The 144,179-nt window shown below is 41.6% G+C and overlaps 1 protein-coding gene across 1 annotated transcript; it reads right to left on the bottom strand.

Annotated features, from left to right (window-relative positions):
- Positions 1-53,795: 53,795 nt before the first annotated feature.
- Positions 53,796-122,607, bottom strand: LOC126336166 (proteasome subunit beta type-4-like). Its single transcript, XM_049999660.1, has 4 exons — positions 122,523-122,607; positions 108,132-108,383; positions 91,402-91,630; positions 53,796-54,310 (listed from the first exon to the last, which is right to left on the bottom strand). The coding sequence occupies exons 2-4, from the start codon at positions 108,380-108,382 to the stop codon at positions 54,155-54,157; spliced, it is 636 nt and encodes a 211-aa protein (XP_049855617.1). The 5' UTR covers position 108,383; positions 122,523-122,607; the 3' UTR covers positions 53,796-54,154.
- Positions 122,608-144,179: the final 21,572 nt, after the last annotated feature.

The following is a 144,179-nucleotide window of genomic DNA, read 5'->3' as shown; positions in this document are numbered from 1 at the left end:
TGTCGAGAGCATTGTTTTAGTCATACTTCCCTAAACCCGCGCTTCAATTCTGTCTAAATGTGACGAGTAGCATACATGTCATGTTCTTAGTCGAATTGTAGACATAATATAATGTTTTCCAGGCATGATTTTCTCAATCTTGGGACTTGATGACATTGTCGGCTATATTTACCTTTAGGACATCTGAACATATCGGCTGAACGGACAGCAAAAGAAGCAAACAGAATGATAAATATTGCCTGGAATGGAAGCTGCTCAGCTAGCAATGGGGAGATGCCTGTTGGCAATTATTAGGAGAGGCAAGAAACAATTAAACAATTAAGTAAATCAGGATACACGCTGGAGTGTGTAGCGGCAGCCGCCGAGCCGAGAGAACGCGAGCAGTCCAGCAGCACTTGTGTGATAAACTATAAATTGATTTAGTGTTTGCTTTTTGTTCACGTGCTTCTGCAAAGAAGTGAACTGTAGGTCTGTATTTTAATGTGTAGACTTGTGCTTATATAATTAATCGTAGTTTTTGTTATTGAAAAAAATGGTTCAAATGGCTCTGAACACTATGGGACTTACAATCTGAGGTCATCAGTCCCCTAGAACTTAGAACTACTTAAACGTAACTAACCTAAGGACATCACACACATCCATGCCCGAGGCAGGATTTGAACCTGCAACCGTAGCGGTCGCGCGGTACCAGACTGAAGCGCCTGGAACCGCTTGGTCAACGCGGCCGGCTTTGTTGCATAAGTCTTGTGAATATCCTTGTGTAGGGCGGCAACCTAGTGTAAATTTTCAGTGCAGAGAAATTTATTTCTGTTTAATAGCTTGTGGTCTCGGAGTACAGTGAGCAATCTGCACACCAACTTTTAGTGTTACTTTATTCTCCGTTCGCATGTTTAAAAACTCAGTAGCGCCATTTGAGACATTATGTCTGTTTTATACACAGCACGATATGGCTAGGGACTGTGCTTGTTGTGAGCGGACACAAGGAGAGTTGGCTGCTGTCCGTAAACAGCTGGAAGCTGCGTTGGCTACCGTCGACAAGCTTCTAGCTAATGCTTGAAGTTGCGGTAACGTCGAGGCGCCAGTGACGAGACCTGCGATACCTTTGGTGTCACTGGAATCCCCTGTTGACCCTGACGTCACTGCGGCTTCCGATACGCAACATCTGACCGGTCCGTCCTCACTCCAGAGTGGGTGGCAGACAGTGGTGGGTTCGCGTGTCACTGGGCGGAAGGCGAAAGAGGGAGCAGGCCTTGCGGTTGGCTCCCTACATCTTAGCAACAAGTACGAGGTGCCACCCAGTGTTGATGATAACCCTTAACCAGCACGGTATGCCTCTCCTGTTGGGCCAGCGGTGGATTTTCCTGCCGGGTCCGGACAAGTATAGAGGGTTGCTATGGTAGTCATTCAGGGCTCCAGTGTCAGGTGGGTGATGGAGCTCCTCTGGGAGATAGCAGGCATGACGGGAAAGAATTCCAGTGTGCATTGGATGTGTTTGCCTGAAGGTCTCATCTGTGATGTGGAGGAGGTCCTGCCGGCGGCTATCGAGCGCGCTGGGTGCAACCGGCTGCATGTAGTGGCACGAATGACGCCTGCCGCTTGGGTTCTGAGGTCATCGTATGCTCCTTCCGGCGACTGGCTCATATGGTGGAGGCAACTAGTAACGCGCGTGGGGTGCAGGCTAAGCTGTCTATTTGTAGCATTATATCCGGGGTTGACCGCGGGCCTCTGGTTTGGAGGCGAGTGGAAGGCGTAAACCAGATGCTCAGACGGCTCTGCGACAGTATCGGATGCGAATTTCTCGACCTCCGCTATCGGGTGCATAATTGTAGGGCTCTCCTTAATAGGTCAGGCGTGCACTACACGCAGGAAGCGGCTACTAGGATAACGGAGTACGTGTGGCGTGCACATGGAGCTTTTTTAGGTTAGAGGACCTCTCCCTTGGGAGCAAAGACGATTTACTTGTTAAGTCAGCCACAGCAACCTCAGAGAATCTTGGTCCTCGCAGATCAGAAATAGAAAGGATTAATACGATTTTAGTAAACTGCAAGAGCATCCAAGGAAAGGTCCAAGAATTAGCATCGCTTACTGAAGGTTATAATGCACAGATAGTACTGGGAACGGAAAGCTAGTTGAACCCAGACGTCAATTACAACGAAATCCTAAGTTCAAACCGAAATGTTTATCGTAAGGATAAGTTAGTCGCTATGGTGTCGGGGTGTTTATAGCAGTAAAAAATTCAATAAAAACTAGCGACATTATTACGGATACCCAATGTGAATTAATTAGGTGTCAAAGAACAGTCAAAAATGGTGATCGGATGCTATAAAATAGACTACCTGGGTCAGGGTCTGCAGTTGTAGAGCACTTCAAACAGAACTTGCAGAATATTATTAGTAATTTTCCTGATCATGCCGTTGTAATAGGAGGTTACTTCAACTCGTCAGGTATAGCTTGGGAGTGTTATGCCATCAAAACTGGTTCCAGGCACAGGGAATCGTGTGGCATTGCTCTGGATATCTTGTCCGAAAATTACCTTGAGCAGATAGTTAGAGAACCAACTCGTGAGGGTAACATCTCAGACCTCCTGGCAACAAACAGACCTGAACTTATCCAATCAGTTGACGTAGATGAAGGTATCAGCGATCATAAGGCTGAAGCAACATATAGTACCATGTAATACTAAAGAGGTTAGCTCAGTGCGCTGTCGACAATATATGGATGGCCAGAAGACTCTGGGCCGATAGAAAGTGACACCAGGTTACTAACTTCTGGCAGTTAGCTCTAAATTTTATGGAGCAACGTATGCGCTAAGAAAATTTAAAATTTCACAACAATCGGGTAAGAGTTTCTTTGAGGGAATCTTCCAGAAAGCTATATGATTGTCTGTTTATGACTATGAATAAAGACTGACACAGAGCAGAGAGAGAGAGAGAGCACTCCGTCTGCCGGCCACAAGTGGCCCATCGGGACCATCCGACCGCCGTGTCATCCTTACTTGAGGATGGGGATAGGAGGGGCGCGTGGTCAGCACACCGCTCTCCCGGTCGTTACGACGGTTTTCTTTGACCGAAGTCGCTACTATTCGGTCGAGTAGCTCCTCGATTGGCATCACGAGGCTGAGTGCACCCTGAAAAATGGCAACAGCGCGCGGCGGCCTGAATGGTCACCCATCCAAGTGCCGGCCACACCCGACAGCGCTTAACTTCACGGGAACCGAATCCACTACAGCAAGGCCGTTGCCTAAAGACTGACACAACAACCCTAAAAAATAGAAATACAGCTTCTCGTCTACGTGCCAATAGTTAGTAGATTCTAGCACTTACACAGCTGAGTTGAAACTAAGGATCAGTGTTCAGATTAACTTTCATTCGTTCCGCAGAGGAACAGCGACGTGATTAGTGATACGTGGAGGAAAAAATATGCACGGAGGTTTCTAAAAATGTGGTAACCTCCCCATGATAACAGTATGAGAGCTGTTCTCTTTTTCACACTTCTTGCTAGAAGTAAATATTCTATTACGAACAATTTTTCTGAATTAGATTCTCTTATTTATTCTATCGTGTAACGTTTAATAAAGGTACCAGTCTTCTGCTCAGAAAGTTCGAGATGGAGAACTCTTCCCCCTTCCTCCCTTCGTCGGAGCTACATTACGTGTGTCTGATTTTTTTCCCCGCCTACGAATGAGACACGGCAAGGCAAGCTGCACTAAAGTAGCCGTATTGCATAAGCTCTATGTACATTAAAAGGCAGGCTCACAGACATAGGACAGGCGCCATACGAAGTCAGATGTCGAAATGAGACTGTGTGACTGTGTGCAGCGCAGTGGCTGCCTTTGCATTGAGAAGCGGGCTCGCAGTTTTCGGGGTGTGCCGTGCAAACAGACACGGCGCCGCGGATCTCCAGCCTTCCCGCCGGTTCCCGAGAGATCTGCGGTCGCGCTACATGGAAACACACTCAGGGGGCGCACGGCAGGTGAACCCCAACACATCCCGGCTCTGCACACGGCGCCACTCCGCTCCGACCCGGACGTCCCCAAAGCTCTGTAATACTGCATGAAAAGAAAGCTGCCAGAGCGCGGATATTCAGGCTACGCATAAGACTCTCAGTGTAGAAGTAAGTGCGTTTCAGCGAAACTTCTTTTCGCAGAAAACATTTACGACGTGATTCTATTATTTTCTAGCAGAGTACCCGGTGTCCCACTCCTATTAGTCCGTCTCCTCCTTCCCCAATTCTCTCCCCTTGTCCCCCTCTCTGTCCACCTCCTCCACCCACCATTTTCTGCTAATCTGTTCCTGTCGCTCTCTCTGCCCATCTGCTGCTCCACGTTGTGTCTTTCCATGTGTTCCTCCCCACTATCTCTGCACATCCGCTCCTCCCCTGTCCATCTGCTCCTTCCCCCTCTGTCCATCTCCATCTCGCCCCTCTTCAACGCCGGCCGTGGTGGCCGAGCGGTTCTAGGCGCTACAGTCTGAAACCGCGTGACCGCTACGGCCGCAGGTTCGAATCCTGCCGCAGGCATAGATGTGTGTGATGTCATTAGGTTATTTAGGTTTAAGTAGTTCTAAGTTCTAGGGGACTTATGACCTCAGAACTTAAGTTCCATAATGCTCAGAGCCATTTGAGCCATTTGAGCCCTCTTCATCTTCTCTTCCCCCTCTCTATCTGTCCATCTATTCCTCTCTGCAGTCTTTCTCCACGTTGTCAGTCCCACCCCAAGAGGAGGCTGCTGTTTCTCACCTTCACAGTATTGATTTCGATATCGTCTGTAATATGTGTGCCACGTTTGGTTGAAAAAATCGACCGACGCATTTTTTTATCCGCAGCTTTGTCCACATAGTCCGCCCCGATAGCTGAGTGGTGCCGTCACGGTAGCTCAGCATGTTCAGAGGGTTAGCTCCCCTCTATAACAAAAAAACCTGAGTGAATGCATCAACGAAGAAAGTAAATGGGTGTCATCGGACGTCCGCCTCGAACAAATTCAACGAACAATATCGAACAAACTGAGATCAACAAAAAAAAAGTTGTCAGCGTGGCGGTCTGTCACGACAAGGGCCCCAGGTTCGATTCCCGGCTGGGTCGGAGATTTTCTCCGCTCACAGACTGGATGTTGTGTTGTCCTCATTATCATTTCATCATCGTCAGTGGAAGGCAAGGGGAATCACTTTCCTAGACGCTCATGTGGTGGACCTCTCTGACGAGGCTTCCCCCAAGACCAGACCTGCCGTAAAGCAAAACACAACGTTTGTAGGGATGCTCCAGGGCAGGTTGTACTGAGACATAAATGTTAAGAAAGAAATTCGATACGTTGCTCCGAGTTATTTAACATAGAAGTTAGCCAATCGGGGCGTCGCGCGCTTGCATTCAAGCGGCCTGCCAGGGGCGATGTTGCTGCCCAACGAGTGCTTTGTCTCGTTAGCTGAAACTTGAATTTACGCGCGCGGCGATCTGATTGGCTAACTTCAATGCTAAGTAACTCGGAAACGGCGCAACCTATCGAATTTCCTTGTTAACATTGATGTCTCAGTACAACCTACCCTGTAACATCCCTACAAGCATTTCACACATTTTCTGACCACACTATATTATATATAGTATTCTACACACATGTTTGTCATATACTGGGTGGTTACAATTAAACTTCCCGTACTCAAAACGTCATAACACGGAAAATATTTACCGTACCAGTACCAAACTTGATACATCTATGTGCACAGTATGGGGTCCATGGTTTCCATGCTTCACAGCGCCACCATCCAGTTCCAACAATGGCCTCCACGTTCCGTGATCACTAATCGTGATTCTTGCCTCACATACCTGATCGGACGCAGTGCACTTGTTGACGTGTGAACATGAGCTCAGACCAAAGGAGCAGGGCATTATTGGTGAAGCTCTATTATCAAAACAACAATAATGCTGCAGTTGCACTTCGAGAATATCGCCGGCTGAAAGGATTATGGAAGGGTCCTCTTTCTCCACCTGCTGTGCGGAGAAATTCGAAACAGCTGGAGAACTGGGCGTCGCTCCGGGAAGAGGCCGACGATCGGTTGCACCACAGGTGGCTGACGAAATCGCTGTTGCTACGGCAGACTACACTGCGGGCGATTCCCGATCGTCGGGCAGTGTGCGTGCTGTGTCGCGACAGTTGAACATTCTGTAGCCTACTGTACGGAAGGTGCTTCAAACCGTTGTCAAATGGTATCCGTACAAGATCCACGTCATACAGCAGCTTGCGCCACAGGACGCACAACGCCGTGTTGACTTCGCTCTCCACTTTCTCGCAAGGATTGAAGTTGGCGAGATCTGGCCCTGGACCATCTTATGGACAGACGAAGCTCATTTTTCTCTGATGGGTGAGGTGAACACACAGAATTACCGACAGTGGGTACCTTCACCTCCAGTCACTGTGGATGAAATTCCTCTGTATGGTGAACTTGTCACCGTGTAGCTACGTTCATTATTGGCCCATTCTTTTTTGGACAGCTTGGCGCTCGTGGACCAAAGACGGGCTGTGTGACTGGTCAGCATTACTGTGACATACTTCGCCAGCACGTCATACCCGCCCTACAGGAGATATACGCATTGAACTCGACAGTTTTCATGCAAGATGGGGCCCCGCCGCACATCGCTCGTGGTGTTCACCTGCTTCTCCGAAACACATCTGGAAACGAGCGAATTATCAGCCGATCGTTTCCAAATGCTTTGCCGGCACGATCACCTGATCTCACTTCCTGTGGTTTTTGGTTGTGGGGCTACCTGAAGGACATGCTTACCAGGGGAACATTCACACATGTGCTGACCTGAAGCGCAGCATATCAAAGAGGTAGTCAGCATACTTACGGACATGCTTCGTTCTGCTGAGTAGAATGCAGCCTGCGCTTTCAGCCTCTTCTGAACATTGATGGACGCCATATTGAGCCCCTATTGTAGCAGTAATGGTACCGGTATGTAGTGGTATGATGTACCGTAGCAACACATTAAAAGTCTCAATTAAATTGCTTCTGCATTATTTCTCTTCCCCATGTCCTTGAGATTTATGCTACCAAGTTTGGTAATCGCTAGGTAATTATTTTCCGTGTTATTGCGTGGTAAATGGGGAAAGTTTAATTACAACCACCCGGTATTTCACCAGTATCACTAGGGAATTTCGGCCTGCAGTTTCGTTTCCACGCAGCTCAGTTTTTATGACGTCGAATATCCTGAACTATGTGACGTACAGTGGCATAATTTTGTAGATACCTTCGTCGTCATATGTGGATACTGTCTATGAAATGTTTTGCAAGTGGAGATAGTTAATAGTTAACTCATGTGGCAGTTCTTAACTCATCTCAGTGTTTATGATGTCATACCAGATGAATTAGCCGGCCGATGTGGCCGAGTGGTTCTAGGCGCTTCAGTCTGGAACCGCGCGACCGCTACGGTCGCAGGTTCGAATCCTACCTCGGGCATGGATGTGTGTGATGTCCTTAGGTTAGTTAGGTTTAAGTAGTTCTAAGTTCTAGGGGACTGATGACCTCAGATGTTAAGTCCCATAGTGCTCAGAGCCATTTGGACCACCTGCTGAATTATGTGTCATAGAACGATACAAATTTGCATTACATCCAGTGGTATACGTGCATACTGGTTCCAAAGTGTGTAGCGAATACAGTTCTTAGTAAAAAAGTAATAAATTAAAACGGTATGCCCGGTGCGGCAGGTTTACCGCACGAACAGCGACAATGTAGTAGGCGACAACTTTTTGCCTTTCATCATATTATGAGAGTTGTCAGCGAGAAAAGATTTCGTAAAGGTTTGTAATTATGTGTAAAGTTCGTTACAAGTCACTAAGTGCTCTCATTCTCAAGTACAGGATAAGTAAATTCTGCTTATTCGCACGTCATGTCATGAGCTTCACTTCTTCTTCACTCCTCACTTCTATGACAGGTGGGTGGTTCTTACCCGCACAGTGAAGCTTTCAAGACAGTAAGTGATATGTATCACGTTTGGTTGAAATCGGTCCATTGGTTTAAGAGTAGATGTGGAACATACATAAATACATATTTATAATACACTCCTGGAAATAGAAAAAAGAACACATCGACACCGGTGTATCAAACCCACCATACTTGCTCCAGACACTGCGAGAGGGCTGTACAAGCAATGATCACACGCACGGCACAGCGGACACACCAGGAACCGCGGTGTTGGCCGTCGAATGGCGCTAGCTGCGTAGCATTTGTGCACCGCCGCCGTCAGTGTCAGCCAGTTTGCCGTGGCATACGGAGCTCCATCGCAGTCTTTAACACTGGTAGCATACCGGCACAGCGTGGACGTGAACCGTATGTGCAGTTGACGGACTTTGAGCGAGGGCGTATAGTGGGCATGCGGGAGGCCGGGTGGACGTACCGCCGAATTGCTCAACACGTAGGGCGTGAGGTCTCCACAGTACATCGATGTTGTCGCCAGTGGTCGGCGGAAGGTGCACGTGCCCGTCGACCTGGGACCGGACCGCAGCGACGCACGCATGCACGCCAAGACCGTAGGATCCTACGCAGTGCCGTAGGGGACCGCACCGCCACTTCCCAGCAAATTAGGGACACTGTTGCTCCTGGGGTATCGGCGAGGACCATTCGCAACCGTATCCATGAAGCTGGGCTACGGTCCCGCACACCGTTAGGCCGTTTTCCGCTCACGTCCCAACATCATGCAGCCCGCCTCCAGTGGTGTCGCGACAGGCGTGAATGGAGGGTCGAATGGAGACGTGTCGTCTTCAACGATGAGAGTCACTTCTGCCTTGGTGCCAATGATGGTCGTATGCGTGTTTGGCGCCGTGTAGGTGAGCGCCACAATCAGGACTGCATACGACTGAGGCACACAGGGCCAACAGCCGGCATCATGGTGTGGGGAGCGATCTCCTACACTGGCCGTACACCTCTGGTGACCGTCGAGGGGACACTGAATAGTGCACGGTACATCCAAACCGTCATCGAACCCATCGTTCTACCATTCCTAGACCGGCAAGGGATCTTGCTGTTCCAACAGGACAATGCACGTCCGCATGTATCCCGTACCACCCAACGTGCTCTAGAAGGTGTAAGTCAACTACCCTGGCCAGCAAGATCTCCGGATCTGTCCCCCATTGAGCATGTTTGGGACTGGATGAAGCGTCGTCTCACGCGGTCTGCACGTCCAGCACGAACGCTGGTCCAACTGAGGCGCCAGGTGGAAATGACATGGCAAGCCATTCCACAGGACTACATCCAGCGTCTCTACGATCGTCTCCATGGGAGAATAGCAGCCTGCATTGCTGCGAAAGGTGGATATACACTGTACTAGTGCCGACATTGTGCATGCTCTGTTGCCTGTGTCTATGTGCCTGTGGTTCTGTCAGTGTGATCATGTGATGTATCTGACCCCAGGAATGTGTCAATAAAGTTTCCCCTTCCTGGGACAATGAATTCACGGTGTTCTTATTTCAATTTCCAGGAGTGTATTTACTGATTTAATGCCTTCGTCAGATAAACTTATATGACAAAATGATACAAACAGAACATTTGTCTGAGTTCAGTACAAAATATAAAACACATGACATGATATACCAGATAAATCCAAATTCAATAAAGATAAGTGAACAGTTATGTGAGATAATTAGGCGAGTTCAGTAGATTTATTAATGAAAGGCAGAACTATGTTTATAGTAGTTGTTGATTTAGAGAGAAGCTTTTGACAATGTTGATAGTAATACCGTCTTTGGAATTCTGAAAACAGCAGGGATAAAGTACGTGGAGCTTGTACAGGACGTAGATTGCAGGAGTCATAGGAAATGAAAGGGAAGCGGTAGATGATAAAGTTGTGAGGCAGAATTATAGCTTCTCTCTGATGTTATTCAATCTGTACATTGAATAAACAGTAAAGCAAACCAACCTGAATTGAAGTTCATTTAAAAAGAGATTAAAGCATTAAAGTCTGCCGATAACACTGTACGTCTATCAGAGACAGCGAAGGACTTCAAAGAGCTGTTGAATGGAACCCCGGAAACAAGTTATAAGATTAACATCAAAAAATTAAATGAGGTGATACTTAGGAAATTAGATTGAGATATGAAACAGTGCAATTAGTACATGAGTTTTGTTATCTGGGCACAGAAATAACTGATGATGGTCGAAATAGAGAGTATAGCGAGGAATTTGCTAATATCTAACATAAATTCAAGTGTTAGGGAGTCCTTTCTGGAGTTACCCACTTCTTTTATGGATGAATTATATTCTCTTAAGATTCTTCCAGTTGATGTCAGCCTGAAATCTGCTTTTCCTACTATCTATTTTATCATCCCACATACACTCCTGGAAATTGAAATAAGAACACCTTGAATTCATTGTCCCAGGAAGGGGAAACTTTATTGACACATTCCTGTGGTCAGATACATCACATGATCACACTGACAGAACCACAGGCACATAGACACAGGCAACAGAGCATGCACAATGTCGGCACTAGTACAGTGTATATCCACCTTTCGCAGCAATGCAGGCTGCTATTCTCCCATGGAGACGATCGTAGAGATGCTGGATGTAGTCCTGTGGAACGGCTTGCCATGTCATTTCCACCTGGCGCCTCAGTTGGACCAGCGTTCGTGCTGGACGTGCAGACCGCGTGAGACGACGCTTCATCCAGTCCCAAACATGCTCAATGGGGGACAGATCCGGAGATCTTGCTGGCCAGGGTAGTTGACTTACACCTTCTAGAGCACGTTGGGTGGCACGGGATACATGCGGACGTGCATTGTCCTGTTGGAACAGCAAGTTCCCTTGCCGGTCTAGGAATGGTAGAATGATGGGTTCGATGACGGTTTGGATGTACCGTGCACTATTCAGTGTCCCCTCGACGATCACCAGAAGTGTACGGCCAGTGTAGGAGATCGCTCCCCACACCATGATGCCGGCTGTTGTCCCTGTGTGCCTCGGTCGTATGCAGTCCTGATTGTGGCGCTCACCTGCACGGCGCCAAACACGCATACGACCATCATTGGCACCAAGGCAGAAGCGACTCTCATCGCTGAATACGACACGTCTCCATTCGTCCCTCCATTCACGCCTGTCGCGACACCACTGGAGGCGGGCTGCACGATGTTAGGGCGTGAGCGGAAGACGGCCTAATGGTGTGCGGGACCGTAGCCCAGCTTCATGGAGACGGTTGCGAATGGTCCTCGCCGATACCCCAGGAGCAACAGTGTCCCTAATTTGCTGGGAAGTAGCGGTGCGGTCCCCTACGGCACTGCGTAGGATCCTACGGTCTTGGCGTGCATCCGTGCGTCGCTGCGGTCCGGTCCCAGGTGGACGGGCACGTGCACCTTCCGCCGACCACTGGCGACAACATCGATGTACTGTGGAGACCTCACGCCCCACGTCTTGAGCAATTCGGCGGTACGCCCACGCGGCCTCCCGCATGCCCACTATACGCCCTCACTCAAAGTCCGTCAACTGCACATACGGTTCACGTCCACGCTGTCGCGGTATGCTACCAGTGTTAAAGACTGCGATGGAGCTCCGTATGCCACGGCAAACTGGCTGACACTGACGGCGGCGGTGCGCAAATGCTGCGCAGCTAGCGCCATTCGACGGCCTACACCGCGATTCCTGGTGTGTCCGCTGTGCCGTGCGTGTGATCATTGCTTCTACAGCCCTCTCGCAGTGTCCGGAGCAAGTATGGTGGGTCTGACCCACCGGTGTCAATGTGTTCTTTTTTCCATTTCCAAGAGTGTATTTATTCCTAGTTTTTAAGGTAGTTACTGTAATCAGTGAATTATCGACAATAGTGTACTACCTACGCAAACTATATGATACTCGGCGCGGTGGCTGATGGGAGAGACTGTACTGTCACTTGCCACTCGCGGTTGCTCCCGTCAGCCACCGCGCCGAGTGCCAGCTTAGTTTGCGCGTATCGAACAGCAGTTGATCCCTACGCGTACTTACGTGCACTACATTACATTTACTTGCGTTTAGGGTCAACCACCACTCACTGCACAAATCATCGATCTTCTGCAGGTCTTTTTATATCTGTCTACATTCCTCCGGCGTTTCAACCTTCCTATAGACAACTGCATCGTCCGCGAGAAACCTCAAGGGGTTTCCAACATTATAAACAACAGTATACATTCCAAATCCAGAACTCCTTTACGGAACTCCCGAAATTATCTTTATATCTATCGATCTTGTTACGTTAAGAACGATGTATTGAGTTCTAACCGCAAGCAATTCTGGAATACAGCACAAATTTGATCAGAAACTCGGTAAGCTCATATTTGATTCACTTAACGACCATGAGGAAACGTATCGAATACCTCCGCTGAGTCAGCCGGCCGCTGTGATCGAGCGGCTCTATGCGCTTCAGTCCGGAACCGCGCTGCTGCTACGGTTTCAGGTTCGAATCCTGCCTCGGTGATATCCTTAGGAAAGTTAGGTTTAAGTAGTTCTAAGTCTAGGGGACTGATGACCTCATATGTCAAGTCCCATAGTGCTTCGAGCCATTTCTTCGACTGAGTCAAAGGACACACAAGCAACTTACAGCCATACTGGCTGGTAATCAACTGTGACTGTTTTCAAAATATGAAGAGATTTTTCAAATACTAGTCACAAAATTTACTGACTACTAAGATTATTTAATTGGCAACGTGTTTCGAAGTTAGACCTCATCATCAAGCTACCGCGGCAGTACAAAAATGTTTAACACAAGTGTATACGGATACTGAAGTTTTTTGTGTAGCCTTGGCCTGTGTGTCGTGGTTATGGTGTGGATAAAGAGAAGGATAACCTAAGAGGAGACGCTTTCTCTTTGTATGTTGGTCTACTTTTCACAAAAACAATTTTAAATGATCACTCGCTTTGTTCTTGTAAAGTTGCTGCCTTCTTAAGATATGTACAGTAACTATCACTCTTCTGAAATTGTTAGCAGTTGTTCACAAACTTCTAAAGAAAAGAAATGGAAATGAGCGTTTGGCGTCACTGGCCCGGAGGCCCCTTGCGTCGCAGGTCCGGCCGCCTTGGGGCACGTCTTATTCCATTCGATTCCACATTGGGCGACCTTCGCGACGGATGGAGATGAAATGGTGATTAAGACAACACAACACTCAGTCCCTGAACAGAGAAAATCCCCTACCCAGCATAGAATCGAACCCGTGCCCGTAGGACGGCAATCCGTCACGCTGCCCACTCAGTTATATATATATTTTTTAAAGTCGTCATTTTTTTATCTCATTTTGTTCTATATTGTTCGTTGAATTTGTTCGGGGCGGACATCCAGTGACACCCATTAAGGTTCTTCGTTGAGCTGTTTACTCAGTTTTTTGTTACAGTGGGCAGCTAACCCTCTGACTGATCACGCCGAGCTACCGTGACGGCAAAAGATTCTCATTTTGTTTGCTTTCGTTCGTCGCATCTGCTCGGGGCGGACGTCGTAAGACAGCCGTTGAGATTCGCCTTTGATCGGTTAACTCAGTTTTTATATTACAGAGGAACTATCGGGGCGTACACCTTCTAAACGTAACTTGAAACACGATATCATTAACAACTCAACAGCGCAGAAAAACAATATGGCGTCAAAACAAAGATTTTTTTTCTATTTAACTATCGATGAGCCGATCCTGGTGTTTTCACTAACTTGCAATGTCTTCCGCAGGCAGTGCTGCCACATCCCTGGGTGATCTCATCATTATGGAAGGCACAATGGATCAACACATGCATTGATGTATCCTTGTGTACCACGTACATCGCTAGATGCACTTTGTTTTTCCTTAGTACTATGGCATCTACTAGCGGAACAAAGCAACGTGTCGCACAGCACACAGTGTACGGGCGTGGTTTGAAGAGCACAGGGATGAGTTTACCGTACTCCCCTGAGCACGAAACTCACCGGATTTAAACACAATCGAGAATCTGTGGGGCCACCGTGTTCGTGTCATGGATCTTCAGACAGGGGACCTAGTGCAACTGACCATGGCACTGGAATCGTCATGACTCCACAACCTTGTCGGTACCTTCCAGAACCTCACTGGCACTCTCCCTGCATGTCTTGGAGAATTGTTCACCGCAAATGGTCCTTATTCTGACTTTTGATAGCTGGTGGCATTAATATGACAGGACAGCGAATATTACACACATATGTGTGTAGAGTAAAGCAATGTTGGCATCTCTACTGTAGCACCGAAACTGGTTGCTCAAATAAATAACAATTGGAAATTTAGACGGCTAAAAGATATATAGATTTCACATTATACACTACTGGCCATTAAAATTGCTGCACCACGAAGATGACGTGCTACAGAAGCGAAATTTAAGAAGATGCTGTGATATGCAAATGATTAGCTTTTCAGAGCATTCACACAAGGTTGGCGCCGTTGGCGACACCTACAACGTGCTGACATGAAGAAAATTTCCAACCAATTTCTCATACACAAACAGCAGTTGACTGGCGTTGCCTGGTGAAACGTTGTTGTGATGCCTCGTGTAAGGAGGAGAGATGCGTACCGTCACGTTTCCGACATTGATAAATGTCGGATTGTAGCCTATCGCGATTGCGGTTTATCGTATCGCGACACCGCTGCTCGCATTGCTCGTGATCCAATGACTGTTAGCAGAATATGGAATCGGTAGGTTCAAGAGTGTAATACAGAACGCCGTGTTGGATTCCAATGGCGTCGTATAACTAGCACTCGAGACGACAGGCATCTTATCCGCATCGATGTAACGGATCGTGCAGCCACGTCTCGATCCCTGGATCAACAGATGGGGACGTTTGCAAGACAACAACCATCTGCACGAACAGTTCGACGGAGACCATGGCTGCGGTTACCCTTGACGCTGCATCAGACACAGGAGCGCCTGCGATGGTGTACTCGACGACGAATCTGCGTGCACGAATGGCAAAACGTCATATTTTCGGATGAATCCAGGTTCTGTTTACAGCATCATGATGGTCGCATCCGTGTTTGGCGACATCGCGGTAAACGCACATTGGAAGCGTGTATTCGCCATCGACATACTGGCATGTCACCCGGCGTGATGATATGTGGTGCCATTGGCAACACGTCTCGGTCACCTCTTGTTCGCGTTGACGGCACTTTGAACAGTGGGCGTTAAATTTAAGATGTGTTACGACCCGTGGCTCTACCCTTCATTCGATCCCTGTGAAACCCTACATTTCAGCAGAAAAATGCACGACCGCATGTTGCAGGTCCTGTACGGGCCTTTCTGGATACAGAAAATATTCGACTGATACCCTGGCCAGCACATTCTCGAGATCTCTCACCAATTGAAAACGTCTGCTAAATGGTGGCCGAGCAACTGGCTCGTCACAATACGCCAGTCATTACTCTTGGTGAACTGTGGTATCGTGTTGAAGCTGCATGGGCAGCTGTACCTGTACACGCTATCCGAGCTCTGTTTGACTCAATGCCCAGGAGTATCAAGGCCGTTATTACGGCCAGAGGTGGTTGTTCTGGGTACTGATTTCTCATGATCTATGCACCAAAATTGCGTGAAAATGTAATCACTTGTCAGTTCTGCTGTAATATATTTGTCCAATGAATACCCGTTTATCATCTGCATTTCTTCTTGGTGTCGTAATTTTAATGGCCAGTAGTGTATTTTGAACAGCCGAGGTCTCCCAATCATCTGTATAAATATGGACGTACAGAGGCTATTGTCTTAGGTACCCTCTGCCATTCGGCGATAAAGCTTAGCGGTTCGTGGCTTAGGTCACAGTCTAATAATGATGCTCGGTTTCGATCGACGTCTCGGTCGTTCGGGGATCGAGAGTATTTCGCATTACTACGGGAGAGCAGCAGCGCCAGCCATGCAGTAAGGTTCACTGAATTCTGCCACACCTTTCCCCCTTTTGCTGCCGAAACCCTGCGCTCATGGTTCAGTATTCTCTCTCCGAAGTGTTCTCAGCTAAACTTTCTTAGCAATCGGTGAATGCTATTTCTATGTCATTCTGTGAATGTGTCTATGTCAGTGGAGGCTGCCCTTGGTTGAAACAGTCACTTGCTCTGTGCTAATTTCATAATATATCTCTTTGTGTTCGTTTCTAAACCTTTTATTTGTCCTGCAGTTTCTACCACCTACCCCAGTATCCATTCAAATAAGTGGCTCCCTGTAAATAGAGTCGTAGTCCATCCCTTCCCATGGCCTAATATTGGATAGGAAAATAACATGAGACCCCGATGGCCTGTCAGTATTTATCTCGCCCACTAACTGGGTCAAGTCGTTTTCAGTCAGGCCGCCTGGAATACTAAAACTATGGCAGTGTAGGTGTGGTAGCGCAAATTTAGAGGGCGTTTTGTTGTTTGTATAAATTGTTCTGTTTGGTATCACAGGAAATTAACTTCAGTAGCCCTTTACAGAACAGTATCATTAAACAATTAATGTATTTACTTCGCCGCTACTGAAATAATAAAACAATAATGAAAACTCTCAGAGTAACTTTCCAGCATTGTTACTCAGAAACAAACAGAATACTGGCAGGCAGACTGTGAAGCAAGTGCTTAAATGTATCATTTAACAGGCATATGTAACTGAGTGTGGGATTCGGCTGAGAGCGTTCTCGAGTGGTAGCGTGGATGTGGTGGGTGGACGACCTGTTTCAGCAGCAGCTAGAAACAGAAGTGGGCAGGCTTCTACTGTCTGTGATCGTTGAAGACCATTGCTAAATAGTGAGTGATCTCCAAACTGTAGTGAAGTGTCTTTTGTGGAGGTTCACATCAACTTCTCTACACAAAGCCCTACATTAAGAAGACCTTCCCCTAGCGTTCTGCAACGTTTTCTGTGTTCGTGTTACAACATTCCTTGTGTTTTAGTTGTAATAGAACAAACCTACAGGCAAGGCTTTCGTTGGAAATGTGAGAACTCGTCATATCTCTCTGTTTTTTTTCTGAAATCATTAACTTTGCGTCTTTACAGGTGTCCCTTTCGCAGCAGTGGATTTGCTCGGTCGTGGACTCGAACAGATGTGGTGCTATAATGGTGATAATTGGAGGAAATCTTTAACTATTTAGTAAGCACAGAGTTTAACTTTTTTAAGGATTGTCATTTAATGATTCCTGTGGTTTTAATCACGTCATAGTTCACTAAGCCTTAATATGTTGCACTTGATATTTACTAGGGTTGGCTCTTTAACAGTGGCAACTATTTATTTTCAGTTCGTACAAAATAGATACGTGTTTCAAAGTTTTATTGACCTTCAAAGTAGTCACCAGCGTTGAGTATAACCCGGTGCCAGCGATATGGAAGTCGTAGGACACTCACAGGACACAGCAGTGCCAGTTGTGTTGACAGTTCGAGCGGCGCGGTCTATTGCCAAACGAATTTGCAGCAATCTGAAGCGAATGCCATGAAGTGTTTTCTTCAGTTTAGGAACCGAGTTGAACTCACAAGGGCTTAAGTCAGGAGAGTGCAGTTGGTGGTATAGCACTTAGCAGTCCCATCAGTCAAACAAATCAGTAACAGCTTGCACCATACGTGCTTGAGCATTGTCCTACAAAATGATGGTCTGTCTCTATGTTGTTCATTTTTGTAACACAACCTACGTCCTTTCCTTTCTTGATACTTCTCTGGTTGCAACTTGGGGGTCGTTGCACCTGGTTTTTTGCTGGAGTATTTTACAATGCTTCTTACAAAAAGTTTTACTTATATTCATCTAACATATGTCTAGTACCTACATTGTTTTACGCCTTATTAAAAAGCTTTACAAATTTCGGCGCCCTTTCCATGTTACAATTCTAAGATATTTTGAGTCTTAACATCTACAAGAACCCTCAAATGCGTTTTTTATTTTTGTGTAGTGTCGTGGTGTACAGCATTTTAGTATTTCATGCTGTTAGACTATCTACGCTTTATCTCTTCACCTTAATCTACGGTACTATTGGTGTTATTTTTGTTTTTGTTTTTATTGAAACTACTTTCTTTTTTCCCACCTTCCTCGCTCTTCATTCTTCTTTCTCCTGACGATCTTATCTGCAACATAATCTTGAAATATTGTGCTGATTATTTACCAGTAATAAAGTTAATCTTCAAACTTTTTGATATGGCTCACATGGTGAAGTCCTAAGGTTTTACCTGTTTTTGGGTTCATTAGTTCCACAGCATTATCATGAGCAATTCGGCTAATTATGACAAGTCATTTGTATGCAACGTAAAACTTGTGTATTTTATGTTTCTGTTTGCTGGAGAGATGGTGTGTTTTTACAAATACTTTCTGGCCTACTGAGAATGTTCTTTCAATTGCTATTCTATCTCCTCTTTCTTTTCTTTTAATGGCTGCCTTTCTGATGTTGGAGAGTGCTGTTGCTATGACTTGTTTCTGCTGTCTACGTGGTACAATAGGAAATCTAACATTTTCTCTGGTTATGTTTGGGGGTTCAATATTTTTAAGTACAGTAACTGGAGGTAGCAGTGTAGTTCTATGTGGCATTTCATTTATTACTTCTTGGACATTTTTAAGGTATATATCCCAAGTGTTGTGTCTTTTGCCTGCACATAATCGGCATAAAGTGACTATGTCCTTCATAGATCGTTCTGCTGGATTTACGCTAGGTTTGTACTTAGATATGTAGATGGGTTTTATTTTGTGTTGTTTTAACGTGTTCTGCCATTGCACTGATTTGTATTGTGGGCCTTTATCCGAAATTATTCGTTCCACTCGACCTACTTGTCTGAGAAAATCTTGTCTAAATGCTTTACTTATAGTAAGACCTGTTGCCCGTTTTAATGGTGTCAAGGTAACATATTTAGAAGTAAGTTCCAAAACGACAAGTATGAAAATATATCCATTTTTTGTGCGTGGGAAACATATGTGGTTTGGTTTGGAAAGTGACGTGTTTAGCCCTCACACATTTTTTGCATTTGACTAATACTGTTCTAATTCGTCTTTCCACATTAGGAAAATGGCTTGTTTGTTTCATTTTTAAAAAGCAAATCTTTGGTCCAAAGTGGCCATTACTTAAATGTGTATACCATATGTACTTATTAATTAGTTCATCTGGGATATAAATTAGCCATTTATTCGTTGCAACATTTCGTCTAAAAAATAAAATATTGTTTTTTACGAGATAGTGCTGTCGAATATATGGAAAATCCTTACTTCTCCACTTGTATTTGATTCCTAGTATTTCGTGTTCCTAGTCCTGTTCTTTGCCGATGTTTTTCAATGCTGTCGTAATGTAGTTTTCGAAAGGTACTTGTTTCATGTAGTACATTGTAAACTGGTCTTCTGTTGCTTCCAAACCTATGTTGTTGGATGCACCCTGTGGACATCGTAATAAAGCATCTGCTAATACAGTCGCTGGTCCTGGTATGTGTGTAATAGTGAAGTCAAATTCTTGTAGTATTAACATCCATCTGGCTAACCACCCATGAGTTAGTTTGGCGGATAACAGAAATTCTAATGTTTTGTATTCAGTGTATACTTTTGTTTTTCTTCCGAATAGGAAGTATCGAAAACGTTGGAAGCCCCATACAATGGCCAATGCTTCCGGCTCCGTGACTGAATAGTCTTTCTCGCTTTTTGTGAGTACACAACTGGCAAATGCAATTGTTCTATATGACCTTAGCCCTGCGTGTTCGTATTCTTGGAATAAAACAACTCCTAAACCTGTTTTCGCGCTATCAGTGGCCATACAAAAATTTTGTGTTAGATCAGGATGTACTAAAATCGGTGCTGTTGTTAGCGCGTTTTTCACTTTTAAAAATTCTTCATTGGCTTGTTGGTCCCCTACCCATGACGTGTTTTTTCAGTCAATGCACATAGGCGTGGTGTTGCGAGAGAGTTGATCCAAATAGATTTTTTATAGAATCCGGTGAGACCTAGAAATGTTCTGAGAGTTTTCTTATTACATGGAGTACAGAATTCTTTGATTGCCGTTAGTTTTTCTGGGTCGGGCCTTACCCATTTCTCTGAAATTATGTGTCCTAGAAATTTGACCTCTCGCCTTCCAAATTTGGATTTTGTTATATTTACTGTGACCCCATGCTCTTTCATGATCTGTAAAAACTGATTTAATGTGTCGTTGTGATGTTCCCAAGAGGGTTCTGTTATAATCACATCATCAACATAACAAGTAATTTTTTGAAAAATTTCTGGACTGAGTATAGTATTAAATCCCCTAATAAACGCTGCTGATGATATGTTTAAACCAAATGGCAATCGTTTAAATTGGCAACATCTACCAAATACGATAAATGCTGTAAATTTTCTACATTCTGGGGCCAATTCTATTTGCCAGAAACTACTCCGTAAATCAATTGATGAAAATATCTTAGCACCGTGGAAGTTTTGTATCAATTCCTCTAATTTTTCTGGGCTATCTGTCTCAGTGATTATGATTGTGTTGATCTGTCTGGAATCAAGCACTAACCTGATGCTCCCATCTCGTTTTTGTACAATATGGAGCGGGCTGTTATAAGTGGAGGTACCTGGTTCAATAATATCATCATCTAACATTTTAGATATCTCCTATAATACTTTATTCCTGTAGCTTAATGGGATTGTATAGGGTGACTCTCTAAATGGTTTGTGCTGTTTTACTTCAAACTTGTACTGAAAGTGTTTAATACTGCCAGTCTTAGGTAAAAATACCTCTGCTTTATCTCGTAAAATACCCTCTAATTCTCTTTTAATGTGTTCCGAAATACCTTGAACTTCTTGAAATTTTTCGTCGATTTCTTTATGGACTTCTAACACGAGTTGAGGCGATTCCCCCTTTTGTGCATACCATTCTAATTCTTCATCCTCTTTTATCTCGCATCATTCTTAATTGATTGTTTATAACTGGTATTTCTTCTAATTTTAGCTTTTGCTCTAAGAGAAGTGTGACATTCCCGAATGCTACGCTACCTTTCCCCATATCTATTATCGCTCGCGTCTCATTAAAAAAAATCTGCGCCTATAATCAAATCTACAGTTAGTTTAGGTATAATCACGAAGTTGGCTTCGATCTTTTGACCTTGACACGAAAGAGTTAACCTTGTTTGTCTCGTAACTTCCGCATAATTGTTTCTAATAGGACCTCTTACTTTAATCTTACGTGTTTTCAGGACTGGCAATTCTTCATTGGCATTACACTGCATGAATAAATTTTCTGAGATCGCGGTCAGTTCACTTCCGCTATCAGTTACCATATTGACTGGGGTATGCTTTACTATGGCCTTCACAATTGGTTGAATTTGAAAGGGTTGGTTCTGTTCTTCTTCTTGCATCAACGAATCCTCCACTGAATCATACATGAGTCTTTCCAGGACTTTCCCTGTGAATTCGAACTTTCTTTTGGATAAGCTTCGACTGCTACTTCTCTCTCTTTTATTTTCTCTTCTCTATTTCTTCCTTCATTTACGCTTTTTTCAACATCCTCTACTTTTTCCTCATCCTCGTCTATCTTCTCCTTCCTCGTCGCTACTTCCACATAATCGCATGTAAGTGCTCCAATTATGGATTCATAACTTCCTTCATTACGTACGTTGGGTTGTGTGCCCACTAGTAACTTATTTTCAACTTCTGTCGACTGTGCATTATCCTCATTGAATTCGCTTTCCCTGGTTTCCATCTCAAATAGCTCTGCAATACACATTACTTCGTCCTTTCCTCCTACATTCGTTGTGCATCCCTCTGGTAATTCATCGTCCTCGTCAGTATTCTCCCAATTAATTTCGTCCCCACACGATATTGTTCTTTTCCTGTCTTCGTTTTCATCTGGTCCCTGCGGATTTGTTTCTTCCTTCTTCTCTTCTCGTGATAAGGTATTTACTTCTCTGTTCACGATGCTGCAATTGTCCTGGGTCGGTGCGTCATTCTCTTTGGCATGGGCGCTTAGCTGTCAATTCGAACGTTTATCGGGTTTGGTGGTCTTACCTCCACCTCTTCTATCTTTATTCTCTTTTCTTGTTCAGCTTTTTGATATTGGTTTCTTTGTTGATAATTTGTCGGTCTATTGGTTCTCCAATACCCGTTCCGGCTGTCGTTATTCCCTGTGTAGTAGTTGTTGCCATTCCTGGGTGAATTATAGTTATTGCCATATTCTCTTCTAAATCCATAACCGGTTCTTTGTTGAAATCTATTGTCGTTTGTTGGTGCGAAGAATCTTAATACTAACAAAATTTAGTGGAAGGGGTTCAAGGCTTTCCTATTTTTAGTTAGCTAGAATCTTAATACTAACTAAATTTAGTGGAAGGGGTTCAAGGCTTTCCTACTTTTAGTTAGCTGGTAAAATAACGTCGAAAAAGCAGTTAAGTTTACCATTGGAGTTTTATTCTACTCACAAAATATTGTTTATAAATTTCACTATTGATAAAAGGAAATATTTTAATACAGGATGATAAAAACCAACTGTGTTCAACAAAAATGTGAACGAATATTCCCTGAGTGGGTTTCCGAGTTCTACAATGGATCAAAGGATGACCTATGCCATATAACATCTATAATCTAGGTTTATATTAAGTTTCACAAAAGAGAAAACTATCAAAATCGTCTACAGTGACCCTCAATTATCTTTAATTACTTATCTAACTTGTGGTAAATTACAGTTGTTAATGTGGCTTCTCAATAATTATATAACAGAAAAGTCATCGCGTTTCAGATTTTAACTTACGTAGCAAATGTGATTACCATGAGCTTTAATTGACGATCGATACTAGTATTACGCAAAAAGGGGGTGTAACAGATGAAACTTCTGCAGTTCTGAGTGAAGCTTTATGCGCTGTTATGCGGCATCGCGTGCGTTCATTACCTTGTCGTTGGGTAGGCAGTGTCAGGGGGCGGCGGGTTGCACAGTTCCATACACCTCGCCGTCTCGGAAGCAAGTCTCTCGTAACTTCTCCTTACTACCATTTACCGAAGTTGGTTTAAAAAAACTATCTGGCTGAGTTTTCATCTGACCAATCAGGGTCTCAATGTTAGCCTTAAGCTCCGCTACAAAAATTCTGTCTATCCAATGAGAAACGTTATACTTATCGTGGCGGGGCAATGTTTTTAACGTTTGCAATGTAACAGAGACGCGAAAAAGTCTCATGCTAAAACTTGCAGGTGGTGTGGCCCTTTTAGTGTTATCGTAAGATCTATACTGTTCTTCTGGAGGGCTCTATATTTTAACATGGAATGGGGGTGGTCCTGGTGGTTGGCTGGTGACATGGGTGTCTGTCCCTTATCGTAGGGCCTTCTAGCTTAGCACGGTTCTGCTCTCGGCTTCTGTTCTCGTTTCTCCCCTAGGAACTGCGACTGTCTCACGGTGGGAAGGTATGATATGCATTTAGGCATTCTTGTGTTAGTCTGTGGTATTCCATTTGCTCACTCGTTACTCGTATTACTTTGGTTAATTTAATGTCACGATTTATTCGGAGCTATGTGACATACTGCTGGATTTTTCTTATCATGTCAGGGTTTTCATGGAAGGTGTTGGATTTGCCTGACACCTTACAAACCCTCTACGCTGTTCTGGTTTTCCCACAACCCATGTTTCACTACCATACTAAGCTGTGCTCCAAACGTACATTATCAGAAATTTATTCCCCACATTAAGCCCTATATTTGATACTAGTAGACTTCTATTGGCCGGAAGTGCCCCTTTTGTCAGCGCTAGTCGGCTATTAATGTCATCCTTGCTCCGTCCGTCATTGGTTATTTTGCTGCCTAGGTAGTAGAATTCCTTGACTTCATTTGCTTCGTGACCATCAGTCCAGATGTTCAGTTTCTCGCTGCTCTCATTTCTGCTACTTGTCTTTGCCTTCGTGTTTCTTTGATTTACTATCAATTCATATCCTGTACTAATTATATTGTTCATTCCATTTAGGATATCATGTAATTCTTCTTCACTTTCACTCAGAATAGCAATGTTATCAGCGAATCTTATCATTGATATCCTTTCACCTTGAATTTTAGTTCAGCTCCTGAACTTTTCTTTCTCCATCATTGCTTCTTCGATGTACATATTGAACAGGAGGTGCGAAAGACTACATTCCTCACTTACACCTTCTTTAATCCGAGCAGTTCGTTCTTCGTCGTCCACTCTTATTATTCCCTCGTGAGTCTTGTACATATTGTATGTTATCCGTGTCTCCCTGTAGCTTACCTTAATTTTTGTTAGAGTTTCTAACATCTTTCACCATTTTACATTATCGAACGCTTTTTCCAGATCGACAAATCCTATGAACGTGTCTTAATTTTCCTTTAGTCTTGCTTCCATTATCAACCGCAACCTCAGAATTGCCTCTCTGGTGCCTTTACCTTTCCTAAAGCCAAACTGATCGTCATCTAACACATCCTCAGTTTTCTTTTCCATTCTTCTGCGTATTATTCTTGTAAGTAACGTTGATGCATGAGCTGTTCAGCTGATTGTGCGATAATTCTCGCAATTTTCAGCTCGCGCAGTCTTCCGAATTGTGTCGATGATATATATCCGAATGTCAGATGGTATGTCGTCAGACTCATACATTCCACACACCAACGTGAATAGTCATTTTGTTGCCACTTCCCCCAATGATTTTAGAAATTCTGATGGAATGTCATCTATCCATTCTGCCGTATTTGATCGTAAGTCCTCCAAAGCTCTCTTAAATTCTGAGTCTAATACTGGATCCCCTATCTTTTCTAAATCGACTCCTGTTTCTTCTTCCATCGCATCAGACAAATATTCCGCCTCATTGAGACCATCAATGTACTCTTTCCTGCATTCTCTCCTCCTCATTTAACAGTGGGATTCCCGTTGCACTCTTAGTGATATCACCCTTGCTTCTAATTTCACAGAAGGTTGTTTTGACTTTCCTATATGCTGAGTCAGTACTTCCGACAATAATTTCTTTTTCGATTTCTTCACATTTTTCACGCAGCCATTTCGTCTTAGCTTCTCTGCATTTCCTGTCTGTTTCATTCCTCTGCGACTTATATTTCTGTATTCCTGAATTTCCTACAACATTTTTGTTCTTCCTTCTTTTGTCGATCAACTGAATTATTTCTTCTATTTCCCATGGTTTCTTCTTTGAATCTATGTTTTTTTTTTCAAACTTCTATGATCGCTCTTTTTAGAGATGTCCATTCCTCATCAACTGTAATGCCTGCTCAGCTATTCCTTATTGGTGTATTATAGCCTTCTAGAACTTCAAGTGTACCTCGTCAATCCTTAGTACTTCCGTATCCCACCTCTTTGTGTGTTGATTCTTCCCGACTAATCTCTTAAACTTCTTCCTACTCTTCACTATTTCATTGTGATCCGTGTCTATATCAGCTCCTAGGTACGCCTTACAATATAGTATCTGATTTCGCAATCTCTGACCATGTTGTCTACCTAAAATCTTCATGTATCACCCGACCTTTTCCAAGTATCCCACCTCCTCTTGTGATTCGCCATTACTAGCTGAAATTTGTTTCAGAACTCAATAAGTCTTTCGCCTCTCTCATTCCCTGTCCCAAGTCCATATTGTCCTGTAAAATTTTGTTCTACTGCTTCACCTACAACTGCATTCCAGTCCCCATGACTATTAGATTTTCATATCCCCTTACGTACTGTATTACTCTTTCAATATCCTCATATATTTTCTCTATCTCTTCATCTTCAGCTAGCAACGTCAGCATGTATACCTGAACTATCGTTGTCGGTGTTGGTTTGCTGTCGATTGTGATGGGAACAACCGTATCGCTGAACTATTCACAGTAACGCACTCTCTGCCCTACCTTCCTGTTCATAACGAATCCTACTCCTGTTATACCATTTTCTGCTGCTGTTGATATTACCCCATACTCATCTGACCAGAAACCTTGTCTTCTTTCTATTTCTCTTCACTGACCCCTACTATTTATAGATTGATCCTCTGCATTTCCCTTTTCAGATTTTCTAGCTTCCCTAAGACGTTCAAGCTTCTGACATTCCACACCCCGACTCGTAGAACGTTATCCTTTCGTTATTTATTCAATCTTTTTCTCAAGCTGACCTCCCCTTGGTAGTCCCTTCCCGGAAACCCGAATGTGGGACTATTCCGGAATCTTGCCAATAAAGAGATCATCATGATTCTTTTATAATGGAATGATTAACATAATTGGTAAGAGGCTCCACCAGTACAACTGCTCACTGCGGCGCCTGCTACCAGACTGGCGCTACACTCTCGACGTTAATGCCTGCCGAAACAGGGGAGCTTCTGCATCGATCATTTCAGCCACTCACAGCCACTGAAATTTTATGTTACTGTATATAATATGTTACTAAAGTTTGATCTGAGTCTATATCTGCAATTGAGTATACGCCTTACAAACCATTATCCGATTTCAGAATCACTGTCTGACCGTGATGTAATCCTGTTGGATCTTCCTGTGTTTCTAGGTTTTTTCCAAGCACACAGTGCCTTCCCCTCTTGTGATTCTTGAACAGAGTATTCGCTACTACCACCTGAAATGCTAAGCCCTTATTCTCCCGTAAGTTTTATTTCTTACCCTGTGTTCCAGTCCTACATGATTATCAGATGTTCATATCCCATTACATACTGAATTACTCATTAAAATTCCTTATATCTTTGCTCAATCTCTTTATCTTCTGCTTGCGATGTTGCCATGCATATCTGAACTACCATTGTCAGCGGTAGTTTGCTGACAAATCTAATGAGAACAATCCAGTCACTGAACTGTTCACGGTAGCTCACGCCCTGCCCGACCATCTTATTCATAGTGAATCCTACTCCCTTTATGTCATTTTCTTCTACTTTTGATATTATCCTATGTTTATCTGATCAGAAATAATTATCTTCTCTCCATTTCACTTCACTGACTCCTACTACATCTAAACTGATCCTTTCCATTTCTCTTTTCATATTTTCTAGCTTTCCTACTACGTTCAGACTTCTGAAATTCCAGGCTTCGATTCGTAGAATGTTATCCAGCTGTTGGTTAATCCTTGTTCTCCTCATGGCCACCTCCCTCTTGGGAGTGAGACTAATCCGGGATCAATTACAGGCCACATGTTCTGTGAATACCCAGTATGTGTCTTTAATGCAATGGTTTCCATTGCCTTCTACATCCTTATGCTGTTCATTATTGCTGATTCTTCCGCCTTTTAAGGGTAGTTTCTCGACCTAAGGGCAAGTCTATGGGCGAAGGAGGCTGTATGCCTTCACTTGACCGAAAAAACACTTGTTGCATCTCCATCGCATCCGGTCAGATAGCGGTAGTTAAGAGCCCACCTATAGCAGCTTTCACTGCGCATCTCCAGACCCAATGCTCCGATCAGCTCTGGTCCCCTGTGTTTTGGGCCATAATTCTCATCGAACGGCTCCTAATGTCTAAGCCTTGTCTTATTTCATCTGGGTCTCTCATTCATTACAATGTCTTTATCGAAGTTTAGCACTACTCTCGCATCGCCTACTTACACATGACAGACTCTTCTAGAGTAGACCTTCCTCTTCTGTCAACGACAAGGATTTCAGCCTACACTCTTGATGTTTTGTTCATACTTTAAGCTTTTTCCTTACTCCTTCCCTTCTACATTTTTAGCCAAGGCGGCTTACTTCATGAAATCTGGTGAATATTAATTTCATATGTACTTGTTCGTTTATACTGTTAATTAGAAATTGTGAAAAACAATATATTTCTATACTCTTTATAAACTTGCTTCCATGTGCCAAAATTTTTTTATCATTGGTTTTCGAAACAGTCATATTGCAAAACTATGCAGTAATACTCAAACTACCATAATTACAAGTTATGGACCTATACTGCTCTCACCTTCATATACTTTTAAATGTTATGAAAATACTGAAACCTTTTAGGCGATGGTCCCTGGGTCAGATACACTATGTGATCAAAAGTATCCAGGCACCCTCAAAAACATACGTTTTTCATATTAGGTGCACTGTGCTGCCACTTACTCCATATCAGCGACCTCAGTAGTCATTAGACATCGCGAGAGAGTAGAATGGGCCGCTCCGCGAAACTCGCGGACTTCGGACGTGTTCAGGTGATGGGGTGTCACTTGTGTCATACGTGTGTACACGAGATTTTCAAACTCCTAAACATCCCTAGGTCCACTGTTCCCGATTTGATAGTGAAGTGGAAACTTGAAGGGACACTTACAGCAAAAAAGCATACAGGTCGACTTTGTCTGTTTACTGACAGAGACCGCCGACAGTTGAAGAGGGTCGTAATGTGTAATAGGCAGACATCTATCTAGACCATCGCAGAGATCAAGATCCACTGCAAGTACTTCGAAAGTTAGGTGGGAAGTGAGAAAACTTGGATTTCATGGTCGAGCGGCTGCTCATAAGCCACACATCACACCGGTAAATGCCAAACGACGCCTCGCTTGGTGTAAGGAAAGTAAACATTGGACGACTGAACACTGGAAAAACGATGTATGGAGTGGCAAATCACGGTACACAGTGTGGCGATCCGATGTCAGGGTGTGGGTATGGCGAATGCCCATTGAACGTCATCTGCCAGAGTGTGTAGTGCCAACAGTAAAATTCGGAGGCGGTGGTGTTATGGTGTGGTCGTGGTTTCATGGGGGGTGGGGGGGGGGGCTTTGCACCCCTTATTGTTTTGCGTGGCACTATCACATAGTTACACGACAGTAACATCCCTGTAATAGACTGGTCTGCACGAGTCGTGACCTGAATCCTATACAATACTTTTGGGATGTTTTGGAACTCCGACTTCGTGCCAGGCCTCACCGATCGACGTCGATACCTCTCCTCAGTGCATCATTCCGTGAATAATGGGCTGCCATTCCCTAAGAAATCTTCCAGCACCTGACTGAACGCATGCCTGCGAGAGTGGAAGCTTCCATCAAGGCTAAGGGTGGGCCAACACCATACTGAATTCCAGCATTACCGATGGGCGGCGCCACGAACTTGTAAGTCATTTTCTGCCAGGCGTCCGAATTCATCTGATCACATAGTGTATTTGAAGTCTATGAATGGTTCACTTAGGCTTATTACCTAGCTTATTAGCTATAAAAATTTTTGATCATACTAGACGTTATCCCTCAGAATTTCTTACATAATAAAGCTCAAAACAATTGAAAAGCTCTGTTTGTTAACTACGAAACGTAACAAGGCTAAACCTTTACAACAACCTAGCTAAGTATACGGCGTTGCTAGGTATGTGTTTATTCTAATTGTATTAGTTCCTCTCCTCCTCCCCCCCCCCCTCTTTGTCCATCTTCTTCTCCCCCAATCTCTGTCCACCTCGTCCACCCTCCACTCTCTGTCCATCTCCTCCACCCACTCCCCACCCCTCTCAGTCTCTGTCCATCTCCTTCTGCCCCTCTCCCTGTCATCTAGTTCTCACCTCTCTCTCTGTCTAACTCTTTCTCTGTCCACCTCCTTCCTCCGCTCTCTCTGTCTATCTCATCTGCCCTGTCTCTGTCCATTCCCCCCTCATCTCTATCTGTCCATCTTCTCTTCTCACGTATCTGTGTCCACCTCCTCCTTCCCCCTCTCTATCTGTCCATCTCTTCCTTCCCTCTTCTCACTCCATATTATCACCCGCATCCCGATAGGTGGCCGCTTGTCCTCACCCAAACAGCGTATGTTTCCAGGTGGTAAATAATATGTGTCCTAATTTTGTTTAAAACCACTCCAGGAGTTTAGAAGGAGCTTTTTACCCGCGGCTATTCTCAAAATACGCACTTGTCACATACATTTCACATATATTTAACATATTTCATCTATATCTCTGCAGTTCCGTTTTCACGAAGCTCGATGTTTATGACGTCACATCTCCTGAAATATCTACATCTACATGATCACTCTACAATCCACAATTAAGCGCCCAGTAGAGGGGTCATTGAACCACCTTTAAACTATTTCTCTACCTTTACACTCTCGAACGCCGAGCAGAAAAGCGTTTTATGCCTACAGTCTGCTTTAAACATGCATTTTTGCCAACATGTCGTGGGTAGATTGAAGTCACCATACATTATAACCGCATGAGTAGGGTACGTACTTGAAATAAGACTCAAATTTTCTTTGAACTGCCCACCAACTGTATCATCTGAGTCAGAGGGTTGGTGAAACGCACTAATTATTAATTTAATCCAGTTGTCATGAATAACTTCTACCCATATTAACTCACGGGAACTTCTACTGCAATTTCGGTACAAGATAAACTACTACTGATAACAATAAACACTCCACCGCCAGTTGTAGGTATTCTATCCTTTCTGAAAACGATTTCAGATCCTTTGAAAAGGATCTTTAGCCAACAGTCTGTACCTGTAAAAATTTGAGGTTCAGTGCTTTCTATTAGCGCTTGGACTTCTGGATCTTTTCCAATACAGCTATGACAATTGACGATTAGAATACCGGTTGTTTCTAGGTCTATCTTCCTGTGTTTTCTTTGAGCGGTTTTAAACTGACGTTCTTTCTGTAGTATCTTGAGACCCTCTAACCCAAAAGATCCGCCCAGTCCCCTCTACACAGCTCCCGCTAACCGTGCAGCCGCCTCCTGTGTGCAGTGGATCCCTGACATATTAACTGGAACCTGTAAACACACCACCTGATAGCGAAGTCGAGGAATCTGCAGCCTACACGGTCGTATAATCGCGTGAGCCTATAATTCAGACTCTCCACTCAGCTCTGTATCAAAAGCCCACAGTCGGTTCTGTTGATGATGCTGCAGATGGTGACCCCTGGTTCATCTGGGTTCATCTTGCAAGCAAGACTGGCAGTCTTTACCACTTCAGCTAATCACCCAAAAGAAGAGAGACACACATCGTTGGTACCAACACGAGCCATCACCTGCAGTTAGCTGCACCCTGTGCTCATCATGGCATCCGAAATCACCCTTTCCACATCTGGAATGTCTCCTCCCAGTATGCACACATAGTATACACCAGATTCATTCCCCTCCCTGCCAGCCATATCCCTAATGGTTCCCACTGCGCGCCTAACATTGGAGCTCCCAGCTACCAGTAAACTGACCCTCTGCGAATTTCCAGATCTTGAGTGCAAAGAGGTTTTCCCTGGGACAGGGTGAGCGACCATGTCTGGCTCACGAATTTCCTTAGCTACAGATAGAGCCCAAAACGTCTTCGTCAGGCTAATCAGAGAGGCCCTCCAATCGGCCCTTGGAAAGCCTTTTACTGCCTGCCACACCTTGGAATGACCTATCATTCGACAACGTGTGATGGGTCAGCCTCAGTGCGGGCAGTACCAGCGGTGGCCAAAGTAGTGGACCGATCGGAGGATACATGGGACTTGCTGGACGTGCATCGAGTCTTCACATTCGGCCTTACACAGTGATGCCCTATGGCAGCAGTTTCAAGCGTGTGACCGAAGGCAACACGACCTGAAGCTATGAGCAAAAGGTCACCAACTTTGCTCGCATCTGGACACAGCAATCACTGTTCCTACCCATACTAAAGACGGCGAAACTACAATCTAGACAGTTAATAAAAGTGGGGCTGTGCCTGATAAATAAACAAACACGCACGAAATTAACGCTTGACGTCCTGCTGCAGTAATGAAAGCTGGAGGATTGTAATTACAGCAGTGGGTGTTCAAACACGTCACAAATGCCTGGCGCGATGCAAAGAGCTGTACTGTGCACTGCACAGTAAATAAAACATGGAACTGTGCTTGATAAATAAACAAATACACACGAAATTAACGAGTTTAAACTAAAGAGCACAGAGGAAACGAAATAAGTCACTTCTTATGAGAAGCTGTGTTAAACAAAGAGGCTGAAATGGTGTTCTCTGATGTGCTGCTGCAGTAACGAAGGCTATCAATCGACTATGTGTCGCACAGTGCTATAATTTTGCAGGTGCATACAGTGGTGTGCGTGGACACTGTCTACAATCTGTGTTGCGGAAAGAGGTAGCAGTAAGGGAAGATACATTAAAAGTCATTCATGATGAGACAGTTTTACTGCATAAACAGCAGAAGTGTAGGAACTGACCAATTTTTCTCCTTCCATCGTATGGGTGGGGGCCAGGATGAGTGAGAAAAAGTCTCCAAAAAGGTTGAAATTGTGTGTAAAGTTCGTTGCAAGTCACTAAGTGCTCACATTCCCAAATGCTGGTTGAATATAGTCTGACTATTTGCACGTCGTGAACTTCACTTCTTTTACACTCCCACCTCTTTGAGAGGTAGGTGGTTCTTACACCCGCTGGGTTCTTTCCATACAATAATTGATATGTGCACCAAGTATGGTTGAAATCTATCCAGTGGTTTAGGAGGAGCTATGAAATATAAATAAATATATCCACTTTCGTATTACTCGTATGTTATGAATGTTTAGTACCTTCAGTGATCTGAAGAGAGGGTGTAGGTGGTAATCGATTTCTACAAGCAGGAAACGCTCATCACATGCGAGTACTTTCTACATTCACATTTCAGTAGTTACTTCCGGCATTCTCCAGCTTCGCACGTGTACTTCTAAAGATTTATAGTCGGACGACTTGTCTGGCGTAGCAGTAGCTAATTATTATACACACACTTTCCTCGCGAATCAGATTATCTTTTAGTGAAAACCATATCAAAATTCCTACCGCAGTTACGGGGATTAGCCTTCACATGCAAACAGAAGAACGCATAGGGGAACTTTCACTCATAATGTGTACATAGATATGTATAGATTTTGTCAAAAAGCTTTGCTGAACTCTGGAGTTGCGGCTGCTGTTTACAGCTTTTCTCACCACATAACCGCCTTATCTGTAGCTAACCAGCAAGTAGCTCCCAACATTACCACGAGATGTCAGTCCAAATGCCAATTTAATATGGAACAGTTAACAATACACAAATTACACAGTCATTATTACTACAGTTATAAATTATTAACAAGAACATTGACAATGAATCGTTATACCTGTCAGTGAAAACCATATCAATATCCCTGCAGTAGTTTCTGAGATTAGTCTTCACACGCAGAAAGAAAACCGAGGCGGGAGACTTCAAATTTAGTAGTAAGTGTAGATGACGCAAGCTGTTAACACAAGAAAAAACATCTTTTTGTAACATAGTCATTTGGCGTTATCAGTTACAGGGGAGAATAGCGGCGAACAGCGAAACGTTTTTGACATATCATGACAAATGACTCTGGGGGCATCTGATCCAGTAGACTATATGTTCTGACTCTTCAAAGTGGTACTGTATTGATACACGCCAGAGTTTAGGGGCAGGATGCGAATTTGGTTCGCGAAAATCGTAATTTATTTTTAGGGAGATGGAGCTGCTGCTGCCATCCCACGTCCTTCGCTTAGTATGCTCACTTCGTGTGCCATTGTCGTGGATTTAATTCCAGTCTTCTCCGAAGAGTCTTCACATGTTTAGCTGAGCGACACTATCAAAGGTGATCTATCCATGCGACGCAGACGATACTATTCGCGAGAATGACAACGTGGTGGCTGAGTGTTTCATTGAATCCCTTCCTCTTATTCCACACCTACCGCCTCCCTCCCCCCCCCCCCCTCTCTCCCCCCCCCCCCCACTTCAACCACCCTGTACCCACGAAAACAAACGAGAATGAATGTTGCGCTAAAGAGGGAGTCGCCAGAGTCATCTAGAGCAAAAAGCTACCCATGACACAGCTTGAAAACCCGTACAAACACACAGGCAAACAATATTATTAAGATCTTGTCCACATGAACAACATCGTGCTCTGGTATCTATGGCTCTATTCAAAGGGATGAGCCATCGTCCTTTTCTGACAAGAAAATCAAAATATTCAGCGAATGATGGAGGTTCCACTAGCTTAACGATGAATCTGACGTACGTTGCTGCTTGACATTTCTACATATATGAGTAATACAGTGCGTGCAATGGAACAGTTGCTGCGAGCAGATGTAAGCGCTCCTGTCTCCCACATACACACACACTTCTTTTACAGGTCGGGCAGCATATTAGAGAAACTAGCACCTGCATTTCTCTAAGGTGAAACTTACACGATAATACTGCGAACAGCAGTGTCTGCTCACTAAGATTGACACAAGGCACAAACAACATCACTACAGCCGTTTGGTCCTGACTCTTTCCTCTGCCCCTTTCCCTGGACGAAGTGCAAATTCACTTTACGCGTAAACCATGTATCACGAAGTCAAAATTGAAAATAGCATAATGGTTTAGAATAATTACTGGCGTCAACCATGTAAGTAGAAGACATTGAATTACAGATCATAAACTGAACAAACTCAGTTAATGTCTGTGATGGGAGTGTAATAGTAAACATACAGAGTAATTTTGATTTCCCATCTGTTTGGCAATGATTTGTTTATGTACGATGTTCGTGAAAATGGCCAGTTATATCCATCGTCTGTTAATCAGTCATCAAATTACTTACGTAAATACAGCGAGTAGCTAATAATACACAAATAACGAAATATACATGGTTTCATTAAAAAAATAATTCTTTGGTTTATTTGCTTTCTTAGTAAAGGAACAATGTGTGAGCAAGTAGTTCTTGTTACTATGGCAGTGCACATTACTGAATGACGCACTCAGTATCATTCCAATCGAGTAGTCATATCGAGCTTTACGCGTATGCCTGTAGCTTCACTATTCATTGGCTTTATTGTATGGGTTTTGTATCAATATGTCTACTGTAAAGCCCGCGAATCACTAGCACACGTTGTACCAGATACCCAGCCAGAACGTCTGAAAGTCACCCTACTTCACAGTCATTGCACTGCTAATAAGTTAAGCTGTACAATTTCGTATAACTGTCTAGTCAAGTTCTATGGAAATTCGTTAAAAATAGTCTTATGCGAAAGCAGTATTGAGATGTCCGACATAAAAACAAACTAACTATATATAATGAAAAATTTGGTACCTGGTTTGATCAATTGTCTGTTACACTTCTCACAGGTTCAGTCTGTATTTGTATCCATCTTTTATTGTTAGTTTACCTCATTTTTATTGCGAGTCACTTGAGCCTCCACTGACGCGATTCCCATGTGCGAGTGTTAAGGAGTCGCTAGTACTCGACGCGCTCTCATTTGGCCAGCCGGCCCTTAAACCATCTTGACCCCGGTCCCGTGTTACGACGCCCGGGAGACTGCGCACTTCGGCTCAGCTGCAGTCCAGCTGGTCGCCGCCACTGCGCCTACCACCGTCTTGACTCCATGCAACAGTCGACTAGAGGCCGCTGCACCGACTTCAACGGCTTCGCAAACTGTGTAAAAATACCGTAACTATCTCAACAGAGACTTCCGGTTACGAACGACTCAAGTGACATGAATGAGCAATGATATTGTAAAGTAAAAACATGTACTTCCCACCCTAATCAATTTTTTAAATGAGAGTTCAACCCTCCAACCCTCTTTTAAACAAAAAACACTAAGTGTCGGTCGCCTTCCATGTATGTCAAAAGAAAAGCTTTTTGTGTTCTGAATTGGTCAAATGGTTCAAATGTCTCTGAGCACTATGGGACTCAGCTTCTGAGGTCATCAGTCCCCTAGAACTTAAAGAACTACTTAAACCTAACTAACCTAAGGACATCACACACATCCATGCCCGAGGCAGGATTCGAACCTGCGACCGTAGCGGTCGCGCGGTTCCAGACTGTAGCGCCTAGAACTGCTCGGCCACTGCATTGCTCATTAAGAGTGATTAGTGTCAGCCATAATAGCACTCACAGACCCGTAACTTGCTCTCACGGAATGGAGAAGGAACTGTACATGGTAATGGGTAATAGTGGTAAAAATATTTATTGTATTCTGCTTCCATCATTTTAACTTAACTTCATGTAGTGGCGTAAAAGTTACGTAAACTACCCCGCAGTACTTGTGGCCGGCTCTCATGCTATTATGCTGAACTATGAACGCCACTACGGTGTTGCTCAGTGAGAGACGCCAACTTCCTGCCACAAACCAGCCAATGGACGGATTGAGTGCCGTCACGTGAGGCAGCAAGAGGGACGGCGAGGTAGCCGCCACAACAGCGAGTCGCTCCCTTGCCCGCTAGCTTCCTTACCATATGGACGTGTCCACGAGTTCTTCCTACTGACGATGAAATGCTCTCTCCTTACCATGGCGGTTCACTCAGAGACCACAGCCAGTTTTAGCGAATATTGTTCCTCTTAGTGGTACGTCTTGGGAATGAAACCCATTTTTCTCTGGATCCTGCCATTTCTCATTTTATATGTAGGAGAAACACGGATAGCCACCTGGGCTCCTGATACCATCCTGACACGTGAAAATGGCAGTTGGACCACACTATTAGTCGACCGCAATATTATTTTACCTGGAATTGAGGGGCCTGCTGTCGGCTTTTCATGAGTCAGTGCGTAATCGAGGTTAATAGTATATACACAGCTGACCACAGACTATTGACAGTGTGATGATTTTCCTTAAGCCGTCGGCACACGGGCCGTGATTTTGAACATCAACATTTAACATGCCAAGTTCAATGCGCTGCTGAATGCTAAGAGACGATGCGACTTGTGAGTAGCGTACGTTACGTGTACCCCAACGTGGAATAGGCCATAGCAACGGGCTCCAGTGGCAGTTGTCGGCTGTATCTGGCTGGTAAATAACAACAAGTTATGGGGGGAAATTCCTATATTAGCTCTATTAAAACGCACGTGTCCTCCCTGGATCATAAGCTAGTCAGATTGTTCTGTCTGTAGTATACACAAATAAAAACTTCAAAATCTATGAAACTTTTATAAGGCAAAAGGGAAAGTACCGTGTCCTGTCAGTAAGAACATTGCGTTACAAAAGTTCCATTACTAACTGTGCGATACAACTTTACAATAATTCTCTACATGTGGTAAAAATTATTTCATCATTCTCACTTTTCGGTAAAACTCTAATGTCATTCTTACTTGATCACTGTACCTATTCATTTGCACAATCTTTACAGCATATGAAACAAAACTTAAAAGAAGAAATGGCAAAATACCTTACAGCAGGTAGTATATGCTGTCCTGTAGGTTAAGCCAATTCAATGGCCAAGCGGTTCTAGGCGCTTCAGTCTGGAACCATGCGGCTGCTACGGTGGCAGGTTCGAATCCTGTCTCGGGCATGGATGTGTGTGATGTCCTTAGGTTAGTTAGGATTACGTAGTTCCAAGTCTAGGGGACAGATGACCTCAGATGTTAAGTCCCATAGTGCTTAGAGCCATTTTTGAAGCCAATCCAACAAACTCACTCCCAAAAAGAGCACAATCATATTTGTATAAGATCGAATATTAAACACATATATTAAACTAATAAGGAAGTATCAGAACCTATTCAAACGTGAAGGGTATCAAAAAATGTTTGGATGCAGAGGAATGCCAACCACCAGCACTTCGCAGTGTCTTTCCCAATCTGTGAGGTGCTAAAGCGACCACTCAGAGTTAACGATCATACTTATAATCTTATTCTCTTGGAAGCTTTAATCGTAGCTGCGTTACGAACTGAAATTTAATTGCAACAAATTGAAACCAAGAACATAAGGTTTTTGATCGATCCTCAGTATGCTGCTACCTTCAGACGGCATACTTTCATAATATGCAAGTTATAATAACTCTTTAACCATGAATATTACATTTGTCGTCATTTTGTTACAATGAACCATACAATTAACGACGAGTTTTCGAGAGATCCTCAATTTACTGGTGCTCTGAAACGGCGTACATACATATGGACTTCAACTGAAAGTCAATAGGGCGTCTCGCGACTCTGTATTGAAGGGAAATGGCGTGCATGTGACGTAGATGGCGTTCTGCCACCTCACTGGACAACGTACAAACGCACGTTCAGAATATTTGTCGTTTTAGATATTGGTCTGCTGGTTCGGGAAGACTCCCCAACGTGCTACTCTACGCAGTGACATCAGAAACTCGGCACGCTCAACACTCAGCCTTCGTATGCACGGTTCGTGTCAACGGTTTTTGTCACCATTGTACTTGTTTACTGTAACGTCACCTCGTGATTCCCATAACGGTCAAGTTCAATAACATCGCGGTTGAGTAGTATATGGTTCTATTGTTTTTATTCATTACGAATGGTTCAAATGCCTCTGAGCACTACGGAACTTAACTTCTGAGGTCATCAGTCTCCTAGAACTTAGAACTACTTAAACCTAACTAACCTAATGACATCACACACACCCATGCCCGAGGCAGGTTCGAGCCTACGACCGTAGCGGTCGCACAGTTCCAGACTGTAGCGTCTAGAACCGCTCGGCCACCTCGGCCGGCCATTGAGAATCTACAGCCACATGACCCCTCCGCAATTCACAATTAAGTGCTTGACAGAGCATTCATCGAACTACGTTCAAGCTATTTTCTACCGTTCTACCCTCCAACGGGGTTCGGGAAAAACGAACACACAAGTCTTTCCGTGCGAGCTCTGCTTTCTCTCATTTTATTATTGTGATCATTTCTCTATATGTAGATGGGCGCTAAAACAATATTTTCACATTCTGAGGAGGAAGTTGGTGATTGTAGTTCCATGAAGAATTCCTGCCGCAACAAAAAACGCCCTTGTTTTAATGATTGCCGCTACAACTCGCATCTCATAACCGTGACGCGCTCTCCGCTATCTCGCGACAACACCAAAAGCGCTGCCCTTCTTTGAACTTTTTCGATGTCCCCGTGAACCTTAACTGATGTGAATCGTACACCGCTCAACAGTACTCCAGAAAAGGGCCGACAAGCGTCATGTAACCATTCTGTTTAGCAGCCCGGCCTCACTTTCTATGGTCTGCTAACAATTCGCAGTCTTCGGTTTGCCTTCCCCACAACATTACCTATGTGATCGTTCCAGTTTCAGTTATTCGTAATTGTAGTCCCTAAGTACTTATATTTATTGAATTGATATTGGCGTGATTTATCGTGTAACCGAAATTTAGTGAATTTCTTTTAGTACTCATGTGGATGACTTCTCACGTGTAATTATTTGGAGTAAATTGCCACTTTTCGCATCAAACATATATCTTGTCCAAATAATTTTGCAATTGCTTTTGATCACCCGATGACTTCATAAGGCAGTAAATAACAGAATCGTCTGCAAACACTCTAAATGGGCTGCTCAGATTGACTCCTAATCGTTTATGTAGATCGGGAAAAGGAAGGGGTTTATAAAACTTGTTTGGGGAAAGCCAGATATTACTTTGTTTTACTCAATGAATTTCCGACAATTACTACTAATTGCGACCTTCCTGATAGAAAATTACGTATTCAACAGCACAACTGAGACAATTCTCCATAGGCAGCAATTTGATTATAAGTCTCTTGAGAGGACCTGTGTCAAAAGCCTACTGGAAATCTAAAAATATAGAATCAGTTTGGCATCCCCGTCAATAGCACTCTTTACTTCATGAGAATAAAGAGCTGGTTGTGTTTCACAAGAATGGCGTTTTATGAACTCGTGTTGACTTTTTGTCAATAAATCGTTATCCTCGAGGTAATACATAATGTTCAAGCACAGCATATATAATCAGTTTCAGTGTTAGGTTTGTCGCCGGCCGTTGTGACCGAGCGATTCTAGGCGCTTCAGTCCGCAGCCGTGCTGCTGTTGCGGTCACAGTTTGGAATCCTGCTTCATGCATGGATGTGTGTGATGTCCTTAGGTTAGTTAGGTTTAAGTAGTTCTAAGTCTAGGGGACTGATGACCTCAGATGACCATAGTGCTTAGAGACATTTGAACCATTTTTTGTTAGGTTTGTCGAACGCAGTTTGTTTTTTGTCTGTCTACTGTAATTTGTGTTTCTCTGTCAGCATGGACAAATTTTTAAATATGATAAATAATCGTGCAGTTCTGAAGACATGAATAGACGAACATGCAGGAAGTGTGGCAGTTCTTCAATTTCGGTATTACGTGTAAGACTGTTGGAAATGATGAACGACCACAGTGTATCATTTGTTGAAAAGTACTAGGTGCTGAAAGCATATTTTCTAATAAAATAAAACGACATTTAGAGTCAAATCACAATAGTTTGGTAAACAGACCACAAGAATACTCGCCCCACATGTCAAAAGAAATGACAGCGCAAAAAAGTATTTCACCACAAAGCAAAGAGTAAGAAATCTCTCACCACACTGCAAGACCTTATTTTACCAGCTGCTCTGCTGTTATAGGTCAGTCAGCTGTCAAGCAACTGCAACTGGCAAGTCTGCCTTTGTCAGGAAACACTATTAATCGTCAAGCATCCAGTATGGCAGATGACACTTATGATCAGTTGGTCCAAAACCTCAAAGGTAAAGCTAATTCCGATATTCAGTTTGATGAAGCTACAGACGTCTACAATGATGCGGTTCAAATGGTTCAAATGGCTCTGAGCACTATGGGACTCAACTGCTGTGGTTATTAGTCCCCTAGAACTTAGAACTACTTAAACCCAACTAACCTAAGGACATCACACACATCCATGCCCGAAGCAGGGTTCGAACCTGCGACCGTAGCAGTCGCACGGTTCCGAACTGCGCGCCTAGAACCGCGAGACCACCGCGGCCGGCTACAATGATGCGGCTCTGATTTGTTTCGAGCGGGTTATACATGGCAACTAATTCCATGTTGGCCTTATTCTCCATGGGAAAATAATTCCCAAAACGAAAGCAACAGATATCTTTGTAATATTGCAGTTTTTTTATGGACGGAAACAACATCAACTGGGAAAACTGTGCACGCGAATGTGCAGCTGGAGGTCGTAGTGTGGCTGGCCGTTACGCCAGACTGCAAGCTATGATCCATAAAGAGGTTCCTCATGGACACACTGTTTTTATTCACCGGGAAGTGCTGGTATCAAAACAAGTGCGCCCTATCATTCACATGGCTTTAGAAGACCATGGTTTTCAGTTGAGTGAAGAATTGAAGTATGTGTTTGTTTTAACTGAATTCTGTGATTACTATACGAAGTTGATCAACATCACCGGATCAGGATCCTTCCAGTACAGAATTTCCGTATACACTTATCACTGAAGAACAAGAGTAATCTATTGATATTTCTTCACAACTCACTTTGAAATCAAAATTTGTTTCCTCATTACTGTTTGAATGTTGGAGCTTGGTGAAGCGATAATCCTCAATTGGGCAACAAGGCCCTACACGTTTTGATAAATTTTGCAAGATCCTACTTATGTTAGGTAGGTTTTTCAACATCCGCAGTAATCAACACAAAATACAGATTGCGAATGAGTATGCAGAAAGAAACGCGAGTCGCAATTTCCGATCTTGTGCCGTGAAGACGTAATGATGAAGAAGCGTTCATCCTTCCCGTAGCTTTCGTTGCAGGAATAAGACGTAGTAACATTAAAAGGTGATTAAAATGTTGTATGTCAACATTTAATAAAGAAATAACTACTCTTATTCATTTTTCCCAAACTTAGTTGTTGGGTTTTTTTTTCCATACCTCGAGTCAGATTTCATGTGCGAAAGAAACCACGGGTATTTCACGTTCAGGTCAAGGGAGCCATGGACCTGAAAAGGCTGAAAATCACTCCAGTAGACATTTATAAAGCCGCCTAAACCACCATAGCGCTACTACCCGATAGACAAGCTTCAGTACAGATGACATGACAATTGTTATGTTCATACTGGAAATATAACGGAAAAAAGCAAACAGATGCCTAGCATTTAAATGCCAGCATTGTATTGTGTTGAACTGGGAACTTGGAAACGACGGAGAGGTTTCGTCTCCAGCGTAGTCTCAGTGGTACACAACCCCACAACAGGCTACAACAGTCCACTCACCTCTCCGCCACCCCACACCGAACCAAGGCTTATTGTGCTGTTCGACCCCCAGTGGGCCCCACGGGAACGTGACTGTAACCCCAGTGTTTGCATAGTAGAGTAATTACGCATACGTGCAGAAAGTGTTTGTGCAGCAATCGCCGACGTAGTGTATCTGAGGCGGAATAAGGGGAACCAGCCCGTATTCGCCGATGCATATAGAAACCGCCTTAACAACCATCTACAGACTGGCTGGCTCACCGGACCACGACACTAATTCGTGTGGGGATCGGCACGCCTTCCTGCCCCGAAAGTAGTGCGTTAGGACCGCAGGACTAACCGGGAGGGCTATGCCAGCATTACTCCGCTTCGCCTGTCAGGAAAACTGTTCCAGCTCTTCTACAAAGAGAGTAAGATGTTGAATGAAATGTCGAATATGTCGTCTGATGTTACATTCCATCACCCGTCAATAGAAGTGTCATCAAATAATAATCAAAGCCATGAACTAAAACATTTCAACTAAAGGAAAGATATAATTATATAAACTATTAGTTTATTCTGGTACTGAAAGGGAATTGTTAACTGTGCCATTTCCACGATTACATGTACATTCTCTTCCAGATTTCAGTCCAGATATAACTGTGGTTATTGAAATAAAATGTTACGTTTTAAATACACGCTCCCTCGTTAACCTTGAAGTCTAGCTCCGTACGAAAAAATTTACGGAGGGACATTTCTCTCCCAGTACATTAATGAAAATCGTCCGCAGGTTGTATAATTTAAGCACTTCCTTCCACTCTCTGGAGAAGATAGTGTAACTGTACTCACCACTACTCGGTACTGACTATCACGAGTTAAACCAACTGTCTTTGTTAATACGTATTTTAAAGTGTCGGAAGCATATTCTGTCGTATTTTTCACGCCCTCTTCTCGTCATTATTCAACTTAACAACGTTAACATAAAGCCGTTGCCTCTGACAGTGAACGCATTACCTCTTACCACATGTCAGGCAGGCTTCATTTACGCCTATTTTTTAGATTAACAATAAGCCTCACTTTGCTTTTGAATGCGGAAGTAGTTAACTTGTCAAATACATACACACACTGCAAAACATCATGACGTGATGATTTGAGGGTACTTGGCTCATGTTATGGTTTCTTTACTTTCCAATCGTGTATGGAGTGCGGGGAGAATGACTGCTTAAGTCCGTCTGACTGCGCTGTAATTAGTCTAGTCTTGTCTTCACGGTTCTTATGGGAGCAATACATAGTGAGCTGAAATATAGTTATACATTCTTCACTTAAAACAGGTTATTGAAGCTCTGTAAATAGGCTTTCATGAGACAATTTGCGTCTGGCTTCAAGAATCTGCCAATATTCTCACTAATTCTAGGGGAGAGTGTTGTACCTGGAGGACAGTGTACCTAGAAACACGTAATGTTTCCATCTAATGACTGATTTTAGAAGCGGCTGGACGGATGAGGACTAGGAAGCGCCAAGAGCAGTTTCCAGAATTTGTTACTGATTTTGTAGTTGCGAAACGTGAGTTAGTGTTTCATGCAGCTTTTGTAAGTATTGTGTGTTCAACATGTGTTGTGTAACATACAAGGCATGATCAAAAAGTAACGGGCGTTTTGTTAAAAAAATATATATATTTATTTATTCATCAACATTAGTTTTTGACTTTGTTCCTCTCGCAGCAATTCTCTGCACATAAAACACACTTGTGGCAGCACTTTTTCCATGAAACTTTTCTTCAGGCCCAGCATACCGTACACACATCGCCCTACCCTTCTCCACCTCTCCGATAATCCCCTCCCAATAGCGCGAGGCGGGGTAACCATCGGCCACCACCGCCAGATCCCTGTTCGGCTCCAACCCCTCCATCCCGACCCCATAGAACACCTGATCCTTAGTCTCTTCTTCCCCGGCCTTACCATTACATGCATTACATCTCGCTCCAACGCCCCTATTCCTTTTGACTTCCCTTCCCACATCGAACGTACCTTCTCCTCCTACGTGATCGCCACCGACCTCAACATCCAGAGTCAATCCGCCGCCCACTTACGGCAGTGGCATCGGTTCCTCTCCTCACTCCAAGGCGACCTCGTTCCCATTCCCCAGCACACCCGCCCTGTATCCATTACCACTCCAGAAGTCGTCCACTCCTCCCCTAACCTCCTTGGCCACATAGCGGTGGATGTCCTTGACCATGTTGGTAGTGACCTTCTCCCTGTCCTCCTCACTGTTTCAGACAGTCGTCGCCCCCGTCCCGATCCTTGCATCGACCCTCCACCGAAATATGTCCATGATAATTCCGTGTCAACTGGAATGCCTACCAGGATACCCCTCTAACCAGGTCGATAGCCACCCCCTCACCTACCACCACCATGATGATGTTTCCCATGCTGCCTCCTTTCTCCAGCAGACATTGTCTGAGACTGTGGAGGCCCACGTCCCTTTCGTCGCCATCCACCCACATCGTCCCACTTTATCCCCACAGGCCGTCCTCCTTCTCCGTGAACCCTGCCGTCTCTACTATGCCTTCCTTCACATGCGTGACCAGGACACACTACGACACCACCGACAGCTACAACATGTCAGAAACTTGCTCGCGGCTAAGAAATGCCAGGACTGACGACAGACATGGACCCGTCTTAATGCTACACTTCCTATCAACAAGTCCAGGTACTGACCAGCCTTCTGCCGCCTTACTGTATCCTAGCTCTCCAATATCTTTACCCTCCCTGACGATCCCCTCCCTCTTCCCGGATGTCCGCGATCGGACTGACACTTCTGTCTCTCCCCTCGCCCCTGGCTTCCAGTACTTAGACAACATTACACACAACGAACTCAATGCCCCCATCACTACTCAGGATATCATCACTACACTCCGCACGAAACGCAACACCACTCCTGGTCACCATCATGTTACATATCGCCACTTCTGTGAAGCTCCTGCCTCTTTCCTCTCCACCCTGGCCAGGCTATATAATGTGGTCTTGTCCACCAGCTACTACGCCGACCTGTGGAAAACCTCCCGTATCCTGATGTTCCTTAAACCCGTCAAACCGCCATCTGCTGTCTCCTCGTACCGTCCCATCAGCCTTACCTTGGTCTTCAGCAAGGTCCTGGAATCCATCCTTACCCGACACATCCACCAGCATATCCGCCAGCACCACCTCCTTCCCACTGCCCAGTGTGGCTTTCGACCATCCTTCTCTGCCAATGACCTTCTCCTTTACCTCACTCCTCTCCTCTCCGAACAGCTCAACTCCCGTCGATCTGCCATCTTCCTATCCATCGACCTTGAGCGTGCCTACAGCCATGTATGGCATTCCTGTCTCCTCTTCAAGCTCCAAACCTTCGCCCTTACTATCAACTACGTCCATCTGATCGGGTCCTTTCTTTCCCAACGTCCCTCCTACTTCACCATCCATAACACGGATCCCTTCACCTTCTACCCCTCTGCCGATGTGCCCCAAGGTGCCATCCTCTCCCTCTCCCCTCTTCTATACCTTCTGTATACGGCGGACATGCCGCCGCCTTCACCCCTCCCCCCTCGGTCCACCTTCTCCAATATGCTGATTGTGACACCACCTTTCTTGCCCTTGCCCCCACCCTGCATTGTTCCCAATACCTTCTCCAATCCCATATTGGCTGGTTCACAGCTTGGTGTAACCAGTGGTTGCTCAAGGTCAATCCTTCTAAGACCCAGGCGGTCATTGTAGGCAAAACCACCCCTTCTTTCTGTCTCCTCGATTTCTATGTCACCATTTATGGCCATCCTATCACCCTCACCCCCACCCTCAAGTACCTTGACATCACTGTTGACCGTCACCTCTCCTGGACCCCTCATCTCTGGACAATCCAACCCAAGGCACGCTCCTTTCTGGCCACACATGGGGTCAAGACCCCTCCACCATCCTCCACACCTATAAATCCCTCATCTGCCCTATCCTCTGCTACGCCCACCTTGCCTGGGTCTCCACCCCTCCTACCTTTTAGAAATAACTTCAAATCCTAGAACACCATGCTCTCCACCTTGCCTATCGCATCCGTCTCCCCTCCCCCACGCGGATCCTGTATGACGTTATTCCGTTTCCACACCACCTCTGTTTCCTTGAACGGATATGGATCCTCTACACCTCCCGTAAATTTGACCCCCCTCACCCGCTTGTCTCTCCCATCCTCTTCCACCCCCCATCTGCTGCCGTGGATGTATTCCCAAGTCCCAACTGCTCTCCATCTCTCCACTCTCCATACCCTCGCCCAAGGTGGCTTCCACCAATTACCTCTCCCTGATGATACCCTCATGCCCTCCATCTACCCCTCCTACCAACTTTGATCCTCCCCTTCCATACCCTGTTTTTTTCTTTAGGGCACCCTCTCTCCCTCCTCCCTTCCCCCCTCCTCCCCCAGGATTCCCCTACCCTCCCTGTACCTTCTTTCCTCCCCCTCCCATCTCCTCTGCCACTGGCATCTACACTCTCCCCTCTCCCTCCTCCCCCACCTTTTCCCCTTTTGGCAGGTCCCTGGATTCGCACACTTAAAGTGAACATTCAGGCGCCAGAGATCATCGACATCGGTTCTGTGTGTGTGCCGTAGTGATAGTGCTTCAGTGTTTTCACCACCCACGGTCCATCGTTCATGTGTGTCGTCTCAGTCATCAGTATTCATGTACAGTGCCGACCGTTTTTTATTTTACTACACCTGTGAACGGCTCCATATTTTTTTGTGTCTACTGTTTTTTGTGCACCATTATATTTTGTTTTTCTGTGTCTTCCTTGTTTCTATTTGTACTGTCTGTGGACGAAGAGTGGCGTAATATTTCCGCTGCCAGAGCACCTTTTGTATAAGGTGTTAAAATAACAATAAAGGGAAAAAACACTTTTTCCAATCTCTGAAGCACTTCCGGAAGTCGCTTTTCGTTATGGTGTTCAGCTCCTTCAGCGATTCTGTTTTTATGGGGGACATTTCATAAATAATGCAGAGGTTGGTATTACTTTGGATTGTTTGATGCAACAACAATGGAAATTATGACAGATGGGGTTGGGAGCCTGAAAGGAAAGCATGTGTTTTTGATTTTTCGCTGTGTATTCTAACAAAAAATTGGCGAGAAGTAGAAATGGACCCAGGAATAGTCTCAGGTACTGTGACTGTTGAAGACCAGAGGTCATACAACAAGCAAAGACCCAAAAGAAATTCACTGTACATTAAGTGAATCTTGCGGCGAGTTCACAGTGGACCATAGTACAGTTTGAGGTTGGTTAATCGTTTACGTCGTGGTCGTATGAACATAGAGGACAATCCAAGACCTGGAAGGCCAAAACTGTCAACAGATGAACGAAGCTAAAAATTGTAGCAGACGCTCTTGAAGAAGATCACACTGCAACTTGTGAGGAATTTACTGAAGCCACAGGATTTTCCCCAACGTCAGTATTCTGTAGTCTGACAAATTACTTGAAGAAGAGAAAAATTTCTGCGAGATAGGTCCTATACTGTTTGAGTACCGAAGAGAAGTGGAAACACCTAGACACTGCAGTCTCGGTCAAACAACGATTCAGCATGAAGGTCAAGGAGTCTTGTGTCAAATTGTCGCTACTGATGAAACATGGGTTAAAGACTTTGAACCAGAGTTGAAATCACTCCAGTGAGTGGAGAGTTTCAGATTCTCCACGTCAAAAAACGAAAAATACAAAATGCAAATAGCTGCAGATCACTGCTCACCCTGTCCATCAAATCATTTATCTACATACACAACATTTAAATTTATCCTCTGCATGCATATGTAAGAGTAAACAATATATTGGTTGACTCTTCTAACAAGGGAACCTGTCCATCACACCCCCGTCAGATTTATTCGTAAGATGACCCAGTGGATAGCCCGTCAAAAACTGAACACAGATCAAGGATGAAAACAGGAAGAAGGTGTACTGAACTATGAAAAAAAGGCAAAACAGAAGCTTACCAAGTGCAACATCAAATGACACAGCAAGGCTACGGTGTAGTGGTTAAGTGGTCACAGTGATGCACTGCAGGGCCAGAGAACAGGATTCAAAACGCTCTCATGTCATTTATTTTTGATTTTTTTCATAACATTATGAACTGTCAGTCCGGTCATTGAAATGTTTGTTCTCTTTCTGTAGTCTTGGCAGTTGTCATACTATACATTGGATATAGAATGTGAATTGTGTGGTAAGAAACTATTTTTTGTGATTTTATTTGGATTTCTATTCTTTTTCTTTTGTTCATATGGCCATTTCTAATTGTGATTATGTAACATTCTACTGTGGTTTTTAAATGTAAAGATGTAATTGTGATTATTTCGTTTGCCAATGGATAAATATGTTTCTTGCTTTGTACCTGTGGTAAAGTTTCTAAATTTCTCTTTTGAAATATTATTAATTGTGAAGATAGCAGTCAATAACATTTATAAAGGTTTCTGTAATTTACGATAACGATATAACATCTTTAGATAGGGGACAGAGATAGTGATATCGAGAGTTGAAAGGTTGTTGCATAGTAGAGGGGATGGTGGATCGCGTGTCTGAAGCGTGCGCGGGAAAAATAGTACTGTGTTCCATGAAAAGCGTACGTAATTGTATGGACAGTGATACCGAACTATCAGATTGTTAATTCTCTTTACCACTGCGGTATGTAATGCCATCACCAGCGAACTTTAAGAGCAAATAAACCGGACTGTGAAAGTGCCGCTAACATTACTTTGTTGTGGCCGACACGAACTGTGCCTTTATTCGAATGAACTTTGCTGGTATTGGTTTTGGGTGGTGGAACTGATGTATATCACATTCTATCAAGCCATGAAAGTGAAGACTAATTAACTGTGCAATATAAATGGCTTTCAGTGATTTTGTCGAAGTTTGAAATGCGAGAATAGAGTGGACATTGTTTACGGTGTGCTTCACATCAGCTGCAAAGCGATTTAGAAAAGATTGCTGTATGGTGTGTCAGGTGGCAGTTGACGCTAAATAACGAAAAGTGTGAGATGATCCACATGAGTTCGAAAAGAAATCCGTTGGAATTCGATTACTCGATAAATAGTACAATTCTCAAGGCTGTCAATTCAACTAAGTACCTGGGTGTTAAAATTACGAACAACTTCGGTTGGAAGGACCACATAGATAATATTGTCGGGAAGGCGAGCCAAAGGTTGCGTTTCATTGGCAGGACACTTAGAAGATGCAACAAGTCAACTAAAGAGACAGCTTACACTACACTCGTTCGTCCTCTGTTAGAATATTGCTGCGCGGTGTGGGATCCTTACCAGGTGGGATTGACGGAGGACATCGAGAGGGTGCAAAGAAGGGCAGCTCGTTTTGTATTATCGCGTTATAGGGGAGAGAGTGTGGCAGATATGATACACGAGTTGGGATGGAAGTCATTACAGCATAGACGTTTTTCGTCGCGGCGAGACCTTTTTGCGAAATTTCAGTCACCAACTTTCTCTTCCGAATGCGAAAATATTTTGTTGAGCCCAACCTACATAGGTAGGAATGATCATCAAAATAAAATAAGAGAAATCAGAGCTCGAACAGAAAGGTTTAGGTGTTCGTTTTTCCCGCTCGCTGTTCGGGAGTGGAATAGTAGAGAGATAGTATGATTGTGGTTCGATGAACCCTCTGCCAAGCACTTAAATGTGAATTGCAGAGTAGTCATGTAGATGTAGATACATGTACAATTCTATGAACTGTGTATTAATGTGACGAACCGCGTAATTGTGGACAATAGCGTCACGGACAGTGCATAAAGTGTAAAAACGAGCGATGTCTACGTCATGTACTTTGAATAACCAGCGGAACTGCCTGTATCCTGCTCTCATCATCGTAACCCGCCGACATCGTGCTGCCTAACGCAACGCTTCGTATGAAACAAAAAGTTAAGGGATTTCGCTGAACGCTATCCCCTGACCTAGAAACTTTCTTTCTCTATTAAAAGTATAAGAATTACAGACTGTTTAATTAAATTCTTTGTTTAGTTTGCTTTCTGCTAACGAAAATAAAATTACGATCAGTGAATTAAAAGTTGCCTGGTAGTCATTGTTGAAACACCAGTAAATATAAACTTCTTCCTCCCATTACGACTAATTCTCCTTGCATGTCAAAATTATTGTAGTTATTTTATGTAGTTATGAGACTAGATATATTACAGTAACTAATAAGAGTATTTTGTCGTGAAATATGGCTTCGCGCGAAAATTACGGCGACTGCCATAATTGCTTGCGTTCTGACCAATAATGTAAAAGCTGCTATTCCCGTATTGGTGCTTTTCCTGACGTGAGCGCGAATTATAAATGTCAGCTGTCAAATCACGTAGTGACTCTTTAACGAGTAATAAAAGTTTTTGATATTGTATTCTACGAGTCGTAGTATTAAGAGACACAGGCTATACTCAAAAGTGGGTAGATGTGTGGTGAAACCCCCCAGTGTTCATGCGATTGTTAACAGTAGTGTGTATGATTCACGAAATTTTGTCACTTTTTCTAATTCTTTTGAAGTTTCAGAGAATATATACACAATTTTGTCGGTTCAGTTTAATTTCAGTGCAGTTTCTCGTGAATATTAGCGTTTCCAGTTCATAAACAAAGTGGGATCGTGACCAATTGAGAAGTATAACAAAGTGTGGTTTTCCAACTAGAATTTTGGATAACTTCACAGTTCAGATTTTGATAATTATTTTTCCTGTGGGTTGAGGTCATCACACAGTCCATTACCGTGACCACGTAATCACGACGCCATTGCTCTTCAGTGCTGCTCTATGATGTACTTCTCGCGCTTCGACCATTTACTGTTTGTAATTTGCTGTTTTTCACATTACAGTACATCTTCTTCCTGTTTTCATGCTTGATCTGTGTTCAGTTTATGACAGGCTGTCCACTGCGTCCTCTTACCACTAAATTTGAGGATGGTGTGATGAGTTTCCCTCGTAGTAAGTACGCCCTCAGAACTTTAACAGTTGATTATGCCAAGATGCAGAACACTTCTCTTGCCGTGTCTGTTACTGAGAGTTGACTGAGCACGTCTGTGATGCTTTCAATCTTACTAAATGAACCTGTAACGAAATATGCTACTCTTGTGTATCTTTTATATTTTGCCTATCAGTCCTATCTGGTGCGAATCACACACTGACAAGCAATATTTGTAATACATTACCTTGTTTATGTTGAGAGCCCATTGTCAATCCCTGCACCAAATATCTATCTTTTGCAGGTCTTCCTACATTGTGCTACAATTTTGTAGTGAGGCAACTTCACTGTGTACAGTAATATAACCTACAAAAACCCTCATGGAACTTCCAGTGTTGTCTATTATGTCATATATTGTGAAAATTAATGGACGTATGACACTCCCTTGCGATATGTCTGGAGTCACTTTTACGTCTGAAGACTTGTTTCCATTGAAAATGACTTGCTGCCTTCTGTTTACTAGGAACTCTTCAATTCAGTCACACTGTCTGATATTCCACGTGCCCATATTTTGTCCATCAGATGACAGTGCAGACTTGTATCTAATGCCTTCTGGAAGTCAGGGTACACGTCATTCACCTGGGCACCTGTATCTACCACCTTCTGGTCCTCGTGGACGAACAGAGCATGCTGCGTCTCACAACATTGTTGTTTATGGACTTCATGTTGGGTCCTACAGAGGTTTTGGCTGCCAGAATGTCATAATATATGAGCATAAAATATGATTTAAAATTCTACAACAGACCTTCAGAGATATAGGCCTATAATTTTATGCTTCTCTTCAATGACCTTTCTTGAGAATGGGATTGATCTACGCTTTTTTACTATCATTTGAAATGCTTCACTTCTCTAAAGACCAATGGTTTGCTGCTGCTGACAGAGGGGAAGTTCTTTTGCATTGAACTGGTACCGATGTCAGGTCCAGGGGCCTTTCCTCAATTGAGCAATTTCAGTTGCTTTTCCATCAATTTCAGTTGCTTTTCCATCTCTTGGTCTGTTAATTTGATACCTGTATTTTCTGATTTGTGAATGATTTAAAGGAGGGACTGTAGTGTGATATCTCTCTGTGAAAGAGTTTCTGAAAAAGGTGTTTAGTACTTCTGCCTTTTCTGTGTTATTCTCTGTTTCAGTGCCATTATGGTCACAGAGTACTTGCATGCATGGCTTTGATCCCCTTACTGTTTTAACATTAAGACCAGAACTTCATAGGATTTTCTATCAGTTTGGTAGATAGAGTTTTACTTTCATATTTGTTGAGTGTTTCGCACATAGCCTTCCTTATGCTAATTTTGGTTTATGAAGTTTTTGTTTGTCTGTGAAGCTTTGGCTATGTTCATATTTGCAGCAGAGCTCTCTCGGCTTTCATTGCAGCTTTTAACAAGGTTGTCAAACTGTGATGGGTGCTCTCCATCCCTCAAAGTTCTGCTCGCTACAGACTTATCTAAAGTGTGCCGTAGAATGCTCTTGAACTTTGTCCATTGGTGCTCAGTATTGTCAATGCTGAACATGAATTTTTTGTGATGACCTGTCACATAATCTGAAATCTGTATCTTCTATCTCCTTCTAAACAAAAAGATCTTCCTGCCTTTCTTTGTATTTCTTATTTACAACTGTATTAGGTGATGCTGTAATCACCTTATTATCAACGGTTCCCTGTTCGACACTAACTGGGTCAAAAAGATCTAGTCCATTTGTTAATATCAGGTCTATGAAGTTATCTTCAATAGTAGGTTCACAAATAATACAAAAGTCCTATCACACTTCGCTACAACACTCCCTATGACACCCTGATGAACACTATACAGCCTCATCACAGTGCTAAATAGGCTTAGGCAACACCTACAGCAAAATAATAATAATAATAATAATAATACTTATCCTTAGTATTAGGGTGGTGCTTAGCAATAGTTCAGTGTTGACTTGCATTGATCAGTCTAGTCTGAATCCAGTTAATTACAACTACAATCACAAGCAAAATGTCCAGTTCAGCCCTACTTGGCAGAGACTGCTGTCATAGTCCTCATGCAGTCTTGAGTTTCCTTTGATACATTGTAGTTACTGTGTGGAGTAGAGCCATGTGTCTCCTTATAACAGCATTTGACAGCTGAATATCCCCTTGGGAACTATTTCTATGATGTGCAGCAGAAGAATAAAATGGCCCTTGCTGTGTTGCATCCTCTCATGGACACTAGCATTGACCCAGCTGCATCTGAGTTCTACACAGCTCAGCACTCTTCTGTGTATGGCTGTGTTGTGTATCTTCTGGAGAACCAACATAAGATTTACTGTTTGATTATATAAACTTTACACCTGATGAACACTCACCATTGAGGATAAAGTACTGGATTCTATTACTTAGAAAGTCTTCAAGCCAACTTACAGATAAACTATTCTGGATGCTCATCCTTTTGTCAACGGTCTGCAGTGGTCACTGTGTCACACGTTTCTCAAAAAATCTAGGAATACTGTATATGCCTGTTGCCCTTCATCCACAGCTCACAGGATATCATGAGGGAAAAGGGCAAGCTGAGTTTCACAAAAGTAATGCTCTCTAAATTTTTATCTCATTGCTGTAGCGATGATGATTCTTCAATACTCAGAATCTTTGAAGCTGAAACTATGCTTTCAAATATATGTTTCGCTATGCTATGGAATTCTGCACATAATTTTCCATGCATCTCATTATCTTGGGCTGCCTAGAATAGACCCTATAGAGTGAGACTCATACATTCACACTATCTAGGCCTAAGAGCACACACCATACAAAAAATTTAAAATAAAGATGTATATTTGTTTTGATACTGTGATGCAGCAACACTTGTAATCACAAAAAATGTAGATGTAATTATTTTATACAAGATTATTCGGCTGTATTTTTCAACGGACTGCTGATATGAAATAAGTCCGCATTCACCTATCCAAATCTGCACTTTCTCGAATCACATTCCCAGTGCATGTAAGTAATTCACCTTGAAGCAGCAACTGATTTCAGTGGTAGGAGCTCATCTTCCTGGCACACTTATTTGACACCTGGAGCATTTGGTAAACAACACTTTAAATACCACTAATTAGGCTCTAAATTCAAAACTTACTATTTCTGCCAGTGACTTATTGTAAAATTCCCCCCAGTAGGGCCAGCCTAGGGGTCTATGGATACAAAATATAGCCCTGCCTATAGATACCACTAAATACAGTGAATATATTTGAAGGATTCAAGCCAGTTGCACAAAAGAAATTTTATTTCTGTGCCAGTTTCAGGTATCTAGCTTCCTTTTCCAGAAGCATAGAATTATCACATTCTAATCTTCTGAAGAAGGGCAGTCACACAAAAGAAATTTTGTTTCTTTAACCAGCTTCAGAATGTTCGAATCATTGCACTCTAGTCCTCTGTCAAAGGGCATTAGGTGCATGAAACCAGTAAGGAAATAAAATTTCTTTCATGCAACAGGGTACTACTTTTTTTGACAAATATACTTACAATGCTGAAGATGGATAAAGTACTACACACTAATTACAAATTTTAGAATATTTATTTTATCAAAACACAGATCTGACAATGCCATCTGCTGGGAACAGTCAGACAGAGTGGGCGACCTGCCAGTTGGCATGCAGCTTGCGTGGAGGCTCTATGGTGACTCCTGTGCCATCTACGACTGCTAGCTGGAACTCTTCACATGAGCGTGCATCTCTTAGTAGCAGCACTCGCATCTTATCCTCCAACAGCTTTGCTGCCTGCGAACACATGTCAAACACATGCAACAGCTTATTCCAATACTGTCAGCAATGCACTTTTCCATTGCCTCTCACAAGTTAACCTTTGTTTGCAAGTAAACTGTAGTAGAATATTTTTGTTAGTATAGATATCAAATTTGTAACATTGATGTAGTGTTATCAAATATTAAAAGCTTTATGTGCCACAATATTTTTCATGCATTTGGGGCAATGTTGCCCTCACCTGGAGTGACTTCATCCCATATTATAAATTCCATTTACAGTTAAGCTAAAAATGCACTTAGCCCATGTTAAAATAACTAAAACAGCTCTTAAATTTATCATAGTAGTATTAAGCATTCATTTTCCAAAACTACACTAATTAATTAAAATTTAAGAAATAAAATTATCAAAAAAATACTAGTATGTTTATTTTATTACAGTAACCATTAGAAAAGCACAAAATAACACACAGTAACTGATTAGGCAAAAACAACTAATTCTAGGACAACAAATTAGTTCTGTTTAGGTATTTTTTGTGGTGGGTTAATGTTCCATACCACATACTCTCTGTTACATGTTGTCAGATTGTAACCAGAACAAGGTCCAGATCTTAAAAGGAGGGTCATCAGTGAAGTACTGAAAACATGGACGGTTTGATTTGATTTGATTTATTAAGAGCACCAGCATACAGCCAGAATAGAACTGACATCCTGTATGAAGGGTGAAGCTAAGTTATACAAACACTGAATACTCCAGAATATAGCAGCATTACAAGAAAGAAATTTTGAGAAGCCTCTGGAGCTGATAAGCAACTGTGGGTTGTTGGGTTGAAACTGTTGAGGCACAACATGCTAGCAAACAATGCTAACCGCTACATCAAACAACTGATAAGAATTTCTTGCTCCTTCTCCTGTAGAAACAGCAACCCACTGTTTTGGTTCTCAGTGGAGCCAACTACAGCACTCTGCATTTATAGCTTCTCAATACTCCTTGTATAGGAGCACTGGCAGCCAAACACATCACGTCATTGCACCTGCTGTATTTAGTGACTCAGTCAAATATTTTCAGCATTCTGTTGGGTGCACACCATTGTCTCCAGAAAACACTGATCGATGCCTGATATGCAGTTGACTAATTGCTGGAATCCCATGGTATCCTGAAGATATGAACGGTGGGAACGATGTACAGCTTGTATTTCAGTTCCTATCTGTGTAGGCAATGGCTTTTATGTTGTCTAATTGGTGCCACGGTGATGTAGATGTTCCAAGGTACCAGATGCCTGCATAATACATCATATCATAATGACAACGAAGAACAATACTTAGCACTGAAAGCAAATTTGTTACAAACACCAATGTACAGCCAGAAAAGAAGTGAACTCCTGGACAGAGAGTGCAGCTATTTACACAAATACTGAATATTCCATAATACACAAACATTACAGACATAAGAAATTTCTGGAACCTATCAGAACTAATAAATATTAAATGACAAATAATTGTGGGTTTTGGAGCTGAACTGCAAATATGTGTGATTTATTCTCCTCAAACATCTTTTGGAACAACATTATGTCATTATCAAGTTCTATAAAACAATGAAGCACAAACCATTACTTAGAACTATTATGTATATTAACTCACATTTAAGTATGTAAACAGCCAGTATATGCAGTAATACGACCTAATAATTTTTTTGTTTTGTTTTATACAATTTGATAATGGGATAATGTAGTCCTGAAACATGTTGTTGTAAATAAATCACACATTTTTGCCAAATGGTGCATAATATTCTTAGCATTGATTCACAGTGGCTTCACAATAGATACTTCTGTTGTAGGCTTGGGTAAGTGTCTACTTGAAACTAGTAATTGTCGATAGGCCCAAGCATCTGTGCACCTTTCTTTGCTTTTTCTGGTAGAATCTTCAACTTCTGGAACCTGGCCATACCCTGTCTATTAAAACTAATTCCATCTCTTCTAAAGCAGACACATGATACCATCTCCATGCTTAGCTGTGGCTTGAAGGTGTTGTCCATTAAGCCACTTACACTGTATTTTGTTTTCTCTTTAATAAAATTCTGCCACTGCTACCAAAAATACTTGATTTATTTTCATTAGGAATCAGTCCGCCCCTGGTAGCTGAGTGGTCAGCGTGACAGAATGTCATGCCTAACAGCCCGTATTTGATTCCCAGCTGGTTCAGAGATATTCTCTGCTCAGGGACTGGGTTTTGTGTTGTTCTTATCATCATCATTTCATCCCAATTAGCATGCAACTCACCGAAGTGGTGTCAACTTGAAAGACTTGCACCAGGAGAACAGTCGACTCAACAGGAGGCCCTAGCCATGCGGCATTTATATCAGCAAACAAAGGCAGGTACCCATTCACTGGAATCTGGATACATTTTCAACAATAATTTCTGTTTATAATTTTTATCCAGTTTTGATTAACTACACCCCTGTAATCACTTTGCGTCTTGGTCTGTCAGTGTCATAGCCATCTCCAAAGAAGAACAACAGTGGGCACTTGCTAGCATGTAATCTGGAGTAAAGACTTCCTACTCATTGTATGCAAGATACTCATGCATTTCCAGAAATGGTTTTCTGTGATTCTCTTCAGTCAAAGTTTTAGTGTCTTCAGGAATTAACTAACTGGGCACAATCTGAAATACTGTGGTGTTTATAATCGTCATGTAATTTAAATTCCTTATGAAGCAAATATATTCCACTTCTTTTAGCTCAGTGGTGATTTTGACACTATTCTGTAAAGAATATGGGTGGTAATGTTCAAAACAATGCCAAAATTGCACAAATGGACTGGTTCAACATCAGTGAACGGAATTGGTAACAAACTCCCTGGACACACCTCTTCTCCCTCAGCAACACTACATAATCATGGTTGTTACATATGTGGCCCACATCAGCTGGCATTTCCACAAGGACATCTGTTCCACCCTTGTATGGCTTATCACTGCAATAGAACAACTTTTCTCCACTCACAGCCCCAGCCTGTTGAGACTGAAGTAGAGCCTGATGAAAATGATTATTTGATGTGGTATGTACACTCTTCTATGCTTCATCTGTAGATTTAAATGGATTAGTGTAAAATACAACTTGCAGTTTCCTGCAGTAGAAGTAAACAATAAACACAAAAAATCAAAATTTGGAATTTCAAGGAAACTTATTGTAAAGAAGTTGCCACATTCTGTAACTCGACAAGGTGACAATGCTTCTCATAATGTAGGAAAGGAAAAATAAATTATGCAGTGCTCTGGTGTGGTTGCACAACAGTTTGTCGAACTGGGGATATGAACGCATCTTGATTTAGTTACAAACTGATTCTACTGGGCAATTTCACTGTATGTCCAAGTTTACAACATTTATCTAGATCAAGATTGGGCAAACAGCAGCCCGCAGGCCACATACGGCCCAATAATGGTCATTTTGCCGTCCACCAGGACAGTCAGAAATATCAGTCTTGGACCGAGCTTTCCTTACGGTGCGCGATCAAAGATTTCCACTAAGGGGCCACATCAATACACATGCGCAGTGTAGATACTGTTCGCACAAACCAAGTTGACACTCAGTGCGGTGGCTGAAAGCAGCACTCCCATCAGCAGTGCTTTTCTGGTAGATCTGGTTTATTTCTCCTTTGTCTGTGCAACATAAATATATCATTTCCAACTTTACTGAAAACATGGACCTCTAAAATAATGTAAAATGAGTGATGAATGTGATATGTTTAATGAAGAATGGACTAACACAATTTCTTTGTTGATACAGGGAATACAGCAATGTGTTTATTGTGTCATGAAACAATAAACATGTTTAGGAATAAAATCTAAAACAACACTAGGAAACTGAACATAGTGAATTTGGTTGCAAACATTTCAAATAAAAGCTGTGGAGTGTGTGAAAACAACAAACAGTATTTAGAAAGCAACCAACACTCCACAATGGCACAACAAAGGCATATTTCAGGGTGCCCTATAACGCAAAACCTTTTTCAGATTTCAAGAATACTAAGCAGTGTACTGGAGAGTGTGCAAGCATATAGTGTCCTGATGTTAGAAGCAAATGTGGAAGGATTTCATTGCCAAGAAGGACTATAGTGTGGCACATTGAATTATTCATGAACTCACAGAACAACAGAAGGCTATGAGCAAAGATTTTCTTTAGTTTTCCTTTGCAGTGGATGAGAGCACAGGTAACAAAGCCCCTGCATAATGACTGATCTTTATCTGTGGAATTAAGGAACATTTCATCATCAATTAAAGATAGAACTGCTGGTCAGGACTTGCTTAAGTGTGCTGTGAACTGTATGGAGAAAGTGGTTTGCATTGGAACAAAATGGTAAGAATTACAACAGATAGGGCCAGAGCTACCAATGAGAAAAATGTATGTACAGTGAAGCTTTAAAAATCAAGTTAACAAGCAGAAGACACAGAAAATGATTTCTTTTCATTGCATTTTTCACTATGGGTTGGTTGGTTGGTTGGCTGGTTAGGGTTGAAGGGGCCAAACAGCAACGTCATCAGTCCCTTGTTTCAAATGTGGTCCACTCCGATAGTGTGATATCTCAGAAAAGTCAGAACAATAAAAGGGAAAAGGCTAAAATATGTAAAATGGCAGACATATTGTCAATGGTAAAAACAAAATGAGATAAGTCAGAAGAACCCAACACTATGATAGAGGCAGGAAATATCCCACCTCTGAAGCAGCGGAGGCAAGACCACCTGTGACTTAAAAGGTGCAACCACTAGAATGTAGAAGTGTGTATGGGAAAAGGAGACTAACCAATCCTAAAATATGATAAAAACAGAGTAAAAGGGGAGAAAAGAGGATCGCGGTCAAGGAGTCGGTAATCACCAAACACAGCTTACAGTGGGAGATACCCCAACACTCACCGTCCTGCCCCAACTCCAGAGAGAGATTAAAAACCTCAAAACTGAGAATAAAAACCACTTTCCCGGAGGAAACCGAGAACCAGGTCAACCATCAAGGAATTGTCAGCCAACATCATAGGTAAAGTGCGGGGGAGCCTGTACTTAGCACGCAGAGCCGAAAGAAGGGGGCATTCAACCAAAATGTGGGCTACTGACTGGAAGGCTCCACAACGACAAAGTGGGGGTGGCTCATCACACTAAAGAAAACCATCGGCCAGCCTGGTATGGCCAATGAGGAGACGACAGAGTGTGGTCAAGTCCTTTCGGGAGAGGCGAAAGGAAGAACGCCATGGGCCTGGTGTCACATTAATCGCACGAAGTTTATTAGACAGGGACGTAGCCTCCCAAGAGTCGGCCCATGACTGTGCGAAGTGCGATTTGATGTAAAGCTGTAAATCTACTACAGGAGGGTTACAGAAAATGGGGGGTAACTGACTGCTCCCTCAGCCAAACGATCAGCGAGCTCATTACCCAGGATACCCACATGGCCAGGGACCCAAAGGAAGTCAACGGAACAAGCAGCATGGTGAATATCAGCGAGATGGTCATGGATGGCAGAGACCAAGGCATGGCGCGAAAAACACAGATCAATAGCCAGAAGGCCACTCATTGAGTCCGTACATAACAAAACGTGTTTGTGTTCGGACTGTTTAATAAAGGTAAGGACCTGGGAAATTGCCATCAATTCCACAGTAAACACTCCACATATAAGTGGCAGCAGATGATTTTCCGTTCCAACAGAGGACGTGAAGGCATATCCCACATGATCAGCAGATTTAGAGCACAGCATCTGAAACTACCATAAAATCCTGCGGAAAAAGGAACGGAACACCGTAGGGGGCATGGAAGCTTTCGGACCTCGGTAGAGATCCATCCGAATTCGAGGCCGAGGAACTAACCAAGGAGGGGTTGAGGGAAGGGAGCGAGGAAGACAGGACAATGAAGGAAACTGAAAATCAAAGAGACGCAAGGCGGAGCCCAACCGATAAACCCGCCCATGGGCGGGAATCAGGGGGGCGACATCCATGGTCTTGGAACAAGAGGGAATAGGAAGGATGAGTGGGAGATGACCGGACAACACGTGCATAAGACACCAGAAGCTGGGACCGCCAAACAGAAAGAGGGGGGGGGGGGGGGACCCAGCTTCAACCAGAAGATTACCAACAGGGCTAGTAGGGAAGGCACCAGTGGCCAATCAGATACCATGATGGTGAACTGGATTCAGCACGTGTAGTGTGGAAGGAGCAGCCGAATCATAAACCTGACAATCATAGTCCAAGCGAGACAGAACTAGAGCATAATAAAGACAGAGGAGGAGGGAGCAGTCCACACCCCACGAGAAGTGGGCAAGGAAGCGAAGGACATCGAGTTTACGGAAACATCCTACTTTCAGAAGTCTAATATGGGGCAGCCAAGTGAGCTTGTTGCCGAAAAGAAGACCTAGGAAATGAAATTGTGGGACCACAGGCAATTATTGTGCATCGAGATAGAGCTCTGGATCAGGGTGGATCGTAGTACGGTGACATTAGTGGACCACCCGGGATTTTAAAGGAGAGAATTGAAACCCGTGTGAGAGGGTCCATGCAGAGGCATGCCGTATAGCTCCATGCAGCTGCCGTTCTGCACAGGCCATTGAAGAGGAGCTAACCCAAATGCAGAAATCATCCACATACAGGGCAGGGGCGACCAAAGGACCAAAAGAGGCCAAAAGTCCATCGATAGCAATGAGGAAAAGAAGTACACTCAAGATAGAACCCTGTGGGATGCCCGTCTCCTGGGTCTGTGGAGACCTAAAAACAGTACCAACCCGAACCCTGAATGACCGATGGAACAGGAACTGGCGAATAAAAAATCGGGAGTGGGCCCCGAAGACCCCACTGATGAAGTGTAAGTAAGATGTGATGGCGCCAGGCTGTGTCTTAGGGCTTGCGTAGGTCAAAAAATACTGCTACCAAATGGCGGCACTGGGAAAAAGCCTGCCGAACTGCGGATTCCAAGCAAAGTAAATGATCAATCAGAGACCATCCCTCTCGGAAGCCACACTGGTAAGGGGACAATAGATCCGAGATTCAAGGACCCAATTGAGCCAACGGGCTACCATCCGTTCAAGTAACTTGCAAATATCATTTGTCAGACTAATTGGCAGATAGCTGTCAACAAATAGGGGGTTCTTACCACGCTTAAGGACAGGAACCACGATACTATCCCTCCACTGAGAAGGGAAGTCACCCTGGAGCCAGATACGGTTAAACACCCGGAGAAGATGTTGCCGTTGTGGAGCACTGAAGCAGTTGGTTATGAATGGAGTCGGGGCTAGGGGCTGTATCATGAGAAGAAGAAAGTGTGGAAAGAAATTCCCATTCAGTAAAGTTTTGTTGTAAGATTCTGACTGACAAGGGGTAAAACATAAGGTGGAAGCTTTGGCCCGCTGTTTCCAGCGAAGGAAAGGAGCCGGATAGGAGGTTGATGCTGATGCCATTGCAAAATGGGTTGCAAGATGTTCCGCAAGAACTAAAGGGTCCGTACAAAGGCCATCTGGGAGGTGAAGGCCTGGGAGGGTGGACTGCCGATGGCAACCTTGGAGAGACCGAAGTGTAGCCCATACCCATGACATAGGGACCGTAGATCTGAGGGAAGAAACAAATCGTTCCCAACGTATCTGCTTGCTCTGTTTGATTAAATAACGGGCTTCAGCATGAAGGTGTTTAAAGGTAATAAGGCTGGCAATGGATGGGCATCTTATAGTGTTGCTAAGCTTGACGGCGATCGCATATGGCGACGAAATGGTCCAGATGAGCGCGGGACAGCAATGCTAGCAGTGCGAACAATTGCGTCAGACACGTCACGTAGGATGTCATCAATACGACCTGACAAAGACGGAGAAAATACGACCTGTGCAGTGTATAGAGGTCAATCAGCATGTTGGAAAGACCAACGCTGTAACCTGTCCATTGGGGAGCGGAAAGGGAGACAGGGAATCAACAGGAAATGGTCACTATCACAAAGGTCGTTGTGAGGCGACCAGTGTAATGAAGAGAGAGGAGAGGGAGAAGAAAGAGAAAGATCAATGGCAGAAAAGGTACCATGACCTGCACTGAAATGAGTAGGGGAGCCATTATTAAGAAGGCACAAGTCATGGTCTGCAATAAACTGGTCTATGAGAAGACCTCGTATAGATGGAAATGCACGGCCCCACAGGGGATGATGAGCATTAAAATCCCCAAGAAAGGCGGAAGGGAGGAGGAAGTTTCTGAAGAATGGCAGTTAAGGTAGCAGGTGTAAGAGTCCTGTCAGGAGGGAGATAAAGATTGCAAACTGTGACCTCAGAGGCCAGGTGGACTCTAACAATAACTGCTTCCAATGTAGTTTGAAGAGGAATCTACGTGCTAGCAATGTCTGTACAGACCAACGTACAAACACCACCAGAAGCCCACAGGGGTCTGACCGGATTTCGACAGAAAACACAGAACCCACAGAGGGTCAGTCAGTGAGCATCAGTAAAATGAGATTCCTGTAGAACCACACAAGCTGCAGAGTAAGACGAAATAAGGGACTTCAATTCCGGAAGGTGATAATAGTATCCATTACAATTCCGTTGGATAACCACAGAACGATGATTTAAATGGGGGCTGAACACGCTAAAGCCAGTCATACCACCAGGTCACCACCCGTCACCGACAAGGAGGGGGCGACATCCATGAACGACAAGTCAGAATCTGGTTGTGAAGCCGGGGATGGAACCTCTGGTGACACCAGAGGCTCTTTGTCCCAGGACTTAAGTTTCTTCTTCTTTTCGGGTTAAGATCGAGGAGGGCTGTGTGGCATAAAGAAGCCAGCTGCAGCAAGATGGGGAACAGAAAGAGATCGGACGACCTGGGGGCCGACAGACCGCGGTTCTCACGGTCATCGCAGGGCAGCAGACCTTTGGCCTGGAAGGTGCTGGGAAGGGGCATCCCGGGAGGGGCGCCCTTGACCAGCAGACACCGAAGGAGTTGGCCACTTCTCTGGCTGGGGACAGCGCCCTGAGGAGAAGGTGTGGGAGCTGCAGGGGAAGGGGGGGGGGGGGGGGATTGGGGTCCAGGATTGGGGGGAGGAAGGGGTGAAGATTTAACTAAAGCATAACTAGATGTCATGGACACAGGGTGAAGGCGTGTATACTACTAGCGAGCCTCTGTGTAGGTTAAACGATCAAGGGACTTATACTCCTGTATATTTTTTTTTTCCTTCTCATATACTGGGCAATCTGATGAACGTGGAGAATGATTGCCATGACAATTAACACACACAGGAGGGGGAACACAGGGACTCCCCTCATGGAGTCATCCACAGTCACCACAGAGAGGGGCCTGTGAACAGCGGGAAGACGTGTCCAAAACGCAAGCACTTAAAACACCTCATAGGAGGTGTGATGTACGGCTTCACATCACATCGATAAACCATAATCTTACTTTCTCAGGGAGAGTATCCCCTTGAAATGCCAGGATAAAGGCACCAGTATCAATGCGATTGTCCTTAGGACCCTTCTGAACATTCCGAACAAGGTGAACACTCCGCTATCCGAGATTGTCCCGAAGTTCCTCATCAGTTTGATGGATGAGGTCCCTGTGAAAAGTCACACCTTGAACCATATTTAGAGACTGGTGGGGGGTAATGGACACAGGAATTGTGCCAAGATGGGTACAGGCATGAAGGGCTGCAGACTGAGCAGCTGAAGCAGTTTTGATCAGCAGCGAACCCGACTGCATCTTGCTCAGGGAGACCACTTCGCCAAACTTGTGTTGAATGTGTTCCACAAAGAATAAAGTTTTGGTATTGGTGAAAGTATCCCCATCAGCCCTGGTGCAAACCAGATAGCGGGGGAAAGGTTTTGCCCCTAGACGACGGGCCTGACCCTCTTCCCAGTGGGTAGCCTTGGAAGGGAAGACCGAAGGGGCAAGAGAAGCAGCACTTGAAGAATCAGTTCCACGCAGAGAGACTGTCGCAGAAGAACGGCCAGAGTTCTGGACCCGTATGCATTTCATTTGCATAGCGTCAGCCCTGACACCGCCCACTCCAATCAGGGGCCCTCCTCACGGGCGCCACCCAGCCACAGCAAGGGCCATCTGGCACGCCGGCCATTGCCAGGAGTTCCAATGCTCCAGGATGACGTGCAACCACTCCAAGGCTTGCATGAGGAGGTCACAGCTCAGGTATCAGAAGTGTGATCCCTGTGTGTGGTGGCTCAACCAAAAGGGTACATAGCGTCCCCACCACACGGGCTGGCTACCGTGCTGGCTATGCACCCTAGCATCAGAGAACGACGTGAAAAAAAAGGTGGAATGTACCAGGAGGGTACATGTCGGAGACACTAGGTAAGGTTCTCTTCCCCAAATGGCCCACACTACGGAAGAGAAATTTAGTAATGGACTTCAAACCCCAGAGGGGGTACCAGGGAGAAAGATTGATTCCTCACACTAAGAGAAGAAAAATAAATTTTGTACAAACATATAACCAAAAATATTTTATATCTTACTTATTAAGGAAAGAAGATATTTCTAAATTCTCAAGCCAGAGGCTGATAGCAAATGCGCAAACTGTTCTACAGTTGACTCAACATGCTAATGCTGTCATCAGACCATAGACTATTGCACACATTCAAAAAACCCTAGATGGTTTAAAACTGAGTACCAGTCCTGGTGGGATAGCTCAGTTGGCACTGCTGCAAAAAACAAATTTCTGGTTTCATGTACCAATCCAGCACAGTGTTTTAATCTGCTAGGAAGCATCAAAACAGTGCACACTCTGCTGCAGACTGAATGACCTATTCTGGATCCCTGGACGATGTAGGCTTGCATGACATTCTAATGAAGCATCTCTGAACCAGGAATGTCTGCTGCACAAACCAACTTAGGCAGCCCCACAGATATTAAACCACAGCACTGGTGTCAGGGGCCCTGGAAGCTATGCAACAAATTCCCCTGATCTATTCATCTGGCATGATAAGTATCATCCAGAGTATTTTGAAGTGTGACAAAAACGTGCTTGAACCTTGTCATGCATAAGCCAACATGTTCCTCTTATTTCCAGGGGCCCATCCTGTAAGAAGGTTGTAACAGTGGTCTAAATGAAGTCATTGCAGACAGCACAAGGAAGACACACTCTTTGAAATTGCTGCTGATACTTATCAAAAAGGGTCATAATGGGGCTTTCACTACTCCCACAAAACTTGTGACAGTGTATGCATATGAAAATGCACATGAACATATCAAACAATTGTTATGAGCCTCCAATTCGAGAACTTTGTAAAACATTGCTGTGTTGATATTTAAAACTATGAAAGATTCTCAGACATTAGTTTACATGGACATTTATTATTGTTTTGGCACACAGATTACATGTAAAAAATTGTAATAGTATAAGGTGTTCTCAAAAAGTAGAGAGAATTTTGTAATTTTGCTTGTTTGATTAGTCCAATTTGGGTGATATTTTTATTGCAGTGTTGGCAAAAATGACTGGAAAGGATATGAACAGTATTAGCCATATGGCATATTTAGCCTGTTGCCAGATGTCAAACACACTAACATGTTTTAGTAGTATGGTAATCATTTATTTAGTACAAAAAAGGTCAGGAAATTTAAGTATCAAAATTTGCTATCATATGGAATAAAGTGCAGTACATTTTTAAAGTGTTAATAGTATTTATTTTGGTAGATCTTCTGTGAGAAAAAAAAAAAGTGGATTGAGTGCTGTAGGCATTTCGAAAAATGCTGTGAAGACGATGAAGATGAAATTGTGGAGACAGGGACAGAAATGATTATGAGTGATCACCAATCACACAGAAATTGCTGATGATGACAATGTATCAACTGACTCGTGTGATGGAATTTTTTGGATGTTCTGGATATGAAATGTGACAGCAAAAAGTACACCTTGAACTGTTGAATTTTGAACTAAAACAGTGGTGATTGCAAAATTCTTAAGAGCTGCTAGATGAACAATGTTTCAGCATGGCTGAAATGTGTCATAACTGGTGCTGACACATGGGGTTATGGATACAACATCACAATTAAGGTTCAGCGTTAGGGCTCACCAAAATCAAAAAAAGCTCAACAAATACAGTCAAATATGAAGATTACGCTCATGTGTTCTTCGATTACAATTATATAGTGTCATTAGTTTTTGCCAAAATGTCAAATAATCAAAAACAAATATCCAAATTTGTGAAGAAATTATTAGTGGCTTTTGCACCATGTTAATGCACCTATTCATACTTTGCTGCTTGTTTGAGAATTTTTAGCCATATACGACACTGTAATTATGCCCATGACCATATTTGCTGGACTTGGTCCCATGTCAGTATTTTTTGATCCCAAAAATAAAGAAAACCTTAAATGACCATTATTTCACAAGCATAGATGAAATTAAAAAAGTGTCGCTGAGAGATCTAAAAGGGTACCAAGAACATTTTGGAGACAGAAAAAAAGTGCTGGCATAGTGGTGACTATTTTGAAGGGTATAAAATTGTTGTAGACAAATTAAATTTCCATTATTATTGAACGAAGCTCATATTTCTGATAACTGGCAAAACTGGAAGAAAGTTAGTGCATCGTGGATGAAGGAAGGAAGGCATAAGAATACTGACAGTAAAATAGAGTATTCTTCACCAAAAGAAGTTTACTAACACCAAACATAGGCCTTAATTTGAGGAGGAGATTTTTGAGCATGTGTATCTGGAGCACAGAATCTTATGGAAGCGAATCCAGGGCTGTGGAGTTCTATAAAAGAAATGTACTGTTTGAAATGTACTGTTGTAGAACTTGTAGTGCTACAACGATGAAAATTAATATTACGACGATGTCAAACCTTATTTTCATGATATTAAAAATGTAATTATAATTTTATTATTTTCATTTTTGTGCTCAGTGTATCAGAGACTTTCTAGTGCACAGAATAAATTAGCATTGTTTGTACTACGAAACTATATATGATTGTTGAGGGTTAAGCATGTAATAATTCGATGTAAGACTTTTGTTCAGTCTGAATTTTGTTCTCGTACTGTTCGGTAGAGAAGGAAAAGTTCCTTAATCGATGTGAAGGTATAAAGGCTGTAAAAAGGAGAGAGAGAGAGAGAGAGAAGGTAAATACAATTTATTCAAAACAAATATCTCGAAGGTGTAACGCCTTGTGATTGCCTATAACTAAAAATTGCAAGGTCTAATCTGAGCCTGTCCTGAATAACAGCGAAGAACATTTATGTTATCATATATTTTCTTCGTTTGATCACGGTTGTGATTCGCATGTTTCTTTTTGTTACGCAACGTGTTATGAATATTTTCATTATACGCGCAAAAGTGCACACAGCTTTAATCGAACCTGCATCTTTCGGAAACCATAACTTTTAATCAGTACAATTACACAAATACCGTCTAAATCGCCACCATGATCGCAAAAGTGTTTCTGGACCAAATAATTTTTATAAAATGTGTATTCTCCACAGCGAGCAGCATTGCACTATCGCTGACTTGCAACAACAGTGCTTAAATAGAATTGCCACCTTTTAATTATTATTATTATCCTATTAAATAAATAAATAGCAATTCAAACTGTACTGTAAATTAAGTGGACAGATAAGAAACGAGGAGATTCTCCACAAAATGAAAAAATTATTATTCTGGCCTTCAGCTGAAGTCAGACAGGGAACTTCTGTCCTCCTCAACACGAGTCCAGTGTCGCACCACTGCACTACATCATTCAGCACACATGCTGAATAATCAAGGGCGTGACTTTCCATATACATTATATTCCCAGATGAGGAGTTTGGCACAGGAGAAGAAATTGTGGCAGGCCACATCAAACCAATCAAAAGACTGACAAGACAAATATGTAAATATGCTGAACCTTCATAATATTAGTAATTTCATCAAGCAGCTTGTAGATATCCCAATGAATTTGCTTGCCTGTAGATACTCCTTTTTTTTTCTTCAGTTTTTTCAGTAATCTGATGCAGCCCATCACAGTGTCTTTTTAGTCAGAGTAGCACTATGCCAAACATCTAGCAGTGTGCCAGACACCATTCACTAATTGTTGGGTATATTCCTAGAGCTGTCTCTACTATTTTTCCCTCTACTACCACAGAAGTTAATCACTGATTATCTGTGTCACAATGTCAGTACAGAGATTTGAAGCTTACAAAATTTTGGTAGTACTTTTATGAACTTGATAATGGGATCACATCTTCCTTAAATGTGTTACAAGTCACACATTTGGACAACTGGTTTTTCACAATCTCTGTGCTTCTTTTCTGATATCTTAACATACATCCTAATACACTGTTCCTTTTCTACGTAGTGATTTTCATATATTCCTTTCCTCATCGATTCTGTGGAGCACCTCCTCATTTCTTATCACCCCCATTTTATTTCCATTATTCTTCTATAAGACCAACAACTTTCCTAGCAGAATTCACAACCCGTGGCAAGGTAAGTCAGTATACTGCCAATGGGCTATCACTGCCAGGGCCAGAATAATGCTGAGGCTGCATGGTGCAAAACATCAGCCCAGTGCAGCAGTGAGCATGGTTACTCCATGCCACTCTTGATGCTGCGCTAATTCGGACCCTAGGTGACTAGAGGTCTAATTCGGACCCTAGGTGACTAGAGGTATTTGCCACAAAGTCAAGCTGTCCAGGCATAGTGCTACTCCACACCAAAGCTCAACCAGCATGGGTTACTGAGCCTGATCCACAACTAGTGACCACCCACCACTAGCTGCTGTTCTACAGGCTTTTCCTTGGTCTGACATTGCTGGTGTGAGTGGCTACCTCCAATTTGGGTGTCCTCCAGACCATCGTTAACTGGCTCCTGGACACCTGCAGAGTCCTGGATTCACAGTCCACACCTGGATGCACCTTGCAGCTGACTTGCTGCTACTAACTGTTGGCAACCAGCACTTGTGCCTCTTGCTTCAGTGGAATACCTGACATGCCCATATGCCACAAGACTGATGATGTAGCAACTCCACTTGCCAGCATCTTTGCACTGCCATACACCACCTTGTGTTAATGCTGAGCTGAGCACTGCTACATAGGCTCAACACACACCATTGAGACATCACCTGTGGCCATGTACAAGTCCTTGTTAAATCAAGTATGATGTTGGTTTTTCTGCATTTCTAATTTCATGACTACCAAGGAACTGGTCCCTGACACACCTCACCCTGCACACCTTTCTGGGACAGCTTCCTGACTGTGTCAGTCCATGCACCATAACATCAGAAGTTCACGAAGTCCATGATTCAAAGTACATTTTTAAAAATTTATTCTTCAAATTAAAGTCTGTGTTTGAAACCAGTAGGACTACTCTATTTTCCTGTGATAGTCTGCTTCCTGCACCCTCCTCGGTTCACCCATCATATGCTGTTTTCTTTCCAAGGTATAGGATATTTTCATTTTGAATATTACATGGCAGCAAATTTTGATGTTATTGTTACCACACAGTTAATAGTAATTTAAATGAGAGAAATGTGTATTCACTGCAGTGACATGTACGGGTCACGTAAGTAGTGTGACATATAAAGAGAGGAAGATGGGGTTTACTGTGCCATTGATGAGATCATTTGAAAAGGACAAACTCAAATGCGGAAGGATGCCTTTCAAAGGAACCCTCATGGCATGAATCCTAAGCAATTTAGGGAAATCATGGAAAACCTAAACCTGGATGGCTGGATGAGAATCTGAACTATTAACCTCTGAAATATAAGTCCAATGTGAGACCAATGTGCCATCTCATTTGGTGAGGGAAACATGGGTGAGCTGCACACTCATCACCAAAACTGTGCAACAGTTGTTCACATGACAGCATACTTTTGAGCAGAGGGCTACAAAGACAGTTTACATTCTTGTGCCCCCAAAGTTGGATAGTTTTGATTTGGTGTGAAGGATCAAGGCAAGAAAACCAGCTTCATTTATGTCTAAACTGTGAAGTGTGTGGCAGAAAGCACTTTCTACTGTATCATATCCACTGGTGGGACACAACATTATGACCAACTGCTTAAAAGCAAGTTGGTCCACCTTGGAAAGCTATGTAGCAATGATTTTGCATGGCATGTATTCAACAAGTCCTTGGTAGATTTCCAGAGGTATGTGAAACTTGTCTATGCACAGATCATGCAGTTCCCATAAGTTACGGGTACTGATCTTGAACCCAGTAGCATCTTGTATGTGTCCCTTAGAGTTCAGATCAGGCAAACTTGGCAGCCAGGACATTGACATGAGTTTACTATCATACTTCTAAAACCACTATAACACACCAGCTTGTAACAAGGACTGTTGTCCTCCTTGAAGATTCCATTGCCAACAAAATCACAGCTGTTATGGTGCCTTCAATCACTACTGCAGGTTCTATGGAAGACCTGCTGAAGATTCCCCATAGCATAATATTGCCCCCCCCCCCCCCATTCTATATCTGCATTGTGATGCATGTTTCGAGCACATTTCTCTCAATGGCACATCTCTGGCCACAACCACCCTCCTTGTGTTACAAGAAACATGATTCACTCAACCAGGCAGCAAGCCAGGCAGCACGTTTCCATTCATCCACACACCGACTTCAATGCTCTCATGTGGACTGTAATCATAACTGACAATGAGAAATGGTAGGTGTCTTCTCCGAAACACTTGTGTCTGCAACAGCATTGTTCTTCGTCATCAGATCTGCCTCGGATCACCACCTATTCCACTTACAGTAGCACGCAAACAACTGGCCAGCTTCACCACTTCTGCGATGTTCATTGCCAAGCACAGGGCCATCATAATCTGCCTTTTGGCAAAACTGTTTGTTAGTGGATTTCTCGATTCATGATCCTTATCACTAGAATGATTCCTCATTCAACTCTGTTCTGCTTATTCACTTTTCTTACTGCATCACTTGCCATGACACCAAGTGGCATTCAATCTCTTGCTGGGCAGGTTTCATTCCATTCCATTCAGATATTCTTTGATTTTTCTTCATGAAGGAACATTTTAAATCGATTCAACACTTCAGATTTTGTTTTAATTACTCCTACTTCAGTCACTGTCTCATCCGTAAGTATCTGGACAATGACTTAACTACACTGACAGAACAATTTTTTTTTTTTTTTGTGGTGGGGGGGGGGGGGGGCAGTGAGTTTGGGAAAGGTCTTATAATAATATCTTGTTACAGTAGGTATCATGCATTGTCATTCTGGTAGTTGAGAGGTTTAACATCTGCTAATCTGAGTATTTTTGCTTTGGCTTGTACCTCCTGTGCTACCAACATAACAAAAAATATCATATGATAAAATAAGCTACATATTACAGATATCAGATCACAAACTGCACATGTATTCTTGTTTCACTGGAGTTTATTTCAGCAAACAATCTCATAATTCCCAGTGTACTATTCTAATTGGATTGTGTCAATTTCCCAGCCACAGGGTGAATGGCTATCATTCTCAAAGTTTGTTGAATCCACCCAATTGCCATGAGGTATGTCCCAGTCACGCATCCGCTGATGTCTTCATTGTTTACCACTTCTCATAAACGTCTCAGTGATGAGCTGTACTGATCTGCTGTTTCCAACACGCATTGCCAACCATGTCACAGAAGCTGTTGCTGTCTCATAGGCATTTACATTACGCTCATGTCATTGACATTGTCAGTTTCCCTATGTACGTCTGTCACATCTCCAACTTTCATTCATTAAATTGCACCTATATGTGGAGGTAGCTCTATAGCTCCTTGTAGAATACAGCATTTGCTATTTAATTTTGGTTCATTCTGAAGGAATCCTTTTATTGAGTGTTTTTTCCTGAGAGGCTTAAGGTACGTTTTCTCTTGTGTTTCAGAAGATACTTGTAGTTTCAGTTTTGGAATGTGTGGGAAGACCCAGCTCAAACAAATACTCATTACATATTTCATGGGATGCTCTGTGTCAAAGGAAAACATCAACTAGTTTCTTGTCACCAAGATTTTTTAATATCTAGTCATCTTATGTAACACACCCAAAGTGGACTAATGCAATAGTTGATTTAACGGTGTGTTAAGAGGGGCAGCAAAAGAAGGAGAACGACCAGTACTGAGCAGCAATGCTGCTTGGTGGTAGCAGACAGACAGAGTTGTGTGTTTTAGCACACAAGACGGGGCAAGTCAGGCAAGGAAGATGTTGCACACAAATGTTTATGGACGTTTTGGTGTCTGCTTCCACGATAAAATGAATTAGAAGATGACTGAGGGCAAGCAAGTACACAGGCTAATAAATCTGGGACAGTATTACTTTCAAGGTATTTTCATATAGCAGCCTAGTGTTTCATTTTCTGTGTCAGAATCAATCAATACTGAAACTGAGATGATGTTTAATAGAATGTTTGGGAAAGTGTCTATGTTATTACACTACACTAAAGTGTCACTGGTTGAATTTGTTGCAGTCAATGATGGTATGAACAGTACTGAATACGCTAGACAAATACACATTAGAGATCCTTCAGAGGCCATAAAGTTGCGTAGGTGCACAAGATGCTAAACTTGACAATGAAATTAACATTACAGTTCCTGTCCCCATCAGATCAGAAATAAGAAATATAATCGGTATGTGCAGATATTTAGAATCACACTGGAATGACAAAATAAATAAAACTATTAACAATATCAACCAATTTGTTTTTGTATTGTCTTTTCCCCATCAATCTTTCAACAAAGATTTCTTCCTGAAAAAGAATAATATGCTGTTGTATACAGGACACACACCTACAAAATTAAACTTTACACGTGCTTCACAAGCCACTGTGATGCTACGGTAATAAATAAGAATAAGTGATTGAAGTGTTTTTGAGCGGCCTGAGCTAGCGAGGCGAGCGCATCGCTGCCGTTGCACGCTACGCTCACTCGGCCGTTGAGAGTTCGTGAAGAGGTTTCTGTGCTGTGGGCGCCGCAGAGAGCAAATTGTCGTGCGTTGTTTTCACAACGCGTGCAGATTGTCGTGTTCCGCACCTCGCAGCTTGGGAAAGAATGGGTGCGCAGAGGAAACCTGCCGCTACGAAGGGTCCTTCGGTTGTGCAACTCACTGAGTCTGCCGACCATGCAAGGAAGTCCCGAGAAGACGAGTCGCGGCCTGTCCCCCCCATTGTACGTCAAGTGCAAAGGCGGGTGGACAGCGCTCTCACTCTTCGACACCATCACGAATTGCACTCAGAATGAAGTGGTCTACGAGTCTGTCGACACAGACTCGCTGATCTGGATTCGAGCTGCAAACATGGCCGACCACAGGGCGATCAAGGTCGCAGTGGCCGACTACATCGTCGACGCACCATTGGCGCATCAGAAGGCACCTTCCATAGGAAGGATGAAGATGACCAAGGCACTCCTCAGGGGGCTACCTTGGTGCTGTGATGAAGCAGCGGTCCGGGAAGGGCTGCTGCGAGCCGGGTTTGGTAATGCAAACGCAAGGTTGCACAACCACACCAACAGGAAGAGGGCGGCGCACTATGCCGTAACCATGCAAACGGTCGACGGTGGGAGCGACATCTTCGACTTGCGGAAGCTGCTGGGCTTCCCGGTTACGACAGAGGCTCTCCTGACCACCATGGACCCTCAGCCCCAGTGCTTCAGGTGCCCGGGCGAGGGCCATGTTGTGAAGTATAGCCGCAACGCGGCGCGGTGCGGCAAGTGCTCAGGCAAGCACGACAGCCGTGCCTGCGACCGCGGCAGCAACGTTCCGCCGACCTGTGTCCGGTGTGGCAGCCCGCACGTCACCAGTTGGCGTGGTTGTGCGCACGTCACCAGTTGGCTTGGTTGTGCAGCTTTCCCAAGCTGCAACTGTGCCGGGGGCGGCGAGGCTCCTGCAGCCGCACCAACGCAGCGGCAGAAGAGAAGACGACGTCGGAAACAGCGTAGGGCACAGAACAGCCAGGCGCAGCTGAGGGATGGCGCAGTAGCAGCTCCACCTGCTAGGGGCAGGGAAAGCCATGACGCAGCTCGCACTCCCGAGAACAAATGTGACCTCGAACTCAGCACCGCTGTGAAGGAGGCCACTGCAGCCCTCAAAGCCATCATGGCTGCAGAGCAGGAAGAGGCCTTGAGGCAACTGCGAGCAGTCCTCACCCAAGGCCTCAGCGCAGTAGTACCTGCGAACACTCCTGCGACCTTGCAGAAGGATGTTCGCGCACCTATCCCAGTGCTTGCTCCAGCAGCACCGCAGGTGAAAGTTGAAAAGAAGAAAACTGCCGCCCCAGCGGAACCGGTGGCAACGCCGACTGCTGTGGGAGCGGGTCCCGCAAGGGATCGAGAAGCCAAAAGGGCAGCCTTTATCGCACAAGCACGAGCGAACGGTAATACTTCCTCCGACTGAATTGGCACAGCTCTCTGAACAAACAGAGCTCATAGAAGCTACAAGGGCTGCGGCGTGCAGTAGAGGAGGACGCTGAACGGTAGCCGATTGCCACCATTCTGCACCAGCCTGATGAAGCTGCACCATGTCACTGATGAGAAGGCGCAGCAGAGGGCTTAACAGCAACGCATGTGTTGCCGCGGCGAACTCTAATGTTACAGGCCTACAATCGAGCCCAGCCACAGCACCTGGACTGACCCAGCTAACGAACAAGCAGCACATAGGTAACAATGCACGATACCTCACGCTAACCTTACCTCACCTTGCATGCTCTGTCGCAGCTAGCAAGCCGTCCTACTGTCGCAGAGGTTTTTTGCCCTTGGCGCTGGCCTTGGCACTTTTTTTCCTCTGCCCTTACAACCACTACCCTTCAATCATTTTCGACCACTTCTATCTTCTGATGGACCATGTTAATGAGTAATCTTACCCAGATGCATGGATAACATCGTAGCCCTCATCCTGTGACGCCTGATTAAAAAACTAACATGTTTACGGAGGTGACAGTAGAACTTTTGGTTTGGTCACCACGTTGGTGTGGGCGTGGAAGGGCCCCATCCTTTAAATTTGAAGTGTTTTTGACTTCTATTATTGTTTCAGGGTTTAGAGTTTGTACCTGTTGCCTTCTTACTTTAAAAAAATGCAAATTAATTCTCCCTGACATGCAAAACCATAAAATAAAACTGTTACATTGGTTCATAGGTGCCACATGCAAATATAATTTCCTGCAATGAGTCCAAGTTCAATATCATTCATTATTTATTCATTAACTGAGCACAAGAAATGACAGACAGGTGAAAAATATACTCACTGTAGCTAGTCAGATCTAATATGACTAGTGCCCATGCAGTGGTTAGAAACAACCCACTATAAACTTTAAATAACTCTGACAGCACTGCAAAATTATTTAACTCTGAGTAGTAGTGGTTTATGCCTGAAAAGACCATTTTATTTATTTATTTATTTGAATAAACCTTTTCAGGGTATGATAAATCAACTTCTGTTTTGCTTCTTTGTATTTAACTTTCATTTCTACCAGACTTGCTTCATCCTTTAAGAGTGTTGTTCCTTTTATTCCTGTGTCCACTTTATTCCTTTTGCAGACCTCTTTCTTTCCTTATGTTCTGTCTTTTGTCTTGCCTCTCTAAAAAGTTTTGTTATCAATTATGTCCATTCTAATGCCTGTGTTTTTCATATCTTTGTCAATTTCGATTAATCATGTGGGTTTGCACTCGAAGCTGCTTAGTAAATTGGAAGATCTGCGTGGTTATTCTGTTATTATCCTTTCAATAAATGTGGCCATAAAAATGTAGTCTTCCTTTCCTCCTTACATCAGCTTTCACGTTTTCAATTAGAGGCCTCTAACTTGATCTTATTTTGCATCCAACATTACATTAACTTCAAGATCCCAGTATTTTCTTTATAATTCTTCTTTCAATTTTTTCCAGTTTTTCAAGATCCCTATATCTTACTAGTTTAAGTATTTCTGCTGGGTACAGTGTTTCAGGCGCTGCCACTGTTTGATAGCGTCTTAGTTTTGTGTTCCACGACAAAGTTTTTCTTGTTATATATGTATTTTTTTCCTTTTTTGTCACGTGGAATGACCTTTTCGTTTTATGTACTCTACTTTCTATGGGTGTCTTTTCTTTTGTGTTGCTAGTCATGCATTCTCCTAAATATTTAAAACAGTCTGTTTTAGATATTATGTTGTTATGAATTTTATGATTTGGAGGGGCATTATTAATACTTGTCATGAATTATTATTTTTTTCCCCTCAAATGAAATTTTTGGTCCTATTTTGTCAGCTTCTTCCTGTAGTTCTGTGATTTGTTCTTTGGCACTGTCAAGTGAGTCAGTAAATCATGGTGCATCATCTGCAAAAGCTACACAAGGTACGGTGGTTTTATTTGGTTTCTTCCAGGGCGAACATCCGTAGTATTGATGAATTTTCTCCATTTTCTTACTACCTTGTCTAATGCACAGTAAAAAAATAGGGGTCTTAAATCATTTCCCTTTCTTACTCCTGATGTCATTTCAAAAGGTTTTGACTGTCCCCCTCGAAAATTTTACTTCTGAACTTGTGCTTGTTAAGAGTTCCTTTATTTCTGCTGTTTTATTGTCGAGACTGAATTTCTTTAAAATGGCGATCAGTGCATTTCTATCAATTGAGTCATATGCTTTTTTAAATATCTACAAAAGTAGTTCAACTTTATGAGGTTTCTCATTTCTTGTATATTCTTTAGATTTAGTATTTGTTCTGCATAAGCTCTTCCCCTTCCTAAATTCTGCTTCATACTCTCCTAGTTGTGGGTCGAATATTCCTTCAGCTCGCTTCAAAAGTGCCGTGGACAAGATCTTATGTCACTGGTAAGAGAAAGGCCCCTATATAATTGTTAGAGCACTTTTCTTTCCTCTTTTATGTAGTGGCTGGATTAATGCTGATGTCCATTCTGATAGTAAGCTGTTTGTGTTCAAATTTCATAAATGGTTTCTGTTAGACATAGAATAATGTTGTCAGTAGAGTTTTTCCGCAATTCAGCACCTATACTGTCTTCTCCAAATGCTTTGTTATTTTTTAGATGTTTTATGATTTCTCTGATTTCCTTTACAGTTGGTGGCTTTGAGTCTGGTTGTATTTGGATTATGTTATCAAAATGATATTCTTCTTTTGATGGATCACAGTTGTGTGATTCTTTGAAGTATCCTGCAAGTATTCTGCAGTTCTCCATGTCATTATATGCAGTTTTTGGATGTATAAATAACTAATTTTGAATGTTTTATAAAAGTTCCTTGTGTTGTTCTGCTTAAAATGTGACTCAGTTGACATTAGCTGATCTATTATATGTTGTACTCTGATATCTTTGGGACTTTTTGATGCATGTTTCCTTCCTTCTATAAAACATTTCCTGTTTTTATCTTTCGATTTGTGTTCCAGATATTCCAAGCTCACTGTCTCTTTATAATTAGCTCATCACAATCATAATTTCACCAGAGATGTTTCCATTTCTTTTTAAGAGGGATAGTTTCTTCTGCAGTCTCAATTATGTCTTTTTGAAGTTGTTCCCAACATTCAGTTATCATTTTTACCAACTGCATTTTGTAATCATTTTCTCTAAATAACTTCTGTATGTCAAACATTATGGATTAGTATTGATTCTTTTCTTCTAAATATTAGTCTAAGCTTGAATTTATTGACAAGTAATGGTCTGAATTTAAACCAGCACTCTTAGGAACTTTTACACTGAGTACCTCCATTGTGGAATGTCTACTTATAGCAACATGATCAAGCCGTTTTTCACCACAAATTGGATTTGATGATACCCACATAGTTTATTTTCTAGAAAATGTATTGAAGAACATAGATTTTAGTACTACATTATGCTGCCTGCTTGGGCTTAAGAGCCTTTCTCCATTTGTGTTGATTCTTTTATATGCAGGGAACTTTCCTACAATTAATCTATGCTGATATTCTTTGCCAATTTGTGCATTAAAGTCTCCAAGATATAACATCGAGTTTTTCAATGGAATGTGATCTAGAGTGTCTGACATATTTTGCCAAATTCTTCTGTTTGCTCTTTCTGTATTCAATCCTTCTGAATCAAATGATGTTCATCAGTAAATATTGTTTCTTTCAGTGCTATTATTACATTTTTTTCCTTTAGAAAATTTAATAAAGTTTTCCCTGTTTTAAAAGTGAATTTACATTAAAAATTGCTAGGTAATTTATGTTTCTATGTTTTATTTTATGGATTAGTTGTTTCGTTTCAGAAGCTTCCAACTCATTCTTTGCATGATGTTGTAGGCCCCCAGGATCTGAGTGCCTATTTTTCATTTCCTTGCAATATCACTGCCTTTAGCATGAAATCACCAATGCTGCTGCAAGACAGAGATACTGATGTACTTCTACTAACATAGTGCATTGTAGCAGTCACTTGATTCACACTGAGGAGATCACTAACAGTGAAAGTAAGTATATCTTAAGTTATTATAATGTATATTTGAGTTTGTACTACATCTAGTTTTGAAATGAAACCACCTGGGAACTATGTAGTTTTGATGTACAATTTCTTAAATTTTTGGCACATTTTTGTTTGTTATTTAGGGCTACAATTTGTATTAGGCATTATGAATTCATGGACATTTCAATATGTTTAACTATGTCTTGGAAAAATATGAATTTTCTTTCAAACTTATCACATGAAATGGTGGGTGATTGAAAACAGTATGTCTTAATGGCTCCGAAGTGATCCCACCTCCTTAAAACAATTGAGTCCATACTTTTTGCCATTTTCTTCTTGTACTCATTAATTACCATGATAATAAATATTTATTCTGTGAAAAATTTTGATATTATATTCCAAAGTGAAACCATCTCCTGAACAACTGAGGATGTACTTTTTGGCAATTTCTTGTTGTATTCATTGCTTATTATGATAATAAAAATTAATTTTATGAAAAATGTTAAAATTATATTTGGTTTCATATTGTTGGGTCTCAAAAGATTAAGCATCTGAGTTCACCATCCAAAAATATTCTTTGTCCAGTCCGGCACTAATCACAACGAAGATAAATCTGTCTGACCCTTGACAAAATTATTCTAAGTGGAAGAGCTGTAATTATCAGTCCACACTAAATCAAAATGAAAATTTACTCTAAATTTTCGCACCTGGCGACCCGAAAGACCTCAAATTCCAGGAAATTATCAGTTACATTGTTGCCCAGAGATGCATAGAACCTACTTCTGCACCCATGCGGCTGAACCAAAGCAAAGATGGTGGCCTCTTTGATAAAAGTGGTTCTCCTAACACTGAAATTTCTGTGAATTTACATTATTTAGCGAGTAAGAGAAATCACCAATCCAAATTACAACTTTTGACATTGACATGTGATCTTAAAGCTAGAGGTGACAGTAGAAATGCTAATCAAATTGATATATCCTAACAGAAGTTTGGTTAAGTGGTTCACTTACAGTCATAATTAGAATGATTTCATATATCAAATGGTGAGATCAATATTCACTTTTTGTCGACTGTGCCTTGAACATTTACAATATATACAACAAGTTAGTTTTGTAGGAAATGATCTGCTCTTTCCATTGCTGTTATACAAATTTATAAATCTTTAATGGAATTTGAATTATGGACAAAACTGTGTAAAATTTTAATTAGTAATTTAAAATCATTAATTAAAGGGGGGAAAAATCAAACAATGGAAAACCAGGATGGAATATAACAATATTATAGACTACTTACACTAATAAGCCAAAACATTATGATCACTGCCAGTCGTGACTTTGGATGCTGCCTGGTGGTGTTGTGGGCATGTGACATGGTAACAAAAATACGTAAGTGGAGCTACACAGACAGAGGATCACCTTAGTGAAGATGTGGGCTGCAAACAGGGAACTCCATTGATAAAGTGACTTTGACAAAGGGCAGATTATTATTAAGCAGAACCTGTGAATGAGTATCTCAAAAACAGTGAAGCTGGTTGCATGTCCAATTGCTACTGTAGTGGGCATCTATGGAAAAATGTAAAAGGACAGTGAAGCTACCACTAGGCACTAAACAGCTGGACATCCATAACTCTTCGCAGAATGTGGGGTTAGGAGGATTGTCTGCTTTGTAAAGTAGGATAGATGGTGATCTGTGGAATCTCTGCTGAAAAAGTACAGTGCTGGAGAACACATGAGTCTTTGAGAGCACAAAAATTAATGTACACTGTTGAACATGAGCTCTGCAGCAGACCACTCCTATGTGTTTACATGTTGACCCAATGACATTCTCAATTATGGTTGCAGTGGGCATTGGACCATCAGGATTTGACCACTGATCAGCTCTTTGGATGAATCACATTTTTCCTACACAAGGTCAATGATTGTCTCCAAAAATGCCATCATTGAAAAGAATGGTGACTCGAAATGTGCACCATAGCACTGATGCAGGCTGGTAGGAGCAGTATTATGCTAAGGGAGACATTCTCCTGCACTTGCATGGGACCTGTGTTGAAGACTTGCTGGTAGCTGTAATCACCTGCATCTCTTCCTGTTGATCTCTTCCCCAACGGCAATGTTATCTTTCAGCAGTATGATTGTCAGCGTCTCGGAACCAGAACCATGCTACAGTGGTTTGAGGAGCATTATAGTAAACTCACATTGATGTCTCGGCAACCAAATTTGTCTGAAGTAAACCCTACGGAACCCATCTGGGTCACTATCTGGCGCCATCACTGCATATGCAAATCAGTAGCCCGTTATTTACAGGAATCACATGACCTGTGCATATACATGTAATGCACATACCTCCACAAACCTACCAACAAACTATTGGATTCCTGATATGCATAATCAGTGTTGTATTTCATTCCAAAGATGGACAAACAAGCTAATAAGCAGTTTGTCTTAACGTTTTGGTTTTTTCAGTGTCTGATCTAGGTGATGTTTATGAAGTGTGTCTACACTGTCTACCACATGCTGCCATGCTGTTCATATAGCAGTCCTGTGCAATTAATTATGCTGACTTTAATTAAACATCTGGTTCACCTGCCTCTGACTGACTAATTAAGTATGTAAATAAACATGTAAGCTGTTCATATGGTGTGTCTTGAGACCCCTGTCACTCTGTCAGATGGGCGAGCTCATCAACTGGCCATGGTGTGGTGCGCACACAAGCTATCATGCTCGACCAAAGCAAAACTACCTCTGATCTCTTTACTGTTCATCATATACACCACCACAGGGTGCATATTGAAGGGTACCTTGCACCACTACTATAGCTGAGTCAGCATAAGTTGATCCCTGACCGTTGCAGTGGGCTGGGTGTGGCAGCTTCACACACCTACCTCAACCAACAATATAATACATTTCATAAACATCTCTATGGCAGTCCATCAGCTTTGTCTCAGCTCTGCAGACTCTTTGCAACTGAAATCTGGCAACAGTGCTGCATGCTGTCAGGGATCTTCTTACATTTGCTTATCATCTGCATTAACTTGAGTTTTTCTACTTTACAGAGTAAGCTGCCATTCATCACACAAAATGGAAATTCCATCTAAGTTATCCTGCACTCAGTTATAGTCACATACTGCCACACAATACAGCATCATCAGCCAACAAATTGTTTACGTACATACAGAAAAGGGCAGTCCTTTTTAAACTTTCCTGGGCACTCCAGAAGACACATTTGTCTTTGGTGAACATTCGGCATCCAAGACAATGTACTGGGTCCTATTAGTTAAGAAATCTGCAAGACATTCACGTTAAGTCTACATCTACATAGATACTCCACAAGCCACCATATGCTGCGTGGCAGAGGGTACCCTTACCACTACTAATCATCTCCTTTCTTTTTCCACTCACAAATAGGGCAAGAGAAAAACGACTATCTATTTGCCTTTGTGTGGGCCCTAATTTGTTGCATCTTATCTTTGTTGCCCTTATGCACAATGTATGTTGGCAGCAACAGAATCGTTTGGCAGTCAGCTTCAAATGCAGTTCTCTAACTTCCCTCAACAGTGTTTCTCAAAAATAATGTCCCCTTCCTCCCAAGGACTCCCATTTCAGTTCCTGAAGCATCTCTGTAACACTTACGTGTTGTTCAGACCTACCTGTAACAAATCTTGCAGTCTGCCTCTGAACAGCTTCAATGTCTTCCTTCAATCCAACCTAGTACAGATATCTAACACTCAAGGAGTACTCAAGAACAGGTTGCACCAGAATCCTACATGTGGTCTCCTTTACAGGCGAACCACCCTTACTTAAAATTCTCCCAATAAAGCAAAGTTGACCATTTGTGTTCACTACCACAGTTCTTATATGCTCTTCCATCTCATATCGCTTTGCAATGTTACGCCCAGATATTTAAACAGCTGTAGTGTGTCAAGCAGGGTACTAGTAATGCTGTATCCAAATATTACAGATTTGTTCTTCCAACTCACCTGAATTAATACACACTTTTCCACATTTAGGGCTACCTGCCAATCATCAAACCAACTGGAAATTTTGTACAAGTTGACTTGTATCTTCCTACAGTCACTCAACTTCAACATCTTACCATACACCACAGCATCATCAGCATACAACTGCAGATTGCTGCCCACTCCACTCGCCAAATCATTTATGTATATAGATAACAACAGTGGTCTTATCACACTTCTAGTTTGCTGTAAATTATGTGAGAAAATAGCAAGCTGAGTTTCACATGAGCGATGCCTTCAAAAACTATTCTGATTCATGGACATAAGCTTCTCAGTATCAAGAAAGTTTATTGTGCTTCTCAGTCTCTAGAAAGTTTATTGTATTTGAACTGAGAATATGTTCAAGGTTGCTGCAGCAAACAGAAATTAGAGATACTAGTCTGTAACTTTGTGGACCTGTCCTTTTATCATTCTTATATACTGGAGCCAACTGTGCCTTTTTCCAACTGCTTGGGACTTTGTGTTAGGTAAGAGATTTGTGATAAATGCAAGCTAGGTAAGGGGCCAATGCTATAGAGTGCTCTTTGTAAAACCAAACCTGGTAATCTGTTCTTTGTGTTCAAACCTTCATTAATAGTCTGCAGTGGAGCACTGTGTCAAACAGCTCCCAGAAATTTATGAATATGAGAATCAGCTCTTCATCCATGGTTTGGAGGCTAATGTGAGAAGAGGGCAACCTGAGTTTCTAACAAAAAATGCTTCCTAAATCTGTGCTGATTTTTGTACAGAAGCTTTTCTGTCTCGAGGAAATTTATGACATCTGAACTTATAATTCTTCAACAGATTGATATAAGGATACTGATATGTATGTTTGTGGGTCCTTTCTAGTACCCTACTTATATACAGGAGGGACTTTCATTATTTTCTAGTCACCTGCATTGGGCAGAAGATTTACAATAAATGCAAGCTAAGTAGGGGCCAATGTTGAAAAATTCTCTCTGTAAGACAGAAATGCTCTTCCATCTGGACCTGATGATTTATTTCTTTTCACCTCTTTCAGTTTCTTTTCGATGCCATGGATGCCTGTTTCTATGCCCTTCATAAAGAAGTCTCTGCGACAGTCAAACCACAGTATGTCTGCGTAATCCTCTTGCGTGAATGATTTTTTTTTTTTTAAAATAGGAAATTTAAAACTTCAGCATTCCTTTTGCTGTCTTCTGCTCCCACACCAAACTGGCAATGAGTGACTGCACAGTGAGTCACTGGACAGAAGTCTTTGACCCGCTTACTGATTTTACTTAGGACCATAATTTTCCCCAGATTCTCAACAAGATTTTTCACTAAAGTATGACAAAGGAAGCGGTATGCCTTGCACAGTGATCTTTTTATACATAGACACATTCTTTCCGACTTTTGCTGTCTACATTTCCCAGTTCTTTTTTTAATCCAGTGTGCAACAGCATTGCTTCCTCAGCATTTTCCTAATGTTCTTATTATACTACATTGGGTCTTTTTCATCCTTAATCCACTTAACCAACATATAAAAGCTCTAAAATATTTCCACTGCTTATGGGTTGCCGAACTAGCTTCTCAAGACAGTTCTTGGAAAATTTTTTCACTCGACTGTCTATCTGTAGCACCTATAATGAATCCATAGATGCACCAGTCTGTACTCATTAGGTTAAAGTTGCTTCCAACCACATGATCAGTGTACGTCCGTGCTGCTAAGCATATACTTGCTTTGAATAACTGGACAACTGTTATGGCAGTATCAGGTAGCACTAAAAACACCCGATGATTAGCTTGAGTTCACCTGGGCTGGTTACTTGCTCCCAGATAACTTCACAGTCGGACTCAATTTAGACCGATAGACACAATATTTTTATCAATCGCAATGAATTTTCCTATTCCTATGGCATCCAATCAGTCTTTTGGATACATTCCATGTCTCGTTAAATATTTTGCAGTTTTCTACTTCATGTTACATTCAGCTCTCAATTCTGACTATAAATTGAGTGTAGTAGTTTTCCTGTAGGACAGTAAATTCAGGAATTTTGTAACAACTGCTTTGGCAATTTACTGTTACAAGCATCTTTACTTTGTATGTTATCTGATTTCATTCTCTGTGTACCGACTGATGAGTGTCCATCACAGGACCTCAAACTATCATTTAGTCTAAAAAATCCCCATGTGTACTCCACAAGTAGTCAGCTTCAGAGTAGCTGCTTCTTCTGCTTAGTGCACCCCTGGGCTATCAAGTGCAGTCCTACAATTCTCCACCCCGTAATGTAGGTCCATAAATTTGCAACAAAGACTGTCACAGAACCTATGGAGTGTCTGTTCATACCTCCACTTGGCTCCAACTTCACAACCTCTGTCAACTGCCAATATGAACTGAAGATGGCCTCAGAAACCAGGCTACAGGCATCACTGGTGCCAACATGAGACACAACTTGAAGATGACTGCCCTCTGCACTGTCAATACCCAAAGGCAGTATCTCCTCCACATCTCTGATGAGGCTCCCTGGCACATGAACTTCTTTCCAGTCCTGGTTGCTATTTCCCTAAGGGGTTTCATAACTAACCTAACATTAGAGGTCCCAATAACTGTCAAACCCTTCCCCTCTGCCCCCTCTGGCTGCCTGCTCAGGTCCTGAGAGCAGCCACTTGTCCACTCACAGGGTGAATGGGCGAGGCCAGGTGGTCATTCCCCATACTGACTCTCCACCTCAAGCAAAGTGAACACATTAGAACTGCCAATCACTCTGCAGGGAGTGCAGTCCCCCTGTGCCAGATACACTGTAAGATGACTTGGCAGCAGAGCCTGTAGACAAATCAAACAACACATGGAGAGTCCCGAGTGAAGCTTTAGTTTCTAGATGGATGGATTTAAAATTTTTGGGAGCTAAACAACGTGATCATCAATGCCCTTTCCTTCAGTAGACCAAAAGCCAGAATACAAAATGCAAGACGTTTAAACCTGGTGCACTATAAGTGTGATGTCACAAACACTGCATTCCAGTGGGTCTTTCTTTTCACAAGAGATAATCATGCCTCATTGGGCAATGGCTGATACATAGGCATGTGCACACCACTTTGTTCCTTCATAGAGTTCAAAAGGAAGTGCACCATGCCAAATAGCCGGTATGACTGACCACAGCTTGTCATTACCCACTTGCAGCCACTGTCTTTCCCATTCAGTTGACTCTTTGTCACCCACAATACGACAGCCAATAGGGGGACATGAAGTTGATGAGTAGTACTTTTGCAGCAGGCTGCTTTTGCTACTCTGTTAGCTTCCTCATTCACCATGTTTAACAGACGCAGCAGAAGTCCACCTCTTTCTTCTGCCAATCCAGGAGGAGGATAGTGTCCTGGACCATCCAAACTATGCTACTGGCTGGTAAAATTTACTGAATACCCTGCAGAGCACTAGGACACAAACTTCCCTCCACCAAGAAGTTTCATGTGCTCCAGTGTCTTCTTGGCCAGCCACAGCTCCTTATAGTAAACTGAGAAGTGGCTTAGTAGGCAGCATTTAATGACAAAATATGGGAAGATAACAGGTCACTCATCACTGTCCCACTGCTTTGATCCATCAGTAAAAATCACCATGTGCTCTGTGTAATCTGATAAAATTCCATTAAAAACTCATTTTACAGCTAAAGCCAGAATGGTGAGGTAATTGTGTTCTGACATATCGAAGTTAAGGGTGGGCCTGTCAGTCATTCAGGCAACAGATTTTCTCCATCACTGTTTAAGAATTGGTATCTCTTCCACACCAACTTGCTCAAGATATTTCTTCGCATAGACTGAAAATGGCTTACTAGCCCAGCAGCAAGTAAACCTGCATTGTATAGGTTACTCAGCTCCAGCACCAGTGACACTATGGTTGGAGATGGACTGCATTTTGCACACATTTGCATCTTGAGTAGCTCTAACCAGATGATATGTGGTGGCTCACCAGCATCAGAGGCTACGAAAGGAACTGATTTGGTATGTATCTGTGGCCAGCCTAAAGCCTGCATGGTGGGCATCACCCAACATCTTTAAATAAGAAGGCCTACCTGATCCATACAATATGCTGCTATAAGCAAACCAAGTGCAGACAAAGATTCTACAGAATATAAGCACACTGAATCAATCTCCTCCCAAGTTCATACTGATAAGATATTTTAAGAGGTTTAGTGTCTTCACATATATACATTTCAGGTCATTATGTGTGGCAGTCATATTAACCTCTGATCAAAGATGAAGCTCAAGAACCTCATTGAGATCTTAAAACCCAAGATGGTTTTCCTCAACTGGAGTTCCAGGTAAGCAAATCATTGATGGGAATTTTAAATTCTCCATGCAAAAAAAAAAAAAAAAAAAAAAACTGTGTCAGTCCAACCCTCCAGCCTCCTAAGAGTCAGATGTAGTTTAAGTTAGTAGTTGTGAGACTCTAGGAAGAGCAAAATACCACAAAGTCATCCACAAATTAGGAACAATTAACTGGGAACTCCAGGTTGAGCAATTGACTGAGTTCCTTACTGTGAAAGAGATACTATGAATCACTATAATAAATAGTGTTCTCGCTTACCACGCACAGGGTCCCAGGTTCTATTCCAGGTGCGGTCAGGGATTTTCTCTGCCTCGAGATGACTGGGTGTTGTGTGTCTTTCATCATCATTTCATCCTCATTCACCCACAAGTCACCGTAGTGGCATTAAAGAACTTGTGGATCACTGGCCGAACCACCGCGCGAGGGGTCTCCCAGCCACCAATGCCATACACTCATTATTATTACTATTATAAAAAGGGTGACACTCAGAATGCTACCTTGAGAAACACCATTCAATTTAGGGAATGGATTGGAGTATATGATGAATATATATTTCAGCAAGCAAGGACTGCAACAAGGCAACGAAATACCCGCGAAATCCCCATTCATGCAACTGATGAAACATGTTGTACTTCCAGGTGGTATTACAAGATTTCTCCAGATTGTAAAAGATGCCAATAAATTGCTGTTTGAATAATAATTAGTCTTTTACCACACTCTGTAACTGGAGAACTGTCAAGCGTGAATCGGTATTTCCAAAACCCAGATTGGAAATGACTAGGCAAGACCCTGGATTTGAGAGTCCACACTAGGCATTGGCTTATTATCCACTGAAGGGTCTTTCCTATGAAGTAGTGGGCACAACATTCCTGTAGCTATCTAGAGATAACCTGTCCTTCCCTGGACTTGAAGTGATATCAGAATCACCTCCCTCCACAGACCCAGATAACAGCCATCATCCCATACCTGATTGAAGAGATGCAGAACTCCTTTTGCTCCTTACTTAGGTGTTGTAATATGCTATATTGAATACTGTCATGTCCAGCAGCAATTTCAAGCATAGCGTTTAGTGCTGACTGTAATTCCCACATGGATAAATGGCAGTTATATGGCTACAAATTTTCAAAGGAAAAGTCTAGTCACCATTTATCTATGTGTTCCCTATGTTGGCAGAATCAAAAACTGTTATAACAGGTAGAGTTCAAAGCATAAAAGTGTTTCATCAATCTCTGCATTATTTCCCTAGGTGTTGTTTGGAGGATACCATTCCTTCATATGACAAGTATTGGACTTTTATTCCCTAATAGCTTCCAAATTGATTCCCTTATCTTCATTGCTGGTTTGGATCAGTTAATGGATGTTCAAAATTCTCTCCATGCATTGTTTTCTCTCCTTAATGATATGCCTAGCTTTAGCTCTCACCTAATAAAAGGCTGCAAGATCGATCCTAAACTGACATAATGCAGCACACCTGTACCAAATTACTAACTTCAGTCATTGACCCACCAAGGGACAGCTTTTCTTCTAGGCTGTCTAGAGGAATGGGGGGATCAGCAGCATGTTGCCTCACAACCTGGATGTTGTCCATTCACTCCTGTGTGCTGTCACAGTGTTGTAATATAGCCAGTCAGCTACACAGTGGCCAGTTCACCCAGCTGAACACCCATATAGATAGCCTCTGCTCAGGCATTGTAGTCACAGCTAAGTGAAGCCACGTGAGTCAAGGGAGAGTAAATTACTGGCCTCTTCCCATCTAACAGTACCTGCAATGACAGGAGAGCAGAGGGAAAGATACAGCAGAGGACAACCCAGCAGCCATGCAGAAGTGCATCGCTTCCACAGTATTAAACATGCAGATGTCTTCTAACAACAGCAGCCTCTCAACTGCCCGACCCAAGGGGCAAGCTGTAGATGAGCCCACAACACATCATATGCACTGATGTCACCAAGTAACAGGAACGGGCGAGAGAGTTATTACATGAGATCAAGTGCTGTGCCACCAAGGGGTCCCTGTGGCAGGATGTACACAGAGCACTCTATAAGGTGAGATTGCGCATACACTGCCACTGTAGCCTCTTGTAACACATTGGTGAGGGTGATGGCTGAGTAGCGATGTGTCTCATTGATTAACCTCTGTGAAGTCAAGATTAGATCATTCTTCCAATGGAGGTTAAATCTTGGCAAAACAGAATTATCCTTCGCCTTGAAGTGTGTCTCCTGAAGGCAGATGCAAGTGGGCCATTCTTTTATACAAGCAGTTTTAATTTCTCCAAATGCATCCGACAGTCACGCAAATTCCACTGAAGAATGGGGTTTAACCCTCAGTAAGTCCTGTCACCTAGGAGGTGAGTTAAAAAGTTGGCAGAATGAGTAGACAGACTCAGTGGATTGCTCAAACATACTCATATGTCTAGGTCCATCAGACAGTATTTCCCACCTGAAGTTACTACAGCACTACGGTTAGAAAGTTCAACACCTGCTTTATAGTCTTGGCCTTCCCACACAATGTTTTCCCTAGGATGGTAAAGAATTAGACATAGATGTCTTGTGACCAGATTTCTTTTTTGGTGTGGAAGTCACCTGCTTTTCTTTACAACTTGCCTTGGCAGGCACAGGGGAGCTACAAGTACCACTAGATGTGCTGGCATTTAACTACGAGTTTGTGCCAAGGCATCAAACTTTGCTACTGATTGTTGCAGATGGTACTCATGCTAGCATCAGTACTGGCTGTTCAGACATCAGACTTCTCAAGTGGTTCCTTGACAATGGTAGAGAATGAAGTTGCAAATGTTGGAGGTTGCACAGCCTCAAAAATCTTTCTTGCTCTGTGTATGGTAACCACCTGGTGACCTGAAACTCCTGAATCTTCTGTTCCTGCACATAAAAAGCATGTCCCTTTGATGAAAGTGGATAGGGGCCAGAGCAGTTAACACAAGGTGGTTAGGTGCACAGCTAGCCTGGATCAGGAGCATCTAAACTCTGTCTCCCCCATGTCAGCTTGTCTTTGAATGCTGGGACTGTGTGCCCAAATTCCTTGCACTGAAAGGAACGCATTGTACTGGACTAAGACATAAGAAAGCGGCCTTTATATATTTAGGTAACTCAGGTGAATTACAGGCGAGTATCAAGCAGGGTACCATTCTATAACCTTTCAGCAGGTTTAGAAGCTCCAGCAATTCTCTCCACTCCCGTCTGTTTACAGAAAGTGGATTTTCTCTCAGATATGCCCACTTACTGCTTCATGACAATGAATGCATTATGCACTGGCATTCTTCTGTTACTGGCATACAACACTGAAAGAGATGTACCAAGTGGGCTACCCACCCGATGTCTCTTTCATAGTGGGTAGATAAACCCTCCAGTGGCCCACCCCTTCCACTGGGAGTTTGAATATTGTTAATGTGAGCTATTTTGGTCCCACCAGTCACTAGGGAATCATCCGTCTGCCCAGACAGAGCTCTGCATGCCTATGTAAACCTTTTACAACTGAGGTGCAGCAGGTTTCTCAGAGGTTGCCTGCTAACAACTGTTTTTGGATCTTATTGGAACACAATATACCTTAAGAGTGAGAGTTTTATTAAATAAAGGTTTGCACCATCCTCTTGACCCAAACGATCAATCCAAAACCCACGTTCCCAGTGACATAACATTCCCCCCCACACCAAACTATAGTCACTGAAGCATGCCCAGACCTTATGTTTACAGAGATCTGACAATGCTGACTGGCAGCACTTACCAGTTCTCAGCTCAGGAAACTCAGGGCTGCCAAGTCCATACCCAGCAAATGAATGCTGAGCTCTCCGAGGTGCTCACCATTTATAATGATGCAGGCGGCACCTGTGGCTAATAGAATGCCATAGATGTGGCGAGCAGTAGTGACCCCTCCCTCCCCCCCCCCCCTCCCCTCCAATGCTAGTTTGTCTGCTACAGCTGCACCCTGAGGCAGCAGCCAGCAGATAGCTAACCACAGCTTACAAAGTCTTCAGCTCTCGTGAAATGCAGCCAAGTCCTCCTGTGTCCACACACATAGTACAAACACACTACCCATCTTGCTATTAAAATTCAAATGAAAACAGTAGATGCCAATAAAGATAAATTCAAGCCCCATGATCTTCCAGACAAGGATTTATTCTATCAAAATTGTTAAAAACATGAATGAAAGCTACTTGAAAACATACAGCCTAGATCACTACACACTGGCGGACAAAATTTAATTGAACTACTCTCCTTGTGGTCGACAAATGGAGGCTTGTGCCTGACTGATTTTAGCAGGAAATCTAATTACAGTAATCTAGAAAATTTGTTGATATCTAAAACAGTTTTTTCCTAATGTATTTTTAATACGTAATTCTTTTAATATGAAAAAGAAATTTGTTTTCCCCAGTTTCATCTTGAATGCATTTCATTGTATTTGTTGCAATCTAATACTGTGTGTTCTGGGCACCGAGTTCAGCAGTCACAAATTATCTTTTAAGATACTGAAGATACACCATCCAACTAGTATGATTACTGCGATTCACCTGAATTGTTTTCCTCATAGAGGTAAGTTACCTGCTGGCGTCTGAGTGAAGTTCCGGCCTCCCGCAGGCCAGGCAATGCAAGATAGGCACCCATGGCAGTGGCCACAGAGGGTGCTGAGAAGGCAGTGCCACGCAGATCCACGACACCCAAGAATGGTTCCCCATCTGGCTCCAGACCTGCCACCACTGCGTCCATGCGCAGAGGCCTCAACCGGGTGCGCCGGTCATATAGCAGACGCCGCAGCCAGCAGAACAGAGACCTACAGCACATGGTTTCTTCATTTGTATTTCAAGAAGTTCCATAACAAAACATCAGTAATTCCAGAACTCAGGGATTAAATGTAGTATGGGAAGGCTAATTGATCCATGCATAAAAAAAAAAAAAAAAACAGGAATTTTCAAGGGAAAGAAAACAATGGGTCATAGTGATATATAAAATTCTTTTTTATTTATTAAATGTGAAAACTGTTGAGAATCATGTACATATTTCTGTACAGTACACATTTTTAAGAAAACCGGATCAAACAGACTTTTTACTGTATTTAAGAGTTAGAAAAGAGCTGTCTAATACTGAGTTGTTCAGTGTGATTTAAGTCCAGTCTTTAAATAAGAACAAAGAGAGTTCTTATTATTCCTTAATTTTTTCATTCAAAAATTTAAACATTCTCTGTCTAAATGCACATACATACTCCACAAGCTACTGTATTGTGTATGGTGGGGGTATCTTGTACCGCTAATAGTCATTTCCTTTCCTGTTCCACTCACAAATAGATCATGGGAAAAATTACTGTCTATATGCATCTGTAAAAGCCTTAATCCCTATTATCTTCATAGTCCTTATGCAAAATGCATGTTGGTGGCAGTATTACTGTTCTACTATCAACTTCCACTACCAGTTTGCTAAGTTTTCTCAACAGTGTTTCACAAAAACTACATCCTCTTCCCTCTAGGAATCCCCATTTGAGTTTATGAAGCATCTACATTATACTCATGTGTATCAGCCCTACTGGTAACAAATCTAGCAGCCTGCCTCTGAACTGCTAGGATATCTTCACTCAATCTGACCTGATGGGGATCCCACACATTCAAGCACACTCAAGAATGGCTTGCACTAGTGCTCTATATGCAGTCTCCTTTACAGATAACCATACTTTCCTTACATTCTCACAGTAAACCGAAGTTAACCATTCACCTTCTCTACTACTGTCCTTAAATGTTTCTTCCATTTCATATTCCTTTGTAGTTTTACTCCTAGATATTTAATTGATGTGAATGTGTCAAACAGCATACTGCTAATGCTGTATCCAAACATTACAACATTGTTTTTCTTACCCATCTGTATTAACTTACATTTTTCTACATTTAGAGTAATCTCCCATTCATCTCACCAACTAGAAACTCAGCCTAAGCCATCTTGTATCCTCCTACAGTCACTCAATGACAACACCTTCCTGTAGATAACAGCATTATCAGCAAACAGCTGCAGATTGCTCTCACCTTGACTGTCAGAGGTGTATGTATGTTGAGAATAAGATCAGTGCCTGGGGCACCCCTAATGATACCCTAGTCTCTGATGAACACTTGCCGTTGAGGACAACATGCTGGGTTCTATTACTTAAGAAGTCTTCAAGCTGCTCACATATGTGGTAACTTATTACGTATACTTGTGCTTTCATTAACACTCTGCAGAGGGCACTGTGTCAAGAATTTTCAGAACTATAGGAATATAGAACCTGCCTGTTGACCTTCATCCACAGTTGAAAGATATTCTTGGAGAAAAGGTAAAACTGAAGTTTGCACAGCAACGCATTCTAAACCCATGCTGATTTGTCGTCAGAAACTTTGCAGTCTCACAGCAATTTATTGGATTCAGCCTGAGAATATGTTGAAGAATTCTGCAGTAAACTGTTGTTGCATACAAGAATAACCTGGGCTTTATTTTAGTCCTTTGAGACTTTGTACTTGGTGAGTGATTCACAATAAATGGCAAACTAAGTAAGGGGCCATTGTCACAGAGCAGCAATTCTCAATCTATGGGGCACCCACACTGCTGCTCCCCCCCCCCCCCCCCCCCCTCGGGGATAGTGATAACACCAAATGCATTCACAAAAAAGTGCCAGAGTTTGAAGTCCTCATGAAAAGCAGTGAAGCTTACATAACACTAGGTACAGAAACCTGAAGTTGATAGCAGTGCGAATTTTGGGGAAGATTTAAGTAAATATCGAAAGGATAGACAAATGAGAAAGGGAGGTGCTGTATTTGTTGCAGCAAATAAGAAATTCAAATTCAATGAGGTAGAAATTGAAGCTGTTTGTGACATTGTTTGAACAAAACTCGGCATTAGGGGTGAGCATAAAACAATAATTGGATCCTTCTATCACCCAGCACACTCATCTCCTGATGTAACTGAAAGCTTTAGAGAAAACCCTCAGTTCACTTCTATTTAAGTTCCCCAATCATACTGGTGGAGACTTTAATCATCCAACAATTAATTGGGAAATTTACAGTAGGTGTGATAAGACATCCTGCAAAACTTTACTAAATGCCTTCTCTGAAAACTACCTAAAACGGACATTCAGGAACCCTGCTTATAATGGAAATATATAGGCTCTAATGGAAACAAATAGACCTGACCACCTTTAGGATGTCCACATCAAAACTGGTACCATCAGTGAGCATAACACGCGTGTGGCAACAGTGATTACCAAAGTACAAAGGACAATTAAAACGAGCAGGAAGATATACAGGGTGTTACAAAAAGGTACGGCCAAACTTTCAGGAAACATTCCTCACACACAAATAAAGAAAAGATGTTATGTGGACATGTGTCTGGACACACTTAATTTCCATGTTAGAGCTCACTTTAGTTTCGTCAGTATGTACTGTACTTCCTCAATTCACCGCCAGTTGGCGCAATTGAAGGAAAGTAATGTTGACTTCGGTGCTTGTGTTGACATGTGACTCATTGCTCTGCAGTACTATCATAAAGCAGGCATTGTTGGTGATGTCTTGATTGGGCCCAATGTTGTTCTACCTACGCTCAATGGAGCACGTTATCATAATTTCATACGGGATACTCTACATGTGCTGGTAGAACATGTGCCTTTACAAGTATGACACAACATGTGGTTCATGCACGATGGAGCTCCTGCATATTTCAGTCAAAGCGTTCGTTCGCTTCTCAACAACAGATTTGGTGACCGATGGATTGGTGGAGGCGGACCAATTCCATGGCCTCTATGCTCTCCTGACCTCAACCCTCCTGACTTTCATTTATGGGGGCATTTGAAAGCTCTTGTCTACGCAACCCCGGTACCAAATGTAGAGACCCTTGTGCTCGTATTGTGGACGGCTGTGTAACAATACGCCATTCTGCAGGGCTGCATCAGCGCATCAGGGATTCCATGCGATGGAGGGTGGATGCATGTATCCTTGCTAATTGAGGACATTTTGAACATTTCCTGTAACAAAGTGTTTGAAGTCACGCTGGTATGTTCTGTTGCTGTGTGTTTCCATTCCATGATTAATGTGATTTGAAGAGAAGTAATAAAATGAGCTCTAACATGGAAAGTAAGCGTTTCCGGACACATGTCCACACAACATATTTTCTTTCTTTGTGTGTGAGGAATGTTTCCTGAAAGTTTGGCCGTACCTTTTTGTAACACCCTGTATATGTTCAGTAAACTAGATAAAAATCAGTCATATCTCAATGAGGAACTTGAAACTTTTAGCACAGGGCAGGAGCTGGTAGAGGAACTCACTCAAGTTTAAAAGAATAGTTGACCATGCACTGGGCAGATATGTGCCCAGTACAGTAGTTCATAATGGGAGGGAAGTTCCATGGTATACAGTCACTGTACACATACATCTAAAGAAACAGAGATTACTGCATAATAGGTGTAAAATTAAACATATGGCTGTAGATAGATGCTGAATGAAACACATTTGGCTATCAAGAGAGCAATGCATGATGCCTTCAATGGCTACTGTAGTAGAATATTGTCAAGTGATCTTTAACAGAACCCAAAGAAATTCTTGTCATATGTAAAACTGTTGGTGGCACCAGAGTCAGTGTCCAGCCCACAGTGGATGAAACAGGAACTAAAACTGAGGGTAGCAAAGCAAAAACTGAAATGCTTAACTCCATTTTCAAATGTTCCTTTACCAATGAAAACCAAAGAGAACTACACCAATTTAATCCTTGTACCACAGAAAACATGAATGAAATAATTATTAGTGCCAGTGGTATTGAGAAAGAGCTGAAATTGTCAAAATTGGACAAAGCTCCTGGGCCCAATGGAATCCCCATCAGATTCTACAGTGAATTTGCAGCTGAGTTATTCCCACTTCTTAATATAATCTATGATAAATCCTTGAATGAAAAACTATGCCCAATTCTTGGAAAGCAGCAGAAGTCACACCTGTCTACAAGAAGGGTAGTAGCAGTGATCCATAAAACTACCATTCAATATCCTTGACATCCACTTGTTGTACAATTTAAAACATTTTCTGAGCTCAAACATAATGAGGTATCTTGAACAGCAGACCTCCCAAATGCCAACCAGCATGTATTTTGAAAACATCAATCTTGTGAAACGCAATTTACACTTTTCTCACATGACATACTCAACAGCTTTGGATTGAGGCAATCAGGTAGTTGCTGTATTTCCTGATTTCTGGAAAGCATTTGACTCAGTACCACACCCATACTTATTGTCAAAAGTACAGTCATATGGGGCTATCAAGTGAAATTTGTGACTGGGTTGAGGACTTTTTGGTAGGGAGGACGCAGCATGTTATCTTGGATGGAGAGTTATCATCAGATGTAGAAGTAACTTCAGATGTGCCCCATGGAAGTGTATTGGGATCCTTGCTGTTCATGTTGTATGTTAATGACCTTGGAGACAATATTAATAGTAAACTCAGGCTTTTTTCAGATGATGAAGTTATCTATAATGAAGTACTACCTGAGAGAAACTGCATAAACATTCAGTCAGAGCTTATAAGATTTCAAAGCAGTGCAGAGATTGGGAACTTGTTTTAAATGTTCCGAAATGTTAAACTGTGCACTTAACAAAGAAAAAAAAAAAAAAAAAAAAAAAGTGTACTACAACTATAAAAGAAATGAGTCACTGTTGGAAGTGGCCAACTCATACAAATACGAAGGTGTAACACTTTGTAGGGAGATGAAATGGAATAATCACTTTGGCTCAGTCATGGGCAAAGCAGGTGGTAGACTTCATTTTGTTGATAGGATACTCAGGAAGCGCAATCAGTCTACAAAGGACATAGCTTATAAATTACTTGTGCAACCTGTTCTAGGATACTGCTGAAGCATGTGAGACTCATACCAAATAGAACTAACAGGGAATATTGAATGCATACAGAGAAGGGCAGTGTGAATGATCACAGGATTGTTTAGTCCATGGGAGAGTGTCACAGAGATACTGAAGGAACTGAACTGGAAGACTTCTGAAGATAGACATAAACTATCCTGAGGAAGTCTATTAATAAAGTTTCAAGGACCAGCTTTAAATGATTACTCTACAAACATACTACAACCCTTTATGTATCACTCACACAGGGATCCTGAAGATAAGATTAGAATAATTAGTGCTCACATAGGAGCATTCAATCAATCATTCTTCCCATGTTCCATATGTGATTGGAACAGGTAGAAACCCTAATAACTGTTACAATGGGATGTACACTCTACCATGCACCTCACAGTGATTTGCAGAGATGGAGACAGAGAATGAGTGGTACAAGCTTGTCGAAAATAAAACAATATTCATTCACAAATTGATTAATTTACTCAAAGAAAAGGAAAGCAAAATACATTCTGACATCATAAAAAAATTAACATTCAACAATATTATGAGTTGCTACTCACCGTATAGCGGAGATGCTGAACTGCAGATAGGCACAACAAAACGACTTTCGCAATTAAAGCTTTTTGGCCTTCGTCAACAACACACACACACACACACACACGCACACACACTGGTGCTGCTTGTCGCAGTGTGGTTTCAGTTGCCTGACGCTGTAGTTGTGTGTGTGAGTCGCGCTTGCGTGAGTGTGTGTGTGTGTGTGTGTGTGTGTGTGTGTGTGTGTGTGTGTGTGTGTGTGTGTGTGTCTGCCTATTGTCGACGAAGGCCAATGGCTGAAAGCTTTAATTGTGAAAGTATTTTTGCTGTGCCTATCTGCGACTCAGCATCTACACTATAAGGTGAGTAGCAACTTTCCTTCTCATAATGTTGTTAGATTCCATTCTGGATTTTCCATTGTTAAAATTAAAATTCGCTTTTACTGTGATACAACATACTGATAAATAGGATTTATCAGTACTGGACACTGCATTTAATAATTAACTTTTCAATACTAAACTAACAGCTATTTTTATAATTATTTGTTACTGCATTGGGCCTGGCTTGCAGAGCAAAGTTTACAAAGAGTAGTTTGATATTAGAAACACACACACTGAATTATTTTCCTGAAATATATACTTTGTTTCAAAGCAGCCAATACAGAAACCTGGTATTCCATATATAAGTTGTTGTAAATGGTAACAGTTGATTAACTGCTCTAGTTTTCAGTGCAAGAAATTCATCATCAATTCACTCCTGCCAGAATTTAAAATGTGATTTATTAGTAAACTGTCTTTTGATTCCACTACTTGTTCTGAAGTCTATGAAGACTTATTCTTTGCTAATTGATACACCCAGGAGTATTTTCACAAACTACTTGTAAGATAAGATTGATTCTGGTTTTGTCTTCATATAAGGAAAGAATGTTTGGGGAGGGGGGATGAAAATTACTATAGCAAATTGGATTGTGAATACTGAAAGACTGAGAAATACTGCCATAGAGTACTCTCAGTAAAACTGAATTCGAATTCCATCTGGACCTGGTTACTTACTTGTTTTCAGCTCTTTCAGTTGCTTCTCTATGCTACGGATGTCTGTTACTATGTCATGCATGCAGGAATCTGTGTGATGATCAAACAACAAAATTTTTGTATGATCCTGCTGCATGAATGAGTTTAAAACTTCACTTTCCTTTTTCTATCTTTTATTGTCACATCAGAGTGGTCCCTGAGTGATTGGACAGAAACCTTCAAACCACTTAGCAATTTTACCTAGGACCAGAACTTCCTTGGGTCATCAGAAAGATCTTGCTGATGGTGGTATGTGCAGGTTTTTTTTCCACTCATGGGTACAACAGAAGGCAAGCAAGAACATTCTACTGGTAGTGGACAGAGATTTCTCATTTCAGAATATACTGCTTCTTCCACTGAAGGAGGCCACATGACTTTTCTTGTAGTAAAATACTCCTTGATCTTCTATTGTGATCCACAACCTCAAAGCCTACCTAATAACAAGCATTGAGATATCTAAATATTTTCTTGAGGTACTGTGAAAACTGAGGGTGGCTTCTCATACCATATCTTTCTTGAGAAATGTTGGACTTCCCAATGACTCTTAGCTAATACTCCAGCTTCCTTTCTCCTGGTGAACTGAAAGCTTGGGCATCCATTCCACAGGAAACTGTCATCTAAATGGAAGAATAAAATGAAACAGCAGTTAACTACTTTACAGTGAGTCACTGGACTTTTACATAACCTCAGCACCATCTGTTGGTGCTACAAAGGACTACAACAGTTTTTGGTTTTCATTTGAATCATGTACACTGATTCGATGGGCAAGTGGCATGGTAAGGAAAATATATATGTGAAGCAGAGAGAAATGGGAAACATTCTACTGTTGATATGGAAAATACACAAACATACGCATCTTGCTACTGTTTTACGCATCTATGGGAAGTCGTTGAAGGACAGTGAAATCACAAGTAGGTGACAAGTTGTTAGCACAACACAGAACTTTTAATGTCGGAGGCCAGCCCACTCTGTAAAGCAGGGCTGATGCCAATCTATGGTTGGTCTGATGAGAGCATACAATGCTGATGAAGGCACCTGTGTTTTGGAGCACACATTCTTGAACATGGGACTTCACAGCTCATGATTCCTAGAGTTTTCCCCAATGATATTGTCAATTACAACAGCAGTGTGCATCGGAGCATCAAGACTGGTCCGTGGATCAATGGGAACCTGTTGCAGCATCGGCACATCAGGTCAGTGGTAGTATCCAGAGACGTCTTCCTCCAGACAAAACACATGTTCGACCTCTAACTTAGGCTGGTTGGTGCAGTATTATGCTCTGGGGCATGTTCAACTGTGCTTCCTTGGGACTAGAGGTAATAATCAATGAAATCATATGATCTGTGGACTATGTGAACACTATTGTGGTATACTTGCATCTCTTCATGATTAGTGTCTCTTCCAACAGATATGGCTTCTTTCAGTGGAATAACTCTTCATGTCACAAAGCCAGAACCTTGTCACTGTGGTTTGAGGGGTTGATACTGAACTAACATTGATGTTGTAGGGAACACATTGTGCTCATGTGGGAGCAATCTAAATGCTTGTAAAACAATAAACTGGTAGCCAAGATCACAGGAATTCTTTTTATTCCATGTTTACTGGTTTTGGCGATACTAAAGTTACTATCACCAGATCTTAGGATATATACAGGTTACAACATCAAGGCAAACAATGGTGATATTAATAGTTACCTGCAACACGCAGGCCTTACAAAATTGTTGGTAGCACATAGGCATCCAAGAGAGATGACATTATAAATATTAAGTGTCTCTATCACATACAAGTGCAAGTTAGATACTGAAACTTCCTGACAGATTAAAACTGTGTGCCGGACCAAGACTCAAAATCGGGACCATTGCCTTTCGCAGGCAAGTGCTCTACCAACTGAGCTACCCAAGCACGACTCACGCCCCGTCCTCACAGCTTTACTTTTGCCAGTACCTCGTCTTCTACCTTCCAAACTTTACAGTAGCTCTCCTGTGAACAGCGTGTGAGTCGTGCTTGAGTAGCTCAGCTGGTAGAGCACTTGCCTGCGAAAGGCAAAGATCCCGAGTTCGAGTCTTGGTCGAGCACACAGTTTTAATCTTCCAGGAAGTTTCATATTAGCGCACACTCCGCTGCAGACTGAAAATCTCATTCTGGCAAGCTAGGTACTACTATTAATATCACCACTGTTTGCCTTAATGTTGTAACATGTATGTGTCCTATGATCCGATGTTGGCAACTTTAGTTTCGTCAAAACTGGTAATCACAGAATAAAAAGAATTCCTGCAATTCTTGGCCACCAGTTTATTGTTTTACTAACATTGGTGTTTTGGACACTAAATTCACCTGATCTTAACTTGATGGAGTACATCTGGGAAGCTATTGGACATCATCTCCATGCCCACAAACCAATGGCTCATAATTTACAGGAATTGCATCATCAGTGCATTGACACCTTGTGCCAGGTATCTAGCAAGGACTTCCAGAATCCATGCCACATGTAATTGCTGCTTTATTGCATTTCAAAGGTAGACTGACATGCTGTTAAGCAGGCATTCATTATATTTTGGCTCAAAGTTGCTCTGCATTGGCATCAGTGTGGAATAAAAAATGCTAGCTGCCCAATTTTAGCAGATCAGCTAGCTTTTCCATTCTATAAATTATCTTTACACACCAGCCAATAATATGACATATGAACCTACATTTGTCCTGCGTGTGAACCTACATTTGTCCTGTGCAAGATAACCTTCACTGTTGCCCATGTTGAATATGACTACAACAACAATTTGTTAAAAAATATGCATGTATTAATAAAATCAGTTCATGTAGTGCTGTCCCAGTTGTACCAAGTGTTTATCACTTTTGGGTCATTCTATGTCAAGTCATCCAGGCCATGACACGCATTATCTAGTTTCATCTAGTTATGAACTGAGATTTCATGTACTGCTTTTGTATCTAATATCATGAACTTTTGCCAATTTTTATTGCTTTATATACATTCTGTTCGTAGCTTTATATAAATTCTGTTGGTAGCAATTGCTGGAAGTTTGATGCAATTCGTTACTTGAAAGCAAACTGTAAAAATTTGAAAATTGGCTGCAGTTTTTAAACAAAAAATAGTATAGTGACAGTTTTTTCCCTGAATATCCTTTCAGACATGTCATGTCTGAAAACATGTTAGAATTGTCCAATTAATTATTTGTAAATTTATTTTATTTAATTTTATTGTTAAATTAGAAAAAATATTTTGAACAATTGCCTCACTCTGGAAAACACTGAAAAAATTAGAAAGTGATCAACAAATAATTAAGTTTCATCACACAAAAAATCAATTTTGGGAAATGAATGGCACTGGGGAAAAAATTTAGAGTGAGATACACTTACTACCCAAGAGACGTTAACGATGTAAGTACACCTAACAATACCCAAATTGAACAAAAATTGCAATATATGAAACAAAATTATGCATTATAAAATATAGGACAACTTGTACATTACATGACATATGAACACTTTTTTACCTCTGGCATAGCCATATAACTCAATGTTAAATTACATAGCATTTTGTTTATAATATTTAAGCATTTTGTCAAAAGCCAATATAGTCAACAATGCACAAAATGCTGGTGCTGCAATCTGCTTTCAAGATGATTCAGAACTACAAATGTGACAAGAACTTTGATGCTTAGATAATATTTTTTTGTATGAGAACCACGTTCCTTCCGCCAACTTTGAGAGAATGAGTACAGCCTCTTGCTGTGGTGATATCAACTTCACACAGAATATGAGTGAAAGAAACATCACAAACATCATTATCAAGCCAATAGGACAGAGATGGTCCATGACGATGCCTGAACCTTACTGTAACATCTCCTTCTTCACAATTCATGTTCTCAACAATTCACAAATACCAAGAAGAGTCATATGCACATACAACATAGCAGTTGGGCTCAGTGCATTCTGGCATTAGTGGCGAAAGTGCATCTGAGAAATTATGCACAATACTAAAATCTGTATCACAGTTCAGCCTTTTTGCTCCAATCTTGTTTGGTGATATTGGTACAATGTGATGCATAGATCGTGTTCCAGGAATCAGGAATTGTTTTTTCACTTGTGAAACACTGAGAAAGATAATATCTGACTTTTACATTTCATCTTTTGAAACAAAGAGAACTGAAATGCCTTGCAGGTTCTCACAACAGAATTCAAATACCTGTGAAGCTGTAAGTATTTGATTTTTATAAACTCTTTGCAACCCCGTTTTTGTGACACCAATACCCTCACAGGGAGATTTTCCATGGCTGGTAGCAAAAAAAGACCAGCTGCGGTTTACATTGAAGTCGTGTACATGGTAGCAGATATTTCTGAAATTCTTACAATTTTTATACTGTGCAGCACAACCATCAGTGAAATATTCAACATGCGCAAGATGAATTTCTGGAAATTCACATGTAAAAAAAATTCAATACAGTCTTCTGAGTCTGGTACACCAAGGAAACATGTTCTAGATCATCAGAAATAATACAAATACTTTTGCATGCAACTGTTTGTTGTTTGTTCTTTTTGTAATATATATGGACAGTGTGAAGAGTGCAGCTGCCATTGTTCAAGTGGTACCCTGTACTTCATCTTGAACAACAAAATAGAGATTTTCACTTAAATCCATTAAAATTAACACTGATCATTCACCAAGTGTTTCCTTCTTCATTTTCAGATAATCAGATTGTGATTGAGAAATAAGAGTGTGGAGTAAGTTTTTCCAATTTTCTTAATAAGTGTGTCACAGAATTCTGATAGAGAAGTGATTTGAACACTTAAAGTCATTCTATCAGTTAATACCCACTGACTGTACTAAACCATCTCATCAGGATCATAGTCTTCTATTTCATTTTCTAAGTGGGTTTGAAGAAAAGAACTATTGGGGCATTTTTCACACAGACAAAGCATACAGGCTCAATTATTTATACCACATATTATTTTAATAAGATCTTGGTATGTTTCTTTAACAGAAATGGAGTTTAGAAGCAATTTAATGTTTTGGTGGTAAATGCACACACATACAGCATGTGTTCCTGATGATCCTGCAAGTAAACACTGTTTCGGTCAAAGAAAAGCAAATTTTGAGAATCTTTTTGCTTTCAGGATACTTTTTTTTTTTTTTTTATATACAGAGAGAATACAGTTCAGTTAAATTATTTAAAATAAGACGCTTTTGTTCATAGGTATTTTTGCTGGTGCTCACTTTGTCTTTTTTCCCAGGCATTATTCCTGTGTTTTTGTCAATACTTTTTGCACTGTGTCATGTGGCAATATCTTTCCTCTTTTCTGCACAGCCATCGATAAAATACCCTTCTTCATAGAAAGAACTCTTGCTTGTCATACCAAATTATCAGACCAAGTTGGCATCAGAAGCGTAAGTAACTATTTTTTTCATGAATATTTACATATTCAATTTTCTGTCTGATTTTGTCTGTGAGTTCATCATGATGTTTTGCTTTTTCTTCCAGTTCTGTTAAATCACTGTCAGGTAAAGTGCTTGCATCAGCAGCCAGTTCAGCTTGATATCTATGTGAAATTTTAGTTTTCAGAGCCCCAGCTGCTGATTCCAATTTTCGTTTGGATGGTGCATACTGACTATGACGAGCAACTGAATGCAGCTTTGCAGGAGATTTTTCAGGAGTCTGCACCTTCACATTACTGTCATTTATATAGTCTGGTGATGAGTCGTCACTTGCTTGTTTTTCATTAATACGTTTGATACAGGTTGGGCACATTTTCTCCCCAGGAATAATGCAAAAGCCTCTAATTTCATGGAATCCAGATGAAACACATTGTTCATGGCACTTGAAGGGATCGCAGCAAATTTTCTTATGTAGAGAGAATCTGCACAGGTAACTGTCTTTATGTTTAACACACATACATCAAACACTTAAATCACAATATGAATGACCGTTGCTCCACCATAATGTTCTTGTTCATCACTGGTCAGTTCATTCACACAAGTCAGGGCATTATCACATATATCTTGTAGATACTGTCCACAAAAACACTGCCTATTTGTACTTTCCATACTGCTTCAGTCATAAAACTAATATTTGTCGTAAATAATTCAAGAGATGATTGGTGTAACCTCAAAAGTAATTAAATAATGAAAAATCATTCTATCCCATTGCTTGATACACAAGTATTTAACATTATTATTGTAACATTAGGGGACTTACTTTGTTTTGGAATGAGTAGTTAAAAACTGCTACAACTGAATTTTTAACCAATAATTGACTCTAGGTACAACTCAGTACAAGAGCTCAGAACTGCACTACTCAAAACAAAGGAACTGGATAATTTAGCAATAAAACAGCGTTCTACAATATGATTTGTTCCTAGGGAAATCCAATGCAACTAACTTCAGCAATTTAGTGGTGACATGGTAGTCATGAATTAGCAACTTTAATAGTTCTTTTACAATAACATTGTTTTTTACACTTCCCATTATTTCCACAAACTGATTCTTTTTGGGTGGCATAATGGAATATTTACGATAATAATGTAAACTTTTCAAAGGTATCTATGAGGGGCAATACTTTACAACAATTACAGTGTCCATGCATGGATTTTGTTTAAAAGAAATTATTTACAATTTTTCTGAGATGTAGGTGATGGATATTCACTACAAGAAGCATGGCTATAAAAATATAAACCTCCTTCCTTAACTAAAAAAAAATCATGCTTCCACAGCAAAAGCTGTAGGAACTATTGCATTTTTAAATTATAAAGGAGCTCATATATGAAAGCCTGAATTCCTGAATCTATACAACTTCTTTTTATCCTAAGTGAAAAACTAATTGAGCTGCAACATTTACATTTTGTGAATATATCTAGGTAAACTTCCACTACTAAAAATTTCAAGAATTTGCATGATGATGGTGTCATTTTCTAAAATTTCTGGATGGTTTGACGTGGAATGACCCTCTCCAGATTAATACATAGAAACACATAAACAGAGAAAAATCTCACTATAAAGCAGGCCTGGTTATGAGCTGACTAAAACTTGCTTGCAAATTTCAGTGGAGTGCCAAGTCTGGAACCTTGCAGCTACTCAGATGTGACCCACGACTTGTCCTCACAGCTTCAATTCTGACAGGACTTCTTCCTCACTTTTAAAACTTGACAGAAGCTCTCATCTCACTCCTGGGAGATATATTGCCGAGAAATAGCTTAGCCATACTCTATCACTCCAGAGGACATTTCCAGAATGAATCTATGCAACATTCAGGATTTTGCAATCAAGTTCCCAGCCAAGACGCAGTTTTTATCTGCCAGGAACTTTCAAAACAAAGTGAAAAATTTCTACAAAGTGAAATATTCATTCTGCAAACAAGCCATAAGTTGTGGCTAAATCATTTCCCACGATAGTCTTTTTTTTCCAGGGTAGCTGTTTCAGCAAGGTATCCATAAGTGTTTTCTGAAGTGCGTTTTCCATAAAAGCCAAATTTTCAAGTTCAAGCTGGTGATCTGGCAAATAGTTCTAATATACCAGGCAGTTTCAAAATTGCACACACTCCACTGCAGAACGAATGACTCATTCCAGGCTATCAGGTTAATTAGACTGAGATCAAACTCTAGTTCTGCCAGATACTGAAATTATTTCTACACTATTTAACAAAATATTTCTCTACTTCCTTTGACCTACACATACTGAGATATTTAATAACAACTACTGTTTTCCAATCAACACAAGACAGACAACGACATCGACTTAGTATTGATCGTCATTGATTGTTCAGAAACACTGATAAAATTCAAATTTTGCAGTCTCACAACTCATACAAGCAAAACAAATACACTGGGTTCAGAATGCTTTTGACGAATATTAGTTAATTATTACACAAGTGTAGTTTAATATGATGGATTTATGACTTAATCTGCAATACTTACGCCTTCAGTAAAGTGTTAGCAGTTAAATTGCCCAATGACTAACAAATACTGGCTCCAAAAGTGTGTAATGTTTCAAATAGGAGAGGCACCTCCTGCCTCACTGAGTCTGACCTTCTGCTTTGTCCTGGCAACACATTGCCTCAACTGTAATTCTATTGCTTTTCTACGTATCTTAATTTATATACAGCAAATAGACAATGGCGATTCCAATTCAAATGATCATGTTTCGAAACATGACCTGTAATGCCATTTTTTAATGCCTGAGGATAGGCTGTTCTTTGATAGAAACTGGTAATGTTTCAATGAAACAATGACATGATACTATTCTGCAAAATCATGATCTTTGAAAAAAGCTATTAAAAACTCATACATTACTGCCTTCTCAAAATATTGTTATGGACTCCATTCATGTTCCCATATCTAGTGTCTGGTGTTCTTGCAATGGTATCTGTTCATAGACAGATTATATCTATTGCCAACAACACATCCAATAGCGAAAGTCCACAGGTGGAACCAGCATACCACAGGATGTTACATTAGGCAAGACAGAAGAAGAAAGATAATCCACTAAGAAAAAAAAAGGAAAGAAAACCTGTCTTTCTCAAATGTAGGTGGAAATGACTAAAAAAACTGTATTTGTTTCATTTACACAGCCACATAGCATTAGCCTGCAAATCTGTGCCCACAATCTTAGTGCTCATTGAAATTATTTATTTATGTTTGGCAAAAGCCTAACTTTACAATACATGCCAGTTATACACAATATATACATATTTAGAAAGCAAAATCAGAAATATCACTGGCTAAATTTGCAAATCAGATTACATTGGTACAATATTGAGCCACAACTGCAGCACTATCGTTTGCAAGCATATGGTCCTGCATTCAATAGATATGTGAATAAAAAGGGTATTGATATAGGTTTTCCAGTTTGTTCTTCTATGCACCCACACTTGCTATTCTCTGGTACGAAACCCCACAGTTCAAGGGAGCACTTCACGCTGCCAAGACCCTACCTAAGTGATATCCAAACACTCCATGCCCCGTTGTAGTGGGCCGGAAGATGTCTTGCCAAGTGTGAAGGGAGATTCAAAAGGTTCTGCGGTTCAAATGAGGCTTCACCTTACTTTAGCCTACAATGAGGTAGTTCATAAATGAACAGTGAGTGAACTGAATGTTTTCAGCCTTCAGTTGTTCAAGATTGGTGGCAATTTTGCAACAAATATTTGGAGGTGCAAAACTGGCAAAGACAATAGATCTTCTCAGCAGGGGTAGGTTTTAAGCACCCTGTAATCATCCTGCAAGTGTCATTCAGAGCAGAGTCGACAGTTTTGGCATGAGATGATTTCCTCCAAACATGGACATACCCTCCTCCAGAATATCACAGGGACAAAGCATTGGTTCTAAGAACTTGTGTCTCTTAAATTTCTCAAGATGTTATTCTGAGCACTAGTGGTATGTCTGACATTGGAGGAGAGTTATTTGAAGGTGAGGGAGCAGTCAAGTGTTACTCCTAGTTAATTTGGAGGGAAGATATGTTCCAAGGAGGAGCTGTTCCAAGACACTTATAATGGTGATTTCACAGTTCACTCTTACACAACATAAAGCATTAGAATGTCAAATTTGTGGAAGTCTGTTGCTGTTGTGGATCTTAAATAAACTGCATGACATATGTACTATTTACTTTTTTTCCAAATGATATATTTCTCTGAATAAAAGTTTCTTGGAAGTTACACTTAAGTGATGTGCTAAGCACCAATGAAAGCTAATTATCACTATTACATTAAAATGTGTTTTACATTTTATTGTTACCATTACTAAAATCTTAGGAATTTGTGCCTCATTAAAAGTTGAGGCAACAGTAAGTTATTTTTTATCTGTGTCTGGGTGGGGAGAGATACCTGGGTGCAGGAGGTGTGTCACCATCCACAGTGTCGAGATGAATCTTGTTTTCCAGGAGGTCCCGCACATACTGGAAGTCTGCATAATCTCCACCCGCAGCCAACAGAGCACGATCTGTCAGCTGGACGATGCGCGGCAATTTTCGGTATTTTGCCAGGCTGCCATATGAACCCAGTGTGTCTGTTGCTACACACACACCATCCTCAAACGTAATACCCACCACGCTTGAAGACGTCACACCAGCAGACATCCTACAACCAACAGATCTGTACAGCATTCTTTGAAATACCACGAGTGATTACTGTGTAATGGTTGCAAAGTGCAGAATTTCATTGTATGCATGAGCAATTGAATTAGAAATAGCAGCTGTGATGGAGGGAGAGTGTTTCTGTCACCGCAGAGTGTGAAGCAGTTTAGCATGTCAAGTGGCTGGTGATGTGTCTTCCATGTCTTTCTTATAAATAGATCAATATGCATACAACCCGCCTCCATAGCTGATGTCGCTAATGTATGCCTGTGCAATGGAGGTCAACTAGGAGACAAGCTGGTCCAAATTCCAGAGGACGAAATGTTCACGGCCGGTGTTTGGCTGGCAAGGGGAAGAGAGATGGTGGCATAAAGTTCTTTATTATCAGTCTTTGTGCCAAAGTCCTGGATTAAATTTCAAACCTCTCCATAGTGTTTCATGATGAGAGTACAAATGACATTGTTGATGGTCATTCTTTCATCGTCATGATACAACAAAAAATAGCACTACACTACACATGCATCTATTACACTCACCTACATTCTACAAATACTCTAAGACCTACCTGTCACATAATCTTAATGAAAGGACTAGTTCACTTGGCTGAACCCACCAAATGGGATATCCCAGCCAACAATGCCATAAAAGTTTTAGATTTTCAATACACACATATACATGCTCAACAAAAATACATGCCTCTAGTTGGGTCACTGTAGTGACTTGTTTATATTCTCCAGTACTGAGAATGCAATACACTGTGGAGTCACTGAAATATATTGATCTCTTTCCTCACTTGAAAAGAATTAACTTTGAATTCATGAAAGGTTGAAAATTTAAGTAATTGTGAATCAAATGCTGCCAGATGTTTTTGAATGGCATCTCTAAGTAGACCCTTCCCTGAAATGAACATACATGCATTCAAATGCACAGCCTGAAAAAAATGCAATGCCCTCAAGGACTGTTCAGTGACACCCACATACAAAACTGCTGTGGCACAGAATAGTAAGAGGTAGGAAACTAGAAATTTTAATTAAAACTTATTAACAATAAAGAAAGAAATTCAGTCTTCAGCTGCATAAGAAAACCTTTATTTGATTCACTTTACCGGTTTCAACAGTTTAAAATGTCATCTTCAGCAGTGAAATGGGTTCATATCAAGCAAACCTCAAAATAAGAATTGGATGGTAGCATTCCTTGTTACACAATCAATAAAACAGAGTGACATTACTAAAAATATATGTTATGTGCAACAAGTAGAAAACATTCCAACTCCACATCATACATAGTACGTAGGACACATGCCAACCACCAGACTGATCATACGACCATAATGTAAGGGCCAGTTCGCAGGGAGGAACAGTTGGCTGAACCCACCACATAGGATATACCAGCCAACAATGCCATATGAAATTTACTTTTTTAATATACATATTTGTGTTCAACAACAAATATGTGCCTCTAGTTGGGTCACTGTAGTGACTTGTTTATATTTTCCAGTAATGAGAACATATTAGACTGCATGGTGGTGATCTTTGTCATACATAGTGTTTATGATGTGGAATTTGACAGGTAACTGTTTGCTACTCATCACACATAACACATATATTAGTGATGTCACTCTGTTTTAATGATTCTACAGCAAAGGATCACTAACCAGTTCTTAATTTGACACTGGCTTACTAATGATTTGAGCCTTTTTCACTTCTAAAGATGACAGTTCAAACTCTTGAAACCAGTAAAGTGAACCAAATAAAGGTTTTATTGTGCAGCCGACAACCGATATTTTATTTTTATTGAAATATTCTAAGGCTGCTGAACTACAGCTAGGAAAAAAAATCATAAAATCATTAACATTGCCACAGGCAAAACCAAGTCATGCCAGAGACAGATGCCAGTGGTATGTTGCAAGCGGTTCAAGCAACACCATCTGCTGAGTGAGAACATGAATTCAGCAGAAAGAAAACAGCAACAGAAAATGAAAGGAACTGAGACACGAACATTCATTAGCTTTTAAGACATGGTGCAAGAAACTCTTGTCTCTTACACTACAACACTTAGCAAGGAACTTACACAGCAGTTAACAGCCTGTAAAGTACATACAGCAAAATAAGGGGGACTCATACAGTCATTATGAACAGAGCCTCATGTTATAGCTTAACAGTAGCTCCCTTTAACTACTCCGTTCTTCCAGCTCTTGCACTTATCTCTGGTAAGTTCATTGGGATTGATGGCTTTCACTGTAATAGCACTGTAGTCCATGATTACAATACTGTAGTGAATCAATGTCCCAGATGCTCCAGCAGAGTCTTTGAACAGACCGAAGCTGTAATTGAGATGATTGTCTTCGCCTGATTTCCTGCTGTTCACCGCCTGTCATCTGCTGACGGACTAACTGTCTGCCCTCTGACAACGCCACAATGGAGAGTGCTGCCAGCACTGAAGTTCAATGCAGAAGACAGTAACAGGCCCTCTTAGGGGTCCATGTTTCTGTTCAATGGCTGGGCACCTCTGGGTGCTGAAATCTACCAGGCTGGAATGGTGAGATCAACCAACCATACAACTACTGACACCAGATACACCACTGTTCAGTCATCAAGGAATGCTGTAGAATTCAGAGTAGGAAAAAGAACCTCCAGCAGCCAGCATGAGACTACTATGTGCTGGCTACTCGCTGAGGCACCTATGTTGGTAACATCTTTGCTGGGAGAGCAGATGCTGGGCTGACTCAACAAATGTCAGCTACAATCCAACAGGAAGCTGAATGAAGCCTCAGCCAAGGCTGGTGCAGAACAATGAAAACCCGTAATCCATCAGCCCCTCTGCCTCTGTAATATGTATATAGTGAGGGGTTGCAGTATTAGTGATTCATTTATCACGATCATTAGCGATCAAATGGTGCTCAAGAGGACAGTCCGCACACCCTCTGTTTTGACTATGCAGACAGTAACTGTGCCAAGTTTAGAGGTGAACCGTGTTTGCAACATTCATTCTTGGTCTGTACAACCATGCCCCACAAACAATTACCTAGTCTCAAAGAACAGCTTCAGCCACTTGAAAGGATTAATATTATAGGCCTGAAGGAAGCTGGATGGGTGTATGGACCAACTGTTGCATGTTATGGGCACAATGTCTCAGCTGTTTGTTGCTGCCTCCAGCAGTGGTCTGTGGAAAATTCCCACACTGTAGACAAGGTTCTGCATGTCTATGTAGTACAAATGAACATCACGACAGACACTTCCTACGAGCAGTGTTGGCCGACCAAACTTCATTCAGGGAGAAACCTGGGTACTTATTGCAATCGCTGTGTCTTCAGGGACTATTGGGAACTGTCTGCTTGCAACAGGGTTAAGATCATGATTGCCTTTGGCCAGGAGACCACTGACATCACAGCACTGCCAAGCATGGCTAATCTGGTGTCATGAAAACATTGACTGATGAGTGGAATGGCACTCTGTTGTCTTCAGTGGTGACAGTAGGTCCTGTCTGTACATGAGTGATGGATGTCTTAAGTATGGCGTCGATCTGGTGAGCTGCCTGTTCCATAGTGTATTCGCCCACAACATACAGGTCCACAGGTCCATCCCAGGTTTCAGCATTTGTGGGGGGGGGGGGGGGGCCTTCAGTTAAAACTCGCTATCGTTTTGTGTTTCCGTAGAGTAAAGTAACCAGAGCCCACTACATTGCACAAGCTTTTTTATCCCTGTGCTAGTGCTATTTCTTTAACAGGGAGGTGATGTTCTTTTTGAGCAGAACAACGCATGTCCACATACAGCTGCTGCAATGCAACATGCTCTTCATGGTGTACAATTGCCCTGGCCAGATCACTGATCACTGGATCTGTCGCCAATTGAACATGGGATTGGCCATGATGGAGTGGGAGCTTACCTGTTCTCCAGGGCCTGCAAGTATCATTCCCAAATTGCAACAAAAGGTGCAAGATGCTTGGGACCATTTGTTCAGGGTGCCATTCAGTAACTTTATGATCTTTTGTATGTGAGAGTATATACCTGTATTGCCACCAGAGCCCGGGCAATGTGTGTTGCATTTGTTCTGAATTTGGCATCATTAACTCGCACAAAGATGAACTACATGTCACCTCACTTTGTCAATAAAATAATCTTATCGTAAAGGATGTTGCATTTTTTTCTGGCAGCGTCGTAGTCAAAGTTACATTGGGATGGTGGTAATGAGAAGATTGGTGGGCCGGGTTTCTGGGTATCTCTAACTGGAGAACCATTTACTCAAAGAGTTTACTCTACAAATCACACATAAAATATCAATATTAATTACAAGTGCAGTTGATTATGAATTTAAATAGATAAATGCCCAACATTACTTTTATACTTAGGTTGCTTTACGGATGATACAGCTGAGGTGCATGTTACTGTAGAGAGGAAAAAATGAACTGGTTGTCTGTTACTGCATCTTCTTAGTGTATTCTTCAAGTCCATCGGTGTTTTGTGTGTCTCTCTCATCACCTTAGATAGACGCCGAACAACACTATAAACTGCTCATAAAATGTAGGTGACATACCTCACGATGTGGCTAGGGTGTGACTCCACATTCGTCAATAATCTGTGACTATGTCAGCGATTGGTTGTTGCTGCCTTCCTTTGTCTGCAGTGGTTCCTGTTAAGTTTATGCCAGTTCCCACCAGCATACAAAAATTATGATAGCCACTTCTGGCCTCTGGGACACACAGCTGTTGGTAATGAATTTTGCTGCCGCGACAAATCCGCCTGCGCGACACCAAATGTATGAGCTCTTGGAGGACCCCTTCCCAATGTGCCACCTGCCTCCATAGAAATGAACTAACCAACAGTGTGGCTCTGTACCAGACTTCCGCTGGCCTTTGAGTCTTCTTGCCACTGGATGTGCCAACAACTGAAGATAAAATAAGAAAGATTCTAGCTCATAACCAATAGTTGTTCCCATGAACCATTCATCACTAGAACAGGGAAGAGTAAAGTAACAACGGTAAATGAAATACCTTCGAAAATCACTATAATGCACCTTGTGGGACAAAGACATAGATTTTATATCATCTCACATTCATTTTTATGTTTTGTAAGGTGCCTTTTATATTTTGTTCATCCCAAGCATAGTCATCATTGAAACAAGAACATACATAAAGTCAGTTTGGGTAATAGGTTGCCTCATTTGCTCTTCAGTCCAAAGACTCTCCATGCTTGTCTGTCCTCCACAAGCCTCTTCATATTTGCTTAACTATCAGAACCCATATCCATTTGAATCTGCTTACTGTACTAAAATCTTCGTCTCCCTCTCCCCACACTTCCTTCCATTCCCAAATTAACAATTCATTTATGCCTCCGGTTATAGCCCATCAACCAATCCCTTCTTTGAATCAAGTTATGCCATAAATTTCTTTTCACCCCAGTTAGTTTCACTATCTCCTCATTAGTAATACGATCTACTCACTGAATCTTCCGCATTCTTCGGTACAGCACTGTATTTTAAAAGCTTCTATTCTCTTCTTGTCTGAAATGGTCATAATCCAGGTTTCACTTCCATACAAGGGTATACTTTGGACAAATACTTTCAGAATGACTTCCTAACACAAATTTTGACAGTCCGCATTTTATCCTCTATACTTGGGCCATCTCGGTTATTTTGCTGCCAAAACAGCAGACCTCACCTACCACTTAATGTCTCATTTCCTAATCTAATTCCTACAGCTTTTCCTGATTTAATTCAAATACATTTTGTTACCCTTGTCTTACTTTTCTTGATGTTCATCTTATATTGTCCTCTTAAGACACTATTCACTCCATTCAGATGCTTCTCCAAGTACCTTGCCTTGTCTCTGAACTTAAATTCCCTTTCTAAATTTATCATTGGTTTCTTTCACAGCCTGCTCAATGTACAGACTGAATAACACTGGTGATAGGCTATTACTCTGTCTCATTACCTTCTCAACTAAAGCTTCTCTTATATGTCCTCTGACTCTTAAAACTGCAGTCTGGTTATGTATAAGTTGACAATTTTTCGCTCCCTATATTGTATACCTGCTATCTTCAGGATTTCAAAGAGTTTAGTCCAGTCAGCAATGTCAAAAGGTTTCTCCAAATCTTTTCTTCAACCTATATTCTAAATCGTAGAGTCAGTATTGCCTCATGCATTCCTTCATTTCTCCAGAATACAAACTGATCTTTTTTGACACAAACTGATCTCTGAGGTCAGTTGTGTCATTATTGATCACTGAAAGCAACTAAAAGACTGACATTTCGAAAGTCTTTGCAATGGTCCTCACAGGGCGACTTCAGGATGCCCTGAAGAGAACTGCTGCAAAGACGGCCAAAACACCCTCATTTAGTTGCTTTTTAGTACGTAATGAAGTGTCTTACACCCAAAATCATTTCATTAAAAAGGAATTAATAAAGATTTTAATTGTTTGTAATGTATGTGACAATATCAAGAAAACATTAACTTATGGACATTTTAATGATACCATTTCATAGATGATGCCGTTATCTTCAATGAAGTACTGTCTGAAAAAAGTTGCAGAAATATTCGGTCGGATCTTGATGATTCCAAACTGCCAACTTACTTCAAACACTCATAAATACAAAACTGCACACTTCACAAAACACAAAAGATGTAATATGGTGTGATTACAAAACCTACGAGTCACATCTCTAACCAATCAATTCTTACAAATACCTAGTGTTACACTTTGTGGTGACATACAAAGAAACGGTCACCTAGACTCATTCATAGGTAAAGCAGGTGGCAGACTTAAAACATCTGCCTACAAAGGAGATTATCTATAAAAGATTCGCATGACCTACCCTAGAATATTGCTTAAGTGTGTGGTGACCCATACCAAATAGAACTAAGTTGAGAATTTAAGGGTGTACACAGAACGGCAGCACAAATGGTCATATGTTTGTTCGACCCTCTGAAGAGTGTTACAGAGAAGATGAAGAAACTGAACTGGCAGTTACTTGAGGATGCACGCAAATTATTCCAACAACACCTCCTTACAAAGTTTCCCGAAACAGCTTCAACAGGTAAATTTAGGATTAAAATACAACCCAATGCGAATCGCTCCAGTAGTGACCGAAAGAACAAGATGAAGTACAGTGCGTACAGAGGCGCTTAAGCAAACTTTCTTCCCGTGCAACATGGGTAAATAAAATGGGAAGCCCTAATAACTAGTACAACGGAACATACTCTCTGCCATGCACTCCTCAGTGGTTCGCAGGGTACGGAAGCAGATGTCACCTACAGCACTGAAAGTGGCATGCTTGACTGTCTTAGTGCAGAGAGTGGATGCAAACCAAAAATATAGATGAAAATGTAGCTGTAGGAGTCTTGTAGGTACTGTGCTATTCGTACACCACTGTGATAAGGATTTATCAAAATTAACTCCACTCGAGTAGAATTACAGCTGTTGCCATGTGCAGCAAAGTGTTGATGACTGTTGTTATCTTAGACTAACGCATATTGTAATGGCTGGCACAGGGGCCACTTGTAGGAAATTACTCGCTAATTGCAAGCTGGATAACAACATGAGTGCACAGCTACACTATCCAGAATCACCACCATGCAAAGGGCTAGAAAGCTTTTGCCCCATTCTGCTAACTGCACGTCATGTGACAAGGCGCAGAAGTTAGCATGGGTGCAGGAATACCGCAACTGGATGCTTGAATAACGGAAAAATGTCAAACTGTCAGTCACAGAAAGTGTAGGTACAAACCGAAGATACCCTCGCGCACTAAGTTTTGCTCGAAGAAAGTGGTATCGAGGTTTTGACTGGGAGTCAGAGAGGCTCTTACTGAGTCTTCCCTCTCCCCCAATTAAGTTATTACAATATCCACATTTAACGTACCACAGATGCCTATATTTTAAGATGCAAATGAAATTTATAAAATGTTGTAATATAAATATAACAACATGTTTACATCAGCAGTTAGTACAGTGTTTTTAAGGTGGGGTGATTCCACGACCCCAATGACATCCCCTTTCCCAACTGGATCTGCGCCTTTGTATGTATCACATAAGAAGTTAATTACATGTAATGTATTTCATCGGAAACATAAGTATTCAATCGATTTATGTTTGTTTTTCTTTGAACCATGAAATTTTATTTAAATGTCTTCATGGACTCAAAAAATTACACATTTGACACATATACCTGCGGTATTTATGAAGCAATGCGGTTGGTTGGCAAAACTTTAATTTTCCCTGTATCACGTTCTCTTATGCGTATTAATTTATCCTGCACCATGTTCTCTCAAGCAACAATGCAGTTTGGATGTGCAGAATGAGCTAAATAATTTCTTTCCCATATAACCTATGTCGTTGCACACATATTCAATAAATTGCTTTTTTAATTTCTTTTCAAAGAAGCAATTTTCCTACTAATATGAAATTTTCCTGCTAATGTCACTGTGATAAATTTAGTCCCAGTGAGCACAAACTGGCTTGTGGCAGTTCAATGAGAGTTAATTTATCAATGCTGTTTCTCATTGTTAGACTTCGACTCGTTCTCCACTCCTGATGATTTTTCTTCATGATGAACAGGTGCCTACAACGGAACATGACAGATGAATACAAGTGAGTGTGTAATACCATCCTCCCCCACTAAGTTCACAAGATACGGTAATTATCTCACGTAAGTATCTGTACCTATGTTATACAGGGTGGTCCATTGATCGTGACCAGACCAAATATCCCACAAAATAAGCGTCAAACGAAAAAACTACAAAGAACAAAACTTGTCTAGCTTGAAGGGGGAAACCAGATGGAGCTATGGTTGGCCAGCTAGATGGTGCTGCCATAGGTGAAACAGATATCAACTGTGTGTTTTTTAATAGGAAGGCCCATTTTTATTACATTTTCTTGTAGTACATAAAGAAATATGAATGTTTTAGTTGGACCGCTTCTTTCGCTTTGTGATAGATGGCACTGTAATAGTGACAAACATATGGCTCACAATTTTAGACGATCAGTTGGTAACAGGTACGTTTTATAAATTAAACTACAGAACGTAGGTACGTTTGAAGATTTTATTTCGGTTGTTCCTAATGTGATACATGTACCTTTGTAAACTCATTTCTGAGAACGCATGCTGTTACAACATGATTATCTGTAAATACCAAATTAAGAGTCGAGGGGCATGAAAGGGAAGCTGTGGTTGGGAAGGGAGTGAGACAGGGCTGTAGTCTCTCCCCCATGTTATTCAATCTGTATATTGAGCAAGCAGTGAAGGAAACAAAAGAAAAATTCGGAGTAGGTATTAAAGTCCATTAAGAAGAAATAAAAAGTTTGAGGTTCGCCGATGACATTGTAATTCTGTCAGAGACAGCGAAGGACTTGGAAGAGCAGCTGAACGGTATGGATAGTGCCTTGAAAGGAGGATATAACATGAACATCAACAAAAGCAAAACTAGGGTAATGGAATGTAGTCGAATTAAGTCAGGTGATGTTGAGGGTATTAGATTAGGAAATGAGACACTTAAAGTAGTAAAGGAGTTTTGCTATTTGGGAGCAAAATAACTGATGAAGGTCGAAGTAGAGAGGATATAAAATGTAGACTGGCAATGGCAAGGAAAGCGTTTCTGAAGAAGAGAAATTTGTTAACATCGAGTATAGATTTAAATGTCAAGTGAATCATGGACGATAAATAGTTTGGACAAGAAGAGAATAGAAGCTTTCGAAATGTGGTTCTACAGAAGAATGCTGAAGATTAGATAGGTAGTTCATATAACTAATGAGGAAGTATTGAATCGAATTGGGGAGAAGAGAAGTTTGTGGCACAACTTGACCAGAAGAAGGGATCGGTTGGTAGGACATGTTCTGAGGCATCAAGGGATCACCAATTCCGTATTGGAGGGCAGCGTGGAGGTTAAAAATCGTAGAGGGAGACCAAGAGATGACTACACTAAGCAGATTCAGGTGGCGTTATGTGCACACGGTATGTGGGGGAGGGCGGCTATGGTGGGGTATATAGTCAGCAAACCGCTCTCCAGGCCGTTTTCCCGACTTTCCACGTCTCCGGCCATCCTGATTTAGGTTTTCAGTGATTTCCCTAAATCGTTTCAGGCAAATGCTGGGATGGTTCCTTTGATAGGGCACGGCCAATTTCCTTCCCCATCCTTCCCTAACTCGAGCTTGCGCTCTCTAATGACCTCGTTGTCGACGGGACGTTAAACAACACTAACCTAACCTGACTTTCCAGCCCTTGCAGCCGACATTTCTCAATGAAGTAGCCCCTCAGTCGGCATCACGAGACTGCTGGCACCCAGTACCCGTTCTTCCACCAAAGAAAAATCCTTGGCAGTGATGGAAATCGAAGCCAGGTACTACACATGGCAGCTATCAATGCTGATTTTTTTTTCTTCGTCATATTTCCATCTGTCGTTTTGTGTACATGTCGCATAACACCTTCAAATTCAATCGATGAGACAGTTTTTTTTATTACTGAGGTTCCCCAGTTCTCTTACCCAGCACGGTGAGCTACCATGCCGGTTCCATTCAGCTACAGAGGGTGGCGAGTTTCAGGATATTTTCTTTAAAAGTGAGGTAAATTCTAGAACTAAAGCCCCTTCCACGAATTTTCAAATGGTACCCTATTGCTCCACTCCAGATCTGTTGGGACCTGCTATGTTAGTCTGCCCAGCTTAAATGGGTGGATATCATATCTCAAAGCCACTCATTCACTTGCAGCAATTTAATCTGTGCTATTAGGCCCCGAACTAACGACCACTCTGGAAATTGCTAAATATTCCAAATAGAGCTGTAGGCCCTATGTCATAAACCACTTGAAATCACATGACGAGGTATCTCTACAAATCAAAGTTATTGAATTTTACGTAACAGCATCCTAACAAATCCTATCTAATTTATATATTTTCCGCAATAGGCGCCACATCTGCAACAGTTTGAAACTAGTTTGTACAATATAGTGGTGCCAAAAGTACCCTCCACCACACACCATTAGGTGGCTTGCGGAGTATGATGTAGATGTATCCGGAAAAGATGCTGTTGCCTACAGTGAAAGTTCAAGAACTTTTTTCAACGCAAGTGACACTTGACGGCTTCCTTTTTTCCTTGTACATTACCAACCGTGTCAGTCTTTTGCTATTAATTTTGATGCACACTGTATATAAATCTTGCACTTGTCCCTCAGCTTCGCGCCCCCAGTGGCTGCTACTATGATTGTGATAATTCCTGTGTAGAACTGGTCACATTGGCTCCGATATTGGTGAGTTCCACCGACGACCGACTTCGATCTTTTCAAATCAGGATGCCACAACGTGCGCGGTCAGAATGTAACCATCTCTTCGCTTGAACATACAGACTTCGAATAACAATCGGTTAAATTCACATAAGTTTGATTGGTACCGTCAAATCGACCGACGTTCTCAAACACGAAATATGTAATATGAGAAATAAAATGTAAATGTCGTGTAACTAGGGCCTCCCGTCGGGTAGACCGTTCGCCGGGTGCAAGTTTTTCAATTTTACGCCACTTCGACGACTTGCGCGACGATGGGGATGAAATGATGATGATTAGGACAACACAACACCCAGACCCTGAGTGGAGAAAGTCTCCAACCCAGCCGGGCATCGAACTCGGGCTCATAGGATTGACATTCTATCGCACTGACCATTTTTTTTTCTCATTTTGTTCGTTGTATATGTTCGGGGCGGACATCTCATGACACCCATTCAGGTTGTTCGTTGATCTGTTCACTCAGTTTCTTTTATTACAGACGGTAGCTAACTCTCTGCCCGAACACACTGAGCTACCGTGCCAGCTCCAGTAGGTTACTGGGGGCGGACATGCGCAAAATTGAAAGTTTAGTCCAAGAAATGAGTTTGTGACATCCTGAGAATAAAAAATAATAAGCGGGATATAATTCGGAATCTAAAAACTGAACTCGCAGCTTTATTGTAAACAATAAGTAGGCAAAATCTTTATCAAAAATTTTAGTCTTAAATAATAACCTCAAAATATAATTAATTCAAGTGAGAAGGGTAGCGCATCCAACGCTTAAAATTACTGTAGCCGATCGTTTGTTGTGTTGTTCTAGGTAGGCACTAGACGTCTGAGAATTATTATTACAGCTTACTGGTGTTTTTGTGGTAGTTTTCTAAAGTTCACACGTTTCTACTTTCCGGTGCTCCAGGCATTCAGAGAACCTCATTCTAAAATTTATGCATGCTGAATCACACTCATTAAAGGTTAACTGACATGTCTATTTTGTTTATAGCGGCCCACAGACGGTAAATAATATTGCACAATAATACTGTGCGATATTATTGACACACTCCTTATACGTACCAATAACATTATTAATAATATTGTGCCATAACACTATGGTTCGGAATGTTAGACGCTAAAGATGCTGCTGCTTTGATAACTGCTCTATTTCTTCACAAGTAGAAAAAAAAGTCGGACAAAAATTGGCTCAAGGAGCGTCAAGGATCACTCACGGAAGCTTGTTGAGAGACTGAGACAGAAAGAACACAAGAAAGAAAAAATTACAGCATTTCGCGTTGATGGTCCAACAGAAAATTCACTACTGAAAACGGTTCTTTCCATACATTGGCACTCCTATGGCATTTGCCCCCTCCTCTCTGTTAAATTTCTGCGTACGCCTATATCCCCACCATAAAAAACCAAAACAATAAAATGAGACAGTTCCAAAATGTGTTTATCTTGGTACTGGTAGTTCTTTCGAAGACATGAAAATTGCTAGTGCAATAACACCTTCCATTATCTGAGACATAGCTCTGGAATCGTGTCATGTCATAACACATGCGCACAAAGGATTATATTTGGCTAAATAACGTATTAGTCAAGTTTTTAACATATCTTCCTTTATGGCCGTTCCCATACTATCTGAGCAAGAAATTATGCGATTCATCATTCTTAACAACTGTTTTTTTACTCATCTGTCCTGACATTGCACAATGATTTACACATTTCGACGTACTTAGTAATGTTCTTTCGTCGCGTTTTGAACTCATTTCCTCCTCGGTCTACTTAGCATGCAGGGACTGTCAAGGACATTGTTACTACTGCACACAGACCACAGTCTAACATGACTGTGACACAGGCAGTCAACATAATTCTAAAGATTTTTATGTTCTCAATATAGGAAAACTGTGCAATATGATTAACCTTCTAGGGTCCGCTTTAAACTAGCCTGGTTGCTTACTAACTGCTAACAGATGTCTAACATCCGTTCAGACTATCATTAAAATTTAGTCAGTGAACTTCACTATAGGGGCAATATGGCTTATTCTAGCTATACAATTGATTCAATAAATTTCGGGACTGATTCGTTTTCCTTTTTTTTATAGCGGTTGGCAACAGTATTTCGGGATTTAGAGTAAGCGAGATCTGCGATGGTGCGCGCTTATTCTTTATAGTGTTCGCCCGCAGATGCGCTAGTTTTTTGGTCTGAAGAGAGGTAACAGTGTCGAACCCTCTACTGCTACTCCTAACCACCGCCATTCACCGTATTCGAATGCTTTTGGTACCAGCTCTTGTGCGAACTATAAAGGGGTAGTTTTTAAAATGTTGAATAGATTCAACGGAACTTGACAGCGATTTAAACGTAATTCCGCTCGAAGTTTTTAACAAGATGTTCAGAGCATCCACGATCGGTTGAGGCAAGGGGAGGGACGTGCGGTGGAAACTAATACGGTACCTTAGTATTCTTTAACATAATTTTGTATTTTATTTCGAGGTTGTCATGGAATTAATTGACGTACTGTATAGTCAGTAACAACAGAAGGTACACTTGATTTTCCATATAATTGCATCATTAAATATTTCTCATGATTCATGAATGAAATAGTGTTTGTCAACTTTCTGAAGCATATGTGTTAACAAAGATACGGTGCTACGATCGCCCAACGATGACGTTAAAAATAGTTCTCAGCAAGCACATTTTTCTCGAATGGTTGTGCCTAAATATGTTTCTCAAAACAAAGCGCACTGCGGGGAAAACTCACCATATTCAAGAAACAAAAATTCCTACGGTTCTGTGTGACTATCCACGAATCTTTCATATCGTTACTAAATACAAAGCTACAATGTTGCAGAAGTCTAATGTCAATCTAAACGCGCTAATCTAATAACTGAAAAACCATAACTATTTACCTTAGTTCTCGAGCAGATGCTTTGTCTCCGTAAGTCAAGTCCCTCACTGAACACTGATGCACCGCAGCAATACCACTCGCAATAATGACCACGCATCTTCAACACACGGACAAGTGACAACAGCATCCAGCGATGATACAAACTGAAAGCAAAAGAGAAACAACACCTGTGTCATCCTCAAACTGAGAATTTTCAATGTGCGTGAGCACTAGTAGGCAAATTGAAGAATGTCGTCCACATAAAATAATTCCGTTAAGTAATGTTTTTCATTTGCTTTATCTCTCAGTTACTTATTCTGACTGTTGTTTGGTACAACGGAAAAAATAAGTGCTTGCGATAAGCACTGCAATACAATTTCATGGCGTATTATGTTACCACAAGTAGCCTCACCACTAATTCTGTAAAGAATGGACTTATATGCATAAAACAGCATCAAACGGCTAATTATTTTGCAAGTAATTAGTGTGCTAAATATTGACGTTGAGCATTTAAGACGCATCTCAAATTTTATGACGTCATATCTCCTGTGAGTAGGTACTTTCAGCGGTTTATGTGGATACTACCGTATCTACAAAGTGTGTTGGCAGTAGAGTTAGTGGTAAATAAATAATAATTAGTCGTGCCTGATGCTGAAGTGTTACTTAGTAAACAACGAAAATCTTTTCCTTTCATTCCGCGATAAACATTTACATATGCACTCTGCAAACCACTGTGAGGTGCATCGCATAGTGTACGTCCCATTGCACCAGTTATTTGGGGTTTCTTCCTGCACCATTCACGTATGGAACGCAAGTAGACTGAATATTTGAATGCCTCTTTTTGTGCAGTAATTATTCTGATCCTATCTTCACGATCCCTATGTGAGCGATACATTGCGGGTTGTAGCATATTCCTAAAGTAATCATTTTAAAGTCGATTCTTAAAACTTTGTTAATAGACTTCAGTGCCTCTGAGGCACTTTCATGCGGATTAAACAAACCTACGACCATTCGTGCTGCCCTTTTCTGTAAATGTTCAATATCCCCTTTAGTTGTATGTGATATGGATTCCACAAAACTTGAGCAATCTTCTAGAACCGGTGATTTGTAAGCAGTCTCCTTTGTAGATTGACTGCACTTCACCAGTAAACTGAAGTCTTACCATATGATTTACCCATGACTGACACAATGTGATCATTCTACTTTATATCCATATCAAGCATTACACCCAGGCGTTTGTATGAGTTGGCCGATTCCAACAGTGACTCACTGATATTATGGTCATCGCATACTACGTTTTTTCATTTTGTGAAGTGAGGAATTTTACATTTCTAAACATCCAAAGCAAGTTGCCAATCTCTGCAGCACTTTGAAATCTTATCAAGATCTGACTGAACATTTATGTAGCTTCTTTCAGATAGTACTTCATTATAGATAACTGCCTCATCTGAAAAAAGCCCGATTTTACTATAATATTGTCTGGAAGGTCATTTATACACAACATGAACAGCATGGGCCCCAACACACTTCCCTGGGCCACACCCAAAGTCCAAGATAACATGTTGCCTTTTTCCTACCAAAACTCCTCAATCCAGTCACAAATTTTACTTGATACCGCATACTATCATACTTTTGTCAATAAGTGTAGGTGTGGTGATACCCCATATGATTATACTTTTATCACTAAGTGTAGGTGTGGTACTGAGGCAAATGCTTTTCAGAAATCAATTCTCCTGGGTTTTCTTTTGCAAAGGAACATTTGAAAACAAAATTAAGCTGTTCACCTTTTGCTTTGCTACCCTCTATTTCAGTTCCTGCTTCACTCACTAGGGGCTGGACACTAACTTTGATGCCACTAACAGTCTTTACATATAACCAGAATTTCTTTGGGTTCCGTGAAAGATCATATGACAGTATTCAGCTGCAGTAGTCATTGCCTTCTTAACAGCCCTATGCTTTGTTTTATACCTATTATGCAGTAATTTGTGTTCCTTTAGAAGTTTGTTTGCAGCGACTGTATACTGTTGAGCTTCCCTCCCATTGTGAAATCTTCTAATGGGTACATATCTATCCAGTTCATAGTCAACTATTGTTTTTCACTTGAGCCAGAGTTCATCTACATGCACCTGCCCTGTGCTGGAAGTTTCAAGTTCCTCATCGAGATATGATGCTACTGATTTTTTATCTAGTTTACTGACTATACGTATCTTTGTGCTCATTTTAGTTGTCATTTGTTCTTTGGTAATCAGTTTTGCCAAAACTATTTGATTTTCACTGATATCTGTTTCAAATGGACACCCTCAAAGAGGTCAGGTCTATTTGTTTCCATTAGATCCAATATGTTTCCCTTATGAATGGGGTTCCTAACTATCTGTTCTAGGTTGTTTTCAGTAAAGGCATTTATTAAAGTTTCACAGGATGGCTTATCACAGCTATCACTAACAGTGCCGTAATTTTCCCAGTTCATTGTTGGATGATTAAAGCCTCCACCACTGATTACAGTATGATTGGGGACCTTCTGTAGAAGTTTTGGATACATCAAGAGATGAGTCTAGTGGACGATCGAAGGGTCCAATTATCCTTTTATGCCCACCCCTGATAGTCTTGCCCGAACAAACCCACATGGAACTTCAGCTTCTACCTCAGTGGGTCTGACTTTCTTGTCTGTTGTGACAAATATGCCACCACCATTTCCCATTTGCCTATCCTTTCAATACACACTTAAATTTTCCCCATAAATCTCACTGCTATCTATTTCACGTTTCAACTAGCTATCTGTACCTAGTATTTTGTGAGCTTCACTGATTTTCATGAGCACTTCCAACTTTGGCACTTTGTTGCAAATTATTCGGCTGGTTACCATTAGGATTTTAATACTCTCATCTGTGGAAGGCATTTCTTTCGATCTTACACTGATACCCCTGCATTTCCTACAGCTATTGTTATTTAGACTGGGTGGAGGGTCTTCAAATCCGAAAAACCTGTCTAGTGCACACCTGGCCTATTTAGGGGGGAGTCTACAGTTCTCAACGCTATGACACAGCCTAAGAAGTCGCAGCCCAGCTTGTCACAGACCTTTTGAAATCTTCATGGTTCAGTCCCACTCGAGTCAGAACCAAAGGGCCATGATCATTTCTGGGGACAATGTTACAAATTGCAAGCTTCAATAAAACTTCATGTGCAAGACGTCTTAACTTTATTTGCCAGTCACTGGAATGACCCAAGTATGACCTCACAGCACAGACGATAGGCATGATTTGTTCCAACGTGCGCCACAGTCTTCAGTTGTTTGCTTAATGTTTCCTCAATGGCTGCTGGAATAGCCTCTTCAGCATGCTGAACGAGGTCCCCAGACATGCACAATGAGTGCGCTTGTTGCGATAAGTGTTTTTCATAACTGAGAAGTTATGAAAAGGTTTGAAATTATGTGTCAAGTTTGTTGGAAGTCGCTTAAAAGCTCTTTCTCAAATACTGGATGGATATAGCCTGTATGATTTGCACAGCATGAGTTACAATACTTCAAGACGTAGTCCTACACAGTTTCTAACTTCAATACTTTACTTCTTGTGTTAACCCTTTAATGTAAGATTATACTACTTAATGAGTAGATTATGACAGTGTTTTAAATTCAGGCAATAATTACCTGAAATGCTGAAAATCACATTTTGTTGGCCCTGGACGCTGTCAGATAGGCAACCTGCAATGGTTGTTGGAAAAACACACAAAGGTGCAAATAAATCATGCTGAAGTGTAGGTTGTGCACTGTAGGTATCTGAAAACACATAAATTCGTAATTATTTATTTAATCATCCATCGACAGACAAATTCCTTTGTATGGATGTCATTGCAATACATGCACATGTGCAATAGGCCTACTTATAACAGGGCTAAATTAAGAGTAATGGGGGAAAAAATTAAAACGGTATATAAGAAATTCATTAAACAGACATATATATTCTATTTATCATTGAATTACATAAGTCAGGATTTAGGGATCAGAAAGAAACATTATTCAAACAAGTGAAATGAATTATAAGACTCCTCTGGCAATAAACTATGGACTTTAAATTACATGGAATAATTTATAAACAAGATGTGTAGGCCTATTTCGTTGCTTGTTGCATACTCAATCCTGTGTGACTATTTTGCTGTTGAGCAACCTCATTATTTGTTTGTAATTATTTGTATTGCATGAACTTCTTAACGAGTAAAAATTATTTTTTAGTGGACGTACGAGTACGTCAATACGTGTTTTAAATTTAAATGTTATTGTATGTCTTTGATCTCATTTGACAGTTTACTATATACCACAACTCCTAGGTAAAACAAAGTAGTTTGTTCTTAATTTTAATTTTTTGTAGTCAGGTACAAAAAATCATGTATCTGGTTTGTTGATCATGTGTGGAGATGTTAGCTCTATATTACTCAATGACTTTCTGTACAAAAATTGTAGTTTCAAAGATGTATTCATTTAGAACTGTCAAAATATAATTTTTTTTAAATAGCTTGATGCAGTGGGTACTGTGGCAAATCTTGCTCATTATTTTGATGGCCTTTTTTTACACTTTGAACACATTTTCCATATCTGATGATAGAGAGTATGTGTGCAAAGTATTAGACATGAGCTATTACACAGTGTGCTTGATATAGGGCATAGCGTGCTGTGGTAATTTTTTCCCAAATCAGGGAAGTCAGGTTATAATGACATACCAAGATAAAGTGGAATAGCAAGTCTATGGATGAAACCAGATGAGTGGCACCACCTGCACTAAGCTGTATAGAAAAGTCGATATGCTACCCTGCTCCTACGTATATAGCGATGAGCTGCCAGCTTCTGTCTTGGTGCTGTGAATGAAAAGCTTGATGGTAAACATCCAGCTTTTTACTTTTATTCACATATATTCCATGATTAGTTTTGTAGGTAATTACACATTTGAGAAAAGCATAAGTTATCTTGTAGAGCATACTTTTAGCTATTTTTTGAGAGACAGGAGGTTCTGCTAGAGCACGCAATAGTGGAACATTTCTTAAATGAATCAAAAAGGTGTTTCAGGCTGCAGTGAATTACTATGTGTCAGGATGAAGTGACACAGTATGTCATTTTACCCCAATGTGGATTGTAGTTCTATTCTGTGTGATCTTTGATATTAATTAAGCTATTTATTTTACATTTCTGTTTAAATTTAACTAAAATAACAGTAGGTCACTCTAGAATAAAATAAATTAAACAAAACATTGAACATGAGTTGATAAATGTTCAGTGATACACAAATACAGTGAATTTACATAGGCCAAATATAAGTATATGAATTTCCCCTTTCAGACGGCAGGCAATAAAGTAAGGAAATCATCAAGACAGTCTTGGGATACACTGCAGAGAGCAGCAGGTTATAGACGCTGTTACCAGAGGCAAGATTGGATGGCTGCAAACATCGAAAGCATTCAGAGTTCCCAGGCTATGTTCAGAAGATAAACTAGGAATATGAACAAAGTCTTCAATGACATTGACAAAGGATTGCGTAGATTCCAACCAACTTTCAACACTGAATTGGAGCATGTATTAGTACAACACCTGAAAAATATTGGGGTTGTGCATGTTTGGTATGACTGTTAAGGAGGAGAGACAACTTGCACTCCAAATAGCTGAGAAACATTGATTTGTGCCTAGATTCAACAAGGAAAAGAAGATGGATCTGTGGGACTGGGTTGCTGGCTTCTTAAAGCAAAATTTAGACATTAACCTACGTAAACCTGAGGCAACATCAGCAGCTAGGGCAGCAGGTTGTAACAAACCAGTTGTCCGAAAATTCTTTTCAATTTTTGAAGACGTAATAGACAGTGAAGGTATTTCAGCAAGTAACACTTATAATGTTCATGAATCTGGTCTGTGTAGTGTCCAGAAACCTTTGAAAGTACGAATATTTGCACAGAGAGAAAAAAGCAAGTAGGTGCAATAACAATTGCAGAAAGAGGTGTTCATACCACCAATGCTGATTTACCCCAGAAAAAAACTGGAAAAAAGGAGTTAACTGACATGGCTTCATTAGGAACCAATGGAGTTGTCCAGGAAACAGGCTGGATGACAGGAGACTTTTTTGCAGTGGATTGAGCATTTTTTTCTTTTATGCAGTTTTCTCTAGACAATAATGCACTCCTCCTTGCTAGATAGACATACATGTCATAAGAATGTTGAAGTGTCTATTTTGATAAGGAGCATGGTAGCACTATGTTTTGTTTTCCTGCACACTACGTCCATAGGCTCCAGCCACTAGATATCTCATTTGTTGGCCCACTAAGAACTTATTTTGATTGAGAGGTAAAGTGGCTAAAATGTAATCCAGAAAGAACAGTCTCCCAGTATCAAATGTATCCTCTATTTACTAAAACCTATGGGAAAGCAGCAACCCTTGCTAAAACTGTTAGTGTCTTCCAACACACTGCTCTCTGACCTCGTAATCATGACACATTTCCAGGACACCTCTTTGCTCCAGCAGCAACTACAGATATTCCAGTTGTGAATCTCCAAAGACATCTGAAGTGTATGCTGAGTTGACCACCTCTCTTTGTGAAACCAAAGACAAAGAAACAAACAAAGATGTTGAAGCCTTGGAAGTGGATGTGACTCCCATTCAAATGGCAGTGGCAGACATCATCCCCATTCCTTCCAGCTCATTTGGAAATTAATTCGAAAGGAAAAAAAAAAACAACACTTAATTTGCTCACCAACAGTGCCTACTTAAAACAACTTCTTCAGAGACATGAAGAGAAATGCGAGAAAGGAGATTGTGCTGCAAAGAGGAAACTTAGCTTTGGAAAAGAAATGTTGTATGAAAACGACTGTTTTGGTGACAACAATGCTCCTTCAATAGATTGTCACTGTTAGTACAGCTTGGAACTATACTCATATTCAAAACCCAGAGAACATTGGTTAAGGTTATCATCAGTAGGCCACAAATTTAAGCAGCCATCTCATATGTATACACTACATGGCTGTGATAATGGCTGAAGATATAAAATGGGCGCAATGGCTCAGTAATGGGCAAAGTAGCTGGCACACTTCATTTTATTGATAGAATATTGGGAAAATGCTGTCAGCTTTCAAGTCTATCAAGGTTTTTTGCCAGTCTTCTGTTTGGTTTGATGCAGCCTGTTACAAATTGCTCTCCTATACCAACTCTTCATCTCAGAATAGCACTTGCATCCTGCATCCTCAATTATTTGTTGGATTCCTTGTCTTCCTCTACAGATTCTTCTTGTACCGTGGTATTTATTCCTTCATTCCTTAATACATGTCCTATCATCCTCTTTCTTCTTTCTGTCAGTGTAGCACAAATGTTTCTTTCTTCACCAATTTTGCAGAGAACTTCCTCATTCCTTAACTTATCAGTTCACCTAATTTTCAGTATTCTTCTCTAGCAACACATCTCAAATGCTTTGATTCTCTTCTGTTCCAGTTTTCCTGAAGTGCGTTTCAGTCCCACTCTTGAAACTTTCTTTTATTTCTGACACTGGTTCTTTGATGTGTAGAGTGAACAGCAGGGCTGAAAGACTGTATTTCTGTCTTACTGCCTTTTTAATCTGAGCACTTCATACTTGGTCTTCCATTCTTAATTTTACCTCTTTGATGTTGTACATATTGTATATTACTTGCATTTCCTCTTTCCTTACTCCTGTTCTTCACAGAATTTTGATCATCTTCGACCATTTTATGTAGTCAAACACTTTTCCAGTTCAACAAATCCTATGGGGCTATCTTGATTTTACTCCACTCATTCTTCCATTATCAAGTGAAATGCCACACTTTCTCTCTGGTGGTTTCCATTCGTAGAACCAAACTGATCATCAACTAACAGTTCCTCAGTTTTCTTTTCTATTCTTCTGTATACTGTTCTTGTCACCAGCTTAGATACATGGACTATTAAGCTGATTGTATGATAGTTCTCACACTTGTGGCATAGAACGCCATAAATATCGATATTCGTTCAGTGCGTAAGTGTGCTATCTTTGAGGAGATGGCTTTGGGGCAGGATGTTGGATGCTAACGGCAGTTAGCCTCAGGACTTGTATCTGTGTATAAGCTAAGTGTGAATAAATCTGTATTTGAGAGAATTCTAGTTGTTTACCTACAACTATTCGATATTCCCTCACACTTGTTTGCTTTTGCTGTCTTCAGAATTGAATGGATGATGTTTTTCTAAGAGTCTGATGGCATGTCTCATAAATTACACACCAGCTTGAGTAGCTGTTTAGGTGCCACTTCCCAGACTAATTTTAGAAATTCCAGTGGAATGCTACCTACTCCTTCTGCCTTATATAATCTCAGCTGGTCTAAAGATCTTTTAAATTCTGATTCTAATACTGGATCCCTATTCTCTCCCATATCAACTACAATTTCTTCTTATGTCATGTCATCAGATGATTTCTCCCCCATAAGGGATATTGGCCTTATATAAAAGTGGGCAGTGTAAATGGCCACAGGATGTTTGAACTGTGGAAGAGAACCACACCATTACTGAGTGAGGATCTAGGAATATGCTACAGAATGCTGGTCCCATATGGACAGCAAAGAAAAGTTTGGAGTATAGACTAAGTACAGTGTGGGCAGAGGCTTTTAAGCAGTCATTCTCCCAGAACTTTGAATAAATGACCCAGAGTACAGCAAATCACTCTCCAGTTCAATGCTGGATCACAAAATTCAGTGAGAAGTCATACCATCTAGGAACTTGCACACAGAACCATTATCATTCAACACTCTAACCTTGGAAAAAGATCACATTAACTGATTAACTCTGCTACAAGTTAGTATACACAAATAATAGGAGGTAAAAACACCATGTAACACAATACACCCGCTTACAAACAAAAAACCATTAAGTCAGTTCATGGAAGTAATCTATTCTAGTATTCTCATCAGGGGAATCTTTAAATGGATTGAAAGGGGTTCTCTAATATTTTTTGATTTCTCTCCCACTACCAAACAGTACAGACTCCTATTTCTAATAATGAACAACAGTCGGCTTGCCTACTGCATCCCATAAGACATATTTGCCTTCAGGAAGATAATGCAACACACCATCACTCCAGAATTTTGAAGAATACCCCATTGAAATGAGGGTCTGTATGTAGCATCTCAGATAATCTAATCAAAAAGTTACTGAGCATGTTTGGAATGCCATATTGCAATATGTTTTGCCTTGAATCCAGCTCAATCCTGTCTCCATAAGTTCTGTGTAGCAATTGAGCAGTCATAAATCATGCTGACTCCCCAGTGCTTTTGATGTCTTGTGATGTCCATGTCATAAAGCACCATTAGCTTGGGAAGGGATGCTGATGCTACTAGTGGTTGTGCCTAATTCATTTGCTTACTGTGTGCACTTTTATTGTGTATCTACATGCATACATACATGTTAGGCTGTAATTTCAAAGCTAGTAACACACATGTCAGTGCACATCTATATTCATTTTTATTCACCGTTTACCTTCTATACAGTGGAGGAATAAGCATCATTCTTGTACATCATTGAAGATATACTTAATTACTCAAATATGTAATTATTTTCATAATTTCAGATATTTCGTTATATGTTTTTAAATTTAACATATTTCCACAATCTGTGCATCAAAAAACTATGTTATTTTATAAAATGGATTATCACCCAACCAGTTATACAATTTTATTTGAAGTAATGCTAAAGATATGGACCACTCTGAGGGTGATAATTTATTAGGGAGTTTTGGGGAGCTGACTCTGTATAAGTGTGTTGCTTTAAGCAGTCTGTGCTTTGTAATGTCCTTTTTTTCCCCCTAGTGTTATGCTGGTGGATAGCTCCTCTCATTTAAAATTCTTTTGCATGCACTTTAATGTATAGCAGTGAGACATATATGAAGAGTGTTCCCCATGCCAGCACTCCTTAAGAAATGTGAGACTAGAATAGTCCAAAATATGCCAGTCTTAGATATTCATCGGTAACTAGATATCTTGATTTCAACAATAGGTATGTTGCCATTGATATTCTTTTGCAAATATGGCTGATGTGTTTTCTCTCTGTGTATGTGCGGATGGATATGTGTGTGTGTGTGTGCAAGTGTACATCTGTCCTTTTTTTCCCCCAAGGGAAGTCTTTCCGCTCCCGGGATTGGAATGACTCCTTACCCTCTCCCTTAAAACCCACATCCTTTCGTCTTTCCCTCTCCTTCCTGAAGAAGCAACCATCGGTTGCGAAAGCTAGCAATTCTGTGTGTGTGTTTGTGTGTTTTGTTCATGTGCCTGTCTGCCGGCGCTTTCCCGCTTGGTAAGTCTTGGAATCTTTGTTTTTAATATATTTCAACCTGGAAACAGTTTGAGATCTTAAAAGTTTAACTATCCTATTTTTCTAAGAGAAGATTATGGATATTGTCTGGACTACACAGAAGTTTGTAAGAAGAGAACCAATTTCGCTGCTGTATCTAGTGAGTCCAGTGACATTTGTTGTAATCCTGAAGAGTGTTGATTGGTGCTAACTGTTGTTGTATCAGACATGTAGCATATGTCAGAATGAGGAATGTGATGTGGTGAATCATTGATTGCAGTTATGAAAAAGAATGGTCCAATAACTGACACTTGCAGTATCCATGTCTCAACAGAGACATAATTGTTTTACTTTGCTTTTATTGATGTGTTATGTACCCCATAAAATTCAAGCTACTCAAGCAGTATGTCATAAGGTATACAATCAAAGACTCTACTGAGGGCAAATTAAACAAATGAAGCTGTATCCTTACATTCAAGAGCAGTGATTATCATGTGAAGAGCTGCTGAGTTGTATTTTTTCTTCACTTGTAACTGCACTGATTCTTCAAAAGGAAGTTATTTTATTCAAAATAATCACTTAGTTGAAACTTCCTGGCAGATTAACACTGTGTGCCCGACCGAGACTCGAACTCGGGACCTTTGCAAAGGTCCCGAGTTCGAGTCTCGGTCGGGCACACAGTTTTAATCTGCCAGGAAGTTTCGTATCAGCGCACACTCCGCTGCAGAGTGAAAATCTCATTCTGGAAACATCCCCCAGGCTGTGGCTAAGCCATGTCTCCGCTATATCCTTTCTTTCAGGAGTGCTAGTTCTGCAAGGTTCGCAGAAGAGCTTCTGTAAAGTTTGGAAGGTAGGAGACGAGATACTGGCAGAAGTAAAGCTGTGAGTACCGGGCGTGAGTCGTGCTTCGGTAGCTCAGTTGGTAGAGCACTTGCCCGCGAAAGGCAAAGGTCCCGAGTTCGAGTCTCGGTCGGGCACACAGTTTTAATCTGCCAGGAAGTTTCGTATCAACGCACACTCCGCTGCAGAGTGAAAATCTCATTCTGGAATCACTTAGTTGATTGTATATAAGAGTTTCAAATATTTTGGGAACTATTGGGAGTGGGCAGATCTTTTCCTCCTTTTATAAAAACTGGTATAAATTTTGAATTTTTAAGTAATTCAGGGGCAATTCCAGTTTGTAAATATTTGTTAAGTATGAATGATAAAGGTTCACAAATAAAATGAACTGCTTTCTTAACACTGTAGTTGGCTATCCAGTAATTATCAATAGCTTTATTAGAGTTAGAAGTTTTTTATCTATATCATGACAACAGTGGAAGTGATAGTTTTCCATGAAAAGATTGTTTCACGGGCAGCTTCTTGTAAAGTAGTTCACTTGCAGACATGGTGGTCCAGTTCATTCTGCTTCCAGAAGACACAAAGAAGTCATTCAATTGGTCTGCTTCAAGTGACATCTGTTGTGTATGGGTAGGAGTGTTCTTGTGTGATAATCTGCCATGCCACATTGCACTTGTTTGGAGCAGTTTTGATATATTTTTGATAGGCTAACTTTTTTGCATGAAGAAGCTTAGTTTTATGAAAAAAATAAATAAAATATGTCCTGTTGTTGTGCAATGTTGCGCTTATGGTAGTTTTTATATACACCGGCAGAACATTTTTTTTACTGATGCTTTCAAGTTCTTTATCGTAACTGTTTCATAACTTCCTTTTAGGCCTCCATTTTACATTATTCTTTCTTAGAGGTGAACAAGTGTACCACACAGAAATATATTTGCTAAAGAATTTATCAAATACAACTTCAACATTACTTTCTCCAATCTGTGTTTTGTATACAAAAACCCTATTTTACATAACTTAGTATATCAGCAGGAAGGTTCACCAACTCATCTTTCTGACCATTCATTGTAGTCACTACATCTGCTTCGAGGATAGTATCACTGATGTGACATGAAAATTCAGTGTAGAGCATAAGGAGGATGGTTTATGGTTGGAAGAACATCCATCTGCATGGCTAACAATAAAAATTTCACTAGAGAAGTTAACAATAATATTATCTAAGTAGACATCTTTATGAGGATAACTTTTTCCTGTGCAGAATAAATTTAATGCCTTTAGGATACTGAGAAGAAGATCTTGATGCTTGCTTGTCAGAGACTGAAATTTCTATATTGATGTCACCGCATGTAATTATGTTCTCTTTTTTCCTTGATTTTTTCACAGGTTCAAAATTTGTGAAGAATATTTATACAGTTCTGTCTGAAGCCCCATAAAGACTTACATCTATCATATTCTGGTCTGTCAGCATTGGGCAGCTGACCTCACTACCTAATTTGGAAGAGAATAAGCTTACTTCAACTTTTGTCAATTTCGGACCATCTTCGATAAATGTTGCTAGCATCAACATAGCCTTTAGAAACAGAAAAGTCTATTTCAGATTCAGTTATCCAGTGTTGTGATGTAAAAATTATATCCAGTTTCTTACTTCTGCAGTATTGTTCTAATTCTAGTGTCATATTTCTAATGTTGTGTTATTGAACTATTTCACAATAAGTACTTTATACCTGTTAGTACATGGTTCCACTGAGCTGGATATTGTTATTTCTTTCAACATACTTAAGGGTGTATTGTTTGCAGAGAAGGGAGACTCTTTGTAAAGATATAACACTACTCATTATTAAGCTGGGCCACATTACTTACATATAGGATAGACATTTCCTCATTATGCCACAATACCATGAAGAACCCTCATTGTGTATTGTGGCTCCTCTTGGTATGAGTTGCATTCTCTGGGTGCTTGCTGCTGTTGATTTCTGTTGCTGATTTTCCTATGTATCTTCTAGGTCTCAGGCTCGTTGCCTGGATACTTTCTGGTGCTGCTGCTGTGGTTTTTTCTGTGGAGCTTTTTGATGTTAGGTTGCTCAGTGCTGCTGTTGCTGATGATTTTGTAGAAATTACTTGACAAGTGGTTGGTAGATCTTGTGTACTGTCCTTCCTTGATTGTTGGCTCTCCGTCAGAAAGCATCATTTTGATGGTGTTAACTTTAACTGGCTATTGCCATTTGTAACAATAGGTTCAGTACACATTAAACTTGCATTTGTCAGTGTTTTGTCCTGCTTATTCTTTTCTTTGTCAAACACTTTGTAATTAGCAACTGCTTACTTCCTGCTTTGTGAGTGCTTGTAGTTTTTAGTAATACTAGAGCAGAGATTATTTTCATTGCCAAAAACTGTTTTCCTAAGTAGTTAAGGTGTAGTTGATGACTGGTATGAAATCTTCTTCCCAAGCAGCTCACATCTTTAATTTCTTCATTCTTAAAATTCCTGCAGCATGTTAACACACAAACCTGACAGTAAATACAAATGTTTATGATCATTACAGTCACATATGTTAGCTTTTCTATACAGTCTTTCATAGCTGTAACAGCCATATGCAAATCATTTCCATGTATTTCATTTCAAATGGCTATTAACACAATAAAATTGTTTGAACATCAATGATAACTTTGGGTCTGCTCCTTGGAGTGCTGCGTTGATGTTTATTACTTACTCTTTGGAATTGTAACTCATTTACTTTATGTTTATTCTGTTCTCTGATAACTGTTTATTGACAAGTCACCTATAGCAACTGATTCTTTCCATTCTGTTATTTTGATAAAACTGTTGAAGCCTGTTCTCAGTGTTTGATCAAGCACTTATTAAGTACAGGTGGCACTGCATGATCTAACATTCCTATCAGTGGTGGACCCGGCCCTGAGAAGACTGGCCCAGCAATAATACTGATTACAAGATGGAACACCGGCAATATCACCTGGCTGTTTGCCTCCCACAGTTGTGGCCACATAATACGGTTCTCTGATATGCCGAGGTCTAGGCCAGCTTTTGCTATGCTGGAATTACAGTGGATTTGACTAAATTTTCTTTGACACTCAGCTTGATCAATGTTACACATCCAAAGTTTAGGATATAATCACATCCCCATGAGCAGAGACCATCCTTGAAAGATCAAACATCGAGCTTATATGTAGAGGTATACTGTATCAGACAAATGCTGACTCAGGAAGACATGGGTGACAGAAAACTGTCCCAGTGCCTGTGTCAACTCTGCAGCAAGGTGGCACCGCCTGACAATCTCCTGAACACTTTATGGAGCATCTGTCTGCCACCACAGGTAAAGCATTGTGTCACAAGTAGAGGTGTCTGGATGCTATTGCACAGTGGGCTGACCACATCCATGAAGCCATCGCTCTGAATCAACAGATTAGTGCTGTGTAATGTCTGGTAGTGGCACATCCATGACCCTTCCTGTCTGCTGCACAAATTACAATGATCTGTCTGCCAAAGTTGATGCACCAAGCACATAGATCGGCACATTGATGTCACAAGGATGTGGTAGTCGCTACAGAGGTCTAGCTGCAAGCAATCTAGGAGCTGTTACTTGACTCAGTCCAAATCAGAGACTGGTCAGCCAATCTGCTGGTACCACAGGAAATCCAGAGAGGAAGTTAAAAAGTGCACTATCCCTTGCACCTATCCAGTTGCAAATGGCAGTCAATCGTAGGTGCCACTGACTGTCCACATTATGTCCCAGTGCCTGTTCATTACTGACAGGGTATCAGGCTGGAAGTATTTAACAGACACAGTGTCCAACATTAGTATCATGCCCAGAGTATCACTGTGCCATTGTAAACCACCCACTGCATTTAGCTTATCCACCACAAATAGTTCAGCAACTGCAGTGTATGGCACACAGTGTGAAGAGCTGAATTTGGGACCTAGTTATAGGTAATAATTTCCTACCTCACTACCAGCTCCTGACAGACATAGCAAAAGCCAGCCTGGTGATCTATATTACAATGAGCCCTCCAGGCATGCTGCAGCAAGTTTTGTATGATAAAGTCCACCACACAAAAACCCCTCTGTCTTGACAGCTGAGAAGATTAGCTTCAGGACGCTTCACCATTGCTGAAGTGAAATCCAACTTGATGTCACAAGAAGGCATCATCCAACCATCCAGCAGCCCATGGGCCTCTGCGCTGCATTTAGTAACCAAAAAGGGAGGAGCCTGGCATCCGTGTGGCGAATCAACTTGTGAATGGTACGTGATCAATATGCAGTGTCACTATTAAGAGATTATAGCCATTCACTGCACAGAACCACTGTATTTTTTGTTAAGTGTGAAATTGTATACCCAGATTCTCATGGCAACACAGGACAATCCAAAGTTGGTGATTATTATGCCATTTGGGTTGTATGAGAGCAACTTAATGACTGTCAGCCTACGTAATGCTGCACAAATCTGGCAGCCATTCATTGACTCTGCCTTGTGCTGGGTGACCTTTTATTCTTGCCTGTTTGGATGACATGTTAGTGTATTCATAGACCAAGAATCAACATTGCAGGTAGTTGAGAGAAGTTTTGAGCATTTCCAGAAGTATGGTGTGGTGTTGAACAAGGTAAAATGTGTGTTTGGACAATCTGAAGTTGGATTCCTGGGTCACTGAATATCTTCGGTAGGCTCATCCCACTCACTGAGAGGATTAAAGCCATATTGTAGCTACCTAAGCTGTCAACCCATTGAACACAGCACTAGCTGGTAACAAGGTTAAGAGCAGTTCTCTTGTGTGGTGGATTTGAGGATATGAATTTGGCTTTTGAAGTGATCAAAAAGAGCCAGGCCCAAGCAGCATTGCTGGCACACCCCGAGCTCGAAGCTTGTGGTAGACACCAGTTAGTTAGCCACTGGTGCAGTCCTCCAGCAGTGGGTGGACAACGGACCACAGCACCTGGCTTATTTTTTGTACAAGCTATCCCCCCCCCCCCCCCCCCCCCCGCACACATTGACCTTGACATTGTTGGGTAGGCTTGCGTGCCTCAGCGATATGGATAGCCGTAATGTAGGTGCAACTACAATGGAGGCTTAGCTGTTGAGAGGCCAGGCGAAAGTGTGATTCCTGAAAAGGTGCAGCAGTCTTTTCAGCAGCTGCAAGGTCAACAGTCTGGGTGACTGACAGACCTGGCCTTGTAACATCAACCAAAACAGCCTTGCTGTGCTGGTACTGCAAACAGCTGAAAGCAAGGGGAAACTACAGCTGTAATTTTTCTGAGGGTCTGCAACTTTACTGTATGGTTAAATGATGATGGCGTCGTCTTGGGTAAAATATTCTGGAGGTAAAATAGTCCCCCATTTGGATCTCTGGGCAGGGACTACTCAGAAAGACACTGTTATCAGGAGAAAGAAAACTGGCATTCTGCAGGTCGAAGCACAGAATGTCAGATCCCTTAATTGGACAGGTAGGTTAGAAAATTTAAAAAGGGAAATGGATAGGTTAAAGTGAGATATAGCGGGAATTAGTGAAGTTCGGTAGCAGGAGGAACAAGACCTCTGGTCAGGTAACTACAGAGTTATAACTACAAAATCAAATAGGGGTAATACAGGAGTAGGCTTAATAATGTATAAAAAGAATTGGAGCATGGGTAAGCTATTACGAACAGCATAGTGAATGCATTATTGTAACCAAGATTCACAAGAAGGCAACACCTAACACAGTAGTACAAGTTTATATGCCAACTAGCTCCACAGATGACAAAGAGATTGAAGAAATGTATGATGAGATAAAAGAATTATTTAGACAGAGAAGGGAGACAAAAATTTAATAGTCCTTACAGACTGGAATTTGATAGTAGGAAAAGGAAGAGAAGGAAAAGTAGCAGGTCAATATGTAATGGGGGTAAGGAATGAAAGAGAAAGCCGCATAACTTCATCATAGCCATCACCTCGTTTAAGAATCATGAAAGAAAGTTGTATACGTGGAAGAGGCCTGGAGACACTGGAAGGCTTAAGACAGATTTTATAATGGCAAGACAGAGACTTAGGAACCAGGTTTTAAACTGTAAGACATTTCCAGGGGCAGATGTGGACTCTTACCACAATCTATTGGTCATGAACTGTGGATTAAAACTGAAGAAACTGCAAAAAGGTGGGAATTTAAAGAGATGGGGCCTGGATAAACTGAAAGAACCAGAGGGTTGTAGAGATTTTCTGAGAGAGCATTAGGGAACGGTTGACCAAGAATGGGGGAAAGAAATACAGTAGAAGAAGAATGGGTTACTTTGAGAGATGAAACAGTGAAGGCAGCAGAGGATCAATTAGGTAAAAAGACGAGGCCTAGTAGAAGTCCTTGAGTAACAGAGGATATATTGAATTTAACTGATGAAAGGATAAAATATAAAAATGCAGTAAATGAAGCAGGCAAAAAAGAATACAAATGTCTCAAAAATGAGATCAACAGGAAGTGCGAAATGGCTAAGCATGGATGGCTAGAGGACAAATGTAAGGATGTAGACGCATATATCACTAGGGGGTAAGATAGATACTGCCTACAGGAAAATTAAAGAGACCTTTGGAGAAAAGAGAACCAGTTGTATGAATATCAAGAGCTCAGACAGAAAATCAGTTCCAAGCAAAGAGGGGAAGGCAGAAAGGTGGAAGGAGTATATAGAGGGTCTATACAAGGGCAATGTACTTGAGGGCAATATTATGGAAGTGGAAGAGGTGGTAGATGAAGATGAAATGGGACATACGATACTGTGTGAAGAGTTTGACAAAGCACTGAAAGACCTAAGTCAAAACAAGCCCCAGGAGTAGGCTACTTATAGCCTTGGGAGAGCCAGCCCTGGCAAAGCTCTACTACCTGGTGAACAAGATCCAAGAGACAGGCGAAATACTCTCAGATTTCAAGAAGAATATAATAATTCCAATCCCAAAGAAAGCAGATGTTGACGGGTGTGAAAATTACTGAACTATTAGTGTAATAAGTCATGGCTGCAAAATACTAACACGAATTCTTTGCACACAAATGGAAAAATTGGTAGAAGCCGACCTTGGGGATGATCACTTTGCATTCTGTAGAAATGTTGGAACACATGAGGCAATACTGACTCTACAACTCATCTTAGAAGATAGATTAAGGAAAGGCAAACCTACATTTCTAGCATTTGTAGACTTAGAGAAAACTTTTGACAATGTTGACTGGAATACTCTCTTTCAAATTCTGAAGGAGGCAGGGGTAAAGTACAGGGAGTGAAAGGCTATTTACAGTTCGTACAGATGGCAGTTAAGAGAGTTGAGGGGCATGAAAGGGAAGCAGTGGTTGGAAGGGAGTGAGATAGGGTTGTAGCCTATGTCCAATGTTATTCCAATTTGTTAACATCGAGTATAGGTTCAAGTGTCAGGAAGTCTTTTGTGAAAGTATTTGTATAGAGTGTAGCCATGTATGGAAGTGAAACATGGACAGTAAATAGTTTAGACAAGAAGAGAATAAAAGCTTTTCAAACGTCGTGCTACAGAAGATTGCTGAAGATCAGATGGTTAGCTCATGTAACTATTGAGGAGGTACTGAATAGAACTGTGGAGAAGAGAAATTTGTGGCACAACTTGACCAGAAGAAGGGATCGGTTGGTAGGACATGTTCTCAGGCATCAAAGGATCACCAATTTAGTATTGGAGGGCAGCCTGGACGGTAAAAATCATAGAGGGAGACCAAGAGGTGAATACACTAAGCAGATTCAGTATGATGTAGGTTGCAGTAGTTACTTGGAGGTGAAGCAGCTTTCACAGGATAGAGTAGCATGGAGAGCTGCATCAAACCAGTCTTTGGACAGAAGACCACAACAACAACATAGAACATCACCTTCTGAGCAAAGTTGGAGCACATGTGATTGGGAACTTTTAGCTGTATGTCAAGCAACTGGAGGTGAGAGAGTTTGTGAGATACACCAACCATGAGGCCTTAAACTTAACATTTCAAGAAAAAGAGAAACACTTGCTCCCTGTGGCAGTACAGCCAGTTGAAATTTATTAGCAGTTTAGTGCGGACATTCGCCATGTATGTGGTTGTGGACAGTCTCTCTAGTGTGTCCATTGTCTCATGGCCTGTGAGCCTGATAGTGCTTGCCAAGAGACAACAAGAAGATCCCAAGCTGCGCATCATGTGCATGATGACACTACGGCATTTAAGTTACAGCTACTTGACATGCCTGGCAAGAATACAAAGTTGTATTGTGAGATATCACGTGGCAGATCATGCCCTTTTGTCCTTGGTGGACTTCACAGGCTGGTGTTCGATGCCTTGCTTAATCATTATCACCCTGGAGTCTGATCAACATTCAAGCTAATATCTCAGCAGTTCATGTGGCCAGGGGTAGAAACAGACTGCTGTAAGTGGACGAGAATTTTCCAGCATTGCCATCTTTGCAAAATCCCTTGCCACATTCATTCCCTGCTCAGAGTTCCCAGTTGCTTCTTCAAGCTTCACCCTCATTCATCTTCTCACGGTGAGACCACTTCCTTCATCAGATGGCCAACATTATGTATTCAGAATGACTGATAGGTAGTGTGTGATGGCCTGAGGCTGTACCTACACACAAGATCTGTGCAGAAACATTAGCCACTGCTTTCACATTGACCTGGCTGGTGAGGTTGGGCTGTCCACTCCACATTGATACTAACAGAGGCCTACATTTTGAGTCATACTTGTTGGCTTAATTCTTTGCCCACATCAGTGATAAGACAACCAATTATTATCCAGCCACTAATGGCATGATGGAACACTGGCATCAGATGCTGAAGGCTACACTAATGTGCCATGGGACATCTGCACTGCCCATACTCCTGCTCGGCCTACAAGCCACAATTAAACTGGGTGTAGAGTCCTCGGTAGCAGCACTGGCTTTTTGGGAGAGGCTTTGTGCCTGTCAGGGGAGTTAGTTGATGCCTGCCTGCTGTCAGGAATAGATGACTAACTGGAGTTCCTTTGCACGTTATGGGAGCATGTAAACCACATCAAACCTACAAAGGCCTTTAGGCAAGGTTGTCCATCAACTTTTGTCCGCAATGACCTCGACAACTTTTTGTACGTCATGTTACATACAGACTGTGGCAAGCCACCACTGCAGCCATCCTATATTGGACCCCACTGTGTCCTGTGCAGAGACTTGCACATGATGGTCATCATAGTAAACAGGCCACCCTGTCTCTTAGCAGAGTGAAGCCCACTTAAATTTTAGGAAGGTATCACCCTGTGATCAGGAGCTACATGCCAGACGATGTGACACCCCAATATCCGACCTCGTCACCACAAGAAATCAACACAGAACCTATGGCCACCACCAGCTCCAGACAACATGTCCAGTTCCCAGCCCGGTTCAGGGAAGATATTCCATGCTCAGCTCTCACCAAGGTCACATGCATTAGGTCCTTTCGCACCATCGGGCGATGCAAGTGTGGCACAAGTTGCATGACTGTGTAGACACAAATTAATGGTGTCAACCTCCATGTTTATTTCCATCACTTGGGGCACTGTGTTAATATTTATTACTTACTCTTTGGAGTTGTATCTCATTTCCTTTATGTTTATTCTCTTCTCTGCTTGCTGTATATTAACATGTCATCTTTTTCAACTGATTCTTTCCCTTCTGTTATTTTGCTTTAATAAAAGTGTTCAAGCCTATTCTCAGCATAGTACTGAGTACTTATTATACGAGTAGTACTACATGATCTAATATTCACATTAATATCTTCAATCTCCATGAACAGTTTATTGTGTTATTTTATGCCCCAAGAAAATAGTGCTTTGGTTTTTTTTGTTTATTTGTTCATGATAAATTTGTTCCTGTTAGCCTGTATCAACTTGTTCACAACACCTGTAATATCCACAACTAGCCTTTCATTTTGCAGTAGCAAATGGGCTGTTATGAAACTTAATGGCAGGTGAAAACTGCATATTGGACTGGGACTCAAAACCCAAAATTTTTCCTTTCATAGGCAATGCTTTTACGAACAGTTATTCAGCCATGATTCATGACTGGCCCTCACTGCTTCATTTCCACCAGTACACCTTTCGTACCATACAAAATGCACAGTAGTTCTCCTGTGTATCTCGCTGGAGTAACAATCCTGGTTGAAAGCATACTGCCTGGCACGGGCTTAGGCACAGATCAGGGCAATGTTTTCAAAATGAATCTTTCATTCTATAGTTTTGCAAAAGTAAACATATGGGGATGGGTTGTGAGTCATCCCTCAATTGTATGCAAGAGCATTGCCCACCAAAGTCAAGGTCCTGGTTTTGACACCCAATAAAGTACACATTTTTAATTTACCGGGAACAATCCTTGTGAAATATATCTGAATTTTGAAATTTTGCTTATGTGGCAGTAATTATGGTGATAATCTTTTTGTTATGATTCCATTTCTCTGTTTACTAGCGGCCTAGATGTTTGATTTTGTTTATTTTCTCAGTTACATTCCCATTTACATTGGCAGCACCTTTATCTACTTTCTTTATGATGGATGCCAGTGTTATTTCTTGAAAGTTGATGGTGGGCAAAAA

Source organism: Schistocerca gregaria, chromosome 2 (genome assembly GCF_023897955.1).
Source record: "Schistocerca gregaria isolate iqSchGreg1 chromosome 2, iqSchGreg1.2, whole genome shotgun sequence".
NCBI classification, from domain to species: domain Eukaryota; kingdom Metazoa; phylum Arthropoda; class Insecta; order Orthoptera; family Acrididae; genus Schistocerca; species Schistocerca gregaria.
This window is presented reverse-complemented; position numbering and strand designations above follow the sequence as displayed.

Excerpts from the sequence above, each read along its gene's own strand:
- LOC126336166 (XM_049999660.1), bottom strand. The coding sequence starts at position 108,382 with ATGTCTGCTGGTGTGACGTCTTCAAGCGTGGTGGGTATTACGTTTGAG. Across the intron at positions 91,631-108,131 it reads GACACACCTCCTGCACCCAG|GTCTCTGTTCTGCTGGCTGC; the intron begins GTATCTCTCCCC and ends CATGTGCTGTAG. Across the intron at positions 54,311-91,401 it reads CTTCACTCAGACGCCAGCAG|GCAGCAAAGCTGTTGGAGGA; the intron begins GTAACTTACCTC and ends ATGTGTTCGCAG.